The 144,179-nt window shown below is 37.1% G+C and overlaps 1 protein-coding gene, 1 long non-coding RNA gene and 2 other non-coding genes across 5 annotated transcripts; 3 read left to right on the plus strand and 1 right to left on the minus strand.

The window, feature by feature from the left end:
* Positions 1 to 10,948: 10,948 nt before the first annotated feature.
* LOC102660432 (E3 ubiquitin ligase Rnf157-like) lies at positions 10,949 to 16,192 on the minus strand. The gene is made up of 5 exons (XM_006579187.1): positions 16,046 to 16,192; positions 13,047 to 13,092; positions 12,485 to 12,571; positions 11,833 to 11,936; positions 10,949 to 11,062 (listed from the first exon to the last, which is right to left on the minus strand). The coding sequence occupies exons 1-5, from the start codon at positions 16,190 to 16,192 to the stop codon at positions 10,949 to 10,951; spliced, it is 498 nt and encodes a 165-aa protein (XP_006579250.1).
* An 18,868-nt stretch (positions 16,193 to 35,060) lies between these two features.
* Positions 35,061 to 61,843, plus strand: LOC102666399 (uncharacterized). 2 transcript variants are annotated; one of them, XR_001387977.3, is made up of 5 exons: positions 35,061 to 35,462; positions 36,126 to 36,284; positions 41,136 to 41,170; positions 41,373 to 41,448; positions 61,792 to 61,843. It is a non-coding gene; the product is annotated as an uncharacterized lncRNA (long non-coding RNA). The 2 variants fall into 2 exon arrangements; XR_005890995.1 differs by having other exon boundaries at positions 35,061 to 36,284.
* A 24,252-nt stretch (positions 61,844 to 86,095) lies between these two features.
* Positions 86,096 to 86,202, plus strand: LOC113001564 (small nucleolar RNA R71). Its single transcript, XR_003266958.1, has one exon. It is a non-coding gene; the product is annotated as a small nucleolar RNA R71 (small nucleolar RNA).
* Positions 86,203 to 137,530: 51,328 nt separating this feature from the next.
* On the plus strand, positions 137,531 to 137,638 carry LOC113001582 (small nucleolar RNA R71). The gene has a single exon (XR_003266976.1). It is a non-coding gene; the product is annotated as a small nucleolar RNA R71 (small nucleolar RNA).
* Positions 137,639 to 144,179: the final 6,541 nt, after the last annotated feature.

Below are 144,179 nucleotides of genomic sequence, written 5' to 3' on the forward strand. Positions count from 1 at the left end.
GCACGGGTTGTTGCCGAACCAGTATAAAACTCTTGTGTTTGTCTTCTTCTTTCCTACACTCTTTAATTTCCGCTGTGCACTTGAATTATCGCTTTTACTTTTGGTTAAGTTTCAATTATTGTTCTTTACTTTCTTAACTTTGTAGTAAAAGCCTAATTAAATCTAGTAACATTAAGAAGGTCAGATTTTTAATTAGTCAAGGTACATTAATAATTAATTCAACCCCCCCTTCTTAATTATTCTGAGGCCACTTGATCTAACAGCCATAAAGCCTTATGTTTGAGTGTCCACATGGATGTGTGCTGTGATTAAATTTTGCATGAATTTCTAATCATCATGATATGCGTTTCATGGAAATGATTTAGGCATTCCTTCATTTCTGAGCCATTTGCTAAATAGACATCCTGACATAAAATCATGTCCCTCCATTTGTAGGCCTTCTGAGCCATTTCCTACACAAATATCCCGACATAAATCATGTCCCGCCATCTGTAGGCCTTTTGAGCCAAACATCAACTTTTGACCCTAACCTTGACCTAGGATGGAGATTTCCAACCTTACCCTAGGAAGAGAGAACAGGAGGATCTTCCAAGAGAAGCTTCTCTTACATGGGGTTAGAGATGTTCATCAAAAGAAAAGAAAAAGAGAAAAAGAGAAAGAAAAGAATCAATCAATCAAAGATTGAAGAAAAGAAAAAGAAAATAAAAACAAAGAAAAAAGAGTTATTTGGACTAGACAATATTTGCACAATGTGTAGAATTGTCAAAAGAGAAATATAAAAGAAGAGCAATAATAACTTGGTTAAAACCTGAGGGGTGTGACAAGAGATCACCTTTTTAGTTACAAACCAAACCTTTGTGTCCGCTCTTGTTTCGTGCCAAACAAAAGAGAAAAGCAAACAGAAACGGAAAAGGCCCGAACAACCAAAGCCAAATTTCCTACCAAAAATCCAACCTCACAAAGTCCTATTGATCCATGATGATTGTGCATATTATCTTTGATTTGATAGGAATGACTTGCAAAGTCCATCTATGACATATTTGTGGTTTGGAGTTAGGATGAAACAATTGTCTGTGTGAGACTTTATACACCTCGAGCAGTTTTCCTCTATTCGGTTAGACCCAGTGTTTCTTCTAATGCTCTTTTAGAAACGAAATGCTAATGTCTTAAATCTCATTTTTGGTTATGAGAAATTCTATCTACATGCTTTCATTCCCAAGTAGTCACATTGTTTTTCTTAAAAAACATATGTTGTTCTGATCGGTTTGGGGGTGTGTTTCTTTAATAAGCGTGTTCACATTTTAAGTGAAAGATTTTCATAGACTTCAAGGTCTTTTGTCAAGACTATCATAGTCTTCTTTACTTTTCAAAGACTATCATAGTCTGTTGTCTTGCAGAGACAATCAAGGTCATCTACTCCTTTACTTTTGAAAGACCATCAGAGTCTTTTGTCTTGCGGAGACTATCAATGTCATCCGCCTTTACTCTTCAAAGACTATCATAGTATGTTATCTTGCAAAGACAATCAAGGTCATCTGCTCATTTACTTTTCAAAGACCATCAAAGTCTTTTGTCTTTCGGAGACTATCAATGTCATCCGCCTTTACTTTTCAAAGACTATCATAGTCTGTTGTCTTGCAGAGACAATCAAGGTCATCTTCTCCTTTACTTTTCAAAGACCATCAGAGTCTTTTGTCTTGCGGAGACTACCAATGTTGTTCATCTTTACTTTTCAAAGACTACCTTAGTCTGTTGTCTTGCAGAGACAATCAAGGTCATCTGCTCCTTTACTTTTCAAAGACCATCGGAGTCTTTTGTCTTGCGGAGACTATCAATGTCATCTGCCTTTACTTTTCAAAGACTATCATGGTCTGTTGTCTTGCAGAGACAATCAAGGTCATCTACTCCTTTACTTTTCAAAGAAAATCAGAGTCTTTTGTCTTGCAGAGACTACCAATGTTATCCGCCTTTTCTTTTCAAGACTATCATAATCTGTTGTCTTGCAGAGACAATCAAGGTCATCTACTCTTTCACTTTTCAAAGACCATCAGAGTCTTTTGTCTTGCAGGGTCATCTACTTCTTTACATTTTAAAGACTTCAATGTCTTTTGTCGAGACTATCATAGTCTTCCTTACATTCCAAAGACTTCAATATCTTTTGTCAAGACTATCACAGTCTTCTTTACTTTTCCAAGACTATCAAAGTCTGTTGTCTTGCAGAGACTATCAATATCTTCTGCTCTTTGCACTTTCAAAAACTATCAGAGTCTTTTGTCGAGACTTCAATGTCTACTTTGCATTTCAAAACTCCAAGGTCTTCTACTCCTTTACTTTTCAAAGAACATCAGAGTCTTTTGTCTTGCAGAGACTACCAATGTTATCCGCCTTTTCTTTTCAAGACTATCATAATCTGTTGTCTTGCAGAGACAATCAAGGTCATCTACTCTTTCACTTTTCAAAGACCATCAGAGTCTTTTGTCTTGCAGGGTCATCTACTTCTTTACATTTTAAAGACTTCAATGTCTTTTGTCGAGACTATCATAGTCTTCCTTACATTCCAAAGACTTCAATATCTTTTGTCAAGACTATCACAGTCTTCTTTACTTTTCCAAGACTATCAAAGTCTGTTGTCTTGCAGAGACTATCAATATCTTCTGCTCTTTGCACTTTCAAAAACTATCAGAGTCTTTTGTCGAGACTTCAATGTCTACTTTGCATTTCAAAACTCCAAGGTCTTTTGTTTGATGTACCTAATACCTCTTACATTCTTTCTTTTGACAGGTTTCTCTGCTTGGATTTTGCACTAGTAATTGGTCGGATGGCAAGATCGCCAGGATGAAATTAGTGTCCTTATCTTTACTTACCTTTTCATTTTCAATAAAAACATAAGTAAAGATGGGCAACTGCCAAATCCTAATTTCGTCCGGGGATGATCATTTGCTAACATTTCAATTCTTGCCAGCCGAATTGAGCTGCTTGACACCAGTTGTCGTGCAATCCGAAAGGTTTTTCAATGTTTTGGAAAAGAATACGGAAAATACCCAAAAGGGAGGGCAAAAGGGTCATTTAGAGGCTTTTTTAGACCCTTGGCTCCCCAAGGCTAGCCTCTAGCTCGCTTGGGCCCCTAGAAGACTTAGGGGTGAAGTAACCAGCTCGCCTGGGCGAGCTGAGCTCACCTGGCGAGCAAGGTTACTTTAGGTTGAAGCAACAGGTCGCCTAGGCGAGCTGCTGATCAACCTTCTCCCATTTCCTATAAATAGGCGTGAGGCAGCTAAAGAAAAGGGTTCAGACTTTCAACATTGAATGGATTTAGTGAAATTAAGGAGGAAAAGGAGAAAGAAGAAAAAAACGAGACCAAGGCGTTTCCGAATCGCATCCATGATCGATTCCTACATCATTCTTCGATCGTTTTTCGTTCATCAACCGATTAGTTTTTATTTTAAATTTTTGAATTCACTCTATGCACCCTTAGGGGTCCCCTTTGTTGCTTTCCTCATCTTCATCTTATTCTTCTACCATCATTGATCTAATTTCTTTGTGTAAAGCAAGTTTCCACTGATCCTTTGTGTCGTAATCTCATTTTATTATTGTAAAAGCGAGTTTCAACCGATCGTTTGTGCCGAATCTCATTTTATCATTATAAATTAAAGTTTCAACCGATCATTTACTTCCCAAGTCGTCTTTTAATGAGATTGAAAGTAAATAAGTAAAACCAAAGTTAAAATCAACACATGACCAATCTTTTATCCACAAAATTCGCTTGAATCCATTCAAGGTCCAACACCTTAACGGTCTCTTTTACTTTTATTGGTTAAAATGAACCTTTCAAAACTTTAAAATCAGCTCTATGCGCAACTTTCTTGTTTTAAAAGAACTATGTAGGTCTGAGTTCCTCATTGCACTTGAGGATATGTTGGAGCAAGGCCACGCTCTTGTCGACCCCAAAAGATAAAAAAACATAAAAAAGGGAAAATAAACAAATATTGAAGTCATCATTTTGCACACTTGATTAAAGGTTTTTGTCCCTTGTGACGGACGTGTGGGGTGCTAATACCTTCCCCGCATGTAAACAACTCCCGAACCCCCTCTCCTAAAATTCCCAGACCCCTTTTTGGTTTTTCTAACATTTTCCTCGAATAAACATTGGTGGCGACTCCCGTGCATTTTCCTTTCTTGGAAGCCGCTCCCTTGAGTCTCGTGTCGCCCTTCCGTCGAAGGGTAGGTTGCGACAATAATTATTTTCATAAGTCTATCCATATTTTCTTAAGATATTGTCTAGCAGAAAATCACAGTGATCTTGTACACTGACATTTGTAAATAGGAAAAAAAAAGCTAGTTCTTTGACATTTAGGAGAAGGGTGGTAAATCCTCACAGACTAATTTCATCTTACTAGTATTTATAGATAATTATTTTCATAAGTCTATCCATATTTTGTTAAGATATTATCAAGCAGAAAATCATAGTGATCTTGTGCCCGAATATAGGGAAAAAAAAGGTTCTTTGACATTTGGGAGAAGGGTGGTAAATCCTAGAAGTGGGCAAAGCACAAACTAATTTCATCTTACTAACATCAGTTGGTTGTGAGACCAAAATGTAAGATAGTCCTAGCTCAACATGCTTTAGATGTTCAAGTAACCTTATCAATTTAGGTTCTGATAAACACTTAGAAACTCAAATTGTTCCAAATTGGTAATAAACTACTTTTCATGTCCATAGGCTTCCAAATTTGAAAGCATTATGCAAATATAATTTTGTTGTGATTATGATGCATGCATACTCCTAAAGTAAAATAACATCTTACTGGCATTAACTATGCATTTGTAATTAATAAATTACTACTATAATTAGGAGGATTTGATTGTGCACAAATTTATTCCTAATTTGGAATAGTCTCATTAGAATTTATATATTTGTATCAATCTATGTGATTTTCTGAACAATGGAAAATAATTTTCTGATTTTTACCCTTTCAACTTTCTAGCTCAACTAAAAGGTCCAAAACCCAATATTCATAGAAACAAAGATAGGTAATTGGGTTTTATCTAGAGTAACGGAGAGAATACTACTAAACTTACTGTAAATAACGAGTTATACTAATTACTAATTAGTGTAATAAACTAGTTTTCATCTTTTAATTATTAACATAAGTACTACTACTATATGATAACACGAAGAGCATTGCAATAATTAGAAAAGGGAGAAAATGATAGAGTGTGTGAAAGAAAACCTATGATACTCCACGGGGATGTTGCCAGTGTCAGTTTTTCAGATTTTGATTTTCTTGATTGCTTCAATTGGAAGCACGAAATGCTTTAATTGGAGAAAATGATAGAGTCCATGAATTCCAATGAAACAAATCTGCCGAAAAGGGACCCATAACATTAGAACATGCATCACTTATTAGCATATACAAACAAATGCACCTTCTTACCTCTATTTTGACTCCAACTTCTGAAGCAATTCCTATGGTACTTCTTGCCACAACTTTTGCACAATAGCATCTTCTGAACTTTCTCACTTCCTTCCATTTCTCCACACTTGCAAATTCGACTATAGCTTCTATTGGCTTGACCTTGCTCCTCTCCAGTAACATTTCCTGGAGTATTCTACTTAAACAAGCCACACAACTAAAATCACTTAAAATACACCCAATGTAGCACTACATAGACAAAACAACAATAATAATAATCAAAACTCAATATCATGTAGATGCCAAAAACAATAACAATCCCTACAGTGACTGACTCCTCTAGCTTGTCTTTCAAGCCATGCATTCAACATCAAAATTTCATTAGTAATGAGCTAAAACCAACAATTAAGATGAATCCAAACACACATCATTGATAGAGGAAAATTTCCTTACCTGGTTCCGGTGTTACCTAATTCGACTAGAAAAATGCTATTTCGGAGAGAGGAGATAGGGAAATGGGAATGAATAAATAGAACTAATTAATGAGGCATTATGATAGATTTGAATCGAATATTGAAGAATAGCTACAAATAAGAAAAACGAGATTTCCATGAGCACTGAGCATGTTGAAAGACGAAAGAAGAAGAGTACCTTGCAATAGGTGGTTTCGTCTTCTTCATCGGTCCAACCAGCTTCAGCGTAGAGAGCCTTCAACACCTCATTGTTATTGTAGCGTTTAGTCAAATTGTAGTTCCCTTGTGCCCTAAGGCCGAAGTATATCTTCACTCCAATGCTCTCCTTCTCCTCCAGTTGTTCTCTCTCTCCCTCCATGAAGGTTTCCCCTGATTCGTTTCCACCGATGTTGCTCTGTCCAAAGTCATTCTCACTCCCGCCACTGCCACTCTCTGCACCGTGTAACACCTAATTTAAAACCCACACACGCTAGTAACAACCCTATGCCAATACGAACAATGTCAAGAGGAGGCGAAGGCGACAATAGAACCTTGGGGATGGGGAACTGAATGATGGCATCATTCCTATGTGTGTCGGCGAGGAAATCGTAGAGCCCTGAAACGTCATGAATGAAGGCATTAGGAGTGTCGGGAGCAGCGTGGAGCACGCGCGAAAACCTTGTTATCATTATTCTCCTCCTCCTGCACACTCACTACTTTGGGCCTCTCGATAATGAGTTATGGCTATTAAAGTATTTTAAAAAAAAAAACAATGTTATCTACTCATTTGACAACATTGGTTTTCGAGAAACCAATGTTGTTAGTAATTACTTAACATCATTTATCTCTATTTTTGGTTCCTTTTTTCTTCTTGATTAAAAATATTAAGGAGCCTGTTATCTTATCCTTAATTGATACAAGAAACGAGCTATTCTAGAAAAAATACTGTTGCAACAGTCTTATACCTTGTCCAAGTACTCATCAATGATGCAAGCAGGTTCTATACATATTTGCTCTGCCAACTTATCTCGTCTGTAAACTTCAAAGCACTCTAGCAGCAAATCTAGCTGATCCTTCCCCCTTTAGAACTTATCTTCTCCAATTTCATATGATGCTATCTAAGTTCATTTAAGGTAAAAAATAAATCTAATGAGTTATCCAAAAACATATATAACGCATGAAAAAAGTAGGCCTTTTGCTTGTGGGTCTTGTAACAGGATACAGATCAGGTCAATTTATGCCTAAACAAATTTTCTAAAGAAAATAAATTGTTTATCAACTAATAATTGATAGAGAATCTAACTACAATAGCAAAACACCAACTTTGCCATTAGTATAAGAGAATTAGAAAAAATAAGAGTTCAACTTCATCTTTACTAGGCTTCGATCATAGAAAAAGTGACCATTGATTTTCGAAAAGGGAATAGAAGAAGAAACTATTGATTTTCAAAATGGTAATAGAGGGTAGTGTTCTTCATGGTTGAGTGATTCGATTACAAAAAAGTACTTGTTTGAAAAGCTCGCTGGAATTGATCCTCTATGGGATTTACATTATACGCAACAAAAGCACTTGAAGTACTAAACAAAATAGGTATTAGTTTAGTAATGGTTGGAGTAGCCAACTCAGATTCAAGAAGAAGTTGCATGAAGAGAGCTTGTGGAAAAGATGTTTTTTGGAATTTTCATTGTGTGAGGAAATTTGATCGCCCACAAGTTTTCAGCTATTGTTCATTTCGTTCATCATTACATAGGACTTCACTTGTATTGTTTTTATAAAGCTATAATTTGTATATATTTTTTATAAATCAGCAGCAAATATTAAGGTATGTTCAAAACTGAACCAAATCATTTGTAAACCATCAAACTGATCTAAACAAAACCAAAAATCGCTTAAACCAAAAAGTGCAAAACCCAAAAATCTAATAAACCGCATATTTATTGTGGTTAGGTTTGATTTTTGGATCTTGTTATAAAAACCAAACCAAATCAAATAAACCGCATATTATAATTATATAACTTTTATTGTGATAATTAATAATAAGTATTAAATATTTCATTATTTTTTCTTTTCTTTATAACTAAGATGCATATTTTACTTTCATATGTTAAAAAAGAATGTACTAATATTGTTAAAAATAGTATTAAATATCAATTACTATTGTGTTACAAAAATAGTAGGTATTATCATTTTATGTTAATGCTAAATAGAAGTGAAAAATAATAATTTTTAACTAAAATATGATAAAAAAAATTAATAAAAAATTATTTTAAAATAATATAACATAATAATTATGTAAGTTTAGTTGATAGATTTTAAATTACGATAATAGAATAAAAAATAAAAAACTATCAAACCGAATAGAATCAAACAACAAAAGTTTGGTTTGGTTTGGTTTAGTTCAAATTTGATGTTATATTTAAACGCAACCAAATCGAACTACATCTTTATTTTATGTTTGGTTCCGACACACACACACACACACACACACACACACACACACACACACACACACACACACACACACACACACACACACACACACACACACACACACACATCAAAGCAGGTTTTGGATGGTGTTAGAATCTCTCATTTAAGTTACAAAACAACAAGCATGGAATATATAATGTCATTCAAAAAAATACAGCAATAGACAATATTTTCATTCACTTTTGATCTATTTAGTCATCTTAGTGGAAGATAACTGTGCAGAAGCAAGTTCTTGAGACAATAACTCATTATCATCTTGCCTTTCAGAACTAAATCTCTTTGCTGGAGGGACAGTGGTTGAATGTTCAGGATCATGGTTAGCAGTGATAGATAAAGATTGTTGTTTAAATAAACATTATCATGTTGAAAACCTCATTCAAATCGTAAACAACCCTTAATTTAAAGTTCTTATAGTGGCCAATACAGTTCTACTAGTTTTGCAAATTTCCTTATTTGCTTGTGATGTATTTTGGTAAAGACACATTTTAGTAAAAATAGTAACTTATCTCAAGTTCTATAGTTCAATGTAGTATTACCTCATTAAAATTAAATTGTTCTTTAATTAAATTTATAAGTTCTGGATCATCAACCATCCTTGATACAAAAAAATTGTTGAACTTAGTGCTATACTTTACCCTAAAGGTTGAAGTACAACAAAGAAAGATATCTCGGTGTTCTGGATATAATCATGGGTCATCTTTGCCAACTTATAAAAAATTTCCACCCAAATTGTAGTCAGTCAAGAGTACATAACGCAACTAAGTAAATGAAAGATGATAGAAGTGATTGGTAAATCTATAATAACATACCTCAATTATCAATTTCCTGAGGTCAATAACTAATAGCCAAATTAGGCAAGTACAATCAGCATCCCAAAACATAAATTTTGCATGATGTTTACCATAGAACACCTTAATCTCAAGCTTATACCTATGGATAGTGCACTCAAAAATTAGAATCAAAATTAGAGGTATTACGTCTAACAGTGGTTACCTATCAAAGACGCAAAAATAAGAAAATAAGGCTGTAAGCACCTTGGAATAGGATTGTCATTGTATGTCCTATACTGGCATGTGAAAGTTGATGTTTCCTCAATTTTTTTGTGATAGTTGTTGCATGTTGGATAGTATCGACCCTCTTTTCCCACTATAAATTTTCTTGTGGTGCCAACAATAACAAAAGTTATGTCCTATTTCAAAAATTATACACAAAGGAACATTTTAGCATGCAATCCAAGATTAATAAAATGGAAATTAATTAGATAATTGCTATAAATAATAGCACTTTTTCAAGCCTATTGAGCTCACAAATATTTTTGACAACAACCTTAAACAGGAATTGCTCTTGGACCGAATATTGTGAGTTTGATTGTGTCATTTGGCTCCATTGTGGCTTTGACTTAATTCTCCATCACTTTTTTGAAGTGAAGCAAAGCTACTCAAAATAGTAGGATGGTTAAATTAAATATCATACAAACAATTGAAATTTGAAATCATAAACAATAAGTAGTAATTAACTGATTTACCTCTTTTGAAGTTTCCAATCCCTGGCATTGCTTCATTGATCAACAATTTTGACCCATACATTGAACTTGATATGGATGTAGGATAGGTCCCTATGATCTAGGCAAATCTATAAATCTCAGAATGCAAATAGATAAATGATGATTACTATGAAAAATGAAGATTAACTTAATGCATTATTTACTAACCCGATGCTTTTGTTACCCTTATTTGTGTCAATATCATAATGATTGGATCATCATTTTGTCTTTGGTTATAGTAATCTAGAAATCTCTGACCATGCTCTTCCCAAAGAGTACATCTAATGATTTCGTCACTACATCATTAACACACACTACTACAAAAAAGGTATTCAAAGATGGTTATTTTACACTTTTCATGACGATTATAAAAAGTCTTTGAATTCACCGTCGTGGTAAGTGTTGACTTTCCACAACGGTTTTAAAACGTCTTAGAATCTCACATTCTACATCAATTTTCTTAGAAACCATCTTCAAATGTTTTTTATTTTAAAAATGTTAAAAAATTGATGATTCTGAGATAGTTCTTCAGAAAATCGACTTAGAAAGTCTACTTTTTAAGATAGTTTGCACAAAACCGTCTTAGAATGTATATTTTCTAAAATAATTTTTTGAAGAACCGTCTTCGAATGTACACTTTCTAAGACAGTTTTCTGAAGAACCAACTTAGAAAGTCTACTTTCTAAGATGGTTTTCTAAAGAACCGTCTTAGAAAATAAATAATTTTTTTTAAAAAAAGGACCAAAATTAATATGTACTTGGTTAAAATGCATGCAAAAAATTAAAGCAAAACTTGATGCATTTCTTCAAGTAAAAAGATGACATTGGAAAAGAAATCATATGCAAAGTTCCAAGGTTGCCAAAATAATATTTAAAAAGTCCCTAAAACACATCAAACAAAAACTATATACAAATTATTGGCTACAGTTTACAAAAAAGAAAAAAGAAATTGCTATATAGTACCTGACTGCAGATATGTAAAAGGGGGTAAATTTTATTAAAATGAATTTATTGGGACTATCATGCAACTTAGCATCAAAAGAAAAAAATCTCATTGATCACCATTGTTCATCTTGATCTCAATAAGTTCCTCAATAGGTTGTCGGCATTTAGGGCATTTATTGAATTGATGTTGAAGAGCATTTGCACACTCATTGCGCATACACTGAAAAAATAGAATAGATGTAATATGAGAATAATCAAATTAGAAAATGAAAATATAGTTAATTTTGATAAATTTCTTAACAAGTACCCATGGAAGAAGAAAATAAAATAATTTAAAGTGGTAAAGTGAATTAATCTTCTTGCATAAATTAAAATTAACTTGTACACCTTAACTTCTTCAAAGTATTAACTTGGCAGAATTTGATATTCTTACCTTGCAACAATAGGGTTTTACAATTGAAAAAGCTCCTATGAGTTAGAAGTTAATTCAAACTGAGCCTTTGTAAAATATTATACACAAACATTATATGACATTGCTACAACTTGTAAATATCTTACTATTGAGAAATTAATATATTTGTTGCTACTGGTCACGAAGAAACAAAACCACTAGGTATTCATTTCACCCACTGAATAAATGTGAGTGTTGATATTGTGATCTATGATTTTAAAGAATGTATGTGTGATGACATGACACACCACAAGCTCAAAACCTTGAAAACAAATTAAGAGGGGAAGGCGGGAAAGGAAGAAAAGAAAAATTAAGGTAATAAAAGAATCACAAAACACCCATTTTACCTTTTAGAAAACCTAACAATGATCTTAGCTTAGTTTTCCATGGCAATCTTGTACAAATACAAACTATGATGTATCTGTATAAACCATAACTTCTATTATCCGCATGAACCAATACTTGTGCTAATATCTTAATTTCTTCCTTTAAACTGGTTATTTATTCTATATATAAGTAGATTTGAGATGAAATCTTACCATATGTCGACAAGGTAAAACAGTAGTATCCTTTGGTTCAGTCATGCATATGACACACTCATTCCTAGGGTCATTGTCATCAAAATTAGTTGTGGATGAGTTTCCTATTCCATATAACTCTCTCAACTCATAACGAACACCGTTAATCCACAAAATCTACTTAACCACTTTTATTAGGAATGAACCAGCACCATTACTTTTCTCTAAGATACCTTGAGTTATTTGCATGTGAGGGGATGCATCTAGCAAGGAATCACCAGAAGTTTCATCTTCTAAGGTAGTTTACAAACTTGTTTTAGCACATAAAATCCAGCTTGTTATTATTAAATAATTGCATTTTCCACACATAAAATCCCTCTAAGTTTAGGGGAAAACAAGTAAACTTGTTTCATTAATTAGATGCTATATCCAAAAGGATAAATATAATCTAATTTTTAGGTATCTAACACATGTCATCTATGTCTAGCATAGGTTTGTTCAATATTTTGTTGTATCCTTGTATGAGGATCACACTTAGTTCCCATTTGTTTAACTTAGGTTTCAAAATGTGGTTGACATGTATACACCAGGGTAAAGAAAATAGTTTCAATATTAGTCAAACTTGCAAGCAAAGATAAACTGTAGGGGGAGAGATATAGGTACCTCTGGTAACCTGTTTCAGCTCCAGCTTTCAAAATCATGCCTGAGACGAGAAGTTCAGCAAGGGGATCTAGAAACTTCAATCCGAGAATAGACCCTCCTAACATGGAGATGAAAGTCTGTTGTTAGTGAACTTAAGCAAGACCCAAGACATAAATGGATCAAGTATCCAAATTCAAAGCTTGTGCTCCATAGACAATGAACACAACATTAGTAATATTTTAATTTCTTTTGTATGTTCTAATGTTAAACAAAACTGCAACATCTGTCATATGATGAATTCAACTAAAGCAAACAAGTTGTCTACAAAAGTAATTGTTTTGTAATTATATTAATAGCATTATAAACATATATACTTCAAACTTGAAGTTATATTAATCAATCTTCCTTTTTTACTTTGTACTACATACATGTTATAACTTTAATTGATGGATAAATTAGGAGAGTTTGAGTCATAAAGGGGTGTTAGAGAATCTTCATAGGATTTGAAAAAATTAAGCTAAATGCAGAGGTCAAGGAATTAATTAGGTAAAATATTACAAGTGACAAAGGTGATTACATTATATATGAATTACCTGAAGAAGCTACAAGTTTGTTAGTGTTCTTAACAGTCCGATACATCTACAGTGACCAAAAAAAGACAAATAAGATGAAAAAATATAATACAGAGAAATGAATATATATATATATATATATATATATATATATATATATATATATATATATATACAATGAAAAACAAAAATGATAGATGGAAAACCTGAATTGTCCATGAGGAAGAAGATTTTGAAGGGAGAATAAAAAAAAAGGGGAGAAAAATAATCAAATCAGATGCTTCGGGTTTGCTTGTTTAATAACCATGAGGTTAATGTTTGGTAAGGTAAGTAATTGATTTTATTATTAAGCAAGGTAAGGTGTGTGAGTCTTATATACCCGACATACAATTGGGGTTAGCATTCCTCGTATATGATTATGATTATCTCATTCAAGACCTATTTTAATAAATACTAATAGAGTAGAAATTGGAAAAAAAAACCCTCTACTTTCAAATTTTAATAATAAAAGCAGAGATTGTGAGCATTTAATAGCTTCGTAAGTGGATAAATGTTCCAAAGCAACTCTCATAAAATTGCACCCACTCAAAAATGGAGTACATCGATAAATAGTAATGTCACAGAGGAAATATAAGTTCATACTAACGAGGACTACTACAAAAAAAAAAAGAATGTTAAGATATATAAATCAAAATCAATCATGCAATTTATCCAAAAAGCTTAGGCCTTTACTATGATTAGTTCCTTAATGCGCACCTTGTCAATTAAGGGAAGAAAAGAAACTTATTTGTCAATATTTATGCAATACATATTTAAAATATAGTCAAGTTGATTGACTAATTAACTTCAACACACACACTAACACACTCTCTTTGCCCCAATATTTTATCTTCCTTACTAAAGGAAATGTTAATAGTTATACCTATAATACAATAAACAATGACAACATGATTCCTAATTCATTAATCACAGTCTATGGAACAATTGTGTACGTTGACAACAGAGTTAGCAATGTTAATGCAAAAAACATAATATTAAAAATATAAACACCTCAGGTAGTTAATGTGATGCATTACTTGTATTTCATGTCTTGACATTTGACACCAATCATAACATGATATCCTATTGTGTTATTGCTTCCAATGACGGTACATCCAGGATGATGGTCAACAACAATAGCACTACTGATGTAGCTCCATGTAGAGCTTGTAGGCCTTGGATCTTCTTCATTAATGGAGTCCTTTACTTCTTGAATTTTAATGGTAGTGGAATGGATAAGAAGAAGAGTTGAGAGGAGATGCCACTTCAAGGAGAAGATGAGTCAAGAAGAAGCTCACCACCATAGGAAGCCATGGATAAGAGCTTGGAGGTAAGAGAAGAAGAATGGAGGGAGAAGGAGAGAGGGAGCACGAAATTTGTGCCTCAAAAGAGGTCTGAACTTTGAAGTGTAATTCTCAAATGATCAAAGTTGAAAAAAATGCACACACATGACCTCTATTTATAGCCTAAGTGTCACACAAAATTGGAGGGAAATTTGAATTTCTATTCAAATTTCACTTGGATTTGAAATTGAATTTGTGGAGCCAAATTTTGGAGCCAAAAATTCACTAATTATGTTTAGTGAATTTTAGTTATGGTTCAGCCCACTAATCCAAGATTAAGTCCAAGATTCTTCACTAAGTGTGCTTAGGTGTCATGAGGCATGTAAAGCATGAAGGACATGCACAAAGTGTGACTATATGATGTGGCAATGGGGTGTAGCAAGCAAATGCTCACCCCCCCCCTCTAAAATTTAATTGGATTGGGCTTCTCCCAATTCAATTAAATTTATTTTCCAACACACACATCAAATATTCACTTAGTGCATGTGAAATTACAAAACTATCTCTAATACAAAAACTAGTCTAGGTGCCCTAAAATACAAGGGCTAAAAAATCCTACATTTCTAGGGTACCCTACCTACATTATGGAGCCCTAAATACAAGGCCCAAAAATAATCAAACATTAATCTAATATGTACAAAGATCAGTGGGTTCATACTTAGCCCATTGGCCTGAAATCTGCCCTAAGGCTCATGAGAACCCTAGGGTCTTCTGTTGCATCTCTGGCCTAATCTACTTGGAGTCTTCTATCCAATGCCCTTGTGGGGTAGGATTGCATCAACTACTATTCAAAACAAATACTATTCAGTAGAGCAGAACCTTATGAGAAAACAATGATCTTAAGTCTGAACTTAGAACTCATGTCATCAACATGCTATTGTCCCCTAATTTTGTACTTCCAAAAGCATGGCTTCTGGGATATAGTCCATAACCATTCCCCAGCTTTGCAGAGGAGCTAATAGAACAAAAGGGACCAATCGAAACACCCTAAGAATAAAATGGTTGATGAATGTAGAACATTATTAGCTCCACTTGACAATTGGACTGATATTTATGTGAAGACCGCATCTTAGCATTGCATAATATAATAAGAAATAAAGTGTAATACATATTAGAAATACACATTTAAGTATGAAGAACAGACACCAAGTCAATTTCTTTATATTCAGTCATTGACCATATTTTGATATACAATCAGGTTAGCATTCTTCTTATCTCATTCAAGTCTTATTTTAATAAATACTAATAGATTAGAAATTGGAAAAAATACCTCTACCCTCAAGTTCTGATAATAAAAGTAGAGATAATGAACATTTAATTTATAAACCTAGCTTCATAAGTGGATAATAAAAGCATAGATTGAAGTACTATGCATCCAATTAATTCTTTAACACAACAATATTGGTTTCCTCAGTGCCACCAAAGTTGTTTTTGAGATGAAACTTTCTAATAGAAGCCCAAGAACCAACTCAAGCAACAAGCCTGTTTTTAGGATCCAAGCACAAACTTATGATCTCTTTGCCAACTAAAATTGGGGGAAATCAAATTAGGTCAGAAATTGAAAAAATAGGTTAGAGAAATAGAAATTGAAATTGAGTGAGAATATGAGAGGGATGAACCGATGTAGTAGCCTCTGACAAAGTTGTTGGCAGCATCTTCCTTGTTGGAGATGAGTTGTTCGGGGTGGAAAAGTTGACGATAGGTGTCATAGACTTTGTCGATGACGGTGGATTTGAGATTGACGAAGATGGTGTGCGGGACATGCTTGTTGAATCTGGTGGCCATCGCATTTTTTAAGACATTAGTTTTATGAAACTGTCTTTGATCCCGTGTTGTAGAATAGCATTTTTGTAATAGTGATAATTTATTATTAGTTGATAGGAATATTGTTAAGAAGTTAGAGCGGGAATTTATTTACCAAATATCTTTCATGTCGAGGACAAGTCTCCTTGCTTTTTCTTCAACCAAATTTTGGAAGGTAATTCAATGTAATGCACCAATTACATTTATTCAAGGCATTCAATTGATCATTAACATAACATAAAATTAATTTTCTTGTAGTTGATGAAAACATACCTATTAGCATATCCTTCTGATAGTTTCTGCTAACAATATCACGAAAATTTGTAAACTTGTATACTTCCATGGGGACATCTAGAATAGGCTGCTCTATGATAAAGGTACAACCAATGGATTGTAGCTTGTAGGCATGATCACAAACTTTGTATTGGCCCGGATTAGCAACTACCTTGAAATTGTTCATCATATAGGTACTTCCTTGCTTCAACCTAAACTCCTAACAATAAAGTGTTCCTTTTTCACAACTATGTGTATCATATCCCCCTGTATTAACACATTACAATGTAAATTTGAATAGAAAATTAAAAACTGCTTCATTAATGAGATCAATACCTTTTGAAATCTAAGATAATCATTTTGAGACTCTTTTTATTCTGGTTCTGCACATACCATAGATGAGTTATCCCGACAACAAGCTTCAATGTTTGTTTCTTACCATTTATATCTTTAATGGCATCAAACTTCCTTTCCATTTCTTTGATTAAAAATAATAACTTAAAAAAAGTGGTAAATCTACTTATAAAAGATACAAATTAGTGACAAAGTTGATCAAAGGAACACTTTCCAAAAAATTTGAACAGTAGTAATCCAAAAGCACAGATGAACAAAATCATTTCAAATAGGCTTAAATACATTTTTGGTCCATGATAAATACATGTTTTTTGCATTTGGTTCCTGATAAATTTTTCTTTCAGATTGAGGCCCTAATATTTGAAATTTTTTGTCTCAAGTCTTTGTCGTTAATCCGTAATCGTTATCTGCATATGTGGCCATTAACTAGACACGTAGGCATGCCATGTGTCGTGCCATGTAGGAAAAAGTTTTTTTTTTAAATTAAAAAAAATGTTTGTCTTCATCTCTCCCACTCACCAACTTGGTTGTGCCACTTCCCCTGCCCCCATCGATAGCTGCTGCAGCCGTGGCACAACAGGTGATCTCATTCTCAGAGCTAGAGAGGTTGAGCTACGTCCTTTTCCTCTCAATGAGCCACCCACCACTTCCTCTTCCGATTTCGAGGAAGATCTCCCACCACCACTAGTTTCCAAAAAGCATCATCCCCTTCCCATAAACCTTCATCCCTAACACTTGTCCTCCGAATCGAAAACCGAATCTGGATCCGAGACCAAATACAAGTGATGTTCTCTCTGTCTAGACCCGCACAACCCAACCAATACCTCCATGTCATGCACAACCTCTGCCCCCAACACCCTGCGTTGCTCTCTATCCCTCACCTGAATATGCGCGTGACCCACCCTGTAACCTCAAGGCATATGCACGACCATGATAAACCAGATATGTGAACTATTGTGTTACCTCCACCCTCCATCATGTTGTTGTTGGGTTGGGTTTCAGGAAGTTATGGAGGGCACCAAAAAATGGTTTTCTTGGTAGTTTTTGAGTTTTATTCCCATTGACAAATTATTTACCCAATTTTTTCAATGCTTGCTGTAAATTAGTGAATGTTCATTGAAATTGAACATCCATTTGAGACATATGGGATTTATTGATTTTGAAGATTATTGATGGATGGTTGAGATTTAGGCAAATGAAAGTTGTGAATTAGAAGCAAATATTTTGAACGGAATATTTGCAGATTGTCGATATGGTTGATATTCGAAGTTGTTGGGGTTTGGGGCGTTTGCATACTATTGTGGTGGTGGTTGTGTCAAACTGAAAGTTTTTGTGGCCAGCGGCGATTTTGATTGCAAAAGTGGTTGTGAAGGTGAAGAGGACCGAAAGGGTGGCGATGAGTAGGAGCTGATTAGGGTTTAGGCTCAACAGAGAAAGGGGTAGCCGATTGGGAAAAGAAAGAAAGAAAAAATTTTAACATGCAAAACGTTGTTGTTTTTTACTTATTTTTTTTTAAAAAAAACTTTTTCCACATGTAATCCCAATTAGACAAAAATCACACGTGGCATGTTTGCGTGGCCGGCTAACGGCTACGTAAGCAGTTAACAATTACGAACTAACGACAAGGACCTAAGGCAAAAAATTTGAAATGAGGGATCCAATCCGAAAGAAAAATTTATTAGGGACCAAACACAGAACACATGTATTTATTAGGGACCAAAAACATATTTAAGCCTTTCAAATGCATAAAAAAAAACTAAAAGCTTACACCTTTTCAACAACCAAATCAAATTAAAAAAAATTAAAAGTCAAACTAAAAGCACGCAACATTTTTTTATAAACAATCAAAATACGCATACATTGATTACATATGCTCTTGCACATACCTAGAAATGATCATAAAGACTTAGAGAAAGGAAGCCACAATATTGGAGCATAAAAATAGAGAGAAATTTATTTACATTGCACTGATATAAACATTTCTTGATTTAATCCAGCTAAGCCACAACACTGGAGCAGACAGAGAGAAAGCTATTTACATTGCGTTGATACAAACATTTCTTGATTTAATCCAACTATGTTCATGCCCATTATTTACAACGTCCTTATTAAACAAAACTAATTTAAAGAGCAGCCAAGTGTTAGTGCAAATAGAATAAGGTAGCAGCAGGTCAATTTAATTCTTCCCTAATTAATCACCTAGCTAGCAGGAAAGAACTTTACAAATTAAAATTATGTAGCAACTGATTTATGTCCATGCCTATTATTTACAACTTCCTTACTAAAAAAATTTGATTTAAAGAGGTTGTAAAATATATTAACTTAAAAGATAAAACTATAGGAAAATCCAACTAAGTGAAGATTCTACTTTTGAACTAAAAGATTTCAAGTTTCCATCGGTATTCATGTTATAGTGAGAAAAATGCTAAAAAAATGAATATAACAACAGCAATCGGAGCAAAGAAAAAGACAGAAACTTATTTACATTGCAAATGATTTCAAATATCGAGTTTACATCTGTTTAAATAAGATTTCAAGTTTCCATTGGTATTCATGTTATAGTGAGGAAAATGCTAAAAAAAATGAATATAACAGTTGCAACTAAAGCAGAGAAAGGGACAGAGAAACTTATTCACATTGCGAATGATTTCAAATATCTAGTTTACATTAAATAAATGTTAGAAAATATGAAACTAAAAGTTTACATTTGTTCAATAACTGAATTAAATTCACATATTTAAAAAAAATATGTAAGTTAGAATAAGCTCAGCAAATCAATTTAATTCTTCCCTAATCAATCACCTAGCTAGCTGGAAAGAACTTTACAAATTAAAGTCATGTAGCAAGATTCAAGTATCTACTAATCCTCCCATATTGCTAAGAAAATGAATATAACAACTGCAGCTGAAGTAGAGAAAGAGAGAGAAAGTTATTTACATTGTGAATGGTTTCAAAATGCTCAATAATTGAATTCAATTCGCAAATTAAAAGTTTACAAATTAAAATTATTTAAGCTAGAATAAGCTCGGCAAACACCAGTGTTATAACAACCCTATGTTGCAATGACTAAGTAAGAAACTGCTCAGCAAACACCACTCTAACAACAACCAAGTGGCAACAGGTGACCGTACGAACAACCCATCATCTATTAGAAATGGAAGCCTCTATTATCTGAAGTCCCTAGCAACCCTTCTACTGAGTTTTATGCAATCTATACATCTTGAATTATTGAAAAATAGCTCTTTAGTGATTACTTGTCGCTATTAAGCTTTTTCTATCATTTATCAGCCCTTTTATGGAAGCTCCTCAGCCTTTTCATCAACATTATAATATAATAATGATATTTATAATTTATATATAAATAATTACTACTAATAAATTAATTCAATATCAAGAACCTCAAGCTTAGGTTGTTGGACCAAGCTATCAAACTTTAGTTTATGTTTATTCTAATATCTGATATCCAATTGCATAATTAAAAATCTCATCCTCTTTTCCCTTTGCTATGCCTTCCTTTTTGTGGTTGGTGTTATCAATTTTGTTTTTATTATGAATTCAACAGATTTTCTTTTATTGAAGTTAATGATTGTGAAATTGAGAATTCATATGGTGGCAAATAGTTGGATTAAGGCATGGTGAACTTATTTCCTTGTTCATTTCTGTAGAAGCAAAGACTTTGCCTTTGATGTTTTGATGATGCCATATGATCGTGATGATTTGATGCCTTATGAAAATGCGCTTCTCAAGTTTAATTCAAGACAAAAATCCAAGAATACAAGATACAACATCAAGAAGATCTCTAGTGTTTTAGGAAGGGAATTCCAAAATTGAAACTGCAAAAGGTTTGGCCAAGAAATTTAAGCAAAAATGTCTTTTTCAAGAGATTTACTCTGGTAATCGATTACCAGAGGATGGTAATTGATTATCAGCAGTTACTGAACGTTTTGATTCAAATTTTAAAGCCTGTAATCGATTACACAAGTCTTGTAATCGATTACCAGAGGAGATTTTCAGAAAATTATTTCCAAGGGTCACAACTTTTCAAATGGTTTTTACATGGCCATCAAAGGTCTATTTATATGTGACTTGGAACACAAATTTGCTTAGAGTTTTTCAGAACAAAAAGTCTTATCCTCTCAAAAAGGAAAATCATTTTATCCTCTTAAGAATTCCTTGGCCAATACACTTGCAATTCAATAAGGAATTAATTGAGTGCTCAATTGTACAATCTATCTCTTTCAAGTAAGATTTCTTTTTCTCTTCTTTCTATTTCTCAAAAGGGATTAAGAGACCGAGGGTCTCTTGTTGTAAAGAAATCTGAACACAAAGGAAGGGTTGTCCTTGTGTGGTTCAAAACTTGTAAAGGGATTTTGCAAGATAGTGGAACTCTCAAGCGGGTTGCTTGGGGACTGGACGTAGGCACAAGGGTGTGGCCGAACCAGTATAAATCCGAGTTTGCATTTTCTCTTCCCTTAAACTCCTTTATTGTTTATTGCTTATTATTTCCATTTAGTAAGATTAATTGCATTATTATCTAGGAGTTCTTGTTTAAAAGGAATCTTGGGTTGTTGGGTTAAATTAAAAGTAGAATTTTTAATTGGGGAATAGTCTGTGATATCTTAATTCAACCCCCCCTTCTTAAGATATCTGAGGCCATTTGTCTAACAATTTCTTCACTGGTTTTGAATTCAAGTATTGAAAAATATTATCTCTATAATCTCAAGCCTTCCACAACTGAGTATTAGGAAAAGAATTTTTCTTCTTTTGTTCTTTGAATTCTCTTGAACAGAGATATGATGATGTATTTATATAAACTATAGAAATTAAAATTAGTTAGCAATATATTTGAGTATCTTCCCTAATCAATCCCATACCAAGCAATGAGTAAGTTAGAACAAACTCAGCAAACAACACTAGAATTGCAGTGAGGAAAAGTAATTCTCCCAACACCGGAGAAGAGAAAGAGAGAGAAAGCTATTTAGAATAAGCTCCACAAACAATTGATTCTAACAGCTTCTACTGAAAACTCTGCCCAAAACTCCACGGTTAGTCCAATTTCCCTAGAACATTGCAACATAAACCCTGCATGCACCACGAATATATAAAGTAAGCAAACCTTGGTCCCTCAATCCCCAACAATAGAAATTAAACAAAAATTACAACGAAATAAGAAAAGAGGGAGGAAAAACGAAAGACACACTAAATGCTTTTCTTCCCCTTTTCCCTTTCCTTCTTTTTTTGAAACCAAATTTTGGTTCCTCAATTCCTAACAACAATGCAAACCTAAGCTTTTTGGTCCTCTCTTCTCCTTGTCACATTCTCTTCTCCTTTTCCCTTTCCTTCTTTTTGACCGTTTCTTCTCCTCTTCCCTTTTCTTCTTTTTTCTGCCTAAACCACAAAGGAAGAAATAGTTTTCCTTTGGTGATGTTGTGATGAAAGGTAGTAGAAAATAGGGCATAGAGTCTTGTGCCACTCCCATCCTGTCACCGGGTCATAGAGTTGTGCCTCAGAATAGGGTGCAGAGGCTACATGTTCTTTTCGTGAGAGAAAGACACTATCAGCATAAAATTTTGGCAAAATTTCACTTTTGGTCCCCCACTTTAGCTCCAATTTCGCATTTGGTCCCCCAGTAATTTAATTCACAAATTTGGTCCTCCAATTTTATAAAATCCTGCAATGTTGGTCCCGGATGCCTCAATTGGATGTTGACCGTAATGCAGTGACGTTGACTGCCATGTGTCAACATCTGAGAGGTTCCTTGAAAATGCTTGCATTTTTTTACCCAGCTGTGGTAAAATTTATTTATGTTGACAAAAATTCAAAAACCAATTTTTTAGAAATCCCTAACCCTAAAGCTTGGTATTTGGAAGCGCACTCCCAGAAACCACAAATGTTATCGTGAAGTTGTCGTCGTGGGTGAAGGTGCATGAAGGTGGGTGAAGGTGCTTGAAGAATCATTGTTGAACATCCTAGGAACATGGAGGGGGATTTTGTTTTCAAGTAAGTTATTTTATTTGTGGGGTTTGTTTGTGGAAGTGGTCCACATAGTTTAGGGTTTTGTTTTGTGTTTGTGCATGCCCGTCAACGAAGTGGTTTTGGTTAATTTGTGTGGTGGTCGTGTGTTTATAGTTTTGTGTGTTTGTGTGGGGTTTGCTGGTGGTTCAATTGTGTGGAAAGGTTTGTGTATTTGTGTTGAGTTGTTGGGGTCCACGAAGCTTTATTGGTTTTATTTTGCTGTTATGTTCTGTTGAAGGTGTGGTCCCGATATTGTTTTTTTTTGTTGTGGTGGACCCTTGTTGTTGTAAAATTGGAAACATGAATGGTTGTTTTCTTTTTGTCGTGGTGGTCCCCATTTTGGCTTTTATTTTTGTTATGTTCTGAAAAGCTTTGTTGGTTATGTTGTTTTTATTAATTTTTTGGCTTGTTGTCGTTCGCGTTTTTGCAAGCCAACTGAAGAATAGACAGTGAGGTTAAAGATTCACCATGGAGGAATGTTTATTTATAAGTCATCCATTGTGTATGTCAATGGAGACATCGTTGAAGAGGAATGGGGTTGGGATGTGGATACTATGTCATATATTGACTGGACGAAGGTCATTAAATCTATTGGCTACAGAGCATTCAAGTGCTTATGGTACAGGCACCCCCGAAAGGCACTTTGCAGAGGGTTGAAGCCACTGAATGGTGACTCTGATATTTTACAATTGGCTGAAGATGTTGCTGGGTTTGATGTGGTGGAAGTGTATGTGGAAAATGGGGTGATTGACGGATGTGATAAAAAGTTGAATGATGTTGAGGGAGATGAAGTTGTTGTAATTGATGGAATGGAGGTTGAACCAGTTGTGGCGGGTGAGGTTTAGGTGGAGGGTGAGGTTCAGGTGGAGGGTCAGGTTCAAGTGGAGGGTCAGGTTGATGTGGAGCCTCAGGTTCAGCTTGATGAGGAAGGTTTGGTTGAGGTTGTGGTGCAGGTGCAGGTTCAAGATGAGGCTGGTGGTGTGGGTGAGATGGAGGTTGTTGTTGAGTGTATGGATGATATTCATGTTGGGGTTGACAAAGATGATGATGATGTGGGGTCTGAAGAAAGTGATTCGGATTATGTTGGGGATGAGGAAGATGATGATGATAGCAACGACTGTAGTGAAGTTTCAGATAGTGATTTTGAAGAAAACTCTGATTGGACAACATGATTGGAGTCTAAAACATTTAGTCAAAGTACTGAGGCTACTTTTGATATTAATAAAGTGGAGTCAAGAAATTCTAATGAGTTAGATACTCCACCTAGAAGTGAAGATGAAGGTCCCCCAAAAGTTAGATATCCTTGTTTTAAGGTGCCTGAAAATGATGAAGATGTAAAGTTTGAGGTTGGGTTGCAATTCAGTGGTAAGAAACAAATTCTAGAGGCTGTGAAGACCTTTGCTGTAATTTCTAAGAAGAATCTGAAGATTAAAAAAATGACAAAAGGAGAGTGATTGTAATCTATAAACAAAAGGGTTGTCCCTTCTACTTACGGGTGAACAAGTCTATTGTTAGTCGGATAATACGACTAACTTTTGTGTAAGAAAATTGTGTAAATTGTATATAACTTCTCCCATTTATGGTCATTTTGTAGTGTTGTAATTATTTTTTATTAAATATAGGTAATAAGTACTAAGTATCCTCATTTTGTGTATTTAATGATCATTCCTTTTCAATTTCAGGCTAATTAGGCAAGTTCGGTGGAAGTGCTGATTTTGAGCTGCTCGCTAAGCCAATTCTCTGGCTTAGCAAGCCATTTGCTAAGCGCAACAGTTCATAGCTAAGCGCATAGAAGATCCTAGAAGCAGATGAGTTGTCATGATGCGCTCAGCGAGAATCAATTAGTTAAGCGCACCGCTTGAACCTCCAGGCTGAGCGAGCATGACTGGCGCTAAGCCAAAAGTCACTTACACGCGCTAAGTGAACCTATCTACCACTAAGTGCACGCCTCCCAACAGAATTGCCTATTTAAAGCTGAATCTCAAAATTGAGAGGGTTGTTGAGTTTTCGAGAGTTTCTGGCTGTGGAGAGACTGGAGAGGACCGAGTTTGAAGAGGAAGCTATGGAGAGCTAAATCCTCAGTTGGTTCTTCATGTGGGGTACTTGATGTATATACTTCTATATCTATCTGATGATGTTTTATGTGTTCTCTGTACTATCAGTATTTCATGTTAGTATGCTTTTGCCTTGATCACGTAGATGCATGCTTAGTTAGGGTCACTCAACAATAGGAAATGGTTTGATCCTTAGAACTTGATAGGATAGGGCTAGTTTATTGTATTGTCATGAGGGATTGGGGTACGATAACCTAGTTGTTGGTATGTATGTCTTAATGCGGTCCTGGTCAAGTTTAGTCCAACAAGAGGGATCTAAAGATGATGCTTGACTAGGATTAGGCTAAAAATGCATGAGACATCAGGGTTTAGCAGTCCAGGAGACCTTGATGTGCCATTATTTTCTCCTATTTCTTAACCCTTTTTGCATCATTTTAAGTACTGATTAATCTTAATTGTCAAATTAATTAGGCAGTTCTATTATTTGGGCTCATTCAGCTAATTTGATGTTTTTAATCTAATTTCAGAAATTAATGAAGCATTGGGCTTAAATCCAGAATTGGGCTTGGACTTGAAGAGGGCAGACTATTTTATTCTACAAAATTTTATCTTATCTAGACTTTATCTTATCTAGATATTATTTAGATTTGATCTCATCTAGATATTATTTCATCTAGATCTTATCTTATCTTATATTATCTAGATTTGATTTTATTTTATTTATGGGCTTGGATTTAAAACAGATTTGTAAGCTTTGGGGCTGGAAAAAATATATAACAGCACCAAGGTTCTAGTTTAGGCCCTCTCTCTTTTCTTTCTCCACTTTTTCGTTTTGCAATTCTAGTTTTTACTTTTCGTTTCAGCAATAAAATTTCGTTCTTCAATCCATAATTTCGTTCTCTATTGATTAATGGAAGGCTAAGTCCCCAACATTGTTTTCTCTTGAGGATCAAACACAGTTCTCTTTGAGGTTCTATTATTACTATTAAATTTTGTTCAGTTTTCCTCTTCACTAATTACTCTGAATTTGTTGCTATTAATTCATGCATGCTTAGTGCTTGATTAATTGTCTCTGCACTTAATTTACGTTCATGCTTAATGATCGTTTATGAGTAATTGGTGTATGTGTTGCTTAATCACATAATGAATGCCTTATGTTAAATTTCGCTTAGTAATTTAATTTAGGGTTGGATTAAGTGGTTGAACTGATAAAGGATAACTTCTCGCAATCTAGGATAAGAGACTTGCTTGTGAATCAAGGGGAAGCATCGTATTTTAATTATGATATTTTCTAATTCAATTTACTCGTTGTTTAATTTACCAAAGCAAACAACCCCCCCTCGCCCACACCATAATTGAAGCCTCTGCCATCAAATTTAAAATATGCTTACTTGGATGATAGCAAAAGTTTTCCAGTAATTATATCAGCCTCCCTTGTTGATGAGCAAGAGGAGAAGTTGTTATCAGTTCTCAAGAAGCATAAGAAGGCTATAGCCTGGACCCTAGCGGACATTCCTGGTATTAGCCCATCCACATGTATGCATCGAATAAATTTAGAGGATGGGGCTAAACCAGTAAGACAGCCACAGAGAAGACTCAACCCGGTGATTCTTGATGTAGTGAAGAAGGAGGTAACCAAGCTTTTGCAAGCTGACATCATTTATCCTATCTCCGACAGCCAATGGGTGAGTCCCGTCCAGGTAGTCCCGAAGAAAACCGGCCTTACCGTGATCAAAAATGAGAAGGAGGAGCTGATTCCTACTCGGGTGCAGAACAGTTGGAGAGTCTGCATCGACTATAGGAGGTTGAACCAGGTTACCAAAAAGGACCATTTTCCACTGCCATTCATTGACTAGATGCTTGAACGCCTGACAGGTAAATCTCACTACTGTTTCCTTGATGGTTTTTCTAGTTATATGCAAATCACTATTGCTCCTGAGGATCAGGAAAAGACCATATTCACCTGCCCCTTCGGCACTTTTGCCTATAGGAGGATGCCTTTCGGCCTGTGCAATGCCCCTGGTACCTTCCAGCGGTGCATGATCAATATATTCAGTGATTTTTTTAGAAAATTGCATAGAGGTATTTATGGATGATTTCACTGTATATGAATCCTCTTTTGATATTTGTTTGGATAGTTTAGAAAAGGTTTTGAATAGATGCATTGAAACTAACCTTGTTCTAAATTTTGAAAAATGTCATTTTATGGTTGAGCAAGGTATAGTTTTAGGCCACATTATTTCCAATAAGGGCATTGAAGTAGATCCTGCATAAATTTCTATTATTTCACAAGATTTGTAAGCTTTGGGGCTGGAAAAAATATATAACAGCACCAAGGTTCTAGTTTAGGCCCTCTCTCTTTTCTTTCTCCACTTTTTCGTTTTGCAATTCTAGTTTTTACTTTTCGTTTCAGCAATAAAATTTCGTTCTTCAATCCATAATTTCGTTCTCTATTGATTAATGGAAGGCTAAGTCCCCAACATTGTTTTCTCTTGAGGATCAAACACAGTTCTCTTTGAGGTTCTATTATTACTATTAAATTTTGTTCAGTTTTCCTCTTCACTAATTACTCTGAATTTGTTGCTATTAATTCATGCATGCTTAGTGCTTGATTAATTGTCTCTGCACTTAATTTACGTTCATGCTTAATGATCGTTTATGAGTAATTGGTGTATGTGTTGCTTAATCACATAATGAATGCCTTATGTTAAATTTCGCTTAGTAATTTAATTTAGGGTTGGATTAAGTGGTTGAACTGATAAAGGATAACTTCTCGCAATCTAGGATAAGAGACTTGCTTGTGAATCAAGGGGAAGCATCGTATTTTAATTATGATATTTTCTAATTCAATTTTACTCGTTGTTTAATTTACCAAAGCAAACAACCCCCCCTCGCCCACACCATAATTGAAGCCTCTGCCATCAAATTTAAAATATGCTTACTTGGATGATAGCAAAAGTTTTCCAGTAATTATATCAGCCTCCCTTGTTGATGAGCAAGAGGAGAAGTTGTTATCAGTTCTCAAGAAGCATAAGAAGGCTATAGCCTGGACCCTAGCGGACATTCCTGGTATTAGCCCATCCACATGTATGCATCGAATAAATTTAGAGGATGGGGCTAAACCAGTAAGACAGCCACAGAGAAGACTCAACCCGGTGATTCTTGATGTAGTGAAGAAGGAGGTAACCAAGCTTTTGCAAGCTGACATCATTTATCCTATCTCCGACAGCCAATGGGTGAGTCCCGTCCAGGTAGTCCGAAGAAAACCGGCCTTACCGTGATCAAAAATGAGAAGGAGGAGCTGATTCCTACTCGGGTGCAGAACAGTTGGAGAGTCTGCATCGACTATAGGAGGTTGAACCAGGTTACCAAAAAGGACCATTTTCCACTGCCATTCATTGACTAGATGCTTGAACGCCTGACAGGTAAATCTCACTACTGTTTCCTTGATGGTTTTTCTAGTTATATGCAAATCACTATTGCTCCTGAGGATCAGGAAAAGACCATATTCACCTGCCCCTTCGGCACTTTTGCCTATAGGAGGATGCCTTTCGGCCTGTGCAATGCCCCTGGTACCTTCCAGCGGTGCATGATCAATATATTCAGTGATTTTTTAGAAAATTGCATAGAGGTATTTATGGATGATTTCACTGTATATGAATCCTCTTTTGATATTTGTTTGGATAGTTTAGAAAAGGTTTTGAATAGATGCATTGAAACTAACCTTGTTCTAAATTTTGAAAAATGTCATTTTATGGTTGAGCAAGGTATAGTTTTAGGCCACATTATTTCCAATAAGGGCATTGAAGTAGATCCTGCATAAATTTCTATTATTTCACAATTGCCTTACCCCTCTTGTGTGCGAGAGGTGTGATATTTTCTTGGTCATGCAGGATTCTACAGGCGCTTTATAAGAGATTTTAGCAAAGTAGCCCTTCCACTATCCAACTTGTTGCAAAAGGAGGTGGAGTTTGACTTTAATGATAAATGCAAAGAGGCCTTTCATTGCCTCGAAAGAGCACTGACTACCACCCTATCATTCAAGCACCTGATTGGACAGCCCCATTTGAGCTAATGTGCAATGCATCCAATTACACATTGGGGGTTGTCCTTGCTCAAAAGATCTCCTTACTTCAACTTACTTCTTTTCCACCAAGACTTAGGGAGTTTTTCTTTTCCTATCTCCTCCTTTACTTTTATTACATTTGTCCAATTCTATTTGATGGTTTAATTGCTTTTCATCTTTTAATTATGCTACATTGAGGACAATGTGTTGTTTAAGTATGGGGGGACTGTTCTTTGGTTTTGGTTTTGCTAGTTTTGTTAGTTTTGTTAATTTTTTTAGTTGTGTTAAATTTGTTAATTTTGTTAGTTTTGTTGGGTTTCTAGTTTAATATTTTAGGCCAATTCTGTTTGCATGTACAACTTTGCATGTTTTTCTTTGAATTATATGATATGTTCAAGTAATGGGTAATTGTTTTGAAAACAAAAGTCTCTTGACATTTTGTGATTTGAAATCCTTGTTTTTCCTCTACATGTCATAATAGTTTTGAAAGCTCAATTTGAAAGTGATAAGTTTACCTTTGTGAGAATTTGAGCCATCCATCATCATAATCATTTGGTGTGTTTTGCCCCATTGATTGCTTGCAAAATAGCCTTGGCTTGATTCTTGTTGATGCTTCCTAATTCACATGTATATTTGGAAATGATTTAGGCAATTATGTTCTTATAAGCCTCTAGCGAAATAGACCTACCTTGAATTAATTCCTTTGATAGCCCTTTTGAGCCTTGTTTCCCTTTCCTTGTTTTGAAGCTCACTACAAGCCTTAAGTGAAAAACCATGATATCACCTTACCCTTAAGGAATTTTGGAGCTTTGGAATTTTTTGGGAATAAGTGTTGTGTGGGGGGGGGGGGGGGGGGTTGTTGGATAACATGTTTTGTTGGTTATGCTTCATGATGTATTTTTGGCCATACTGATGTACATTGTATATGGGTTAAATGTTGGACATGCTGCTGAATGATATGTTAGTTCTCAAATGCTACTGCTAAAAAAAAGCAATAAAGTTGAGTGAATAAGATCTTAAATGGAAAAAGAATGACGAGACTCTTGGCTCTACTCTTTGCGTTTAAATTTTATCTTTAGGTTTTCTTATTTTTTCTTAATATGCACTTATTCCCCATTGCTCCTCTATTCCTTTGGGATTTAGCTACTTATTCCATCTTTTTCCCTACCTTGTCCTTGGCCCCATTACAACCTTAAAAGACCTTTTGATCCTCATATGCATGTGTTTGTCAAGTTGTTTGTCAATTTTAGAATTTTGCCAAGTCTATGTGATGTTTGTTTTCATGGGTGCTTCGAGAGTAAACAGTAGCCTAGACACTTGAGAGATAGAGTGTATATCTTGTGAGGCTTAATCATTTTCATTCTTGAGCTCATTAACTATTTTGCCATGATTGGGTTGCTTGGATGATTTTCACGAATGTCTTGACTCTTTGGATCTCTTCATGTTAGATGTTACCCATTCCTTGATGTTCATTGAGAAATATGTAAATGTTTTTGTTTGTCACTCTTTGATATCCTTGGATTTTGTTCTTTATTTCATTTTTCCCAGGAGTGCAAAAGGCTAAGTATGGGGGGGGGGGTTTGATGTTCCATTATTTTCTCCTATTTCTTAACCCTTTTTGCACCAATTTAAGTACTGATTAATCTTAATTGTCAAATTAATTAGGCAGTTTTATTATTTGGACTCATTCAGCTAATTTGATGTTTTTAATCTAATTTCAGGAATTAATGAAGCATTAGGCTTAAATCCAGAATTGTGCTTGGACTTGAAGAGGGCAGACTATTTTATTCTATAAAATTTTATCTTATCTAGACTTTATCTTATCCAGATATTATTTAGATTTGATATCATCTAGATATTATTTTATCTAGATCTTATCTTATCTTATCTAGATTTGATTTGATTTTATTTATGGGCTTGGATTTAAAACAGATTTGTAAGCTTTGAGGCTGGAAAAAATATATAACAGCACCAAGGTTCTAGTTTAGGCCCTCTCTCTTCTCTTTCTCCACTTTTTCGTTTTGCAATTCCAGTTTTTACTTTTCGTTTCAGGAATAAAATTCCGTTCTTCAATCCATAATTTCGTTCTCTATTGATTAATGGAAGGCTAAGTCCCTAGCGTTGTTTTCTCTTAAGGATCAAGCACAGTTCTCTTTGAGGTAATCAAAGAGCTTGGTGAAAATGTAGAACATTGCCTGTGTGTCAAACATTTGTATGGTAACTAGAAGAAGAAGTATCCGGGAGCACACATGAAAGAGTTGATGTGGATGGTAGCTCGAGCAACAACTTATGATGTTGAAGCTTGGAAGGATCTAGAAAGGTTAAACCCTGCTTCTTGAACAAGGTCTGCTTTTAAGGTAAACACAAAATGTGATTTGCAAGTGAATAACATGTGTGAGGCATTCAACAATGTAATAATGGAGTACAGAGATAAGCCAATTATTACACTATTGGAGGGAATCCAATTTTACATAAGTTCTAGAATTGTCAAGTTGAGGACTATCCTCATGAGGTATGAGGGTTCAATATGTCCTAAAGTTCAGCAAATCATTGAAAAAAATAAAAAAGCATGTGAAACATGGCGGGCACATTGGTATGGTGATGTTGATTTGTCTTTGTTTGAGGTGTCAAAGGGCATGGAAAAATTTGTTGTCAATCTAAAACAACAGACATGTTCTTGTAGAAAATGGGAGTTAACTAGAATTCCATGCACTCATTCCATAGCATGCATGAGGATCAATGGTGTTGAACCAGAACTCAATGTGAATTCTTATTACAGGTGTTATTTTATGTAATTCCATGCAGTCATCTTATTTTTTTTACATGGTTTTTTTATTTGAATATGTATACTTGTTGCATTTGGTAGGAAATGTACTGTGTTGACCACGTATTCATTTATTTTCTACCCATGCAATGGACCCAACTTATGGCCTCCTCTGCAAACACCAGCGATGCTTCCACCTGTCATGAGGAGAGCTCCTGGAAGACCAAAGAAAGCAAGGAACAAGAAAAATGATGAGTCTACCATGAGGTCCAACCTGGCAAGACAGTCAAGATCAGTAGTTTGCAAAAATTGTCCCACAATTGGACACAACAGAAGGACATGTAAAGGAAAGACATTTGTAGATAGGACCATTCCAAAAGGGGGAAATAAGGTACTTTTGTGTTGCATAAGTGCTGTAAATTTCATTTATCATAGATTCTTATTACATTCACCATTCTTATCATATTTGTTTTACATATTGACAGAACTTGAAGAGACAATCACCATGTCTCACCCCTGTTGCAACAAAGAAACAAAAAAATGGTCCAAGCACAAGTCAGACCACATCTGCAGGACATCAAGGAGGTGACAGCACCAATGAAACACAATAATCACGAATCAACTAAGGGAGCATCCAAGGAGAGATTGGGCACAACAATGTTATAGCTGCTTTATTTTTCATTTTGTTTAGGCTAATTTAATTTAGGAACCTGGTTCTATCTGAATGTTTAATTCAGAGGCCTTGTAATGCACTCATTAAGTTTTTACCAGTTGTTGTAATTAAAGTCTGCACAATATCAAACAATGTTATATCAGCCTTTTTAATTGCAATGTTATATCTGCCTTGTTTTTTTGCAAATATGGTGAGTTTATGGATGCCTTGCTTTCTGTAGTAAGGTGGCAACTCTCTTAGTATACTACCAATCTCTAACAGTTTTGTTAACAACAACAATGTACCATTTGTGGTTTTGTAAGCATCACTGTACTTGGTTTTGTTAACTTTTCCCAACCAAGGATTCACAAAACACTCTACAAGCTTATGTCAAGAACCAGATTTTACATTTAACAACCATCATTGCTTATGATTAATGCCAAAAAATACTATTTAACACAACTGTAATAAAGTACCTGTTTAACACCATCACTCAAACTCAAGTCACAATACTTTATTTCATAACATTCACAACCGACAATTGTACATTTAGGAATATATCATCAACATGAAAAGTTTCACAAACTTAGTCATATTCCACTAAATTCTCAACCTGATCAGCATCACAAGCTTAAATTCTCAAAACAAAGTGTCTACCCAAACTTACTCATATTTCACTAAATACATATTTGAAGGCTAAATACAAAATTAATACCAAATTTGAACACCCATAAAATCTTCTTTCACTAACATACCAATTCAACAATTCCTCAATTACAATCTGCATATTACAAAGAACCAAAAAAATCACCATGACTTTCTTCCTAACTAATTACAAAATGTCAACATGTTATTGGAGCCGAATTACTACCATTTGCACAGACTCAACAAACAAACCACCAACAACCAATAACATTCCCCTACGACATTGCCAAATTACATTCCCTGCTACATTCTCAAATTACAGACCTCAGATACATAATAAAGACACTAACAAGCAAACACAGACCCAAGAAACAACCAAAACAATCCCTAAAAAATTTTCCTTCATCTTCATGTCACTGATCCTGCTTTGCAAATCCTTTTCCCTCAACTTCAATTCATCAACCTTCTTCATCAGTGCTACAATAATCTTCTTCTGACGAATGTTGACAATTGGATCGTGCCACTCAAAATAATTACACCCTTTCCTACCTATAACCTACATGCTGAAAATATCCAAAAAGAATCAACAAATAAGCTATAACACAACCCCTACGAAATTATTATTCCTTACCTTGTATAGACCACATCCATAGAAACGCCTCCAGGATTATCCTCAGTCCACGATGTCACCAGTGGAGCCTCTATGTTACAGAGACACAACACGCGACTTCGGGCCTTGGAGGTGTACGATGAGGAACTCCTTTCCATGGCACCGTTTATGGAGGACAACAACACCTTAAGCACCACCACTATGCAGCGACACAATCACCCCGATGACCCACCCACGCCGATGACGTACCCACGAAGAAGGAAACATTGCAGAAGCTCCACACCCATGACAACGCTGAACCACAACACAAATGAACACGATGAAGCTGAAATCAAATTTAGGGTTAGGGATTTGTAAATACATATGTTTTAGGGTTTTCATTTAGAGTTAGGGTTTTGGTCAGCGTAAAAAAAATTTTACCAAAGCTGGGTAAAAATATGCAAGCATTTTCAAGAAACCTCTCAGACGTTGACACATGGTAGTCAACGTCACTGCTTAACGGTCAATGTCCAATTGAGGCGTTCGGGACCAACATTGCAGGATTTTATAAAACTGGAGGACCAAATTTGTGAATTAAATTATCGGGGGACCAAATGTGAAATTGGAACTAAAGTGGGGGACCAAAAGTGCAATTTTGCCTAAAATTTTTAAGTGGATTTCTTAATTTAATTTTTTTTCCTCGTATTACTTTTTGTAGTTTCCAAATATAATGTAGAAATTTATATATAATTTTTGCTCCAATAAAAATAAATTTTAGAAATTTTAAAAAATTCACTTTTATATATTTTTTATTTTCATTTAATTTTGGTTTAATTATGTATTAGATAAATATTATATTTTATTGCTAAAAAATAGTTTCTTATCGTTTCTTGCAAAAGATACATTTCTTATTTTTAAAAAACTCTTCTTGGTCATAGATTCGCTCTAATGAAAAAGCAATTCCAATAATAATAAATTTTAGAAAATTTTAAAAAATTCACTTTCATATATTTTTTATTTTCATTTAATTATGGTTTAATTATGTATCAGATAAATATTATTTTTATTGCTAAAAAATAATTTCTTATCGTTTCTTGCAAACGATACATTTCTTATTTTTAAGAAACTCTTCTTGGTCGTAGATTCGCTCTAATTAAAAAGAAATTGTAAGAAAAAATTTATTCTATTAAGAAATCCTTCAAGAAACTTCATCAAAGAGATGCTCTAAGACTCATATTTCAATTTTGTTTTTAATTTTTTTTTATATCTCTTTGTTCTCCTGAGAGAGAAGCTAAGACTCTTTTTTTTATTATAATAAGATTGACAGGTATCAAGATTTTAATTGAGATTAGTTTAGTAATTTTTGTTATACATTTCTTTATTACTTAGATAGATAACTAGATAGAAAAATAGACGAGCTAGCTTTGGCTGCATAAGTGTCAACCTCTGTGCAATAATTTTCCACCCAAAACAAAATACCACTTTTTTTAATTATTTTATCGTTTTAATTAAGTCTCTTCTCTAGAAACAAAACTAAGGTTCCTCTTCCACGTAGAGAAAGAAAGGAAGATTTCTCTCTGGGAAAAAAAATTAAAAAAAATCCATTCTTCTATCTGACACCCATCAAATCAATTAGACCCTTTTCCTATTCTCAAACACAAAAAATGAGCTCATTTCCCTCTTGTCTCCGTAAACCCTTCTTTCACCAAGAAGGAAAACCTTTTCTACTTCACTTTCTCCTTCTTGCTGACTCGTCTTCTTGGTCTCTCCAACAGAAAATGCAAACCTCGACTGTTGGTGGCTCGTCTTCTCAGCCTCTCCAATGGAAAAAGCAAACTTGGTAAGAAAGTTCTTTTTTTAATATGGGATTTTAAATCTTTGACATCGGATATTCGATTCCTTTCCTTCTTCTCCTTCTCACCCAAAAAGGCAAGCATTTTGTTGTGGTACTGGTAAGCTAATGTTTTTGAATTTCACTTGGTATTTGAGATTTTTATCTTCTTCTCAACACTGATAAATTTTCTTCTTCTTATAACTGATAAAATATTGTTTGGGTGTTTTACATTTTAGGGAAATTTCCTCCTCTGTTGTGTCATAAGCAAGTTTTGTTAGCATTGTCACTTTTGATTTTTTTTTTTGTGAATATGTTTGTGTTGGGTAGTAGAGGTAGAGAGACTTGTGTTGTTAGGATCTTTGGGTGTTTCGGTGCGCCTCTTGATTTTCTTCATTACCTATTGTGAATGTATTTTTTTTCTGCATTTGAGTTTAACTAACTTTTTAAAGTCAAATGTTTCTCTTGATTTGTCATTTTGATCTTTTTCTTATTGTGTTGTGGAATTATTTCTTTGATTGTGTTGGACAGTTTGTCTAAATATGTACTCCTCATGTGCCTCCTTTCATTTCTATTTTATGGCTTACTTTCTTGCAACATGTCTTTATGCTATAGGAAAATGGTAGTTCATTTACTTGATCTGATTACTAATGTATTTTTTGTGTCTTCTAGACTCTAGAGAATCATCACTAAGAATGGCTCACAAACTTAGCTATATCAAGGACATAAATGACTCGAGAAACATGGAAAATAGTTGTCAGAATTGTTAATATTTGGAGTAGGAGGAATACATCACGACTAATACTAGACATGATTTTTATGGATAAAGATGTAAGATTTCTTATTTTGATTGTAATTGCCATTTGTATTTGGTGATCATTACATTGGCAATGTATTGTGTTTGATCGTTTCATTGTCTAGAGGGACAAAATACATGCTCAAGTAAAAAAATTGGGGATAGAAAAATGGAAACAACTTTAAAATGGTGTCTTTTATATTGCCCAAAATTTTGAAGTAAAAACTATAGACCAACAACTCATGCATACAAGTTGGTTTTTGTGAAAGGAATGAAAGTCAAGGATTAACACATCCTAATGGTTCTTAGTAATTAATCTCCTGCAATACCCTTCCCTTTCTTTCTTTGAGTGAAACAAGCCACTGAAATGGTCTTTCCTCAATCAGATTTCTATTGTAAATTTGATACTGAAATATTTTCTATTGTAATCTAGTGAATTTTTTGTGTTGTGTCTTAATAGATGCAAAAAGCTGTTGAAATAGAACTCCTGACCAAATTTCCATATGGAGGCATGTATTTAGTCTGTTACATTGCTTTTGAGGAGGTCTGAATTAAATCTAGGCTAGGCTTTAGAAGTTGGTAAATTTTATATTTTGGCTTTTAATGTTGCAAGAAATGGTTTTGTTTTTATATTCTAATGTGTCATGAATGTGGCGTCCCCAAAATAATGACTGGTTTGATGGTAATAATCTAAATAACAAAAACCATGGTAATAATTTTTTTTTCTTCTTTTTCTTTTTCATTTCTTTCTCTTTTCACCATAACAAGGTTTAGAAGGAAAATCCTCACTATAGAGTCCTGAATGGCCAGTTCACAACTCTATTCGGAGTCATTTCTTTCTTATCACTCGTGATCTCTAAACTATTTTGCTGTTTCAAAAGGAAGAGTATATCAGCCATTACTTTAGGTCGTCACGTGAAAATAAAAGAATAAAATACGGTCGATAAACTTTTTTACAAATAATTTTGCTAATGCTTTCTTTTCAAATAACAAGATTGGTCATAAATGCATTCATCATTTAAAGCTGTCCAAAATATGGGAGTTTTACAAAATACACAGTGTCATCCAGAGCAAAGGTGTCCATAGTGGTGGCTTCAGCCACATGTATACAATCATCAAATTCCTATACATCAGGTCTACCCATACAAAAACAAAAGAGTAAACCTAACAGTCAGTCCTAGATACACCCACCCTCAAAAGTATATAAAACTAATCCATGGAACTGTCCACTACGATGAAGAGCCTCCGCTGATCGCCATCTCCCCCGGGCCACTATCCTCCGTAGAATCTGCCTCAGATGCCGACATGACTTCCTCGGGAGAATCCACCTCAAGAAGTGGATCCTCATCGCCCTCTAGAAAGTCAAGAGCATCCACAGCAGGCTCAGGAGGTAGCTCCTCGGGATCCTCCTCAAGGTCTTCCTCGGACGACGTTACCTCAATCAATTGGACTGGCTCCACTAGACGATATGGTGTAGGCGTGGGTAGTATCCACTCCACCGTGCGCTGAAGCGTCCGTGCAGGTTCATCTGGATGCACCAAAGAAGTAGCCGTGAATCGAATGGTGCCCCGAAATCGGCACCTCGTGTTGCCTTTGAGGGTCTCCCAAGCTCCCTCTAGGCACTCCATCTCCACTCGATCATGGATTAGCTGTGCCGCCATCACGATCTACAAGAAGGAAAAGAAAGGGGTAGACTCTTTCACAAGAATCTAACTATGCCGCAACACAATGCGTCTCATAACCACTACGTGCAATTAAAAGGGGTATCTTAAGGCTTTTCATCTCTGGTAATCGATTACACAGACTTGGTAATCGATTACCAGAGGCTAAACTCGAATTACACAGCCTCAGAACATGAAATCTGCAAAAATGCACTGTGTAATCGATTACACATACTTGGTAATCGATTACCAGTGACCCATTCCTCTGTGTAATCGATTACACAGACTGGTAATCGATTACCAGAGGCCTCCACCATCTCTTAGTTCCCTTTTTAAGCCTGGTAATCAATTACATCCCCTGGTAATTGATTACCAGAAGCTCCCTTAACTTCCTGACCTCGTTTTCAAGCCTGGTAATCGATTACACCCCGTGGTAATCGATTACCAGAGACCATCTTAGCCTCCTGTCTTCATTTTTAAGCCTTGTAATCGATTACCCACCCTTGGTAATCGATTACCAGAGGCCATAACCCACATGTCAATCAAAGTTCACAGCTGGCCAGCCACCACAAGCCTCCTTGCTTTGTGGTCTTTGTTCCTTTTATCTGTTGACTGCCAGGAGCTCGCCTGTTTAGGTACATCACAGGTTCTCACTGACTGACTATGCCCGGGTTGGGTCGGGATTGGTCAAGCTTGGTTTTGGGCAATAGCACCCCACCTGACGTCCCCAAGGTCTCCTGACCCCCGCGACATATCTCCAAGTACCACTCTGTGGTCAACGAATAAAAGCAGGAAGTTTCACCCTTCAACACTTCCTCATCTCAAGCTTGTAGGATTATGGGGTACCCATCACATGTGGTACTAGGTGGCGGTCGGGCGATGGTGCACAACAAGTTTTCCACATCCACAAAGCGCGCATAAACCCACCATCCCCTGTTGCCCACCTCCAACTGAGCTCACGTACTCCCACGTAGCCCATATCCTCGTTTCTCTCAACACCGGGTCCCCATCAATCCTCCCAAGCTTCCCCAACATCAAAGTAATACAACATTCAAACAGCACAAGCTATCACAGCCAAGCAAAATAGGGCAAAGGCAGAAAACTCTGCCCAAAACACCAACCAAAATCACAGCTTTTCACATACAAATACCCCAGAAACATTTCCTTCGTTCCCATTCGTTAACCGTTGGATCAACTCGAAATTTTTACTGGGAGTCTCTAGTACATGAGCCTACATTTTGACCGTTGGGATCTACTAGCAAACATCCAGAACTCATTCTGCACTACTCTTTCCACAGCCAATCACACACAAGCATTTTTCTACACAAAGCCAAAATCCTGCTGCACCTATTTTGACAGCAAAATTCTGCATAAGTGCAGATTTCGAAAATCACACTTCCCCTCATCCAATCTTGCCCAAATCAATTTCTACAAGTCCCAAATCATGTATCAATCATGTCTAACCCAAAGTCAAGCTTCAAAACACAGCAACACAGAATCTAGGTGTCCAATACCCCTCAATTCAATGAGTTTTCTAGGTTTGAGAAGTGAAATTGAGAATGAGGTAAATTTGGAGCAAACTCTCACCTCACACAAGTCTATAACATCAATCTAAACTTGCTCAAACTGGATTTACACCTAAAATTCCACCGAATCAAAATTTGACTCCTCAACACCCAATTTTGCCCTAGAAATGGCTCTTGGTTCACTTTGGTCATTTGTTTTTCTCTCTAGCTCAGCTTAACCTTTCTCACATGTTCTAAATGGCATTTCAAGCTAGGGTTAACTCATTTTAACCTCCATTTACCACAGAATCCAGATTTAGCCTTTCAACTCTCAAAGCCTCACTCTTTTTCCACTCATAACACCACATTCTCACTTTCTAACCCTAGGTTAACTCTACCTTTCATCTCTAACAGTTTTCCATAAGCAATTTCAGCACATAAACATCACAAGCATCATCATAAAAACCCTAAAACTGAATGGGTAAGCTTAACTCATCCAAACATGGCAAGTTCAACAAGCTTTCAACAAGAGTCTTCACAAATAACTATCATGAAGCAGAAAACTAACAAAACTACCCATCATATCTCCCAAAACCCTATAACCACGAAAATCAAAGGAGAAAGAAGTCCACCCAAACCTGAAATTTCGAAGTCCCACTCGTAGACACGCACTTCACGACTCCGAAAATGCTCTCCTTTCGCGATTTGGAGCAGAAATGGGCACCAAAGGTCGAAGCTTTGTTTGGAGCTTCAATGGAGAATGAAGGAGAAGAGAATGGAAACGTGAGAGAGAGAGAGAGCTTCTGAATTTTTTTCTTGGCTGAGTGAGGAGAGAGAATATAGCTTTTTGGTTTTAAATAAAAGGGTTTTCTCTTTTTCTATTATTTTATTTAAGCAATGCCACATGTCTCCATTTGAGTGGAGCAAAAAGGGCCCACTTTCTCTTTTGATTGTGACCCATACTCAGCCACAAAAAGTGAGAAAAATCTGACCTTTGAAACGCTAAAATCCTGCCTCGGTTTGCTTGCCGTTTCTCTGGTTCCAATTCCTCGTGTTTCTCTGCGTCCGTCAGGGCCAGTTTTCGAAAGTAGGCAATATATATATCAAAACGCTCAGAATAAAACCCCGAGCGTGGTTTAGAGGTTGGTTTCATTAAATTTTAAGTCGCACGCAAAACGATGATTTTTAAACTAATTAATTAAGAATCAACCCATAACCTCCCAGTTATGGGCTTCTCTTTCTTAATTAGCCTAACCCGCGTATCTTGCCCCCACTATTCCTACTTCTACTAAGAACATATAGGCATATACACTGAATAATACTTATATATATAATCATTCAAAATACATCGTTTCCAAAAATTCCGGGTAGAAATCTCCAGGATGTTACAATGAAAAGCAGAGTTAATCAGTTGTTGAACTTAACCTAGTGTTGATTTAGTGATTATTACATTGTCATGATTGTTTTCGTTTAGATTCTAATGAAATTTATACTTTAGTTTGAACTGCTTTGTTGTTGGTAGGTAACATAACTTTAGTTACCTCATTTCTTTGCTTTTTGTATATTAATGTTGTTATTATGATTCCTGTAATTAATAAAGTATAATACCACAAGAATAAAATATGCCTCCTATCATGTTCATGCATAAGTAATGAAAGATAGTAGTAGTTTTTTTGTTGTCTCCTTATATTGACTATCTGTCTTTCATTTTCATATAAAGAGGAGGAGCAACCCTTCAAGAAGAGTTTGAAGGAGGTATGGAACATTCACATGTTGGTTAATCTGTGACTATTTTGAAGAATATCTGGACTGGCTGTTTACTTATCCATATAAGTTGGGTTGCATTAGACCTGATTGTTATTAAGGATGTCCATGAAGTTGACTTTATATTGTGTAGTGAAAAATTAACATTTTTTTATATTGTAGTTATTGACATTACATTTTTTTTTTATTAAAGTGTTGGTTTGACAAAGACAAAGGAAGGCAAATTTGGGACTTGTTCATGGGTTTTAATGGAGGCACTTTGGTGCCAGGTAGGTGAACTATACCTTTTTTTCCTATATGTATTATAATAGATTGTTTTTGTAGAATTGCTCAACTCTTTATTTGTTAAAGAAAGGGTTCTCTGAATTTGAGGACAGAGAGGCCTCCAATAATAGAATAGAAGAATAGGATAATTTTCCCTCCCTTTCCAAGACCTTCTTACATCCATATATAAGACAGAGGCAAATATTCTAACAACCCACTGAGTGCTAACAAATTTCCTCTAGCATAATATGTTTTTAGAACTATCTATATCAATATTCCCCATAATAACCTTTATTTGCAATATATAAAATCAGAGTTCCTATTAGACCTAACATCGACTCTTGATGGTCTATTAGCATAAACTTGGGCTTCTTCAATTGGATTATGAATTGGAAACTTCTACATAATTGGCTCGTCGGTATCAATACCTTCCCCATCAAAACCAATCTTGTCCTCAAGGTTGTGGATGGCACATAACTCATCCCAATTTCCCCCAAGAAGTGTCATCAAGGGAAAGACCACACCATTGGACCAAAGCTTTGGGGGTGAGAGCACTATTAACCTCCACGATGCGAAGGTTTAGAATAGTCAAAGGAGTGACTAAGGGATCATTGGCACGAGATTGAGGGGGAATGTGTTAAAAAGAAGTGGGAGAAGGTCCCAAATGCGGCTTCAAAAGAGAGCAATGGAAAACATTATAAATTTGGTAGGTAATGGGCAAAGCAAGCTTGTAAGCCACAATCCCCACCATCTCCATAATCTGATATGGACCATAATAACACTTGGAAAGTTTATGGTATTTGGTCCGAGAGATAGAAATTTGGCGATGTGGCTGGAGTTTAACATACACCCAAGATTCTACTGCTAGTGTCGATCAGTCTGAATCTTCATAAAAGCTTGAGCCTTAGAAAGATTCTGGAGAATTAAGGTGAAAATTTCATCCTGAGAAAGAAGGACATCATTGCAAGCAGCCACAAAAGATGTTTCAACCATATAAGTGGGTATGGATAGAGGGTGTTTACCATATATAACCTAAAATGGAGAGAACCTGGAGGAGGAATGATTTGATGTGTTATAATGATATTCAACCCAAGGCAAAAAATGAAACCATTGAGAGGGTCTATGATAGAGGAACACACGCAGGTATTGTTCTATAGTACAGTTCATAACCTTCATTTGCCCATCCGACTGAGGATAATAGGTATAGATTATGTGGAGGTGGTTCCATTGAAATTGAACAAGTCAGCCCAAAAACAATCAACAAATATATGGTCACAATTAGAAAGAATACTCGTGGGCAGTCCATGGAGTTTGCAAACCATATTTACTAACAATTATGCAAACTTATAAAGCTAGGGGGAAACGTTGTTCATTTGTTAATGGCTTCCTTGGAGCTGCCCTTCTGAACCTATCCAGGTGTATCGAAGAGGGAGGTGGAGGCGGTTTTGGAGTTGGTGCAGACTTGCAGAGTGGCATGAGAGGAGTGTCATTAGTGGATACATCTTCTGATGAGGAAGAGGTTGGATCTTCTTTATTTCCAGTGAAGGAAAATGCCTATTCTTTGTCCCCAATCTTTGGATTGGCCTTGGTAGCCCTTGTCTTGACTCGTCGGGGAATTGATGAAGGAAGAATGGATGCACGTGGTTCAGCTACAGGTTGAGCCTTCTTGGCTTTTTTGGTTTTCTTGGGAGTAGGTGAGTCAGCTACAACAACTTTCCTTTTCTAAATGGCCACTTGTACCAACCCTTCATTATCATCATTTGTCTCACTTAAGTCCTTCAACCTTTGTGTGATTGGACTTATTATGGGTGGACACTCAAGAGAGGATGCAACAGACTCGTGCCTTCTTTTGGTCTTGTGTTCCTTGGCCAAAATCACATTTTCTTCTTCATCCCTTTAGGATTGTTTTCTGGTTTTCTTCTTCTTTTTCTACCCAACATTGATCTTCTTAATTTTTCTTGCCATGCCAAAGCTATCCAGACCAAGGCCTTCAATAGGAATGGACTTGGCGAATCTCTTTTGTTTGGCTTGTTGATGGCGTGCACATCCACTTCTAGAGCCTCCTTCAAAGTTTTTTCCAAGGCCACCTTCATAGCCTTTAAGTTGGTTTTTCTAAACTTTTGTTGTTTAGCGACTACTAAACCTTTAACTATTAAGGTATGCTTGGAGTCCTCGTCCATCTTGTTGAACACATGATAGACTCCTTGATCCCATAAAAGCTTGTTAATGAGGGTTGCATAGTAGATGTCGTCCAGACCACCTAGGCCCTTGAGGTTCCTCAGAATGTTGATATATATCATGTGTGGAAGGTCAAATGGTAGGTTCTTCATCAAGTGAACATCATAAACATGTGGAGGTCAGAGAGGGTTTATCTTGGAGCCGACCTTGTGAAGTACACTCTGGTTTCCTAGATTTTCGCCTTCCCATACATTAAGTTGTAAAAGATGGTCTTCTGAACACCAACCCTTTTAAAAGTTCTTTGTAGAGAGCTCTGCTGACATGAGAGTCATAGTTCTTCTCCCCAACCTTCTTGGTAGGTACTGTCCTCATGCAAACACCTTGTTGCTTTAGCAATGGCATCGATGACAATACGACCTTTACTCCCAAAACCTTAGAGGCTATATGGTCTTCTTGTTGACAAACTCAACATGTCGCCAGAAGGTCCTTATCAGTTCAGGGTAGATGGTTTGGGGTTCATTGAAGAAATGACTTACCACAAAATAGCTAGGTTTCAATCAACTTTAGACCCAATTTTTCGAGTTCTTGGATGTCAAAAAAGTGTTGTAGAGGCCATTTGAGAGGGAAGAAGTCTAGGGTTTGGAAAACTTAGAGGGAAGTTCAAGTGTTTGCAAGGAGAGTGTAGGTCCAAGAGTTTAAAAATATGAGGTTTTTATAATGGGATTTTTGGCTTTTTCAAGCACTTACAACGTTTCGCGAAGGAAAACAATGTGTTTTATAAAATGCATGACATATAGTCCATGTATTGAACATTGTGAGTGTATGATAATGGCTAATGGATGACATGCCCTTGGATGCATTAGTGGACGACATATGGATATTAAATTAATCATTTACAGAGATCATTCCAAGTTAACTCTTTAACTTAATCAACCTTTCTTCAGTTAATGATTTTATAAAAATATCAGCAACTTGTTCATCAATGGGTACAAACTATAAATCCACTGTACCATTTTGAACATGATCTCATATAAAATGATGTTTAATTTTTATATGCTTTGATTGGGAATGCAATGCTAGATTTTTTGAAAGACTTATAGTATCTCTATTATCACAATAGATAGGAATTTTACTCTCATAGATGCTATAGTCTTCAATATCCATAGAAGTTGAGTGCAACAACTTGTTGTTGACATGTATTTTGCTTCAATAGTAGATAATGCACTTGATCCTTGCTTCTTGCATATCCATGTGACTAAGTTGCATCTTATCAAGTGAAAACTTCCACTTGTACCTTTTCTTTCAATTTTATCACCATTATAGTTTTCATTGCAATAGCTTGTGAGTCTGAAACTTTCTCTTCTTTTGAACAAGAGACCAAGGTTAGAAGTTCTAATTAAATGTCTGGATATATGTTTAACTGCAATTAAATGAACTTCCCTTGATCCTTTTTGAAATCGAGAACATAAACAAACACTAAACATTATATCATGCCTGGACGCAGTAAGGTAGAGCAGTGAGCCAATCATTGCTCTGTATTTGGTCTCGTCCACCTTCGTTGATTCCTCGTCCAGTCCAAGATGTGTAATGGATGCATAGGAGTCTTCATTTCTTTTGCATCACTCATATTGAACTTCTTTAATAGTTCTTTTACATACTTGGTCTAATGAATATAAATGCCTTGTGGTGTTTGCTTTATTTGCAATCCTAGAAAGAACTTCATGTTGGATCAAGTGGCCTCAGAATAATTAAAAAGGGGGGGTTGAATTAATTATTAATGAACCTTTACTAATTAAAAATTTATCTTTTTTAATGTTACTAGATTCAATTAGGCTTTTACTATAATGTTAAGAAAGTAAAGAACAAAAATAGAAACTTAACCAAAAGTAAAAGCGATAATGGAAGTGCACAGTGGAAATTAAAGAGTGTAGGGAAGAAGAAGACAAACACAAGAGTTTTATACTGGTTCGGCAACAACCCGTGCCTACATCCAGTCCCCAAGCGACCTACGGTCCTTGAGATTTCTTTCCAACCTTGTAAAATCCTTTACAGGCAAAGATCCACAAGGGATGTACCCTCCCTTGTTCTCTTTGAACAACCAAGTGGATGTACCCTCCACTTGAACTGATCCACAAGAGATATACCCTCCCTTGTTCTCAGTTACAACAACCCAAGTATATGTACCCTCTACTTTTACCACAAAGGATGTACCCTCTAATGTGTTAAGACAAAGTTCTCAAGCGGTTAGTCCTTTGAAACTTTGTGAAGGGGAAACAAAAGATATCTCAGGCGATTAGTCCTTTGAAATCTTTTGTTTAAGGGAAAGGAAAGAATCAAAAGAATTCTCAGACTGTGTCGTTTTGAATTCTTTGACAAGGGAAAAGGGAGACACAAAAGAATTCAGGCGGTTAGTCCTTTGTTCTTTTGGAAAAGGGAGATGAGAGACACAAAAAGAATTCAGGCGGTTAGTCCTTGTCGAATTCTTTTTGGCAAAGGGAGAAGAGAGACACAAAAGAATTCAGGCGGTTAGTCCTTTGTTCTTTTGGAAAAGGGAGAAATGAGACACAAAAAGAATTCAAGCGGTTAGTCCTTGGCGAATTCTTTTTGACAAAAAGAGAAGAGAATGAAAAAGATGAATGACACACTTTTGTTTTCTGTGAAAGAACAAGGTTTAGAAACCAGAAAACTTTGAAAGCTTTTGGCAAAGGAAGAAGGAGAAGTAGAAGTTCAAAGATATGTTCAAAAGTTAATTGGAAAACTTATGTAAGAGTTTTCGAAATGCAAGTCAAGGTCTTGCTTTTATAGACTCTTCATGTATGGTCAAGAAAACCATTGGAAGAGTTATAACCTTGAGAAAAACCTGAAAACCATTGGAAGAGTTACATCTTTTGATTTTTATTCAAAACTTGTCACTGGTAATCGATTACCAAAACCATGTAATCGATTACACAAAGCATTTTATGAAAATATATGACTCTTCACAATTGATTTTGAATTTCAACGTTCAGATACACTGGTAATCGATTACCAATATATTGTAATCGATTACACCATTTTGAAATCAATTGGAACGTTGCAAATTCAGTTGAAAACTTTTGAAATCAAACTTTGCCATTGGTAATCAATTACAGGAAACTGGTAATCAATTACTAGAGAGTAAAAACTTTGGTAACTTAGAAAATTTTGAGAAAAACTCTTTTGAAAAACAAAATTGTGCTGTTTGTTTTTTGAAAGATCTTTTCAATACTTCCCTTGTGAAGTCTTCTTCATTTCTTCTCTTGAATCTTGAATTCATCTTCTCTTGAATCTTGAAATCAAACTTCTCTTGATTATTGAAACTTGTTGACTCAATCTTGAAATCATTCTCTTGGGTTTTTTGTCATCATCAAAACTACTTGAATCAACTTGATTCATCATCATGAAGCTTGCTTCTAAACTTCAGCTCACCCATCATGCTCATTTTGAACTCAGTCCATATTAACTTAGATAAATCTTCACAAAGCATTTCATTAGTGGCACCAAAGATAATGTTGTCCACATATACTTGTACTAGTATAAATTGAGACTTATAATTCTTTTGAAAGAGAGTTGTGTCAACCTTTCCTTGTTCAAAACCATTTTCCAAAAAGAATGAACTTAGTTTTTCATACCAAGCTCTAGGAGCTTGTTTAAGTCCATATGATGCTTTGTTGAGTTTAAAAACATGTTGAAGAAGGGTTTCACTTTGAAATCCAGGAGATTGTTCAATAGAAACTTCTTCTTGGATTAATCCATTTAAAAATGTGTTTTTTAGATCCATTTAATACAACTTCATATTACTATAGGTTGCAAATGAAAGTAAGATGCGTATTGCTTCTAAACGTGCAATATGTGCAAAAGTTTCTATGTAGTTTATACCTTCCTATTGTGAGTCACCTTTAGAGACTAATATTGCCTTGTTTCTCACAACCTCACCATTTTCGTCCAATTTGTTATGAAATATCCATTTTGCTACAACTACCTTATTTCCTTTCGGTAATTCAACAAGCTTCCAAACATCATTCTGTTGAAACTGGTCAAGCTCTTGCATCACTTTCATCAGTTATCGTCTTGCATTGCCTCGTTGATGTGTTTAGGCTCCACCTTGGAGACTGGTGCAGTGTGTCATTGTGTTTTTAATGACAGTCAAGCTTGAACATGATCTGTTGGATCACCTATTGTCATACCCTAATTTCGTCCGGGGACCTTTGCTCGATGACGTGCGACCATTCTTTGGTCCTCGTGAGGTGCTTGGCACCCATCATTAGGCAATTTGTGAAATTCCAGGACATGCCGAAAAACCAAAAAAATATTGATGCACAATCCGTAAGTTTCCGTGACACACCGGAAATCAAATGGAAGCATCGTTGCATAATTAAGTGAGGTTCCGTAACATTCCGTAAGTCAAAAAGGGGATGATTATGTAATCCGCAAGGTTCCGTAACATTACGGAAAGAAAACAAGTATCGTTACGAAATTCGTAAGTTTCCGTAACTTTACGAAAAAAGAATCACCAAAAAACAGCAGAGGGGGGTGTACTTAGTAAAAATGGGGGTGCAAATAGCACCCAGGCCCACTTGGGCCCTCAGGAATATTCCTCCAGAAGGCGGTTGCTTCTGGAGGAAGCAACCTTGCTCGCCTGGGCGAGCTGAGCTCGCCTAGGCGAGCTGGGCGGCAACCACCTCCCCTATTTTGCTATAAATAGGGGAGGAAGGCAAGAAGGAAGGGGTTCAGCCCCTTAGGCACTTCTCTCTCTTTCGAATTTGCTTGGAAAAATTGTTTCCGTGAAGAAAATCTAAGCCGAGGCGCTTCCGGAACGTTTCCGTAACGTTTTCCGTGAGGAATTTCGCAAAGATTTCAACCGTTCTTCGACGTTCTTCATTCGTTCTTCATCGTTCTTCGATTTTCAACGGGTAAGTACCTCGAACCAAGCTTTTCGATTCATTCTATGTGCCCGTAGTGGTCCACATTGTGTTTCGTGCATTTTTATTCTCGTTTTGTTTACTTTTTATACCCCCTGTTGACGTGCTTAAGCCATTTTACTTAAGTCATTTCTCGCTTAACTTAAAAATAAAATAAATTTCCACCGAACGTTTGAATTGTATTATCCATTAACTTCGGTTAAAATAAATTCCGACCGTTCGGTCGTGCCGTAACCACGTTGGAAATCAAAAAGAGGTAAAAAATAATATAATAATCAAAAAGACATCTTTTAGTAAAATAAAGCGGAAAATCAAGTGGACGTTTTCTCTTTGGGATTTCTCATTCTTAATCGAATTGATTAATAACTAAAGTGAAACTAAAAGGCTAAAATCAATTCGCCTAGTCAAGCTCGTCCAAAAAAATAGGCTTTTGAAGTTTGTCATTTCATTTCCTCACTAAGTAAAATGGATCATTTTTAAGGTCCAACGCCTTAAAATGATCACCTCTTAAAGTAAAAAAGGAATCACTTGATAAAAAAGAACTACGTAGGTCTGATTTTCTCATCCCAAATTGAGGAATACGTAGGAGCAAAGGGAAACACCCTTGTCGACCACAAAAAAGGGAAAAATATAAAAAGGGTATAAAAGGATATAAGGACATAAAAAGGAACGTAAAAATCAAAGTCACGTTTGCACATTCGATTAAAGGCTGCCGTCCCTTGGGGCGGACGTGTGGGGTGCTAATACCTTCCCCGTGCGTAAATACAACTCCCGAACCTTTCACTTAAAAGTTCGTAGATCGCGTCTTTTCCGGTTTTTCCGACGTTTTCCTCAAATAAACATTGGTGGCGACTCCGCGCGTATTCCTTTCGTGGAACACGCATCCCGCGAGTCTCGCGTCGCCCTCCCGCCGAAGGGTAGGTTGCGACAGTTGGCGACTCCACTGGGGACTGTTTTTAGAGAGTTAGGCCATTTAATTTTGTGCAATGTTTTACCGTGACTTACCCCTTTGTTGGTTTCCTTTCATTATGTTCTTGTGTATATAAACTCTTTGTTGCTTTTAGTGCGTTTTAAATGTATGCATGAAGTAAATATTTATTCATTTGATGCACACAAACACCAACACTATTTGCACGCACTGTGAGTGAAAAAGGGCCCTATACCCGGGTTCATGGGAGCATAAGGAGTGGAGGTGAATCTGTAATCATGCTAGGTCTCCGACTTGCTTGATTACAGTGAACCCTCATCTAGAGCTTTTCTCTTTGAAAACCTATTGTTGCTAGTAGTCCCTACTGCTACAATATGTTCGTCAAAGGGGATGATACCTCTAGAAACCATCAAGAGAGATATAACTACCTTGGGAATTATTGCTAAAAGCCTAGTTAGTTCTCTCCCTTATAGGTCCCTTCAATAGGGGCACGAAGCAAACACGCTGCGTGCCATTTTTCACACTGCCATGCATGAGTATCATATACCCTTTTGCTTATGTTCGGTAAATATTGTCATACTGTGCACATTCCCGCATTGTGTCTTTTGCATAGGCATTGCATATGGGTTCTGTCTTGATCCCTACTGTAAACAAACCAACGGAGGGTCCGTGTCGCCTTCTTAAAAACGTGCGTTGGGGCATTTCGCTACCCCTAGATGTCGTATCTAAGAAGGTGACAAATTCCCCGGACCCCCGTATTCGTTTTGCATCTGTGTCATATGCATTTTTTCATGCATTCATCCATCCCACCCATGAGATATCGGAGTTTTGATTTGCACCAGCTTTTGTCTCACTTTAGTAAGCATGGGAACAAATCAAACCGGCAAGAGGTTCTACCAAGTCAAGGTCAAAAGCCCAGATACCACCAGCATCAAGGAATTAGGGCGGTTGATGGAACCCCTCCAAATGCAAGCTTTCCGCAAGACTTACGGAAAGATCTTAGAGTTGACCATAGCAGAGGTGTCCATAGAAGCCATTGCATCACTCACCCAATACTACGACCAGCCTTTGAGATGCTTCACATTCGGAGACTTCCAATTAGTACCAACCATTGAAGAATTTGAAGAAATTCTAGGATGTCCTCTCGGGGGAAGAAAACCATATCTTTCCTCCGGATGTCTCCCCTCTTTGAGCAGAATTGCAACTGTGGTCAAGGATTCAGCAAGAGGTTTGGACCGCATAAAACAGACTCGGAACGGCATAGCGGGCCTACCACAGAAGTACCTAGAAGACAAGGCGAGGGGTATGGCCAATCAAGGAGACTGGGTCCCGTTTATGGATGTGTTAGCTTTGCTAATTTTTGGGGTCGTCCTCTTTCCAAACGTGGATGGTTTGGTAGACCTAGCAGCAATCGACGCTTTCCTTGCCTACCACCATAGCAAGGAAAGTCCGGTGGTAGCTGTCTTGGCAGATCTATTTGACACATTTGACCGAAGGTGCGAGAATAGTAGCGCACGGATCATCTGTTGCTTACCCGCCCTCTGTGTTTGGTTGGTTTCACACTTGTTCCAACAAGACACAAGACATCCATGTCCGCTCCTGAGCCATCGCTCGTGTACTGAAAAGAGGAGAATGGATTGGGACCAGCTCTTGGCCGGGATAGGAGGTAGAACAATCAGTTGGTTCCCCCGATGGAAGGAAGGAAAAGAAGGAGTCCTTTTCTCATGTGGAAGATACCCAAACATTCCGCTGGTAGGAACGAGGGGTTGTATTAATTACAATCCCACGCTCGCTATAAGACAACTAGGGTACCCCATGAGGGGAACACCGACGGAAGAAAGCATGTCTCCTTTCCTTGTGAGGGATCTCGGCGCACAAAATTCCAAGACTATACAAAGAATCCATAAGGCATGGGAAACCCCGTTAAGGAAAGATCAAGAGCTTAGAGGCATTCGTAATGGCATCATTGGTGGGTACCACGAATGGCTGAAAGTTCGCATACGAGGTTTAGATTGGCTCGCCAAGTTAAAAGTCGTCAGCGAAGAGAATTTTGAAGCACCGAAAGAGGACGAAGAAGTCCAAGCTCTCAAAAGCGAGTTAGGAAAGGCAAAACTCGCCAAGGAGAAGTTCAAGTTGGCTGCTACACACGTTCGGAAGGAGTGTGCCGGGTTACGGGAAGAGAATGCAATTACCGCAAGAGCCCTTGAACAAGAGACCAAGAGGGCTCGCAAGGAAGAGTATGGCCGGAACAAATTTCGCGGAGCTCTATGGGGTAGCAATAATGAACTCAAGTTACGAAGGGAAGAAAGGGACCAGTCGCGAGCACATAGCATGGTTCTGAAAGAGGAGTTGATTGCTTGTTCAAGGTCCAAAAGAAGCTTGTCTCAGCGTTTATGCGAGACAGAGACCAACATGTTAGCTATCATCGCCAAGTACCAAGAAGAGTTAGGTCTAGCCACGGCCCACGAGCATAGAATCGCGGATGAGTATGCCCAAGTATACGCGGAAAAAGAGGCTAGAGGAAGGGTGATCGACTCTTTACACCAAGAGGCAACCATGTGGATGGATCGGTTTGCTCTTACCTTGAACGGGAGTCAAGAACTTCCCCGATTGTTAGCCAAGGCCAAGGCGATGGCAGACACCTACTCCGCCCCCGAAGAGATTCATGGGCTTCTCGGCTATTGTCAGCATATGATAGACTTAATGGCCCACATAATTAGAAATCGTTAGGAAACTTGTATGGTCTCTCAGACCTTGACTAGATATGACTTCCTTTTTGAAATAAAATGAGTTGGTCCCATGTTTCTACTCCAAAAAGCTTGTGCAAATCAAATCACTCCTACATCTCATCTCTAGCATGCATTTTCTTTCTTTACCCACTCCTCACGTTTGGTTTTTTAGGGAGAAACACCATAACTAAACGCGCCGCAAGGGATCCCTATCGCACCAGATCCAAATCTAGAACGATGGGTGATCAAGAGGAGACGCAGGAACAGATGAAAGCCGACATGTCGGCTCTGAAAGAACAAATGGCCTCCATGATGGAGGCCATGTTAGGTATGAAGCAGCTCATGGAGAAGAACGCGGCCACTGCCGCCGCTGTCAGTTCGGCTGCCGAAGCAGACCCGACTCTCTTGGCAACTACGCACCATCCTCCCTCAAACATAGTAGGACGGGGAAGGGACACACTGGGGCACGATGGCAGCCCTCACCTGGGATACAACCGAGCGGCTTACCCTTATGGATTGCCGCCCAACTATTCACCACCCATCTTGCAAGAAGATGCGGGCCACATTGCTTCTCCCGTCCATGAAAAAGAGCCTCCTCAGCAGCCCGACGAAGTCCATAAAGACCCTCAAGATTATGCTCGGAGGGATGTCGAGTTTTATCCCCCGATCCCCGAAGGGCCGGCACCAGGCACGTTGCCTCAACCCAACATCGCAGCATCGCCAATAGTTTTATCTATGGAAGGGCCGCCCCCGGCAACTGAAGAAAGGAGGAAGCTCGATCTCCTTGAGGAAAGATTGAGGGCATTGGAAGGATTTGGGGACTATCCGTTTGCAGACATGACGGATCTTTGCTTAGTACCCGATGTTGTTATTCCCCCGAAGTTCAAAGTGCCGGACTTCGACAAGTATAAAGGGACGACTTGTCCCAAAAACCATCTCAAAATGTACTGCCGTAAGATGGGCGCCCATTCTAAAGATGAAAAGCTGTTGATACACTTCTTTCAGGATAGCTTGGCCGGAGCTGCGGTAGTGTGGTACACTAATTTGGAAGCTTCCCGTATCCGTACTTGGAAGGATCTGATTACCGCCTTCCTAAGGCAGTATCAGTACAATTCTGATATGGCTCCTGACCGTACTCAACTGCAGAATATGTTCAAGAAAGAGGGTGAAACCTTTAAAGAATATGCGCAGCGATGGAGGGATTTGGCGGCACAAGTAGCTCCTCCCATGGTTGAGAGAGAGATGATCACCATGATGGTAGACACTCTGCCAGTGTTCTACTATGAGAAGCTAGTGGGTTACATGTCGTCCAGCTTTGCGGATCTGGTGTTTGCCGGGGAAAGAATCGAGGTTGGGTTGAAGAGAGGAAAGTTTGATTACGTTTCCTCCACAAACGTGAATGCCAAAAGAATCGGGGCGACAGGGGCAAAAAGGAAAGAAGGAGATGCCCATGCCGTCTCTTCAACACCCGCGTGGGTCAAACCCCAGCAAACACCTCATGGTACCCATCAGTACGCGCAACATCACCCAAGCTTCTCGGCTCATGCGGGGAACGCCTCTAGTTCAACACCCGTGCAGCCTAAGGCACCCACCCAGAGGGAAGCTCCCCAAGTTCCAACTCCGAACACGACTCGACCGGCCGGTAATTCCAACACGACAAGGAACTTCCCTCCAAGGCCATTGCCGGAATTCACCCCGCTCCCAATGACGTACGAAGATCTTCTACCATCCCTCATTGCCAATCATTTGGCCGTGGTAACTCCCGGAAGGGTCCTCGAACCCCCTTTCCCGAAGTGGTATGACCCTAATGCAACTTGCAAGTACCATGGGGGTGTCCCGGGGCATTCCGTCGAAAAATGCTTGGCCCTTAAATACAAGGTCCAACATTTAATGGATGCCGGATGGCTGACTTTCCAAGAGGATCGGCCCAATGTGAGGACCAACCCGCTCGCCAATCATGGAGGGGGAGCAGTTAATGCAGTTGAATCCGATAGGCCCCACAGGTCTAAACCTTTAAGAGATGTGGCAACCCCTAGGAGGTTTATCTTTGAGGCCCTACAAAAGTGAGGTGTAATTCCCCATAGTGGGTGTAAGGAGAATTCCTGTCTGCTACATTCCGGCGAGATGCATGACATGGAGACGTGTTTGGAAGTAGAGGAATTGTTACAGCGGATGATAGACCAAGGTCGACTAGAAGTCGGCATTGAAGGAAAAGAAGAGCAGCACATATGCATGCAATCTACGGAGGGGAGCGGTGTTGCGAAGCCCAAACCCTTGGTGATATACTTCACTAAAAGTGCAGCCTCGCAAAAGCCCGGGCACCCCTTAATGGCCAAACCTGTTCCTTTCCCATATCAAAATAGTCACGCGGTCCCGTGGAGATATACACCTCCGGGGAAGAAGGAAGAAGAAGTCACTGACGTCAGCTCGCTGTCAGCTAAAGTAACAAGTATCACGGGGCTGAGTGGTGTGACCCGTAGTGGTCGTATGTTCGCACCTCCGGACCTACCAGTCCAACCCGCCGACGTCAAAGGAAAAGGAAAAGTGGTGGAGGAACAAGATGGCGAAGCACCCCACGCTTCGAATAAAGATATTCCAGCAAAGGGGCCCCCAGAGAAAAAGGATGGTAGAAAGGAGGTGTCGCTAGAGGAAGCCAGCGAGTTCCTTCGCATAATTCAGCAGAGCGAATTCAAGGTTATCGAACAGCTCAACAAAACCCCGGCTAGGGTCTCGCTGCTGGAGTTACTTATGAGCTCCGAGCCTCATCGGGCTCTGCTAGTAAAAGTGCTGAACGAGGCTCACGTGGCCCAAGATATCTCGGTAGAAGGTTTCGGAGGGCTGGTCAACAATATCACTGCCAACAACTATCTTGCCTTCGCCGAAGAAGAAATCCCCGCCGAGGGGAGAGGGCATAATAAGGCTTTACACGTGTCAGTTAAGTGTATGGACCATATCGTAGCCAAGGTACTCATCGATAATGGTTCCAGTTTAAACGTGATGCCTAAGAGCACTTTGGAGAAGTTACCATTCAATGTTTCCCACTTAAAACCAAGTTCAATGGTGGTTCGGGCCTTCGACGGCACTCGCCGAGAGGTTAGGGGAGAGATCGATCTCCCAGTACAAATAGGCCCTCACACCTGTCAAGTCACCTTCCAAATAATGGATATTAACCCCCCCTACAGCTGCCTGTTAGGGCGCCCGTGGATCCACTCAGTGGGAGTCGTGCCGTCTACGCTCCACCAAAAGCTGAAATTCGTAGTGGAGGGGCACTTGGTCATCGTGTCAGGCGAGGAAGATATCTTGGTAAGCTGCCCATCCTCCATGCCTTATGTGGAAGCCGCAGAAGAATCGTTAGAAACTGCTTTCCAGTCTTTTGAGGTGGTCAGCATTTCCTCCGTGGACTCCCTCTTTGGGCAACCTTGTCTGTCCGATGCAGCGGTAATGATGGCCCGAGTTATGTTGGGGAACGGTTTTGAACCCGGGATGGGTTTAGGAAAAAACAACGGCGGCATAACTAGCCTGATAAATACTCAAGGAAATCGTGGGAAGTATGGTTTAGGCTATAAGCCCACTCAGGCAGACATGAAAAGAAGCATTGCGGGAAGGAAGAACAATGGTCAATGTTCGCGTTGGAGACAAGAAGGTGAAGGAAGCCCGCCCTGCCACATAAGTAGAAGCTTTATAAGTGCGGGTTCGGGAGACAAAGGTCAAGCGTTCGCGATATGCGAAGATGATATTCCGAGTACTTTGGATTTGGTATGACCATGCTCTCCTGATTTCCAGCTGGGAAATTGGCGAGTGGAGGAACGCCCCGGCATTTACGCAACAAGCATAATGTAAACCTTTACGGTTTTAAAAGCTCTATAGTTGGGCCTAGGCTTTAGAGTTTTTCCTTTTGTTAAGGCTTTGTGTCTTTTGTTTTTGAATTTATAATACAAGGATCTTGCTTCATCTGTTCCTGGTCTCTACCCATTCTCATTCATTTGCATGTTTACTTCTTTTTCTAAAACGGCAGATTCGATGACGAGTCCCCCGAAGGTACTAATACCTGGGACCCGTCTATCGACTTCGAGCAAGAGATGAATCAAACGGAAGATGAAGGAGATGAGGATGTGGGACTTCCTTCGGAACTAGAAAGAATGGTCGCCCATGAGGACCAAGAAATGGGGCCTCATCAAGAAGAAACAGAGCTAGTAGACTTAGGAATTGGCAGTGGAAAGAGGGAAGTAAAGATAGGTACAGGCATTACCGCACCTATCCGTGAAGAATTAATAATCCTGCTTAAAGACTACCAAGACATCTTTGCTTGGTCATACCAAGATATGCCCGGTTTGAGTTCTGACATTGTGCAGCACCGATTACCTCTAAATCCCGGGTGTTCCCCGGTAAAACAGAAATTGAGGAGGATGAAGCCCGAAACATCCTTGAAGATAAAAGAAGTGAAGAAGCAATTTGACGCTGGATTTCTGGCCGTCGCTCGGTATCCAGAATGGGTTGCCAACATCGTACCAGTTCCTAAAAAAGATGGGAAAGTACGAATGTGTGTAGATTATCGGGACCTGAATCGGGCCAGTCCCAAGGACAATTTTCCTTTACCACACATCGATATCCTCGTAGATAACACGGCCAATTTCGCTTTATTTTCCTTCATGGACGGTTTCTCTGGTTACAATCAGATAAAGATGGCGCCCGAGGATATGGAAAAGACTACTTTCGTCACCCTGTGGGGAACGTTCTGTTACAAGGTGATGTCCTTTGGACTCAAGAATGCCGGGGCAACTTATCAACGGGCCATGGTAGCTTTGTTCCATGATATGATGCATCAAGAGATCGAGGTCTACGTGGACGACATAATTGCTAAATCTAAATCTGAGGAAGAACACCTTGTCAACCTGCGGAAGTTGTTCGAAAGGCTTAAGAAATATCAATTAAGGTTGAACCCCGCTAAGTGTACCTTTGGGGTCAAATCAGGGAAATTGCTTGGTTTCGTTGTAAGCCAGAAAGGGATAGAGGTAGACCCTGAAAAAGTGAAGGCTATCCTTGAGATGCCGGAACCCCGTACAGAGAGGCAAGTCCGAGGTTTCCTGGGGCGTTTGAATTATATTGCCAGATTCATATCGCAGCTCACCACCATTTGTGAGCCGTTGTTTAAACTCTTGCGCAAAAACCAAACTGATCGGTGGAATGAGGATTGCCAAGAGGCTTTTGGAAGGATCAAAAAGTGCCTAATGAATCCTCCCGTGCTTATGCCACCAGTACCTGGAAGGCCTCTCATTTTGTACATGACAGTCTTGGACGAATCAATGGGATGTATGCTGGGGCAACATGACGAATCCGGGAAGAAAGAGCGCGCTGTTTACTACCTAAGTAAGAAGTTCACGACCTGTGAGATGAATTACTCCTTGCTCGAAAGAACGTGTTGTGCTTTAGTATGGGCGTCCCTTCGCTTAAGGCAGTACATGCTGAGCCATACTACCTGGTTGATATCCAAAATGGACCCGGTCAAGTACATCTTTGAAAAGCCAGCTCTCACAGGACGAATCGCCCAGTGGCAAGTCTTGCTATCTGAGTTTGATATAGTCTACGTCACCCAAAAGGCGATAAAAGGAAGCGCTTTGGCAGATTATTTGGCCCAACAGCCTCTTAACGACTACCAGCCCATGCATCCGGAATTCCCGGATGAGGACATCATGGCCTTGTTCGAGGAAAAGTTGGACGAAGATCGGGACAAATGGACTGTATGGTTTGACGGAGCGTCAAACATTCTAGGTCATGGCGTTGGGGCAGTGTTGATCTCTCCGGACAATCAATGTGTACCTTTCACAGCCAGGCTAGGATTCGACTGCACCAACAACATGGCCGAATATGAAGCATGTGCCCTAGCCGTCCAGGCAGCAATTGACTCCGATGTCAAATTACTCAAGGTGTACGGCGACTCAGCGTTGGTAATCCATCAGCTGAGAGGGGAATGGGAAACTAGAGATCCCAAGCTGATACCCTACAAAGCCTACATCAAGGAATTGGCTAAGACTTTCGATGAGATCTCCTTCCATCATGTTCCCCGCGAGGAAAATCAAATGGCGGATGCACTTGCTACGTTGGCATCTATGTTCCAGCTAACACCGCACGGGGACCTACCCTACATTGAATTTCAGTGTCGTGGCAAACCCGCACATTGTTGCCAAGTGGAAGAGGAACGGGACGGAAAGCCTTGGTATTACGACATCAAGCGGTATGTCGTAAGCAAAGAATACCCGCCAGAGATTGCCGACAACGATAAAAGGACATTGAGGAGGTTGGCAGCCAGTTTCTTCATGAGCGGAGGCACACTGTATAAGAGAAATCACGACATGACACTCCTGCGATGTGTGGATGCCAAGGAGGCAAATCACATGATCGAGGAAGTCCATGAGGGCTCGTTTGGAACGCACGCCAACGGGCATGCTATGGCCAGGAAGATCTTAAGAGCAGGTTATTACTGGCTTACCATGGAAAGTGATTGTTGTGTCCATGTGAGGAAGTGCCACAAATGTCAAGCATTCGCGGATAATGTCAATGCCCCACCGCATCCCCTGAATGTCATGTCCGCCCCTTGGCCTTTCTCCATGTGGGGAATAGATGTCATCGGGGCCATTGAGCCCAAGGCCTCGAATGGTCATCGCTTCATCCTCGTAGCGATAGATTATTTCACCAAGTGGGTCGAGGCAGCTTCCTACACCAATGTCACGAGGGGTGTAGTGGTCAGGTTCATTAAGAAGGAGATCATCTGCCGATATGGTTTGCCAAGAAAGATTATCACGGACAACGGCACCAACCTGAATAACAAGATGATGGGGGAAATGTGCGAGGAGTTTAAAATCCAGCATCACAATTCCACACCCTACCGGCCAAAGATGAATGGAGCCGTGGAAGCAGCCAATAAGAATATCAAAAAGATTATCCAAAAGATGACCGTGTCATACAAGGATTGGCACGAGATGCTCCCATTCGCGTTGCACGGTTACCGGACTTCAGTGCGAACGTCAACTGGGGCAACGCCGTTCTCATTGGTATATGGGATGGAGGCGGTGTTACCATTTGAGGTAGAAGTCCTGTCATTAAGGATCTTGGAAGAATCCGGATTAAAGGAATCAGAGTGGGCTCAAACACGCTACGATCAGCTCAACCTCATTGAGGGTAAGCGCTTAACGGCCATGAGTCATGGGCGCTTGTACCAGCAAAGAATGAAGAGCGCGTTCGACAAGAAAGTACGCTTACGCAGGTCCATGAGGGAGACCTTGTGCTAAAGAAAATGTCCCATGCTGTCAAGGACCACCGAGGGAAATGGGCCCCGAACTACGAAGGGCCTTTTGTTGTGAAGAGGGCTTTCTCCGGAGGAGCCCTGGTGCTTACCAACATGGATGGCGAAGAGCTACCTTCACCCGTGAACTCTGATGTCGTCAAACAATATTATGCTTAGAAGCTGGGGCAATTAAGGATGTCGCTGCATGTTCTCTATCTTTATGCGTTTTCTAGATTTCCCCCCAGGGATTTCCGGTCCGTTGTATCTCTTGTTACGATCTTTCAAAGAGATGAACATAGATTTGAGGCTTTTAGTCCTCACGTTAGTTTCACACCTTGCGTTAATTTGTGATCGCCTGAGCCCTTCCGCTCAGTTCATGGGATCCCCCAAGCGCTTAATTAGAATTGAACCTGAACCAACTTTCCCTAAATTTTCTGCGTTTGAAAACATTCATGCATACGCATGTATATTGTTGTGGTAAAACAGGGGCAGGATCACCTTGGGCTACCTTCTGGAGTGAAGACAAAACATGAACGGCAGAAACCAATCAAGGTAGGGTAATGATGCGGCCAAGATTGGCCATACCTGGTTGTTTATTACTTGCAGGTACTTAAGGATGAACGCAAGCGGGGATGGGGTCACGATCGACCGATCGTTGCCCTTCTCTGTGCGAAACAAGCAGGGAATGTCGCTGCAAGGCAGCCCCGTATCCTTTGTATTTTGCAGCTTTCTTTTACTATTTGTTTGTTTTAAAAAGGAAAAGAGTAATAATAAAATAAGTAATCAACGCCTAATTCTAACCTAAGTAAGTTCAAGTTAGGCAAAATGCTAATCCATGAGAAGGGAGGGGACATGATTAATGTTCCCCTCAAAAAAAAAAAGTGCAGGTTAGCTCGCCTGGGCGAGCCACCCCTGCACCAAATTATAAAAATGACGAAAGGGGGGGCGTTTTTACATTCAAAAACTTCTTTTCCCCCCTTTCAAAAGCCATACCCACGGGATTGACGAATTTGCAGCCCTAGGGTCATCCTTTTTCGCATTTTTTGATTCCGTTTTGCGCTTTTGTTCATCACCAACAAGTAAGTATTCCATCCCTAAGCTTTCTAGCTTTTCATTGGTGTATTTTGATCTCCTTTTGGTGCTCTAAATTGTGGGAGTGTGCTCAAATATATGGGGCAATTTTGATTTGTTTTCTTGCTTGATTAGGTTGAATTAGGGGTTGGTATGAGATGGCCCTAGGCCTATAATGCATTTTGAAACAATAGGACATGCCACATTGTCCCCGTTCTCTTGCTATTGATGCCTAAACGCGCGCCCACCAAGTGTTCGGTGAAATGCCTCAATGGCATTAGCGTGAGACAACCCATGGGGTATTTTGGTTTGTGCATATTTTCTATTTTTTTGGAATATGTATTCATTCCCGAAAAAGGCTAGAGTAATTGCCCCACATATATCCTAGTCCTAGAAACTGAAATTTTATGCAAAAAAAAAAAAAAAAGCACAAAAGGAGGTGCATATTGGGTAAAGTTACCCTTTTTTGGCCAGCAATCAGCTATGGGCCACGCTACAATATTTTCCCTATGCCTAGAGGGTTAGGAATTTTGCTCATCATAAATGTGTAGGTTTAGAATAGGTAGCAAAATACCTTTGGCAATTTACACTTTGGGTATGATAGCAAAATACTTGGATGTATGTACATATAATTTTTGGTAGTCAAAATGTCTCACAAAAAAATATACATAAATATGTTGCATGTTATGTAAAGAAGATACATTACCAAAAAATGTATACCTTTTAATTTGAATACAATTTTAGTCAGCAAAGGAAAATATATTTGAATTTGCATGCGGCTTTAGGTAGCAAAAACTTGAAAAGAGCATAAAATGTAGCACCTTATTGTGTAGATAGTCAAGATTCATCATGAAGTTTGTGTATGTATAGGTATTAGAAATACCAAGATGTGCACATGTGCAATTTTTGGTACCCCAAAATGCTTTGAGTATGCATGTATGTGAATTTAGCCAAGGAGGTGTGTGATGTAAGTAATAAATACACCTTGGAAGTACGTGTAAATAATCTAGGTAACGAAGCTGCCTTGATTGTATATGGGTGCATTTTTTTTGGTTAATAGAATGTCTTGTGCAAGAGAACGTTTGTAAGGAAATATGCGCATAAGCTTCCTCTAAATTTACATTGATGTTTGTATTTATGGGAGGAGGTTGTATGTCATTTTTGTTTTAAGAATAGTATCCCACTGGTAAAACTAACTTTCCAAATGTTTGCCTTCGTAGGAAATGGCCCCGAGGAAGCTTGCCTCAAAGAGGTCCAGGAAGGACAAGGCAGCAGAAGGAACTAGTTCTGCTCCGGAGTATGATAGTCACCGCTTTAGGAGCGCGGTACACCAGCAGCGCTTCGAAGCCATCAAGGGGTGGTCGTTTCTCCGGGAGCGACGCGTCCAGCTCAGGGACGACGAGTATACTGATTTCCAGGAGGAAATAGGGCGCCGGCGGTGGGCACCACTGGTTACTCCCATGGCCAAGTTTGATCCAGAAATAGTCCTTGAGTTTTATGCCAATGCTTGGCCAACAGAGGAGGGCGTGCGTGACATGAGATCCTGGGTTAGGGGTCAGTGGATCCCGTTCGATGCCGACGCTATCGGCCAGCTCCTGGGATATCCGTTGGTGTTAGAAGAGGGCCAGGAGTGCGAGTATGGCCAGAGGAGGAACCGGTCTGATGGGTTCGATGAGGAGGCCATCGCCCAGTTGCTATGTATACCGGGGCAGGATTTTGCCCGGACTGCTGCCGGAAGACGGGTGCGGATCATGCGCACCAACATGACCACCCTGACTCAGATATGGATGACTCTGCTGCTCAGCAACATCCTGCCCACCGATCATAATTCCGACCTCCCCATGCCGAAGTGCCAGCTGGTGTACGCCATCCTGACACGGATGAGCATCCATGTGGCTCAGTTGATCGCTGATGCCATCTATATTTTTGCAGGTATGGCGCCCACTAGGCACCCTTTGGACCCAGATAAGTCCAACAGGGCCCTGGGATTCCCCGCACTGATCACAGGACTCTGCCAGTCGTTCGGAGTCCCCGTTGCACCTACCAAGGTGATTCCGCCGCCCATCACCCGGGTTTTTATTGAGAAGTACTGTACCCAGAGACAGGGTCAGGGTGATGCTCCACAGGCCGCAGGCGCGCCCCCACCACCTCATCAGGCTGGCCAGGCTGGGGCATTTGACATGGAGCAGTATTTACGGCATTTGGTTCGCCAGCAGGCGGCCAACCACCGAGCACATGTACGGACCCATGACTGTCTGTACCAGATGAGCCTTAGCATGCAGAGCCAGGGCTCCGCTTCCTTTTCATGCCCTACTCCAGACCAGTTCAGGGCAGAGGTTGCATGGCCCGGAGATTGGCCCGAGGCCCAAGCAGGAGAGGCACCCCCAGAAGCTCCCGGCGGTGGAGAAGAAGCCCACGAGGATGAGGAGATGGCCGATTTGCTTGACTTCTTGGGAGGGAGTGGAGATACGTGACTGGGAGATCCCCAGATTCATGTTTTCTTTCATATTTCTTTTGTCATTTTTATTCTATGTTATTGTTTTGACTTGAGAGACTAACGTTTGTTTTTGTTGTTTCGATTGTCATTTGTACAGCGCATACATTTTTGTTTAGATTGTTGCGTTAGTATTTATATATCACTACTATCAATGATGTTTGAAATTCTGGAACCGTGTAGAGTTCTTCGTTTAGGAACATCGTCCAAAAGTATATATGTAAAATAAACAAAAAATCATGATAAAAATAAAAATAGAAAAGAAAAGAAAATGAAATGGAAAAGAAAAGAAAGTGAAAAGAAAAAGAGAGCAAATAAGAAAAAAAGGCAAGTAAGGAAAAAGGTAGAAAAAAGAAAAAAATAAGTTGTCAAGCTGAAAAACCAACATGCTGTTGAAAAGAGATGACTTCCAACTTTTCTTTGGAAAAATTCACTGATCATAACTAGTTTTTGAAAAAATGTGTATGCACCTGGAGGGTGAATGCTGTGAAGATTTTCCCAGACGCCCAAAATGGACTCGGATGAATGCACAAATTGATAAAAGAACATATTTTGGAAACATTGGGTTGATCTAAAAATAGAGGGAATGAATCCTGAGCCCTAGCATCACATGACCATAAAAATTTGACACTTGAGTGTCCGCATAGGTGCATGCATGACCAGTTTTGCATAAAATTTCCAAATCGTCATTTTTGCATTTGTGTCATGGAAATAATGTGGGGCATCCCTTTTTATCCTTGAACCAAACCAAACCCTGACATGTATCATGTCTAGCCATTCTACAAGCCTTGAGCCAAAATCCTGACTCACCATAATCCTTACCCTCGGAAGCAAAAAAGAAAAGAAGGAAAATTTCCAATCAAAGAGAAAGTCAAAAAGAAAAGAAAGGAAATTCCCAATCAAAGAGTGGGAGAAAGCAAAAGGAAAAGAAAGAAAATTCCCAACCAAAGAATGGGAGAAAGTAAAAAAGGAAGGAAAGAAAGTTCTTGATCAAAGAAACTAGAAGAAATGTGCAGAAAGGTCTTTTAACCAGACAATATCTGAACAATACAGAATTGTCACCAAATGAACAAAAAGAAGGAAAGGAATCCACGACCTAAAATGGTCTTCTCCCTTTGATTACCAACCGAAATCCCGTGCGCTAGCGACCTTTTTTTTCTCGCCCCGCACTAAACAAAAACAGAAAAAGAAAAAAAGCCAGAAAAATCAAAAGCCAAAAACACACAAAAGCCGAAAGAAGAAACCACCAAAAGAACCCATTCCCAAGGGAAGCCCTGTGGATCCATGATCACGCGTGTAATTTTTGATTTGATAGGAAATAATTTGCAAAGTCAAGTCATGACATATCTATGGTTCGGAATTAGGATGAAACACTTACCTGTGCGAGATTGATACACTTTGAGTGGATTTCTTCTATTTTTGTCGAACCCAGTGTTTCCTCTAAATGATCATTTAGAAACGAAATGCTAACATCCAAAATCTCATTTATGGTTATGGGAGATTTCATCAGCAGACTCTCCTTCCCCGGTAGACGCATTGTTTTTCACTCAAAAAAAAAAAAAAAAAAGAGAGCATATGCTGCTCTAAATCAGTTGGAATATTTGTCTCTTTGCTAAAGCATGTTTGCATTTTAGCGAAGAAAACACTGAGACTCTTTCAAGTCTCACAAGTTATCCAGAACTACGTAGGTCTGAGTTCCTCATTGGAGGATACGTAGGAGCAAGAGCCTCGCTTTTGTCGACCATACCGCCTTTTGTTGCCATGACTCAAGAGCTGGTAGCCCGCGGAGATACCTTACGGTTATCCGCACCCTTTTGTCATCCAGAGGCGGCGGGCCCGATGACAAGCAGAGACCAAGTTTGGTCATTCTGCACCCTTGTATCATCCAGAGGCGGCGGGCCCGATGATACGCGGAGATACCTTACGGTTATTCGCACCCTTTTGTCATCCAGAGGCGGCGGGCCCGATGACAAGCAGAGACCAAGTTTGGTCATTCTGCACCCTTGTATCATCCAGAGGCGGCGGGCCCGATGATACGCGGAGATACCTTACGGTTATTCGCACCCTTTTGTCATCCAGAGGCGGCGGGCCCGATGACAAGCAGAGACCAAGTTTGGTCATTCTGCACCCTTGTATCATCCAGAGGCGGCGGGCCCGATGATACGCGGAGATACCTTACGGTTATTCGCACCCTTTTGTCATCCAGAGGCGGCGGGCCCGATGACAAGCAGAGACCAAGTTTGGTCATTCTGCACCCTTGTATCATCCAGAGGCGGCGGGCCCGATGATACGCGGAGATACCTTACGGTTATTCGCACCCTTTTGTCATCCAGAGGCGGCGGGCCCGATGACAAGCAGAGACCAAGTTTGGTCATTCTGCACCCTTGTATCATCCAGAGGCGGCGGGCCCGATGATACGCGGAGATACCTTACGGTTATTCGCACCCATTTGTCATCCAGAGGCGGCGGGCCCGATGACAAGCAGAGACCAAGTTTGGTCATTCTGCACCCTTGTATCATCCAGAGGCGGCGGGCCCGATGATACGCGGAAATACCCGAGTGGTTATCCGTATAAACATTCTTTTGCTATCTGTAAGACAGAACGCTTGATAGCATGCAGAGGCTGACATAGTCTTCTGCACCTTTTGTTCCTCCGGGAACAACAAGTCATTTACATGCGGAAATTTCATGGTCGCCCGCGACTCTCGTCAACCGAGAGGAGCGAAATTAGTGTCATACACTGATTTTCGGGGACCTTTGCTTGATGACATGCGACCATTCTTTGGTCCTTGTGAGGTGCTTGGCATCCATCATTAGGCAATTTGTGAAATTCTAGGAGCGACAAGTCATGGTCACCCGCGACTCTCGTCAACCGAGAGGAACGAAATTAGTGTCATACACTGATTTTCGGGGACCTTTGCTTGATGACAAGCGACCATTCTTTGGTCCTTGTGAGGTGCTTGGCACCCATCATTAGGCAATTTGTGAAATTTTGGGAACAACAAGTCATTTGCATGTGGAGATTTTATGGTCACCTGCGACTCTCGTCAAATCGAGAGGAACGAAATTAGTGTCTTATCTTTACTTTCCTTTTATCTCCAATAAAAGACAAGTAAAGAGGGGCAACTGTCATACCCTAATTTCGTCCGGGGACCTTTGCTCGATGACGTGCGACCATTCTTTGGTCCTCGTGAGGTGCTTGGCACCCATCATTAGGCAATTTGTGAAATTCCAGGACATGCCGAAAAACCAAAAAAATATTAATGCACAATCCGTAAGTTTCCGTGACACACCGGAAATCAAATGGAAGCATCGTTGCATAATTAAGTGAGGTTCCGTAACATTCCGTAAGTCAAAAAGGGGATGATTATGTAATCTGCAAGGTTCCGTAACATTACGGAAAGAAAACAAGTATCGTTACGAAATTCGTAAGTTTCCGTAACTTTACGAAAAAAGAATCACCAAAAAACAGCAGAGGGGGGTGTACTTAGTAAAAATGGGGGTGCAAATAGCACCCAGGCCCACTTGGGCCCTCCGGAATATTCCTCCAGAAGGCGGTTGCTTCTGGAGGAAGCAACCCTGCTCGCCTGGGCGAGCTGGGCGGCAACCACCTCCCCTATTTTGCTATAAATAGGGGAGGAAGGCAAGAAGGAAGGGGTTCAGCCCCTTAGGCACTTCTCTCTCTTTCGAATTTGCTTGGAAAAATTGTTTCCGTGAAGAAAATCTAAGCCGAGGCGCTTCCGGAACGTTTCTGTAACGTTTTCCGTGAGGAATTTCGCAAAGATTTCAACCGTTCTTCGACGTTCTTCATTCGTTCTTCATCGTTCTTCGATTTTCAACGGGTAAGTACCTCGAACCAAGCTTTTCGATTCATTCTATGTGCCCGTAGTGGTCCACATTGTGTTTCGTGCATTTTTATTCTCGTTTTGTTTACTTTTTATACCCCCTGTTGACGTGCTTAAGCCATTTTACTTAAGTCATTTCTCGCTTAACTTAAAAATAAAATAAATTTCCACCGAACGTTTGAATTGTATTATCCATTAACTTCGGTTAAAATAAATTCCGACCGTTCGATCGTGCCGTAACCACGTTGGAAATCAAAAAGAGGTAAAAAATAATATAATAATCAAAAAGACATCTTTTAGTAAAATAAAGCGGAAAATCAAGTGGACGTTTTCTCTTTGGGATTTCTCATTCTTAATCGAATTGATTAATAACTAAAGTGAAACTAAAGGCTAAAATCAATTCGCCTAGTCAAGCTCGTCCATAAAAAATAGGCTTTTGAAGTTTGTCATTTCATTTCCTCACTAAGTAAAATGGATCATTTTTAAGGTCCAACGCCTTAAAATGATCACCTCTTAAAGTAAAAAAGAATCACTTGATAAAAAAGAACTACGTAGGTCTGATTTTCTCATCCCAAATTGAGGAATACGTAGGAGCAAAGGGAAACACCCTTGTCGACCACAAAAAAGGGAAAAATATAAAAAGGGTATAAAAGGATATAAGGACATAAAAAGGAACGTAAAAATCAAAGTCACGTTTGCACATTCGATTAAAGGCTGCCGTCCCTTGGGGCGGACGTGTGGGGTGCTAATACCTTCCCCGTGCGTAAATACAACTCCCGAACCTTTCACTTAAAAGTTCGTAGATCGCGTCTTTTCCGGTTTTTCCGACGTTTTCCTCAAATAAACGTTGGTGGCGACTCCGCGCGTATTCCTTTCGTGGAACACGCATCCCGCGAGTCTCGCGTCGCCCTCCCGCCGAAGGGTAGGTTGCGACACCTATAATTTGACTCTTGGGATGGTTCCTTCTTATAATGAGTCCAATGAGTTCTTTGACTTCAACTTAAGCTTCTTGTTGAGTGGACACATGTATCTCTGATTCTTATCGAGACAAGCTGGTAACTATTATGCTATCATCTAACCTCAAATCCACAAAAGATTCATCTAGCTCTGATAATTATTTATCAGGCTTATTTTCATCAAATCTTATATGGATAGCTTCTTAAACAACTAAGGTTCTAGAGTTATACACTCTGAATGCCTTTGAAGTTTTAGAATATCCAAGAAATATTCTACATACACTTTTTGAGTCAAATTTTCCCAGACTATCCTTTGTATAAAGATTGAAACACTTGCACCCAAAAGAATGAAAATATGATATATTGGGTTTTCGTCCCTTCCATAATTCATAAGGAGTCTTTTTCATGATGGTCTTATATAAATTATGTTCTGAAGATAGCATGCAGTATTCACTGCTTCAGCCTAGAAGTGCTTAGGGGTTGAGTTATCATTTAGCATGAAGAGAGATCTTCCTTCTTTCAACTACTCAATTTTGTTGAGGAGTTCTTGGTGTTAAGAAATTATGAAGAATTCCATTTTCTTCACAAAACAGTTGGAACCTTTCATTTTCAAACTCACCCCCTTGTTACTTCTGATCGAAGTAATGCATACTCCTATTTTGTTTTGAACTCATTTACAAAAATTAAAGAAGATGTCAAAAGAATCATCCTGGTAATTTAGGAACATAATCCATGTCCATCTAGAGAAGTCATCCACTATGACAGGTCCATACCTCTTACCACTAGTGGACACAGTTCTAGTAGGACCAAACAAATCAAGATGTAAAAGTTGGAGAGGTCTAGAGGTGGAAACAATATTTTTACTGGTAAACAAGTTTTTAATTTGTTTCCCCTTTTCACACGTCTCACAAAGTACCTCATCTTTATATGACATACTTGGTAAACCTCTTACGAGGTTGTTTTTCTGCAGTTTGGAGATTAACCCCCAACTTGCTTGTCCAAGTTTTCTATGCCATAGCCAATTATTTTCTTTGATAGATAGTAAGCATGGAACCTTTTGATTTGAGAGTTCCCTCAATCTTATCTTGTAGAGGTTGCATTTTCTCTTTGTAGAGAATAGGGGGGACCCATCCTTACACTGGATGATACATTCATCGTTTTTGAAGGATACACTAGATCCACTGTCACATAATTGACTTATGCTCAGTAAATTATGATTAAGACCTTCAACAAACTAAACATTATCAATAGAGGGATATGGATGAATACCAATCTTACCCATGCTAATTATTCTTCCTTTTTTATTCCCTCCGAAAGTGATTGTTCCACCATGATAGGGAGTCAGGAATTGGAGCATAGACTTTTCTCTCGTCACTATCCAGGTACCATGACAGAGGTTTGTTTCTTACTATCAAGGATATCTGTAATAGGAAAAATTCTTTTCATAGTTAGCCAAATCTTTTTTAGTCCTTTTGTGTTAGTCATGAAGGTGTTGGATGAACCCTTCTAGTGTAAGCTCCATTAGAGCTTGTAGGCCTAGGATCTTCTTCATCAATTGATTCATTTGCTTCTTGGAAGATGAATGGCAGCGGAATGGAGAAGGAAGCGAGAGAGAGGAGATGCCACTTTAAGGAAAAGATGAGTCTAGAAGAAGCTCACCACCATAGGAGGCCATGGATAAAAGCTTAGAGGAAGAAGGAGATGAAGAGAAGAGCACAAAATTTTGTGCTCTAAGAGAGCTCTGAAATCTGAAGTTTAATTTTCAAATGATCAAAGTTCCAAAAAATGCACACATATGACCTCTATTTATAGCCTAAGTGTCACAAAATTGGAGGGAAATTTGAATTTCAATTCAAATTTCACTTGAATTTGAAATTGAATTTGTGGAGCCAAACTTTGGAGCCAAAATTTCACTAATTATTATTAGTGAATTTTAGTTATGGTTCAGCTCACTAATCCAAGATCAATTCCAAGATTCTCCACTAAGTATGTTTAGGTGTCATGAGGCATGTAAAGCATGAAGGACATGCACAAAGTGTGACTATATGATGTGGCAATGTGGTGTAGTAAGAAAATGCTCACCTCCCTCTCTTAAATTTAATTGGATTGGACTTCTACCAATTCAATTAAATTTATTTCCCAACACACATCAAATATTCACTTAGTGCATGTGAAATTACAAAACTACCCCTAATACAAAAACTAGTCTAGGTGCCCTAAAATACAAGGGCTGAAAAATCTTATATTTCTAGGGTACCCTATCTACATTTTGGAGCCCTAAATACAAAGACCAAATATAGTGAAATCCTAGTCTAATATGTACCAAGGTAATTGGACCCAACCTTGGCCCATGGGCTTAGAAATCTACACTGAGGTTCATGAAAACCCTAGGGCCTTCTTTAGCAGCTCTAGTCCAATCCTCTTGGAGCCACTTACTCATTGCTCTAGTGACTGGTCCCTTCCTAAGGAGGATTACATCACCTTCTTAGGACAATCCCTGCATCTGGATGTCACGTGTCCAGTCTTTCCACAGAAGTAGCATACAATTGTATTTTTATCATGAACATGTACATTTCCCTCATATCCATTTCTAGATTTGTCAGTAGAACTTCTACAGTTTCCTAACAACTTGATAAGATTGTTTGTTCCATTGACAAACTTGGATAATGTAGTCTTTAAGGTTTTTATTTCCTCGTGAAGTTTTACAACATCTTGAGGTTGACCTATAAATTATTGATGCTTTAGAAGCTCATCTTTTAGGAAACTTGCAATTTTCTTTAGTTCTTCACATTCCACCCAAAGATTGTGTTTACTCACTTTGAGTTCATCAAAATCTTTGTGTGCTTGTGCACACTATCTCCAAAGATCATATCTTTCTTCTTTCTTATTAATGTGTAGTTCATTAAGTTCCTTCCGATCCTTTTGAAGATCTTTCAGTCTGTTTTCCAACTCCTAAAAGTTCTTAAGAAGGGTATCTTTTTTGCTAGCATTTGTCTCTATCTCAATGCATAATTTGGACTTTTTTTTCTCAAAGAGTTTCACAAGCTTTACATGGTTAGGCGGACTCATCTAGTGAACCATCTACTTGTTCCTAAAGGGTTTTCTAAAGCTTTAAATAATCTTTGGACAGATTTTTGAAATCCTTTTGTAGGTTTTTATAATCTTTTGAGAGAATTGAGGAGTTAGATAAAAGTTCATGATAGGCTTTTCTAAGAGACTCAGGGTCATCGATATTTACCTCATCATCCTGTCTGATTCAGATCATTCAGAAGTTATGTCTATCATCAGGCATATGTTTGCTTCTTCATCGAACGAGGTGTCATCCATATCTTCCCACATGCTCATAAGCCCCTTCTTTTCTTTAGTCTTAAAGAATTTCTTCTTATTTTCACTTTTCTCTAGATTTGGATATTCCGACTTGAAGTATCTAGGCTTTTTGCACTCCTAGCCGACTATGGAGCTTTTATCTTTGTCCTTCATATCTCGAGGCATTCTTCTTAAAGAGCTTCTCCATTTAGACCCACTTTTGTTTCTCTAAATCTTGCAGATTTTGCAAGAGATGAAGGCAAGATCATCCTCATCTAAGTCTTCTTCAGATGAATCATTGACCTTAAGCACTTTGGAGAAGCTTCTCTGTACTTGTTCTCTGGACGATGGTTCTTTCTTGTTCTTATGACTGGTGAGAGCTAGAGATTTTTCTCTTCTAAGACCTTCGTCTTGCTAGAGCTCTTGTTCATGAACCTTGAGGGTACCAAAAGGTTCCTCAAAAGATAGACTTAAGATTCTTTAATGCTTTAAGCGCTGTTACCTACGGTCTCCATTTCCTAGATAGACTTCGTAGAATTTTTTCAATGTGGCCATAATTACCATAAGTTATACCTAAGGATCTTAGTTTGTTAAGAATGGATTGAAAATGTCTGAACATACATTGTATGTCTTTGTTTTCTTCCCTGGAGAAGAGTTCGTACTTACGGGTGAGGAGACTGAGTTTGTTCCTCTTTACTTGTGAGATGCCCTCGTATGTTACAGCTAAGGTGTCCCACATTTTTTTGGCACTCTTGAAGTTGTTTACCTTTGTGTAGTCTTTCTAAAAGAGCGCACAACATCATGTTCCTGACCTTGGAGTTTAGAAAAATTTTGAGTTTTTCCTGCTCCGTCCACTGGCTTATGGGGATCTCGTTCAGTTGGTCATTGTATGGTATGTAATCTTCATTTTCCACTACATCCCATAAATCTATATGAATATATTCAAAATGGGCTATCGTATGCTCCTTTCAGTATTTGTACTTTATCCCTCTAAATAGAGGTGGTTTGTTGGTGGCAAATCCTTCTTCCATATCCTTCTTAGACTCCCCCTGAATATAAGAACCCAATTATTTTTTTTAACACTAAGCCACTCTTGACTTTCACAAACAAATGTTTGATTGAATACAAGTATTCTTAACACTCAAAGACTGAATATACAATTAAGCACAAATACAAATTACTTTTCTTTGCAAAGGATAATAACAATGTAAAACTTGTTGTGTGAGTAACAGAGTTTCTCTTCAAATTTCTCGCACTCTTGTTCATTCTTTTTCTCATTTTTCGTGAGTTGCTTTATTGAGGGAGACATTCTTTGATAGACTTTAGTGAGATATCCATTGTGGGATTTGTGTCATTATCTTGATAGGACCGTTGTCTCATATAAAGGAATAGGTCGACGTGCCAAGCTCTAAATGGTGACAATTTATATGAAGTACAGACAACGCCACATGCTTTTTGTCCGCTCTGAAAGTGACCTTCAAGAGAATATTCCACACAAGCCTTATATTCTCTTCTATACTATCTTTTTCTTAAATTTAAACGTTAGATATTCAAATGTAAGAGAGACAACTAGAATGTGAATAATCCAAGATCAAGTCCAAGATTCTCCACTAAGTGTGCTTAGGTGTCATGAGGCATGTAAAGCATGAAAGAAATGCACAAAGTGTGACTATATGATGTGGCAATGGGGTGTAGCAAGCAAATGTTCACCTCCTCCTCTAAAATTTAATTGGATAGGGCTTCTCCCAATTCAATTAAATTTATTTTCCAACACACACATCAAATATTCACTTAATGCAAGTGAAATTACAAAACTACCCCTAATACAAAAACTAGTCTATGTGCCCTAAAATACAAAGGCTGGAAAATCTTACATTTCAAGGGTACCCTACCTACATTATGGAGCCCTAAATACAAGGCTAAAAAATAATGAAACTTTAATCTAATATGTACAAAGATAAGTGGGCTCATACTTAGCCCATGGGCCCAAAATCTATCCTAAGGCTCATGAGAACCCTAGGGCCTTCTCTTGCATCTCTAGCCCAATCTTCTTGGAGTCTTCTATCCAATGCCCTTGGGAGGTAGGATTGCATCATTCCCTCCCCCTTAAAAGGGATTTGACCTCAAATCCCGAGGTTCTTCAAACTCTGGGCTTCTTCCCTCCACACCTATAAAAAGAATAAAAACATATATATTAGTGGTGTTTGGTATGTTGGAGTTAGGTAAGGTCTAAAAACCCATTTCCTTGGCATCTTCCCATGAGGGAATATGGTTCCTCACCAACTCAATGAGTAATGCTACAAGTATAGAAAAATATGGGACAAACCTTTTGTAAAATTTTGTTAAGGCATGGAAGCCCCAAATTTTCCTTATACTTGGTGGAGTGGGCCAATCAGGAATGACCTTTATTCTCTTAGGGTTCATGAGAACCCCTTGATCACCATTTAAAAAATTAACGAAAGTAATGCAATAAAACATACCTTTTTTATATTTTCTTGTTGATTACTCCTACCAAAAGGTATGACAAACATAAGGTGTCCCGTATGAGCACCTAGGTTTGTATTGAAACAAAAAATAAGAAGAAACCTACCTAATGAGTCCTTATGTATGTGAGTCATGAAGATGTTGGATGCATGGGTGATTTTACAAAAGAGGGTTGCACCACTCAACATATTTATCATACCACCTATCATAGGGATTAGGTGCCTCATAATACCTATTTTGGGCACCAACAAAGCACAAGGATTTAAGCTCTTACGAACCAAACCCTCATCAAACAACTCCTTTAGTTGATGAATAATCTCAAGCCCAAGCGGTGTGACAGTGCTAACAAGTGTCTTTTTACAAAGGAGAAGATGTGGAGGTTTTCTAAGAGGGTAAGTTTCTTTAATGTTTGTCTTTATTGCAAAATGAATATCCTTCTTAGCAAACCTCTTGGAGGAGACACTTACCTCCTTACACTTCTCCTTAACCATTAAAGATTTTCCTTCTTCTTGGGGGTAGATTTCTTCACTAGATTCTTCCTCTTTTGCTTCTTCACTTTCAATAGAGGAAGGTGAAGTAGTAGCCTCATCTTGGATACTATAAATGTCTTGGCCCCTCATAATCATGGTTTTCTTGGTAGGGCATTGAGAAGTAATGTGTCCTCTTCCAAGACATTTAAAGCACTTTATAGAGCTAGTCTTCTCTTGCATACTAGCCTTAGGGGGTTGCTTTTCTATTGTCTTCCCCTTATCATCTTTGGGCTTAGAAGGTGCCGCCCCTAAGATGCCTTGACTTTGGTCTTTCTTTGGATAAGAGTGAGGGCAATAAGATTTTGAAGTAGCCTTCCTTTTAAGTTGTTGCTCAACCCTTATTTCCCAATCTAAGTAAGCCTTTACATTGTCCTTCCCATGGAAGTATGAGAAGTTAATGTTAGCCACTTAAGGCTTTCTTTCCTTTTCTCTCCTATGGGAGTGAGGTCTAAGATGTGACCTATGTCTTCCTTTAGAATAGTCACGAAGTTCCTCACTTAGGCTCTTGCAAGGGTCATGACTACTATAGGAGACATGTTTTTCTTTTCTTAATTCTTTTAGTATTTTCCTTTTTTCTTCTTCCCTTATTTGTTTCCTCTCACCTTGATTTATTCCTACCCTCTCTTTTCCTTTTTCTTTTCTTTCTAGTTTTTCTTTCCACAACTTGAGGGAACTCAACTCATCTAAGATTCTAGATAGAGGGTCCTTATGACTAACACTAGATGAATGATGACTCATGTTGGTCCCTAAGTTGTGGTTCTTTCTTGTTGAGGGTTTGCAAAAGATAAAAGCTAGGGTTCAAAAGAACTCAAGATAAGTTTGATAAGCAAGAAGAAAGTATTATGTAATAACAAGATAAACTAGGCGTGACTAATAAAGAAAATAAGCTATGAAAGTAAGCAAGAAATTAAAGTGCAAGAAATGTAAACTAGGCGAATCCTAAGAGTGTATGGATGACCTCATTTAAGGTTCCCAATAAAACACTCACTATCCTAAGGGAAAATTTCCTAAAATTATTACACACAAATGGAAGTAGGGTGACCTATTGGAGGCTCCCAACTTACTTCCAATGAAAGGCCTTTTTGTTACAAAATTTGAAAGCAAAGCAAATTGCCAATTACAAAATTACAAAAAAAAAGTCCTCAATTTTGGTGGCTATTCTCTCTTTGGTGTTTCACTCAATTTGGAGTGCTTCTTAATCCAATAGCTCTTAAGGTGGTTGGCCTCTTGCTTCTTGACTCAAATTCTTCAAGGGATGACACCAATCCTCCTTTCCAATTCCCTATAAGGCAACTCACAAACAAGGAAACAAAGAGACAAGCAATAACAAAAGACCAAAAAATGAAATGAAAGTTAAACCAATAGAGTTTTAACAAGACAAATTTTCAAGGATTATTAAACAATTAAAGCAATAAAAAGCACACAAAAGCAAGCTAGGAGTCAAAGAGAAACCTAGAATGGCTCTAGAGTAGAGTAAAAAAAAACTAAAAAAAAAATAAGACTCAAGAAACCTCTAGTTTTGGCACTTGTTTTCACACTAATTTTCAATTGAAATTTCAGAACTAAGATTGGTATCAAATAGGCACCAATTATAGAACAAATTTTGAGTCAAAACAACAAACACACTTCCCTTTCACTTTTTTTTTCCTAGACACTAATTTTTCCTGCCAACTTGTGTGATTTTTTGTATTTTTTAGTTTTATTTAAATCACTTTCTTCTTTTTTATAATTTTTCTCCAGATGTCTAGAAAATTCAGTAAAAATTTCAGCTCAAAATTCGCAGTGACCAATTCCCAGTAATTTTTACAAGTTCGTATGTTCAGGTTGCTAGCACCAACGATTTCAACCTAGAAATCAAGAGTAGTGTTTATGTTGCTTAAGGCTTGGATAATTACAATTTGTGTTTGCTTATGCTCAAATTTCTTGAATAACATAATTCAAGAGAGCTTAAGACTTATTTTGATTCACAAATCCAGCCACAACTCAGCACCACAACTCAATTTCTTCATAGGCATCATATAGGAAACTTAAAAAACAAAATAAAGTTCAACAACAAGACTACTTCTAGGAATTGATTTAGAACATGTTATGAACTAAATAACATGCATCAATTAGACTCAAAATTCAAAAGATATACTAAGAATGATAATAATACATGAACAAATGTATCTAAAATTCAATCAACAAAATCAAAATTCAACACAAACTTAGAACATAATGTGACAATTATTATGACTAAACATGACTCTAAGACAACATGGATTAAGTGATTTACATTAAGATTTTTGTGTTTTTTTTCTAATCAATATTTTGGAAGAAAAATTAGATCTAAAGGTTCATCACAAGAAGATTATGACTGAAAATGATAAAACCTAAAATCAATACAAAAACATGATTCAAGAGTAGATTTATAAAATTTGAACCATGGAAATGCAAGAACAAGTGTAGATCTAAGATTTAATCGGTTTATTTTTTTTGAATCTACTCTAAACAGCACCAAACCACAAGACAATGGAGAATATACATGGAAAATAATATGAAGAATAAGGAATTAAAGTGAATTGACCAAACAAAAACATAGAGGAAGCAAAAGAGCATCACCTAGATGAAGATGCTCTGATACCACATGATGTAGCTCCATGTAGAGCTTGTAGGCCTTGGATCTTCTTCATCAATAGATTCCTTTGCTTCTTGAGGTCTGATTGCAGCAGAATGGAAAGGAGAAAGATGAATGGAGATGCCACTTAAAGTAGAAGATGAGTCTAGAAGAAGCTCACCACCATAGGAAGCCTTGGATAAGAGCTTGAAGGTAAGAGAAGATGAATGGAGGGAGAGGGAGAGAAGAGCATGAAATTTAGTGCTTCAAAAGAGGTCTGAAATTTTAAGTTCAACTCTCAAATGATCAAAGTTGAAAAATGCACACACATGACCTCTATTTATAGCCTAAGTGTCACACAAAATTGGAAGGAAATTTGAATTTCTATTCAAATTTCACTTGAATTTGAAATTGAATTTGTGGAGCCAAATTGTGGAGCCAAAATTTCACTAATTATGATTAGTGAATTTTAGCTATGGTTCGGCTTACTAATTCTAGATCAAGTCCAAGATTCTCCACTAAGTGTGCTTAGGTATCATGAGACATGTAAAGCATGAAGGACATGCACAAAGAGTGACTATATGATGTGGCAATGGGGTGTAGCAAGCAAATGCTCACCTCCCCCTCTAAAATTTAATTGGATCGGGCTTCTCCCAATTAAATTAAATTTATTTCCCAACACTCAAATCAAATATTCACTTAATGCATGTGAAATTACAAAACTACCCCTAATACAAAAACTAGTCTAGGTGCCCTAAAATACAAGGGCTGAAAAATCCTACATTTCAAGGGTACCCTACCTACATTATGGAGCCCTAAATACAAGGCCCAAAAATAATGAAACCTTAATCTAATATGTACAAAGATAAGTGGGCTCATACTTAGTCCATGGGCCCGAAATCTACCCTAAGGCTCATGAGAACCCTAGGGCCTTCTCTTGGATCTCTAGCCCAATCTTCTTGGAGTCTTCTATCCAATGTCCTTGGGGGGTAGGATTGCATCATTGTACATGATCACTTCCCTTTTTTGTGATACAATCTTTAAGATTGGATGACCGAGTTTACCTTATGACAGTGTGTTATATTGTTATGCACAAGAGAAGACGCTCACTGAGCATACTAGCATGTTGGACGCTTGGTTAAAACAGAGCATACTTTCTATAGATGTGTATGATATTCCTTTAACATAACAATTTGTCCATTTGTTAAAAACATATTAGAATATTAATAATTTATACTTATGTTATACATCAAAATCTAGGTTGGATAAGACGCATGGTCATCCAGACCTAACAAAAAAAAGGTATTGATGGGGTTTTGTAAAAATGTTTAGGGGAGTCAAAAGCTTATATAGCCTTAGTAGAAACACATGAGGGAATTTTTGGTTCACACCAAGCTGGAAAAAAATGAAATGGATGATATTTCGACAAGGTTATTAATGGCCAACTATTCTATGTTGGATCAAGTGGCCTTGGAATAATTAAGAAGGGGAGGTTGAATTAATTATGAACGTGTCTTGACAAATTAAAAAATTTATCCTTCTTAATGTTACTAGATTCAATTAGGCTTTACAACTAAGTTATGAGAAAATAAAGAACTGAAACAATAACTTAGACAAAAGTAAAGCGAAAATAAAAAGTGCACAGCGGAAAATAAAGAGTGTAGGGAAGAAGAAGACAAACACAAGATTTATACTGGTTCGGCCACAACCCGTGCCTACATCCAGTCCCCAAGTGATCGAGGTCGTACCCGAATCAAATAAACATGAAAATGCAGTAACTAGGAAGTGATCCTAGGTCGTTTCTCAACGAGCAATGATAAATCAAATGTTCATAATACACTTGCAGTAACAGTAACGATTGGGGGGGGGGTTGTTTGTTTTGTGATTTAAAGGACAGAACAAGTAAACTGGAATACGAAACTACTAATATTAAAAATGGGTTGTTTCCTCTGATTCAGAAGCCATTCTCTTATCCTGGGTTATGGAGAATTCGTCCCTAACAGTTAACCACTTAATCCAACCCTATTTCAATTTACTAAGCGAAAATCAACTTAGGGTTGTCAATACGTGATTAGGCAACACATACACCAGTTAGCCTTTCGTCCATTAAGCATGAACGCAAGTTAGGCTCAGAGGCAATTAATCGAACACGAAGCGTGCACTGATTAATGTTCACGAATTTGGGTTAACTGGTGAAGGGGAAATTGCCAGGAAGCCACATTATAAACGAAACCTCAAAGAGAGTTGGGCTTCGTCCTCAAAAGGAAACAACACCAGAAAATCTAGCCTTCCATAGATTCAAACAGAAAACGCAATTGAAACTAAAAGCAGAAATGTAAATGAAAGTAGAAGAAGAAACAAGAACGAAATTGTTATTAGAAGCAGAAAATGGAAAATTGCATTAAGAACGAAATAGTAGCATTCAAGCAGAAAAACGTAAAACCTAAACAAAGCTCTGAATAATGAATAACATAACAGAATAACCTTGCATGCATCCCAAGGCTGCTATTTAAAAAGAGTCACTCAAAGTCACTGGGCCCTATTACAATACTCTGGCCCAAAACGAAATAAACACTGAACCACATAAAATAAAATTGCGAAATTTCCTAATTAGAAATTAACTAAGGTAAGCGCTGCTTTATTTGCCCTCTTCAAGTCCACAACCAAAATCCGGATTAAGCCCATTGTTTCATTAATTCCTGAAATTAGATTAAAAACATCAAATTAGTTAAATGAGCCCAAATAATAAAACTGCCTAATTAATTGACAATTAAGACCAATCAGTAATTAAAATGGTGCAAAAAAGGGTTTAGAAAATAGAAGAAAATGATGGCACATCAAAACCCCCCATACTTAGCCTTTTGCACTCATGGGCAAAATGAAACAAAGAACAAAATCCAAGGATATCAAAGAGAGACAAACGAAAACATTCACATATTTCTCAATGAACATCAAGGAATGAAAGGAATGGGTAACATCTAACATAAGGAGATCCGAAAAGTCAAGACATTCATGAAAATCATCCAAGCAACCCAATCATGGCAAAATAGTTAATCAGCTCAAGAACGAAAAGTGATAAAGCCTCACAAGATATACACTCTATCTCTCAAGTGTCTAGGCTACTATTTATCCTCAAAGCACCCATGAAAACAAACACCACATAAACTTGGCAAGATTCTAAAATTGACAATCAACCCATAAACACAAGCACATGAGGATCAAAAGGTCTTTTAAGGTTGTAATGGGCCCAAGGACAAGGTATGGAAAAAAATGGAATAAGTGGCTGAATCCCAAAGGAATAGAGGAGCAATGGGGAATAAGTGCATATTAAGAAAAAAATAAGAAAATAAAAAGTAGTAAAGATAAAATTTAAACATAAAGAGTAGAACCAAGAGTCTCATCATTCTTTTGTCATTTAAGATCTTATTCACTCAACTTTATTGTTTTTCTTTTTCTTTTTCGATTTTTTTTACATATGTTGCCTTTGAGAAACAACATCTCATTCAGCATGTCCAACATTTAACCAATATACAATGTACATCAAGTATGGCCCAAAATACATCATGAAGCATAGTCAACAAAACATGTTATCCAATGAAACAAAAACCCCCCACACTTATTCCCAAAACAATTCCAAAGCTCCAAAATTCCTTAAGGATATGGTGATATCATGGTTTTTCATTTAAGGCTTGTAGTGAGCTTCAAAACAAGGAAAGGGAAACAAGGCTCCAAAGGGCTATCAAAGGAATTAATTCAAGATAAGTCCATTTGGCTAGAAGCTTATGAGAACAAAATTGTCTCAATCATTTCCAAATATGCATGTGAATTAGGAAGCATCAACAAGGATCAAGCCAAGGCTATTGTGCAAGCAATCAATGGGGCAAAACACACCGAATGATTATGATGATGGATGACTCAAATTCTCACAAAGGTAAACTCATCACTTTCAAATTGAGCTTTCAAAACTATCATGACATGTAGAGGAGAATCAAGGATTTCAAGTCACAAAATGTCAAGAACTTTTATTTTCAAAACAATTACCCATTTCTTGAACATATCCTATAATTCAAAGAAAAACATGCAAAGACGTACATGCACATAGAATTGACCCAAAATATTAAACTAGAAATCCGACGAAACTAACAACATTAACAAATTAACACAACTAACAAATTAACAAAACCAACAAAACTAGCAAAACCAAAGAACACCCCCCCCCCCATACTTAAACAACACATTGTCCTCAATGTAGCACAATTAAAAGATTAAAAACAATTAAATCATCAAATAGAATCGGACAAGTGTAATAAAAGCAAAGAAGGAGATAGGAAAAGAAAAACTCCCTAAGTCATGGTGGAGGAAGAGTAGGGTGGAGTAAGGAAGTCTCTTCCATCACTGTGTCCACTAAAATAGGGTTCGTGAGGAATGGCTTAAGTCGATGTCCGTTGACCTTGAAGCTCTTGTTTGTAGAGTCGCTTTTGATCTCAACTGTACCATAAGGAAAAACATTAGTAACAACAAAAGGACCAATCCACTTAGACCTCAACTTACCACTCATGAGTCCAAGCCTAGAATTATACAATAACACTTTTTGCCCAACCATGAAGTCCTTCTTAACTATCATGCTATCATGGAACTTCTTGGTCTTTTCTTTGTAGAACTTGGCATTCTCGTAGGCTTCTAGGCGGATTTCATCTAACTCACTCAGTTGCAACTTTCTTTCCTCACCAGCTTGATCCATAGAGAAGTTGCAAGTCTTCACTGCCCAGTATGCTTTGTGCTCAATTTCCACTGGAAGATGACATGCCTTTCCAAAGACAACCCGATAAGGAGACATTCCTATGGGTGCTTTGTAGGCAGTCCGATGTGCCCAGAGAGCATCATAAGCCTGGTACTCCAATCTTTCATGCTTGGCTGCACAATCTTCTCTAAAATTCTCTTCATCTCCCTGTTAGAAATTTCTGTCTGTCCATTGGTTTGGGAGTGGTATGGTGTGGATACCCTGTGTACCACCTCGTACTTTTTAAGCAGGGCATGCATTGTTCTGTTGCAAAAATGGGTTCCTTGATCACTAACAATTGCTTTAGGTACTCCAAACCTCCAAAACAGATTAGACCTGACAAAATCTGCAACAACTTTGGCATCAGTAGTTCTAGTGGGCTTGGCTTCCACCCATTTTAAAACATAGTCAACTGCAAGGAGAATGTAAACATAACCAAAAGAGACAGGAAAAGGGCCCATGAAATCTATACCCCAGACATCAAACACCTCACAGAATAGCATAGGTTGTTGAGGCATTTGTTGTTACCATGTAAGTGTATTTCCTGCTCTCTGACACTGCTCACAAGTGCTGCAGATCTTCCACGCATCTTTAAAGATGGTGGGCCAATAAAAACCACAATCAAGCACTTTGCGAGCTGTCCTTTGAATACCCAAATGACCTCCCGGTGCGGAAGAATGACAGAACTGCAGGACTGAGTCAGTCACATGATCTGGAATGCATCGTCTAATTACCTGATCACTGCACAATTTCCACAAGTAGGGGTCATCCCAAATAAAATACTTAGCATCACTTTTAATTTTATCTTTTTGGGCTTTAGATGCTGAGGGAGGAAAAACAGAAGCAACTAAATAATTGACAATTTTAGCAAACCAGGGAGTAGAAAGAGAGTCAGAAATACTATACAGTATATACAAATGATCATCCGGGAAATCATCCCGAATGGGTGAATCCGCATCCGTTACACGTTCGATCCGACTCAAATGATCAGCAACTAAATTTTGTGCTCCGCTCCTATCACGGATCTCCAAGTCAAACTCTTGGAGCCAGAGCATCCATCAGATCAACCTAGGCTTAGAATCAGCCTTCTTCAACAAGTACTTTAGAGCTGCATGGTCAGTATAAACAATAATGCGGGTATTAAGCAAATAAGATCGAAATTTTTCAAGAGCAAAAACTATGGCTAGAAGCTCCTTCTCAATAGTAGTATAATTCACTTGGGCTGCATCTAAAGTCCTAGAAGCATAGTATATCACCCTGGGCAATTTATCAATTTTCTGAGCAAGGACAGCCCCTAATGCATAATTTGATGCATCACACATAAGCTCAAAAGGGGTTGTCCAATCGGGTGCCTGGATGATGGGGGTGGTAGTCAGCGCTCTTTTGAGGCAATCAAAAGCCTCTTTGCATCTGTCATTAAAGTCAAACTCCACCTCCTTTTGCAATAAGTTGGACAGTGGAAGGGTTACTTTGCTAAAATCCCTTATAAAGCGCCTGTAGAATCCTGCATGACCAAGAAAAGATCGCACCTCTCGCACACAAGAGGGGTAAGGCAATTGTGAAATAACAGAAATTTTTGCAGGATCTACTTCAATACCCTTATTGGAAATAATGTGGCCTAAAACTATATCTTGCTCAACCATAAAATGACATTTTTCAAAATTTAGAACAAGGTTAGTTTCAATGCATCTATTCAAAACTTTTTCCAAACTATCCAAACAACCATCAAAAGAGGATCCATACACAGTGAAATCATCCATAAACACCTCTATGCAATTTTCTAAGAAATCATTGAAAATACTAATCATGCACCGTTGGAAGGTACCAGGGGCATTGCACAGGCCGAAAGACATTCTCCTATAGGCAAAAGTGTCGAAGGGGCAGGTGAATGTGGTATTTTCCTGATCCTCAGGAGCAATAGTAATTTGCATATAACCAGAAAAACCATCAAGGAAACAGTAGTGAGATTTACCTGCCAGGCGTTCAAGCATCTGGTCAATGAATGGCAGGGGAAAATGGTCCTTTTTGGTAACCTGGTTCAGCCTCCTATAGTCAATGCAGACTCTCCAACTGTTCTGCACCCGAGTAGGAATTAACTCTTCCTTCTCATTTTTTATCACTGTGAGGCCGGTCTTCTTCGGCATTACCTGGACGGGACTCACCCATTGGCTGTCAGAGATAGTATAAATGATTCCAGCTTGCAAAAGCTTGATTATCTCCTTCTTCACTACATCAAGAATCACCGGGTTGAGTCTTCTCTGTGGTTGTCTTATTGGTTTAGCTCCATCCTCTAAATTTATTCGATGCATACATGTGGATGGGCTAATACCAGGAATGTCCGCCAGGGTCCAGCCTATGGCCTTCTTATGCTTCTTGAGAACAGACAACAACTTCTCATCTTGCTCATCAGCAAGGGAGGCAGATATAATCACTGGAAAACTTTTGCTATCATCCAAGTAAGCGTATTTTAAATGTGATGGTAGAGGCTTCAATTCTGGTGTGGTCGGCTGGATAGTGGTAGAAGGAGATGGTTTCTCAGCTTGTACCTCATAAAGAAAGTCAGAGGTATGTGTACTTCCTGAAACATGGTTAGTCCTATCTGACTCTATAAAATCAATCTCGAGAGGTAAAACACCACCACCAGACATGCAATCAATATCACCTTCAGATTCACTCTCAGCATCAAATTCAGACATATGATCAAGTACAATTTCAGACTCAATGCATGAAGAGAGAGAGGCATGCAGATTAGAGTAAAGATCAGTCATGTATTCATCAACAACATGGTCAATTATTTCAGCACGAAATACAGAAGGATCTTCATATGGGTATTTCATAGCATCCAGAATATTAAAATGAACAATTATATCACCAAACTCCATGGATAGTGTGCCTGCATAAACATCTATCTTAGTTCTAGCAGTTTTCATAAAGGGTCTGCCTAGAATGATGGGAACTGATCCTTGAGAAAATCCATCCTCCATATTCAAAATATAAAAATCAACAGGGAAAATCAGTTCACCAACTCTAACTAAGACATCTTCTATGAAACCAACAGGGTAGGCAACACTTCTATTAGCTAAATGAATTACCACATCAGTTGACTGCAAGGGACCTAAAGATAGAGAATTAAAAATAGACAGAGGCATAACACTAACAGAAGCTTCTAAATCTAGCATGGCATTGTCAAACTTACTATTCCCTATAATACAAGGTATGCTGAATGTACCTGGATCCTTACATTTTTCAGGAATTTGGGGAACAGATTTACCAATCAGTGCGGAGACATTTCTGCCCATGCTAATTTGTTCACTTCCTTTAAGCTTCTGCTTATTAGTGCACAACTCCTTCAAGAATTTATTATATCTTGGAATTTGCTTTATTGCATCCAGCAGAGGTATGTTTACCTCTACTTTTCTAAATGTTTCGAAGATCTCTTTCTCTGCCTCTTCCAATTTTTTGTTGGAAACTGCTCCTGGAGGGAATGGAAGAGGAGGGATGTGCTGCTTCTGCAAATCAGAATTACCAGTGGAAGATTCACCTGCACAGAAATTGTTAGGTAAATTTTTGTCATCACCTTTTTCTGGAGTAGAGTGAAGTTTAGCAGGTTCATTTGCAGATGAGGAAGGTGCTACGGGTTGAGGTCCTTGACACTGCTTTCCCGACCTCAATGAAATGACACTGACATTTTTGGGATTTTGGACAGATTGAGAAGGCAGCTTGTCAGAATTCTGGGACTGTTGTTGATTTAATTGTGTAGCCAATTGTCCCATCTGATTGGTTAAGCTCTGAATGGAGGCTCTGGTCTCTTGTTGAAACTGCATGTTCTGCATGGTCATTTGCCTCACAAGTTCTTCGAGGGAAGGTTGCGGAGGAGCCTCAACTGTCGGTTGTTTCTGGGGCTGTTGCTGTTGTTGGATTGGTGGAGGAATGTATGGTCTGCTTGGGCCAACAACATTTTGGAAGGAAGGAGCAGGCTGCTGTTGTTGTTGCTGCTGAGGGCTAGACCATTTGAGTTTAGGGTGATTCCTCCATCCAGGGTTGTATCTGATGCTGGAGAGGTCATAATTGTTCTGTTGTGATTGATTTTGCTGCTGAGGTTGAGGAGGTCTATTGTAAATGTTTGCAGCATAAGCTTCGGGCTGCTCAATTGCTCTAGGTTGCTGCATGGAAGGGCAAAAGTCTGTATGGTGGTCAGCAGAGGAGCACAAACCACATACTCTTGCGACAGGTACATATTTATGATTCAAGGCCAGCTGGGTTACCAAGTTAACCAATGCATCTAGTTTGCCTTCTAGCTTCTTAGTTTTGGATGATGCAGCTGAGTTTGTAGCTACCTCATGCACTCCTCTAATGACTATAGCATCATTTCTGGCGCTAAACTTCTGGGAGTTGGAAGCCATCTTCTCAATTAAATTTCTGGCTTCAGTAGGAGTCATGTCTCCAAGGGCTCCACCACTGGCAGCATCTATCATACTTCTCTCCATATTACTGAGTCCTTCATAAAAATATTGGAGAAGAAGTTGCTCCGAAATCTGATGGTGAGGGCAACTGGCACATAGTTTTTTAAATCTCTCCCAGTATTCATACAGGCTCTCTCCACTGAGTTGTCTAATACCTGAGATATCCTTCCTGATGGTTGTGGTCCTGGAAGCAGGGAGAATTGTTCTAAGAATACTCTCTTAAGGTCATCCCAGCTAGTGATGGACCTTGGAGCAAGGTAATACAGCCAGTCCTTTGCCACTCCCTCTAAAGAATGAGGAAAAGCCTTCAGAAATATGTGATCCTCTTGGACATCTGGGGGTTTCATGGTGGAGCAGACAATATGAAATTCCTTCAAATGTTTGTGCGGGTCTTCACCTGCAAGGCCATGAAACTTTGGAAGCAAATGAATCAGTCCAGTTTTAAGAACATATGGAACATCCTCATCAGGGTATTGGATGCACAAGCTTTCGTAGGTGAAATCAGGTGCAGCCATTTCCCTTAGAGTCCTCTCAAGGGGTGGAGGTTGTGCCATGTTCTTAGAATGTTCAAAATCAGAATGCTCAGAATCAGAATGCTCAAAATTATAATGCTCAAAATCAGGATGTTCAAAATCACCAATAACAGAATGCACAGATTCACCAGTAATGGAATGCTCAGGATGATCAAAAGGTATAAAATGATGCCTAACTAATCTATGAAATGTCCTATCTATCTCAGGATCAAAGGGTTGTAAGTCAGATGGATTGCCTCTAGTCATACACTACATTCAGCATGCACAACTAGTTGCCTTGTCATGTAAATAAAGGTGTAGGTTTGAACTACAGTTACCCTCAAATGATATCCAAATGACTTGAAATTTTGTGAGCAACCTTATAAAATGATGAGAAGATAGCACAAAAAATTTCAGGCAAAAATTCAAAGTGTAACTATGGAAGCTAAAAATGGTAGGTTAAGAAAAATAAATGAATAAAACTTGAAAAATAAAAAACTTTTGACAGAATCACTATTTTTGGACGATGGAGACCTCAGCTGGCCTACAGCAGGTTGGCACGACATAGGAAATTTTTTTCTACCCCAAATACATATATAATAATTGCGATTCTGATAACCGAAGCAAAAGTTATGGCCGTTTGAAGTTTTGACAAACACAAAATTTGCTACTTTTTTGGAACTTTCAAATCTGACCAAACTAAAGGCTCTAGCTATTTTTCCCACAAAATATGGATTGAAAGAAGTTACCACAAAAAAATTCAGCCAAAAATAACAACCCTAGCTACTGAAACAAAAAATCCTAAATAATTCAGCATGGGTGGTCGCTAAAATCCGTCGCTATATGATTTCTACTACTACTCTGTTTTGCCGCATGCAAAAGTGGTCGCTAAGTCCGTCGCAAAACACTATTCACAACAAAACACCAAAAACTGAAACAGGGGAAGCGCTTAATAGGAAAACTGAAACAGGGGAAGCGCTTAATAGGAAACAGAACACACACTAAACAAAATACCAGGACATTAAACAACACTAACACACATACTAACACAATACTAACAATTAAACATAAAAGACGAAAGACTTAAACACTAACATGACACTAGCTATGATGAACCTTTGGACACTGCTCCCCGGCAACGGCGTCAAATTTGATCGAGGCTGTACCCGAATCAAATAAACATGAAAATGCAATAACTAGGAAGTGATCCTAGGTCGTTTCCCAACGAGCAATGATAAACCAAATGTTCATAATACACTTGCAGTAACAGTAACGATTAGGGGGGGTTGTTTGTTTTGTGATTTAAAGGATAGAACAAGTAAATTGGAATATGAAACTACTAATATTAAAAATGGTTTGTTTCCTCTGATTCAGAAGTCATTCTCTTATCCTGGGTTATGGAGAATTCGTCCCTACCAGTTAACCACTTAATCCAACCCTATTTCAATTTACTAAGCGAAAATCAACTTAGGGTTGTCAATACGTGATTAGGCAACACATACACCAGTTAGCCCTTCGTCCATTAAGCATGAACGCAAGTTAGGCTCAGAGGCAATTAATCGAACACGAAGCGTGCACTAATTAATGTTCACGAATTTGGGTTAACTGGTGAAGGGGAAACTGCCAGGAAGCCACATTATAAACGAAACCTCAAAGAGAGTTGGGCTTCATCCTCAAAAGGAAACAATACCAGAAAATCTAGCCTTCCATAGATTCAAACAGAAAACGCAATTGAAACTAAAAGCAGAAATGTAAATGAAGCAGAAACGTAAATGAAAGTAGAAGAAGAAACAAGAACGAAATTGTTATTAGAAGCAGAAAATGGAAAATTGCATTAAGAACGAAACAGTAGCATTCAAGCAGAAAAACGTAAAACCTAAACAAAGATCTGAATAATGAAAAACATAACAGAATAACCTTGCACGCATCCCAAGGCTGATATTTAGAAAGAGTCACTCAAAGTCACTGGGCCCTATTGCAATACTCTGGCCCAAAACGAAATAAACACTGAACCACATAAAATAAAATTGCGAAATTTCCTAATTAGAAATTAACTAAGGTAAGCGCTACTTTATTTGCCCTCTTCAAGTCCACAACCAAAATCCGGATTAAGCCCATTGTTTCATTAAATCCTGAAATTAGATTAAAAACATCAAATTAGCTAAATGAGCCCAAATAATAAAACTGCCTAATTAATTGACAATTAAGACCAATCAGTAATTAAATTGGTGCAAAAAAGGTTTAGAAAATAGAAGAAAATGATGGCACATCACCAAGCAACCACCGGTTCTTGAGATTTCCAATAACCTTGTAAAATCCTTTACAAACAAAGATCCACAAGGGATGTACCCTCCCTTGTTCTCTTTGAACAACCAAGTGGATGTACGCTCCACTTGAACTGATCCACAAGAGGTGTACCCTCTCTTGTTTTCAGTATAACAACCCAAGTAGATATACGCTCTACTTGTACCACAAAGGATGTATGCTCCAATGTGTTAAGACAAAGAATTTTTAGGTGGTTAGTCCCTTGAATATTTGTAAGGGGAAACAAAAGATATCTCAGGCGGTTAGTCCTTTGAAATCCTTTGTTTAAAGCGAAAAGGAAGAATCAAAAGAATTATCAGGCTGTTAGTCCTTTGAATCTTTTGTCAAGAGGGGGAAGGTAGAATCAAAAGAATTCTCATGCGATTAGTCCTTTGAATCTTTTGTCAAGAGGAAGAAGGGATGAAAAGATAGCACACTTTTGTTTTTTGCAGAATTTCCACATGCAAAAAAATAAAGTTTTGAAACAAAGTTTAGAAAGCTTTTTGGCAAAGAAAAAGCAATGGGCAATGGTTAGAGAAAGATTTTTAAAAAGAATTGTTTGGAAGAATATCATATATGTCTATTGAATGTGTGCCAAAGTCATGTTTTTATGGACTCTTCATGTCAGGTCAAAGAAACCATTGGAAAAGTTGTGACTTTAGAGAAAACCATGTTAAGAGTTATAACTCTTAACTTTTTCTTCAAAACTGTTCACTGGTAATCGATTACCACAAAGGTGTAATCGATTACACAATGCATTTTATGAAAAGTTGTGACTCTTCACAATTGGATTTGAATTCCAACGTTCAGATTCACTTGTAATCGATTACTAATATAGTGTAATCGATTACAACAACAACAACAACAACAACAATGCCTTATCCCACTAGGTGGAGTGTAATCGATTACACTATTTGAAAAACATTTTGGAACGTTACAAATCATTTGAAAACCAAACTAGTCACTGGTAATCGATTACTAGAGAGTAATCACTCTGGTAACTTAGAAAATTTGAGAAAATTCTTTTGTAAAACAAAACTGTGCTATTTGGTTTTTGAAAAAATCTTTTAATACTTATCCTATATGAAGTCTTGACTTGTTGCTTCTTGATTTCTTCTCTTGAATCTTGAATCTTGAATCTTGGATGTGATTCTTGATGCTTGATCTTGAAGTCTTCAATCAATCACTTGGGCTTTTGGCATCATCAAAATTGCTTGGTTCATCATCATGAAACTTGCTTCTACAATCTCCCCCTTTTTGATGATGACAAACCTGAAATCAAGAAACGCATACAAGCTCTATCTTCTAATCGATCACTCAGATAATTCTCCCCCTTTGCTTTTGAGTTTAAGCTTTACTTGAAATTAAGTTATTTAATTATATGATTTTTTGATTTAATCCCAACTTCTCTCCCCCTTTGGCATCAACAAAAAGCCAAAGTGCATATAGAGACATAAAATCATACATTCACTCATAATCATTCAAGCAAGGAAGACAATAATGCATACATAAACTAAGCAAGGATGATAATAATTCATTCATAAACTATAATATAATGCCAGATACTTTAGAGAGTCATCCAAGATAACCAAATTAAAACAACTAAATTAGAAAGTAGCATACTAATAAGTGTTTCAAAACATAGCCAAACACGGCAAGAAATCAAAATACTAATAATAATAGTAATGTCTAAATTGATGGTGGTGGTGGAGGTAAATCAAAGCAGTCGCGAATAATGGTGACATCTTCTTCAACCTTTGCAATCCTTGAGTTCATCTCCTCGAATCATGTGTCCACTTGACGTTCCAAGGAGTCAAACCTCTCACCAACATAGGTTTGAAGTCCATCAAACCTGTCCAAAATACTCTAAAGGAGATAAGAGTCCCCTTCAACCAGTAAGTGTCCTTCATCATCATTTGGTTGAGCACCCTTTTTTACCTAAGAGGCATCACGCTCTTTGTAGTAACCAAAGGAGGCAACCACAGCAGCACTGATTAAGAAAGATCTCTTGATTTGAACATAAGGTTCAGAATCAAGAGGGATTTTAAAATGTTGAAGGAACAAAGTAACTAAGTGAGGATAGGGCAAAGGAGCATTTAATCGCAATTCCTTATGCATGCGATACCGGACAAGATGTGCCCAATCAATTTTTTGGCCGGTATGAAAGGCTCACATGACTATTAGATCTTCTTCAGAAACCTGTGCAAGGTTTGAAGATCTGGGGAGTAAGATACGGACAATTAGATAATGGAGGATGTGGCTTTCAAGAGCCAATGAACCGGAAAGCAGCCTTACGGTCATATCCGCTTGGTTGGTGCAAACCAACCGGCGGGCATCATGCATAGAAAAATCAAACTTCCAATCATCATCTAGTGCACCTTCAAATGGTACACCGTCACTAGACAATTGGGTCAAATCATAGAAGAGGAATTGGTCAATGACCATCTTTATCCCATAGACCTCAGAATTCAAGGTACTTTCCTGAATTTCAAGGTTTGAATAAAAGACTTTTACCAATTCAGAATACACAGGCAGTTTTAAAGACATAAAGGGAATGAGATTTGAGTTATGAAATGCTTGAATGCATTCGAAACTCTCATCAGAAAAGAAATCTATATCTATGAACTTACGATCAATGATAGAACGAGTGGAGAAGAGGTTTGTGTATCGTGTATGTTGTTCTTCCGATAAGAACAATGAGGAGGAGGAAATGAAGAAAAGAATTGGAGTATCCTGAGCCTCGGAGTGTCGTTGGCTTCTACTCGAAGAACCTTTGCACTTCTTTGATGGTTTCGCCATTTAAGAGACTTGTTCAAAATTTCAATCGGTTGAAATGAAAGAGAATGAAAAAAGATGAATTTTGAGCTTTGTGGGACGTGATTTGGATAAGCAATGAGTAAGTTATGGCAGAAAGAAAATTTGGGAATAAAGGTTTCGCGAGAGAGACAAAGTTGCAGTTTCGTGAATTCAGAAATTTGAATTTATAAGCACCAGGGACGCGTTGTAATCAATTACATCTTTTTGGTAATCGATTACACTTAGCCTTCCTTGCTGTAATCGATTACACATTGTGGTAATCGATTACCAGAGAGCATTTTAGTAGAATTAAGTGTTGAATGAATTCTTAGGGTGAAAGATTTGAAAGGGGGTCAAAATACTTTATATCTAAAAACTCTTATATGAAAATAAATATATATAACATAATAAATTTTTGAAAAACTTTATGAATGACTTTTTAAGTAAGTAATTCATATATCATAAAAAGAAAAAAATCATGTAAGAATCATAGACATCATCAAATATTTCTTTAAAAAAACTTCATGCTTTGAAAAAAATAACTAAATCAAACATATAAGCAAATATTCACAATAGCAAACAATCAAGACAAACAAATAAAATTTGGTTAGTCATCATATATCAAGTTAATTTGAAAGAAAATTTTCAACCCACATAATTTAAAAGAGAATGGTTTTGATGTTACCTTTTTCATGATTTAAGTGCTTAGATCTTCAAAGATGGAAGTCAGACTTTTGCTTTTCTCTTAATCTTCTTGAGAGATGTTCTCATCGCTCTCATAGTCCTTGGATAGAAGGTTGATCTACTTCTCCGAACCATCGGATGAGTCATTGTCATCCCAAGCAATATATGCCTTCTTGGATCTTCTTTCTTCATGGCTTTTCTTCTCATTCTTTTCTGGCCATGATTCATTTGTGGGGCAGTGTGCCTTTATGTGATCGGGTCGATTACACTTATAGCATTTAAGTGTTGGGGAACCTTCTTGAGATCTCTTCCCATTTTCGAAGTTATGGCGTCTCTCCATTCTTTTATTTTTAATGAATTTATGAAACTTCTTTACAAAGAGTGAGAAGTCCTCTTCATCATCATATTCTTCTTTTTCTTCTTCTTCTTGCATTGAGGATGAGGCTTTAAGTACTATGCTTCTTTTCCTTTTGTCGGTCTCTTCATTTTGGTTGAGACGTTGAAGTTCCATTTCATGTTCCTGCAGTTTGCCAAAAAGAGTGGCAAGAGACATATAAGAAAGATCTTTACTTTCAGAAATGGCAGTTACCTTGGGCTACCATTCCCTACTTAAGCATCTCAAAACTTTATTAATTAAATCTTCATTAGGAAAGGTTTTTCCTAAGGAGGCAAGGTGATTAACTATGTGTGTGAATCTTTTCTGCATACTTTGGATGTTCTCATTAGTGTTCATCCTAAATAATTCATATTCATGTGTAAAGGTATTGACTCTAGATCTTTTCACATCAGTGGTTCCTTCATGTGTAAGTTGGAGAGTATCTCATATCTCCTTTGCATTTCAGCAGTTTGACACTCTAAAATATTCATCTATTTCTAGGATAGAAGTAATAATGTTTTTGGCTTTAAGATTATATTGGATTCTTCTTCTATCCTCTTCAATCTATTTATCTCTAGGTTTTTCTGTTGTTGTGCTTGTGCTTGCATCTACTATGGTGGGTACATAAGGTCCTATTTCAATTGCTTCCCAAATGTTTAAATCTATGGCTTCAATAAAGATTTGCATTCGGGTTTTCCAATAGTGGTAACCCTCACCATTAAAGATAGGTGGCCTATGGATGGAGCTTCCCTCAGGAAACAAAGAATTTGAGGAGGCCATGAATCTTGAAGTTGTGAAACTTTTCTCAAGACACCTACTCTAATACCACTTGTTGGATCAAGTGGCCTCGGAATAATTAAGAAGGGGGGTTTGAATTAATTATGAATGTGTCTTGACTAATTAAAAAATTTATCCTTCTTAATGTTACTAGACTCAATTAGGCTTTACAACTAAGTTATGAGAAAGTAAAGAATAGAAACAATAAATTAGACAAAAGTAAAGCGAAAATAAAAAGTGCACAACGGAAAATAAAGAGTGTAGGGAAGAAGAAGACCAACACAAGATTTATATTGGTTCGGTCACAACCCGTGCCTACATCCAGTTCCCAAGCAACCACCGGTTCTTGAGATTTCCAACAACCTTGTAAAATCCTTTACAAGCAAAGATCCATAAGGGATGTACCCTCATTTTTTCTCTTTGAACACCCAAGTGGATGTACGCTCCACTTGAACTGATCCACAAGAGATGTAGCCTCTCTTGTTCTCAATATAACAACCCAAGTAGATGTACGCTCAACTTGTACCACAAAGGATGTACGCTCCAATGTGTTAAGACAAATAATTTTTAGGCGGTTAGTCCCTTGAATCTTTGTAAGGAGAAACAAAAGATATCTCAAGCGGTTAGTCCATTGAAATCTTTTGTTTAAAGGGAAAGGGAAGAATCAAAAGAATTCTCAGGCGGTTAGTCCTTTGAATCTTTTGTCAAGAGAGGGAAGGTAGAATCAAAAGAATTCTCATGCGATTAGTCCTTTGAATCTTTTGTCAAGAGGAAGAAGGGATGAAAAGATAGCACACTTTTGTTTTTTGCAGAATTTCCACATGCAAAAAAATAAAGTTTTGAAACAAAGTTTAGAAAGCTTTTTGGCAAAGAAAAAGCAATGGGCAATGGTTAGAGAAAGATTTTTAAAAAGAATTGTTTGGAAGAATATCATATATGTCTATTGAATGTGTGCCAAAGTCATGTTTTTATGGACTCTTCATGTCAGGTCAAAGAAACCATTGGAAAAGTTGTGACTTTAGAGAAAACCATGTTAAGAGTTATAACTCTTAACTTTTTCTTCAAAACTGTTCACTGGTAATCGATTACCACAAAGGTGTAATCGATTACACAATGCATTTTATGAAAAGTTGTGACTCTTCACAATTGGATTTGAATTCCAACGTTCAGATTCACTTGTAATCGATTACTAATATAGTGTAATCGATTACACTATTTGAAAAACATTTTGGAACGTTACAAATCATTTGAAAACATTTTGAAAACCAAACTAGTCACTGGTAATCGATTACTGATAACTGGTAATCGATTACCAGAGAGTAATCACTCTGGTAACTTAGAAAATTTGAGAAATTTTTTTTGTAAAACAAAATGTGCTATTTGTTTTTTGAAAAAATCTTTTAATACTTATCCTATATGAAGTCTTGACGTGTTGCTTCTTGATTTCTTCTCTTGAATCTTGAATCTTGGATTGGATTCTTAATGCTTGATCTTGAAGTCTTCAATCAATCTTGAATCAATCACTTGGGCTTTTGGCATCATCAAAATTGCTTGGTTCATCATCATGAAACTTGCTTCTACATTCTAAATGATTGTATAAACGATGCAAAATGTTGTGAAGATTGTAAAAAACATGGCCCAATTCAACAAGTACCTGCAAGTGAGTTACATTTTGTAATGAAACCTTGGCCTTTTAGAGGATGGCTTTAGGTTAGATATGTCAAATACATCTACCCTCATCTAAGGTCCATAAGTGTATTTTGGTCACTGTAGAATTACTAAAAAGGTAGAAGTCGTTCCTCTCAAAGAGGTTGACCAAAAGGACATCATTAATTTCATTGAACAAAATATAATATTTTAATTCGGTATCCCGAAAACTATTACTACAGATCAAGGAACTGTATTCACTAGACGGAAAGTAGTTCAATATGCTAATTCTAGAAATATAAAATTGTTAACTTCTACTCCTTACTATGCACATGCTAATGGTCAAGAAGAAGCGATTAACAAAGTCCTTATTAGTTTGATTAAGAAACATATTAGTTAGAAGCCTAGAAGTTGGCATAAGACTTTGAATCAAATCCTTCCTTTGGGCTCATTGAAATTCACCAAAAAGGGCAACAGAGGTTACTCCTTTCAAGTTTGTTTATGCACATGAGGTTGTTTAGCTTATCGAAATTAAATTGAATTACATTAAATTACAAAGACATAATGAAATTCCTATCCAAGATTATTTGAACATGATGCATGATGAATTGAAATTATTAGATGAAGAAAGAATTATTGCTTTAGAAAATATTATTTGTCAAAAAGGAAAAGTTGTGAGGCATTACAGTAAAAAAGTTAAGATAAAATCTTTTCGAGTGGGGGATTTAGTTTGGAAAGTGATTTACCTATGGATAAAAAGTCTAAGGTATATGGAAAATGGTCACCAAATTGGGATGGTCCATATGTTGTCGAAAAGGTTTTCTCAGGAAATTATTATGCAATTAAATACTGACAATTACATTGGTCTAATAAATGGAAAATATTTGAAAACTTATAAACCTGTAGCAACTGAAATAAAAATTTCGATAACTAAGAAGTAAAAGTGCAAGTGCTCATAAGGAAAATTACACAATCAAATTATCCCAATAAGACTAAAACAATGGAATCCTTATTAGGATTTTAAAATAGAAGATGACTTCACAGATTTGGCATAAGGGAATCTTCTCATTTCATTGAAAGTCTCGACCCAAGTGGATAAGGCATTTATGGATTCCTTTGAGCAGGCTCTAGTTGTCTTCTCATCTCGAGTGGACCTTTTAATTCTTGCACGATTTGGTGAGCAAAAGAATAAAGAAAATCCTTATTCTTTTCATTTGTTTCATAGTTTACTCGAAGTTCAGAGAGTTTTTCGTGAATTCCTTTTAGTTCACCTTGGATTGGTTTGAGCTTTGCCAAAAGATCTGCCTCTTTCTTGATCAACTCTTGTTCATATTTTTTGACATTATCTATAGGTCCTTAGATCAACATAATGTTCTCCTTAGCATTTTGGAACTCTTCTCAAGCTTGGGTAAGTTTGGGCATGTCTTGTTCTGTTGAAGACTTGATATCTGCAATGTTAGCAACATATGGTTGCAAAGTTGATGAGCTTTGAAAGCACTGTGATAAATGTCATATTTTAGTTATTTTTGGGATTAGAATGTTAGCACTTATCTTTCGTTTGTAATAGTTTTCTTATAAACTTCCTTTAATTCTAGTAGTTTAATATATTGTACATTCATTAATGTTTTTATTTTAAAATGGAAAATTCATCCATGCATTCCTTATGTTTTGATGGTTATTTTTTTGGATTCAGAAACCAAGCCAAGATGAAAGGAAAAAGTGTCATTTTTGCAATATTTCAAAGTGTCACTCGCCCAGTCTAGCAACCAACTCGCCTAGGCTAGTGGAAGTTCTTCAACCTTAGGCAACCAACTCGTTTAGGCGAGTACAGCTCACCTGGGCGAGTTGGTCTAACACATCTTCGATCATTTTGTATAAAAAGTCATGCACAGCAAGGAGAAAAACCATGGCGTGCAGAGAAACTAGAGAAGAAACATGAAGAGGTGAGAGAAAGAAGAAAGAAAGTGGCAATGAGTTGTAGAGAAGTGACCGTGGATCGCATCCTTCATCATTTCTTTTGTTAATCTTGTGCTCTACACAATAATCAGCTAGTTTCTCCAAAGAATTGGATGTAACCTTCGTACCCTTATGTATCTCTTTTGATATTTTATATATATACGTCCCTTTCAGTTTCTTCAATAGGAGAAACTTTTTCTCATCTAGAATAGAAGCCTCAAGACAATCTGAGTATGAATCTACAAGAAAGTCTTTCTCAATAAGAACCCAATCCATTTTCTTGCAGATTCATACTCAGTTAGAACCCAATTTCCAGCCTTGCAGAGACATGCCTTTGTTAAGTGGTGGAACTAATTTGACACAACAAAAGCAGAGCCAGACAAGGTTAAAATCTGGTTCAAAGCTCATCTAGAGTTCCTTAAAGCAGCAGATCTGGAGACATGCCTTTATCAAATTTTATAAAAAAAAAAAGAGTAAAAATTTTATCAAATTTTTCCAGATCCAAGAAATTTGGTAACAAATACCCTTGTGGAAATTTTTCTATGAAACCAAATGAAGGCAAAGATACTGGAGGTTATATTTTAGGATGTCTTGTCTTTTGTGCTCTTTCTCTCGTGTTTCCTTTTGTACAAGCTCTTTGTCCTCATCCTCAACATCCGATCCAAAACGCCTCAACCTGCTCACTGAGCAAGACAACCAGACCCACGAGGTCACCCCCAAACACAATTTCTTTGATGAAGAAGTTCGCTTCAAAGAGATTAACCAAAACATGGATGAGTGGATCATTCGAGAAATCCCTCAAGACACATTATATGTTCCTAAGACAATAAAAAACAAACACAGTTTTGATTATGTTATTAAGACTGTAGAAAATAACATTCCTCTAGGACAGGACATAGGGGAAGAATTTCATCTATTATCCAAAAATTCAATTTCTAACCATAGTAGAAAATACAAATACCTACACATAGGATGTGTCTAGGTAGCAATCAAACCTTTAATAGACATGGGTATAGATGTCGTAGTCTTAATGTGCCTTAGAGATATTAGGCACAACAAATTCGAAGATTCTTTGATGGGAACAGTAAAAACTAGTCTAGGGCAAGGACCAGTCTAATTTAACTATTACCCAAACAAAACGGTGAGTCTGATGGATAGATAGAAACATCCTTGACTCTCTATTCCTCAACATCCACATTCATGGCTTAAATATGAAAGATGGCTCAATTCCAACAACCTTGATTTATAGGATTCAGTATAAGGCATGAACACGTGTGCATCTTGTGTCCTTCTCAAACCACAAAAAGGAAAAATGACTTTGTTTATCACTGATATGACAAAGGCTAATGTTTCTCTTCCTAGAACAATTAAATGGGATGAGGTAACTCTTCCTAAAAAATGGGTCATGGATAAGGCTACACCTTCAATCCCTAGACCTGCCCCTTCCATAGAACAGATCAAACAGGATCATTCTGGTAAGGTAGAAATAACCTTCAATAGGTGATAATTGGTATTCAATAGCACAAAATGCATCAAAAAGTAGATAAAATTTAGCATTGTGCCTCTATTTTTATGGTTTCTTTTTGTGAGAATTGTTAAATAGCTTACTTAATATGAGTTATACACAATGGAAGTTTCATCATGATAATTGATAGTATTTTCATGGAAATTTTTAAGAGTTTAAGCAAGGAAGTTTAGGAAGTTCATTTTGAAGGGACCTGCTCAACACGCAAAGCTCACTAAGAGGGGAATCTGCTCAGTGCAAAGAAAGCTCGCCCAGAGCAAAGAAAAACCCTAGAAGAGCACAAAGCCAGAGACCACCTACTCAGCAGGCAGCCAGCTCACCCAATGCAGCTTTTGTCGCTTCTCATGCTTAGCGTATTCAGCTCGCCCAGCGCCCAGTCACTAACTCGCACTCAGTGAGACCAGGCTCACTGAGTGCGCATTCATAAAATGAGAAGCCCAAAAGTTTTTAAAGCTGGAAGAAAGGGGGAATATGAGATAGTTCATGCATGTTGGTGAAACAGAGAGTGAGCTTAGGCAGAAAGGAATACAAAGCAAGCTGATTTCCTCTCATTTTAGGCTTCTGCACTTCATATTTCCTTGTATTTTCCATTTGTAGTTGAGCTCTCCATGCTAATGGAGGGCTAAATACTCCATTGTTGGGGAGTTTTCCACTGAGCACTCTTGATGTAAAAACTCTAACTATCTATTTAATATTATTGCTAGTGTCTTTGCTTCTATCTGTGATTATTTTCATGTATGTGGTTTGATCATCCATTTATATGCTTTGTTAGGATTTAAGTGTTGGAAAATGTGGTTGATCCTTAGAACAGGGTAGAGCAGATAAAAATTCTTCGTTTCTAAGAATAGTGTGAAGTAATTTAGTGTGGTTTGCATCTCAGTCATAATGCTGCTCGCTTAGTTTGACTTCTTTGAGGAATCGAGAATGAGACTAGGAGGGTTAGGCTCTTTCATGTGAGGAATTGTGATTAGAGTAAACTTGTGGGTGCAAGTGACATTAGAATAATATTGAATAGAGAAAAACTTTTCCAATTACGTCAAGAGAGGTTTCAGTAGGGCGCTCCCCAACATAATTACCTTGGTATTTGTTTTCATTCGCTAAGCTCGGTATTTAATTCTATTATTCAGTTTTAACTTGGAAAAATGTTATAGTTTATTGTGCGACATGAATTATTCACTGACTTTCATTTACATCCAACTATAAATTGTTTACAAACTGAATATGTCATTTGAGTACAAGAAATTCCTTGTGGACATGATACTTGGTCTTACCGTTTTAATTTACTACTTGGACAAATTGGTGCACTTTCCAATTAGAGTGAACAAGTTTTTGGTGCCATTGCCGGGGAATTTCTTTTTACTTGGTATGCATATCACAGTTTGGAAGCGATCATTCTTTATTCATTGAATTGTTTTTGCATATTTGTTTCTTCCTGATATAATTTAATTTCTTGTCTTGGTTAACTGCTCTATAGTAGCTTGCTTCTTGTATGCGAGGTAAAACTCAAGCAGAGGACTTAGCTCCATTGGATTTGGAGATTAAGGCCACTCTTAATAGAAACAACACAGCAAGGAAAAGAGGGGAGCTACAGAATAGGACAACTGACCTCAGTGACGGGAGGATTCTATCATATGAATCTTCTTCTTCATTCCCTATCAATCTGAGAGAAGCGGAAATTGGTACCTTTGAAGAAAGCATAATGGCAGAAGATAGACCACCCAGGGTGACTCTTAAGGACTATTCTTGTTCTACCATGCCACAATTTTTCACTAGCATTGCTTGTTCAGAAGTTCAAGCAACAACCATTTCCTACCCGTACTCCTTGATTCAGCTCATCCAAGGAAATCTTTTTCATGGTTTACTGAATGAAGACCCTTATGCTCATTTAGCCACATACATTGAAATACGTAATACTGTGAAGATAGCAGGAGTTCCATAGGATGCTATAAGACTCAATCTGTTTCCATTTTCATTAGCTGGTAAAGCTAAGAGGTGGCTACATTCATTCAAAAGGAACAGCTTGAAAACTTGGGAAGAGGTGGTTGAAAATTTTTTGAAGAAGTATTTTCCCAAGTCAAAGACAGCTAAAGGGAAGGCAGAGATTTCCTCATTCCATCAGTTTCCAGATGAATCTCTGAGTGAAGCCTTGGAGAGCTCGTGGCCTACTTTGGAAGACTCCAACACATGGGTTCACTAAACCCATTCAGCTTAATATCTTCATTAATGGCTTGCGCCCCCAATCTAAATAGTTGCTTGATGCTTCAATTGGGGGAAAGATTAAACTGAAGACTCCTAAAGAGGCCATGGAATTGATTGAGAACATGGCAGCCAGTGACCATGCCATACTTCGTGACAGGACTCATATTCCCACAAAGAGAAGCTCGCTGGAGCTCACATCACAAGATGCTTTATTGGCATAGAATAATTTGTTGGCTAAACAGCTTGAAACTCTGATGGAAACATTGAATAAACTTCCAACACAATTGCATGCAATTCAACCTACTCATTTAGCAGTCATGCAAGTTGGAGGTTGCAGTATATATGGAGGAACTCATGAGTCTGGTGCATGCATGACTCAGGATTATTCATCTAAGGAGGTTAATTATATGGCTAATTCGAATAGACAAGGTTTCCATTCAGGTGGCTATGCAGGATATTAGCAGGGGGGTAATTTCCCTCACAATTAAGGTCAAGGTTGGAGGTCACATCCTGGGAATCATTTCAATAAAGACCAAGGGGGTCCGTCTAATCAACCTCCTAACCAGGGTCCTAACTTGTATGAATGGACCACCAAATTAGAAGACACATTGACTCAATTTATGCCAGTTTCTATGTCTAATCATAAAAGCACAGAGTCGGCGATTAAAAATCTAGAGATGCAAGTAGGGCAGTTGGCCAAGCAGCTAGATGAAAAGTCCTCTAGAAATTTCGGTGCAAACACTGAGAAAAATCCAAAGGAGGAGTGTAAAGTTGTGATCACTAGGAGTCAAGGGAGAATGCTAGTGGAAAGAGGGAGTAAGAAAGGTGAGGGAGAGTTAGAAGATGATGAAAAACAAGAGGAAAAAGAGGAGCAAATGAAAGAAGAAGAAATAAGTAAGAAGAAAGAGGTAGAAGGTGAAGAAAAGAACAAAAAGAGAGACACAAAAGGAGTTGAGAGGCAAGAGAGTGAGGGAGAAACTGGAGAGAAGAGAACTAAAAGTTAGTTGTCTAGGGAGAGAAAAAGAGAATCAGTCCCCACTCCAACCAAGGAAGCCCTATATCCCTTGGTACCTTCAAGGAAGGACAAGGAGCGATACTTTGCTCACTTCAAGAATCAAGAATCAAGTCTCAAGATTCAAAGTTCCAAGAGTCAAGATCAAGATTCAAGACACAAGATTCAAGAATCAAGAGAAGACTTAATCAAGATAAGTATGAAAAGGTTTTTTCAAAAACTGAGTAGCACATGTATTTTTCTCAAAACATGTTTACCAAAGAGTTTTTACTCTCTGGTAATCGATTACCAAATTGTTGTAATCGATTACCAATAGCAAAATGGATTTGAAAAAGTTTTCAAATGAATTTACAACGTTCCAATTGATTTCAAAAAAGTTGTAATCGATTACAATGTTTTGGTAATCAATTACCAGTGCCTTTGAACGTTGAAATTCAAATTCAAATGTGAAGAGTCACATCCTTTTCACATAAAAGCTTTGTGTAATCGATTACACTGATTTGGTAATCGATTACCAGTGATTGTTTCTGAATAAATCAAAAGATGTAACTATTCAAATGGTTTTTGACTTTTTCAAATTGGTTTTAAGTTTTTCTAAAAGTCATAACTCTTCTAAATGGTCCTCTTGACCAGACATGAAGAGTCAATAAAAGCAAGGCTTTGTTTTGCATTTTAACATTAATCCAATCAATCTTATACAATCCTTTACAAGCCTTGAATCTCTTTGAACTTCTTCTTCTTCTTTGTGCCAAAAGCTTTCCAAAGTTTTCTGGTTTTCTAAACCTTGAAAACTTGTGCTATTCATTCTTTTCATCTCTTCTCCCTTTGCCAAAAAGAATTCGCCAAGGACTAACCACCTGAATGCTTTTTGTATCTCTCTTCTCCCTTTTTCCAAAAGAACGAAGGATTAACCGCCTGAATTCTTTTGTGTCTCCCTTCTCCCTTGTCAAAGAATTCAAAACGACACAGTCTGAGAATTCTTTTGATTCTTCCCTTTCCCTTATACAAAAGTTTTCAAAGGACTAACCGCCTGAGAATTCTTTTGTATCCCCATTCACAAAGTATCAAAGGTTTAATCGCCTGAGATCTTTGTCTTAACACATTGGAGGGTACATCCTTTGTGGTACAAGTAGAGGGTACATCTACTTGGGTTGTTGACTGAGAACAAGAGAGGGTACATCTCTTGTGGATCAGTTCTAGTGGAGGGTACATCCACTAGGTTCAAAGAGAACAAGGGAGGGTACATCCCTTGTGGATCTTGCTTGTAAAAGGATTTTTACAAGGTTGAAAGAAATCTCAAGGACCGCAGGTCGCTTGGGGACTGGATGTAAGCACGGGTTGTTGCCGAACCAGTATAAAAACTCTTATGTGTTTGTCTCCTTCTTCCCTACTCTTTTACTTTCCGCTGTGCATTTTAATTTCCGCTTTTACTTTTGGTTAAGTTTCTCTTCTACTTCTTATTCTCTTAACAACATAAGTAAAAGCCTTAGAAGAGTAAATTTTTAATTAGTAAAGGTTTAGGAATAATTAATTCAACCCCCCCTTCTTAATTATTCTGAGGCCACTCGATCCAACATATGCCTCTTTCAATTCCAAAACGCATTTGGCAAATTGGAACAAATTGATGATTGGATATGTTTTAACAGAGACTGGATTTTCTCTTTCATTTGAGCCCTCTTTCATATCTAAGCCATGAAAGTGGATGTTGAGGAATAGAGAGTCAAGCATGTTTCTATCCACCAGACTCACCGTTTTGTTTGGGTAACATTTGAAATAGACATGGGTATATATATATATATATATATATATATATATATATATATATATGAACCTTTTCTACTCATTACTAGTGATTTCATTATGTTCATAATGCTTGATTCTATTTGATCACTAGTTTCATGAAATTGGATTATAAGTTTGACTGGAAAGTACTCTTAGAATTTGAACTGAATGAATTTACTCTTTATGCTACGTTGCTAGGAATAGAGCATAACGTTTTGATTGCAAATAGCACGGGATTATGATTGTAATGTTGGGATATTTATTAAATATGTGAGGAATCGATATTCGATAAATATTCTTAGGATTTTCGAATGCGAGGGATCGATTCGGGTGATTTAATGTATTTATCAGTGATGTTAGAAAATGATTCATATGTATTAATATTATTTGGATACAGAGAGTACAAACGATGAAATTCAATCTTATGTTTCTTTCGAATTAATTAAATCCGTTTTAATTGTTTTCGTAATTTTGCGTATTTCCGACGCTCTAAATCTTTTATTTATGTTATTCCCTTATTTTCGTTATTTCCATTAAACCCATGATATTTCGATTGAATTTGTTGTAAACAACTATTGAACTATTTACTTATATCCGAAGGAATTGAGTAACTTAAGTCCCTGTGGAGACAATCTCTTTTATGAAATCTATAACCTACAACGACATTGGTACGCTTGCCAATAGTCTAACACATTGTTGAAAATATTAAGGAATGATTCAATTTCTTCACAAAGCTCATCAACAACCAAATCATTAAATTTAAAAATTTTGTTTACTTTCTATCGAAGTTCTTCTTTATAATCAGGGTTGGATAGAGAATCTTCAAGGTTCTTGTCGAATAAGAGCTTTCTGAAACAATTGACAACTTCATCAAGATGAGAAAAAGGCCTATTATGACTTGTGTTAGAAGCTTTCGAGGGTATCAAATTTGAAGACCAAACTTCAATGAAGGCAAAAAGATCAACATCAGTTGGGTCCAGATTTTCCTAAAGAGGATCTAGAACCAAACTTGGGGGCACAACAGTCTGATGCAAAGTGATCAAAGTGGATTCCTAGTGATATTTTTTCCTGATTATTCGCTGAAGATGCTTCAATGCCTAATGAGAATATAAATACTTAATATATGGATAATATAGAAATCATTATAAGATTTTGAAGTTTGGGGGATGCCTTATACCTTTATTCAATTCGAGGGCACAATGGACTAGATTTTCAAAAGATTGAATGGTTTCATTAATTGGAGGTTCTGGAATAATTATTGCAAGTGCATCTGTTATGAACACAGAAGCAGTTGTTACAGGGCAAGATACAAGGCGAGCTACAGAACCAAACAAAGAAGATGAACCAGGGGCAAAAAGGAGAAGCCATAGGCCGTGATACTTGGAATATTACGTGTCAAAATAAGATGAGGTCGTAGCCAGGTCAGCATCGTCAAGAAGCAATCTACCAAGATCCCTGGTCGTTAGAAGTTGTCCCCTGCTAGCAATACCAACATTTTCGCAAATTTTCCTCCAAGGCACAAAATGCCAAATTCTGTTAGAATTGTATCTTCTAGAATCTTAAATAGAAAAGCATATAAATAAAGGATTGATGTAATTCTAATGGACAAGCTAAATAATACAAATTCTCCTTCTTCCTTACCTTATTCTGGAGGCTCTAGAACCTCGAATTCTAGAATCATAGCTTTGGTCTCAACAACTTGGTGCTTTCGGAGCCCCGCTACCATGGCCGATTCAACCCATTCCAAAACCACCCTAGATCGTATAGAAGAAGTTGTTGCCAAGCTTGCTTCTAGTCACCTTCATTTCTCCGAGAAACTTGATGATCTCATTAACCGTGTTGTCGCCTTGGAAAACACTCCCCATCACTCTTCGTCTCTGTCTTCGTCATCAGCCAACCCTGCACCACAACCACAAACACTTAACCCCCACAGACTCAAACTCGATGTACCCAGATTCGATGGCTCGGATCCTTCTGGTTGGGTATTCAAGATTTCTCAATTTTTTGAATACCATGCAATTCCTGACTCGGAGCGACTCACCATCGCATCCTTTTACATGGATAGACCTGCCCTCGCATGGTTCTAATGGATGGCCAGAAACCATCAACTCCCCAAATGGATTGGGTTTTTACAAGCGATAGAGGCTCGCTTTGCTCAATCCCCTTATGAGGATCCCACAGGGCAATTATTCAAGTTAACCCAGAGAGGTTCAGTGAGGGAATACTTGGCTCAGTTTGAGGCGCTGGCCAATCGTATCACTGGCTTATCACCATCTTCTCTTCTGAGCTACTTTATTCCAGGTCTTGAACCCGACATTCGGCGCGAAGTTCAAGCCCTTCAACCTATGATGTTGGTGCATGCCACCGGCTTGGCTCGCTTGCAAGAGGAGAAGCTTCAGGAGCACTGCAAGGGTCCCTGGAGCCGTTCCACCTTTAACCCTTCACCATCGTCCTCGACCCCCCTCTCAGTAGCCTTACCAACCCCACCCCTACCCTTGCTTCCTTCTCCTGCGAAACCTCTACCCTTACCCATCAAGCGCTTGAGCCCTGACGAACTCGCCAGTCGTTGAGAGTGCAGCCTGTGCTTTTACTGTGATGAAAAGTTCACCAGAGGCCATCGTTGCGCCTTGAGGTTCTTCCTTTTCATCACAGACAAAGACACAGGGGATGACAACTCGAACCCTAATATAGTCAGCTTGCCTTTAACACCTGACCCGACCCAGCCCGAAATAACAAATAACCCATCCCCTACCCAAACACAACCCAAATCATTTCAGGCCCAAATTAGCCTCCATGCTTTATCCGGCCAAACAGCCTCGGAGACGATGCACAAGACCGGCCAGAATTCTCATCAACCGATGGTCATTCTGGTTGACGACGGGAGCACACATAATTTCGTGCAAGCACGCCTCGTCAAGTCTCTTGGGTTGACTCCTCAACCAACTCCAACATTGTGGGTGCTTGTCAGCAATGGCAATGAAGTGGAGTGTTATCAAATTTGCCTAGTCGTAGTTGTGCAGGTTTAGGGTCGAACCTTCACCATTGATCTGCATGTCCTACCACTATGTGGGGCTGACATTGTTTTAGGGGTGCAATGGTTAAAATCTCTCGATCCCGTCCTCACTAATTACAATGACCTCACCATGAAATTCATCCATGGGGGTAAACTCATTGAATTGAAAGGGAATTCTGACATGACTTCACTCGTGATTAGTCCCCCTCAACTAAGGCGCCTGCTCCAAACCGACAGTGCAAGTGAACTCTTTCACATTCAAGTTTGTTCACAAGCTCCACCACCATCAACACCTCACCCCACAATCCTCACCATCATTGACCAATTCTCAGCCCTGTTTCAACCTCCAACAACCCTCCCCCCATCCCGCACTACAAACCATTCCATTCATTTGCTCCCCAACACCGTCCCTGTCAATATCCGCCTGTATAGATATCCCCACTTCCAGAAACAGCAAATCAAGTCTCAGGTTTTCGTTATGCTGCAAAATGGGATCATCCACCCCAGTACGAGCCCCTTCTCTTTCTCGGTGTTGTCAAGAAGAGGGATGGCTCATAGCGCTTCTGCGTGGATTATCGCATGCTCAATGCGCTCACCATTAAGGACTGATTTCCAATTCCCACCATTGATGAATTGTTGGATGAACTGGGTGGTTGATCGAGGCCGTACCCGAATCAAATAAACATTAAAATGTAGTAACTAGGAAGTGATCCTAGGTCGTTTCCCAACGAGCAATGATAAACCAAATGTTCATAACAGATAGTAGGAAATAGTAACAAATTGGGGGGGGGGGGGGGAGTTGTTTGTTTTTGTAAATTAAACAGCGAGTAAAATTGAATTAGAAAATATCATAATTAAAATATGTTGCTTCCCCTTGATTCACAAGCAAGTCTCTTATCCTAGGTTGTGAGAATTTATCCTTTATCAGTTCAACCACTTAATCCAACCCTAAATTAAATTACTAAGCGAAATTTAACATAAGGCATTCATTATGTGATTAATCAACACATACACCAATTACTCATAAACGATCATTAAGCATGAACATGAGTTAAGCACAGAGACAATCAATCAAGCACTTAGCATACATGAATTAATAGCAACAAAATCAGAGTAATTAGTGAAGAGGAAAAACTGAACAGAATTTAACAGTAATAATAGAATCTCAAAGAGAATTGTGCTTGATCCTCAAGAGAAAACAACGTTGGGGACTTAGCCTTCCATTAATCAATAGAGAATGAAATTTTATTGAAGAACGAAATTTTATTGCTAAAACTAAAAGTCAAAACTGGAATTGCAAAAACGAAAATAAAGGAGAAAGAGAAGAGAGAGCTAAACTAGAACCTTGGTGCTGTTATATAGTTTTTCAGTCCCAAAGCTTACAAATCTGTTTTAAATCCAAGCCCATAAATAAAATAAAATAAAATCTAGATAAGATAAGTTCTAGATGAAATAATATCTAGATGAGATCAAATCTAAATAATATCTAGATAAGATAAGATAAGATAAGATCTAATTTTGTAGAATAAAATAGTCTGCCCTCTTCAAGTCCAAGCCCAATTCTGGATTCAAGCCCAATGTTTCATTAATTCCTGAAATTAGATTAAAAACATCAAATTAGCTGAATGGGCCCAAATAATAAAACTGCCTAATTAATTTGACAATTAAGACTAATCAGTACTTAAAATGGTGCAAAAAGGGTTAAGAAATAGGAGAAAATAATGGCACATCAGTGACGCAAGTTGGTTTTCGAAGTTGGATCTTCTGCAAGGGTACCATCAGATTTTAATGGCGCTAGAGGAAGTGAGCAAAACTTCCTTTAGGACCCATCACAGCCACTACGAGTTTCTGGTGATGCCATTTGGCCTGTGTAACGCTCCTTCCACCTTTTAGGCCACTATGAACAAATCTTTGGACCCTACTTGCATAAATTTGTTATCATCTTCTTTGACGATATTCTAATATACAGCCAGAGTTTCTCTGATCATCTCGAGAATCTGCGGATGGCCTTGCAAACTCTCACCGACAACAGCTTTGTCCTGAAACTATCCAAATGTTCCTTTGCGACCCAACAAGTGGAATACCTGGGTCACTTGGTTTCTGCAAAAGGCGTTGAACCAGTTCCTGCGAAAGTTGCCGTCGTGCAACAATGGCCGACCCCTCAGTCGACTCGAGCGTTGAGGGGATTCCTAGGTTTATCAGGTTTTTTATCGACGCTTCATTAAAGGGTACGCAACCATAGCAGCACCTTTCACGCCATTATTGGCTAAGGATCAATTTCATAGGACTTCCGAAGCTGGCCAAGCTTTTTCAAAATTAAAAGAAGCCTTGTGTCAAGCTCCTGTTCTGGGCTTACCAGACTTTAATTCTCTGTGCAAACCCATAAACAACAAGTTTATCTTGCAAGATTAATGGGTTTCGATTACACTATTCAGTATTGTGCCGGAAAAGCGAATTTGGAGGCAGATGCCCTTTCTCGGTTTCCAGAACCATCCTCAGGCCATTTTTTATGCTAACAATACCCAATTGTATTTTTTTGCAAGAATTGAAAGCAGAGCTTACCTCTAATCAAGAATTCCCAACCTGATGTCAAGAGATTAAGGATGAACCCCATAATCATCCTGATTGGGTGTTAAGGGATGACTTGATTTTGCACCAAGGGCGCATTTGGCTTCCACCACAGCTCCAGTTGATACCGACAATTTTGGCGGAATTTCACTCCACCCCCACCGACGGTCACATGGGAGTCATGAAGACTCTGGCCCAAGTTCGTGAGAATTTCGTGTGGTCTTTGAAATTCTGATACCGATGACAGATGTCGTACCGGATGTCACGACATCACGCTTCAGAACATGCAGATTATATTTGACAGTATGAACAGATTAAACAAGTAAATAACACAAGAGAATTGTTAAACCAGTTCGGTGCAACGTCACCTACATCTGGGGGCTACCAAGCCAGGGAGGAAATCCACTAAAATAGTGTTAGTTCGAAGATCTAACAGCCATTGTTTACAACCTTCTCACCTAACCACTACCCATGCAACCTCTACCTAAGAGCCACTCTTAGATATGAGAACCCCTCTCACTCCCTCTCAATCACTCTCCCGTGTTTACAAATAAATCAAAGACACACCAGAGATTGCTCTCTGAACAATAGAGATCAACTCTACACACTCAGGTCCAACACTTGATGTTAGGGTAACATCAAGGTGGCTCACAAAACACTCAAGTCCCAAAACTCACAAAATAACTCTTCAATCTCGGACTTGGTAGAAAACTCGTGCAGCCTTCATGTTTATATAGCAGTGTGCGTATCTGGGCTGCAACAACTTGCGCTGGATTCTCCTGAAAATCTGCACTTAAAGATCTAAAAGATAAAGTTTGATCTTTTAGTTTTTATCTTTAATCTTTAATCCCTGAACGAACTATTCAAGTTTGTAATTCGAACTTTAATTATCTTTTAATTCGTTCCTAAAGATAGATCGCCAAATCTGTTGCTAACTGCACATTAATCTGTTAAAGATATAACAGATTTATGTGTCCAGTATTTTCGGGCAGGATGTCCTGGACATCGTATCCGACATCGTGGATCCTGCAGCTTCAATTCTTCATTTGACATTTTATCTTGCCTTGTGCATTGTGCAGCCCAATCTGATTCCTTGACATAACGTTGGACATCATGTGCAGCAACTCCAGCTTTCCTTCATTGTCTAAGTGCTTATGTTTTAACAAAATTTTAGCCAATCTTTTAAAACTCAGTAAAGCTAAGCACTAACAGTCTTCAATGAAGCAAGATGTCCACCACTTTTTCATTAGTTGTGCCATTTCTCAGCAAACTAAGACGGACCACCGCCGACCGCCAGGCCTCTTGTGTTCTCTTCCAATTCCGGCGCAGCCATGGGAGGACCTCTCCCTGGACTTCATTGTGGGCCTTCCCTCATATCGCGGCAACTCAGTTATTTTAGTCATGGTAGACCGTTTCTCGAAGGGACTTCACCTGGGTACACTTCCACAACATCACACTGCCGCCAGCGTTGCAAGACTATTCATGGAAATCTCCGGCAAGCTCCACAGAATGCCAAAGAGCCTAGTCTCAGACAGGGAATCGTTGTTTATGAGTCATTTTTAGCAGGAATTATTCAAACTAAGCGACACCAAGCTCCGTATGAGCTCGTCGTATCACCCACAGTCCGATGGGCAAACAGAGGCCATGAACCACGTCATCGAGCAATATTTATGAGCCTTCATGCATCAGAAACCATCCACATGGGGTCATACAATACCTCAACCCAGGGGCAAAAAGGAGAAGCCATAGGCCATGATACTTGGAAGATTACATGGAAAAATGAGATGAGCTCGTAGCCAGGTCAACATCGTCTAGAAGCAATCCACCAAGATCCCTGGCCGTTAGAAGTTGTCCCCTGCTAGCAATACCAACATTTTCACAAATTTTCCTCCAAGGCACAAAATGTCAAATTCTGTTAGAATTGTATCTTCTAGAATCTTGAATAGAAAAGCTTATAAATAGAGGATTGATGTAATTCTAATGGACAAGCTGAATAATACAAATTTTCCTTCATCCTTACCTTATTCTGGAGGCTCTAGAACCTCGAATTCTAGAATCATAGCTTTGGTCACAACACCATCCATATTTAGTATTTCCTTTTCTCCTAGATGAGTAGCTTCAATTTGCATTTCTTTTTCGATAATAGGACTTGAAGGATTATTTGTGTTAGAATTGATCTCCATGAAGTTTTCTTAGAAAATAGGCTCTTGATGAGATTGGTGTTTCGATGTAGATGATTCGATTTGACTCTGAACTTCATCCTTTTCTTCATCATTTTTCTCAGCTACTTTCCTCACTTCTGGTGTCGAGATGGGGAGATCTCAAAATCCAGAGCTAATAATCATAAGTGTTAGAAGCAAAAAAGAATGTTAGATCAAATAATGCTTATTAAAAGTAAATTTTGATATTTACCATTTTTGTCTTTATTCAAAGACCTAGCACTAGAACTAACAACAGGGGCATCATAAGCTCCTTCGTCCTATCAAAAGATAATAAGTAAAATCAGCATTAAAAGTGATTAAGAAAAAGAGTTTTAGGTTTCAATAGCAATTACCTTGTCATGTTTAGGATCAAAGGGGCCATGAGAAGAAGAAAGATCCACACATTGGCATCCTGCGAGCAAGATAGCCAAGACATCTCTCAGTAGGGCATTCAAAAGGTGTGTCTCAATCATGTCTTCAGACTTAGAACGCATAGAATAAATCTTAAAGTTTCTTGATAATAGTATATTTATATTTTTACAAAAATAAAGATTTGGTTTAATTACCATATGTATAGAAATTTAATTGAAGTAATTTCAAGTTAAATAAAAGGAAACTTTAAGAGAAACCTACTTTTTTCTTTGATTTCAATGATGGAGTTAATTTGAGAGAAGAACTGAACGGAAGTTCATCATCATAATCACTTTTTTATTTTTTAACGCCTTTCTTGAAAATTCTCTGGATCAAAGGACTACAAAATATTTTTATGAAATAAAATAAGTTAAAAAATGAAAATACAAACATCAAAATCGTAAAAATTCATAGGTACTAACTTCAGAATGTCCTTTGCATTTTGGTGGTTTTGGTGGAAGTTTAATTTTATCATTGTTTCTATCATTAACATTCTTCTTAGTTCCTTATCAAAACGATGAAAGATTACAAGTTAAGAATTTCTTTGCAAAATCAAATTCCATAAAAGAATGAGGGTCCAAAATACCTTGTTGCCAGTGCTAATAGAAGAAGGGGTTTTCCTTTTTCGAGATGAGACCTTTTTGGAAGTACCTTTCCCATCATTGTCTTCCCAATTATTTGTGTCCCTTTGATGTGGAATTTTAATTGGAACCTTTGAAAATGAAAGAAACACATTTAACATTTCTAGTTAGGATATATAGAGATAGATTTTGTTTCGATAAAAGAAAATTACCATCTAGTGCTATGTTTCACAATCCATCCATTCTTTTGGAATTATTTTTCTAAGATATTTTTTATAGTCACCATGGTAAATTTTGGAAAAAGTAGCTCTTTTAGCAAGGGGAGTATCTTCAAGTCTGTAATAAGAAAAAAAAGGAAGTTCTCAAACCAAAAGAGGATTTCAAAGGTCTTTACTTAAGCCAAAGTAGACTTTTGGGAAAAGAGGAAGGCTTTTAGGACAGAGTCTAGAAAATTTGGTATTTTCTTTATGATTTATTACTCTACCATTTTTTTCTATTTTTTCTCTAATGGCGAAATTTTCTTCTCGAAAAGTGGCTATAAGAGGCGAGTTGGATGATAGCATATACAATATACATTTTTGAATTTTTTTAATTTTGAGGGCGAGCTTGTGCTTACCGTTGCTCATTTTGCTAGTATCTTGCATAGAATCACGAAACTTTGTTAGTTTGTCTAAGCAAGAAACAACACAAATGGGTCTCTGAGAATAATATTTTTTTTCCACCAGTTGTGGAAACCTTTGGTGCTAAGGAAGCAATTTTCAAAAGCGGATGGCTGAAATTGAAGCTTCACTTTAGGAGTCCCTTTTTTATGAATGCAGGGATAAGACCTTCATCCCCTTAAAGCTGGTAAGGGAAGGTTTTCTATTGATGCAATGACACTGGAGGCAGCTAATAGAGTCCAAATTGTCGTGCAGACAATTATCTTTGAGAGTAATTCCAGCAAAAATTATGTTCTGAGGGAGGAATGCACTCCAAATTTCGATTAACTCTGATTGTTGACCAAGGGTCTCACATAGAAATATTTGCTTAGTAGTCGAGTGTTCAAAAAAGGGGCTAAGTTACAATCAAAAAGCTCAACTTGAAGAAAAGCCTTGATATATATTTGCTATAACACTCATAAGTGCAAAATTCCTTACTTTGAGCTCCTTCGATCTTAAGTTCAATGTCATCTAGAATATTCCTTTTGAGGGTTATGTTGTTGGCCAAAATTGCATTTACCCATAATTGAATAATCCACAAAGGACTAACCATATGCTTCATCTTTCTAGGGTCATCCATAATCTTGACTTCATCATAAAGGCAATATGTTCTACATTAGAGACTTCTTTAGTTTCTTTGACATTTTTCTTGATGAATCCACCATAAGACTTGGCACTTCAATCAATATTGATCTTGTTTCTTTCGATTTGGTCCTCGAATATTGACAATCTCACTCAAATCCTCAAACATCACTCTCGTCACTCACACAAAAATGGCTATTAGTTCAAAGGTCAAAGGATATGTATGCATCCCACTTTAATAAAATTATTTTCATCTCACTCGTACATAATTTATTGATTCTTTTTTATATATTTCAAAAATTATATTATGCAACTTTTAATGTTATAAATAAAGTTGAATAATTTTATAATTTGAAATTTATAAATGTAATATATATTATAGAAACTTTTAATCCAACATTTGATTTTAGAATAAAATTGGTCAATAAAAAATTCTGAAACTATATAAGAGTTTATTCCAATATAAATTAATCCCTCCTTTATAAATTCACCATAAAGTGGAATCTACATCTAAACTAGATTTTAAACCCATGCGATGAACGAGTTTATTAAATTATACATTTTTTATATTTGTATTTACGATTTAGTTCAATTTTTGGATCTTTTTATAAAAATCAAATCAAATCGTATATTATAATTACATTCATTTTATTTATTGGATGTTTAACATTATATTATTTTACATTTTTAGTTGTTATAGTATGTGATTTATAGTGTACTTCTTTCTATAAAAAGTTTGTAATGTATGATTTTTGTTATCGTAATTAATAATAAGTATTAAATAATTTGAAATTTTCTTTGCTTTACAATTAGAATACATATTTTATTTTCATATGTTAAAAAATGATGTACCAATATTGTTAAAAGATAATTTTAAATATCAAGTGAGGCATAAATTACTATTATGTTACAAAAAAAAATTGGCAATATCATTTTATAATAATGCTAAATAGAAGTGAAATAATGATTTTCAAATGAAATTTGTTAAACAAAATTGGAAAAAATAATAAAATTTATTTTTAAAATAATATAACATAATAACTACGTAAGTTTAGTTAATAAATTTTAATTATGATAATAAATTAAAAAAACTATCAAAAGGAATCACAAAAGATTGGTTGAGATGACTTTTTGTCTAAAATTTGAACCAATTTGTATAACAAACACCCTTATATTGGTTCAATTAAATTATAATTTTATATTTGTATTTATTATTATTTTAAAAATATATGTAAATAAATAAAATTATTAATTTCTAAAATATTTGATAGCATATTAAATATAATTACATTAAAATTGAGGAAAAAGATAAATTACATTTTTATTTCAGCAAATATTATCTTAAAAATATTATGACTATAAGAATTTATCATGATTTGTTCTTTAAGTAATAATAGTAAGTAATAATAATGATGTAATATCTGTATAAAATGTATAAATTATTAATAAAATAGTATATATATATATATATATATATATATATATATATATATATATATATATATAATAATTTATTTTTCAATTTATATCTTTAGTTATTACATATTATCAAATATTTTGAATTTAACTATGTATTGATAAAATTATTACTTCTAATTATTATTTTTCATTAAATATATTTTAAAGTAACTTTGACCAATGATAAATATTAGTTGAAGTGAAGTGTATGATATAATATAAGTACATTATTATTAGTTATAGTTTTTCAGAAAGAAAAAATACTGTTATAAAAAAGAATGTCATTCGCTAACCTAATCTAATCGAATGATGGAGGAGTTAGTGGTACCAGAAATTTTGCAAACAGACATAGTCAAACTGTGGGAATAACTAAGGTTTTAACATGTGAATAAAAAGACTACTATTATGAAGATTCTAACAATTTGTGAGTTATATTTTAAAAAGATTAGATGGTAAGGCAACCCACCATGAACTCGTCAAACTCAACAGTTTCCGCAAAAAATAGTGGGAGGAAGGCAAGTTACGTTTTCAAATATTATAGACTCAAGAATGAAACTATTTTCTGTTCAAACTCTGCCAAAAGAAATTTTGCCAACAAATAATTAAAGGTTTGCAACCTATTTGAGAGAGAGAGAGAGAGAGGGAAAATGTAAAATTAAGGAAAATTTTGTAAAAACAAGATAAGGTTGGGGGGCATTAGTTGAATTTCTAACCCGTTTAGGATAGTTTTTTGTTTTTAGTTTTGAAATTTTTTAAAATTAAAATCAATTTTAGTTTTGAGTTTTAATTTTCAATTTATTTTTTGTTTTTAATTTTTAAAAAGATGTTATAAATTAAAAATAAATAAAATGAGTCAATCATTTTATCTTATCTTGTTCTATTATGAAATAAAGTCGATAGCAAAGGTAACAAGGTGGGAGAAGTGGCAGTGATAGTGGTGGTGATAGTAGTGGTGCCGATGTAATGGTGATGGTGACGATGACAACGGTGATGAGGGTGGAATAGTGGCGGCGATGATGGTAGCAATAGTGGTGGAATGGTGATGGTGACAGTAGTAGTAGGAGAATAATGATAGTAACAATAGTAGCGATGGAATGGTGATCACAATGTTTTAAAACCCAAACCAATTCGATCGGTCAAACCGATTTGATCGCAGCCCAAAGGTCTGGGCGAGTCAAGTTGCTTACCTAATCGACCATGCATTGAACCGATACGACCTGGTTGGGTTTGTGGTTAAACTAATGGCCCACTGCCCCAGGTTAGGTCATGTTCAAAGGAGGAAACGCGCTAGGTCATGTGAGTCAATTAAGGTTGAGTGTAATTTTTTCTAATAAAGATTGAGTCATGCAAGTCAATTAGTGACCCACTGATCCAACCAATGACCCAATGACCCAATGCCTTGATCAGGTCAATCACCAATTTAAATTTTAAAATTATGATTGGTGGTGAGGTAGAATAATGGCAACGATAATAACAACAACGATGGAGGTAATGAAATGGTGGTAGTAGTAACGGTGGAATGGTGGTGTTGGGGGATGTGGTGGACACGGCAACGATGTTGGTGTGGTGATGGTGACAGGAGCGGGGGTGATGGTGCTAGTGGTGGTGGTTAGAATGTGTTTTTTAAAACTAAATCAAATTTTAAAAAAAATGATTTTGATAATAAATATAAAATTATTTTGAAATTGAGTTAAAAATCAATTCAATTCTATTTTTGTCTATCAGATTTTGTTTTAAAAATTAGATTTGCAAATAAAAATCAGAAACTTCCAACCACCCCAAATGACATCTAAAGTGCTTGAATTAGACATCTCCAAGATCCCAAGTAGCTATTAAAATGGTTTGGAGGCTACATCCCTAATGAAATTCTTCCCATTACCTGCAGGTCAAAAGAAATAGATTTATATTTTCTCATTTTTAAATAAAATAAAAGAATATTAATAAAGAGTGTTTTAAATATATAAATTGAGAAATTAATTAATAAATAATTTGTTGAGATTAAATATTTTTTTAAGATTAAATATGTTTTTGGTCCTTAAAAAATTTACCAAATTTCATTTTAGTTAAGTTTTTTTTTCATTGATTTAAGTCTCGAATTTTTTAAAATAGGTAATTTGATCTTTCACCCTAATTCTGTTAACATTTTTACTGACATGGTGCCAATGACTTCCATGTGATATCAAGGACAAAAGCATAGTTTTTAAAAATGTAGGGACAAAGATAAATTTTGATCAAATATGTAGTGATCAAAATCATGATTTTAAAAAGGTAAAGACTAAAGTCATTATGAACCAAAAATATATTTTACAATAATAATAATAATGATTTTTTATGAAGTAATAATAATGATTTCTTGAGATAATTATCAAATTACTTTAATATTTTACAAATATTTAGAACCAAATACACATTTTTAATATGTTTTTCGTGAGGAGTTCCTTTCATTTTCGTAGAAAATAAAGCAAAACACTTGTAAGTGATTTTAACATCTGAAATGCTAAAAATGACATCACATGTTCTATTGAAGGAAGCGAGATTTTTTCACACGATGTGACATGCGAATAATTAGTTCTTATGCAAGATCCAACACTAAGAAATGTTTAAAGATACTGGAAAGGAATCCACACTAGATGAAACACTGAGTCGTGAGATTTTTATTGGGTATTCATTGTCTGAGACACTATAATGGCTTCTAATTTTAAGTCTTCCCAGATACTTCTAGTATGACATGAGACATTTGGCCAGTGTTGGAAGTTGATGACTAAGTAGTTGTGCATTGTAACTAATTCTTGTAAGCTTTTGAGCCCAGTCTAGCTACTATATATAAAAGCCATTTTACAAAGCTTCAGAAAGCATTGAGAGACAACTTCTCACTCCGCAACTTATTTTCTCTCTGAGATTTCTCTATTTTCACCGTTGAGAAAGTAAACTGTTGAAGAGGATCTTCAAGAAAATGGAATCAACATCATCCATCATCATCTCTGATTCTTTCATATGCTATTTCACCATGTTTAGCTAAACCCGTTGTGTATATGTGCTAGAACTGAGTTGATTGCCTTGTATTAGCATTATCGTAAGAATAGGACCTCTTGATGCATGACTTAATTATTGTATATTTCCCCTTGCTTGTTGACTCCTTTCCTTTCACACTCTTTTTTTTATAATTATTAAATATGTAATAATTATTATAATAGTTAAATAATTTAAATAACAGTAGTAATAATAATATTTATAATAAATATGTATAATGTGTTTTTAAGGGTTTTTGTGCATCCTCTAGCATGAACAATTACTTATATAAAATAAAAGTTACAATACTCAGATTGTAGTTAGAATAATCACTTCCAAAAAAGTCAATTTTTTTAGTTAAATTATGATTTAAAACTTTCAAAACGAAAATTCAAACAATTCTCTCATCATCAACAGAATAAATTCAAACGTTTCTTCATTAAATGGTAACATAGAAGAAGGAGAAAATCAAACATATATAAAATTAGGAAATACATAGGAGAACCGGAAGTGACTCACTCACTGTGCAGGGTGCGCACGTATTATAGATTTGAGAATGGCTTGTGGTCCAATCAAAGCACGATGAGTTGGGTGGGGCCGAAGTGGAAGGGATGCCTTCACTCCAACCGGTTTGAGATAGTGACACCCACTAAAATGAGAGGGGTGCTAGTGCTTCCAAGAAGAACCATCTAAAACAAAATCTTTTCCAATCTTCAGGATTATGAAAGCTGCAAAATTTTGAAGAAAAAAAAACTTCATATGTACAAGGATTCCTCTCAAATGTAACCTGATTTGCTTCCACTTGGGAACTTAACTTGGTCTGTGTCCAAAGCTTCCATATGCCTAGAATCATCACAGATATGGATAGATAAGCAAACAAAGCTATCCTTGAAAATTCTTAGAGAGAGAGAGAGACCTAAGGGGAGCCCCTCAGCCCCCACCGTCCCATGTGCATGTGAACATGTTCCCAGCCAAATTACCTGTTCACTCAACCCATCATAATCAACGGGCAACACTGTCACTCGGTTTTGTCTGAGTGCATGCCTCAGTTTTGGCGCTACTAGTATTAGTATCTGTATTTTTTTTTTTTTAAAAAAAAGTTTTAGTTAATTGGATTCTAGAATTTATCAGACAGATCCCACGAAATCTGCCTAAAATGCATATAGATTTACGTGCATGTTATTTCCCAACAAAACCTTCACATCTTTAATTATACTTAAATCATATCCTTATCAATTGGATTGAACAATATTTGCTTTTGTCTGTATTTCCTACTGAAGATCACTTGATCCCATTGCCCAAAAACTTCTTTATATGAAGAGAGTAGATTTCCAATTGTTTTAGATTATTATATTGTTAGTTTGAAGTATCAATTAATTTTATTGATAACTGATATTTGATTGAAAACTTAGTCGATCGACCATCTTTAACGAGATTTTTTTTCATACATAATTAATAGATTTGCAATTTAACTTTATTTTAAGAGCCGCTCATTGATCACTGCTAGCTTATGGCTAATTAATCAAGCATTGTGATTGCGATTTGTGAAGGTGTGTTCCTCGCGGCACAATGTCAAAATTGTACAACCCACACCACAGTTTCATATGTTTCAGCCCCACCAATATACGATTCTAACATTTGCGTCCAGAAGGAGCGAAAGGACAAGCAATAGTCAATAGACTGCTCTGCATATATATATATATATATATATATATATATATATTAGAGCTAGCTAGTCTTGGTAGTTATGTAGGGCCTGCAACATCACTGGACCAAAGCTTGGATCACACGTTGACATATAGCAGAAGAATTAAATAATTACATAGCATTGTTAGCTAGAGATTAAACAATCCCATGTAGCATTGGTAGTACAATTTTAGGTGCTAGGGCCCATGAATCAATTTTTGTACAAATTGGTAGGATTAATTACGTTGTGTAATGTGTTTAATTGGACGGTTGAATTGTGCCCTACTACTATATGTTGCCGCGAAACTCGCTCACTGTGTCGAAACACGTAATCATAACACGAATATAGCATTCTTAATCGACTCGAATTGGCCGAACACAGGTACAACTCGATGATGCTTGTCTTCGATGCCAAGCTGATTTGTCGACTTTTTGAATTAATCAGTGTTCGTTGGGAGAAATCAACTTCCACTTGTCCACTTTGGTTTGGAGTGGGTGGTCCTGACATGCTGTTTGAAATAAGCTAGGAACAGGTGGAAGATTCATTGCTGATATGATTCCAAGTTAAAGCTTCATGTTTTTTAATTTATACCCAAATATTATATAAAATTATTCACTTTTTTTTCTGTTATGTTATTCGATACATTACTTTATCTTTCATGTTATCCTTTTTTTCAAAAAAAAAAAAAGTTGTCCATGATATCCTTACTCGTATACATGTTCCCAAACTTCAAAATGAAATTCCAAACAGTTAAGAAATGATACATAACATTTTAATAGATTTTAGTTTTCAATCACAACATAAAATAGGTTTAATTATTCATTTAGTTCTTATAATTTTTAAATTTATCTCTTTTAATCCTTATAGTTTATAAGTAGATTTTTTAGTTCCTAAAGTATATATTTTAATTACCAAAAGGTCTTTATCGTTAAAATTCTTTAACTAACAGAGTTAAAAAAAATTAACTACAAGGACCTTTTGAGAATTAAAATTTAAACTTCAGGGACTAAGAAATTCATTTATTAAACTGATGCAATCCTACCCCCAAGAGCATTGGATAGAAGACTCCAAGAAAATTGGGCCAAAGATGTAGGACAAGGCCCTAGGGTTCTCATGAGCCTTATGATAGATTTTAGACCCATGGGCTAGGTATAAGTCTACTTATCTGTGTACATATTAAATTAGGGTTTCGATATTTTTGAGCCTTGTATTTAGAGCCTTGTACATATTAAATTTACCCTAGTAATGTTGAATTTTTCAGCTCTTGTATTTTAGGGCACCTAGACTAGTTTTTGTATTAGGGGTAGTTTTATAATTTCACATGCATTAAATGCACTATTTGATGTTTGTGTTGGGAGAACAATTTAATTAAATTGAGAGAAGTCCAATCCAATTAAATTTTGGATCAGCCTAAGGAGGAGGTGATCATTTGCTTGCTACACCCCATTGTCACATCATATAGTCACACTTTGTGCATGTCCTTTATGTTTTACATGCCTCATGACACCTAAGCACACTTAGTGGAGAATCTTGGACTTGGTCTTGGATTAGTAGGCTGAACCATAGCTGAAATTCACTAATCATAATTAGTGAAATTTTTGGCTCCATAAATTCAAATTCAAATTCAAGTGAAATTTGAATAGAAATTCAAATTTCCCTTCAATTTTGTGTGACACTTAGACTATAAATAGAGGCCTTGTGTGTGTATTTTTTCAACTTTGATCATTTGAGAAATTATACTTCAAAGTTCAGACCTCATTTGAAGCATAAATTTTGTGACCCTTCTCTCCCTCTCCTCCCACTCATCTTCTCCTACCTTCAAGCTCTTATCCATGACTTCCTATGATGGTGAACTTATTCTTGACTCATCTTCTCCTTGAAGAGACGTCTCCAATCACCTTTCCTCCTTCTTCATTTCGCTGTCATTGATCTTCAAGGAGCAAAGGACTCCATTGATGAAGAAGATCCAAGGCCTACAAGCTCTACATGGAGCTACATCATTAACTTCAGCATACAAATTCACTTATTAACTATAAGGGCTAAAAGAGATAAGTATGGAAACTATAGGGACTAAATGGGTAATTAAACCCAAAATATAATATAACAATAACCCAATTCCATGACTCTTTAAAACTCATAACTTCAATATTAAATAAGTGAGCTCCATAATTAATATATTTAGGGTACTCTGTAAGATAAATAATTTATCAAGCAGTTTATATGAAATTTAGAACACCGATAAATTTATTTATTTGTTGAAGACATGATCAAAAGAATCGTTCGTGTATATGTAACGGTCACCTGAAATTCAAAAGAGAAATCTTCCTCTGTCTAATCACACACATTCAAAATCTGGAGTTCTCAATAGGAAAAACCCTAGATAGCAACTAATAACGCAACAATAAAGGAGACTTAATTAATCTCTCTATTTATTAACCATAGGCACCTCCCATCATGAGCCTAGTGGTTCGGCTGCACTATTTCTCACACCGATCAAAATTAGGTGGCTGAAGCCCATTACCACTAATCACATTATTTAGTGAGCTTAAGTATCATCAAATGGATCATAATATTAACCTATTTTTTACAAAAAAAAATATTAATTAAATTGTAGCCCACAATAATTAATAAGAAAATTCTAACATTCTCTCACTTGGGTAAAATTAATTGCATATTCTTAATTTAAAAATATTTTCAAAAATGACTCTCAGGCTAATAACATATTGTGACCACAAAACTAATGATCCCAAGATACAACACCTAATTAAGACTTCATCCAACAAAAGTCAAGTAACACCGGATCATGACAATAATTACATCCCTTATTGATGCAACACCTTCCATAGTCACAAATATCACTGACTCTGTTGACTAGTCATCAATGTAGAGTGTAGCAAGAAAATGTCATGTCAATGTGATTAAAAAGTCATACCATCATTTTCTTCGTCAGTCCTCAATTTCTCTCAAGTGCCTAAAAGCCAGAGAAATTATATGGTTTATCTTAAAACCATCGTGCCTATGCTCCAATCCTAGAGTCGATCACCAGCATAATAATCCAAAAGACGCTAAGCTTGATATCATTAGGTCTCAGCTCCAATTCTGGTATCGTTCATCGACGTAGTGATCCCAAAGACACCAAGCTTTTAATTAATTTCACATTTGATATACACATACAAAAGTTTCACAATGAAATTCATCTAATCATTTATTCATCAAATCAAATGCAAAATGTCATCAATACATTATTCCCTAGAATTTAAAATAAGGATTCAACAACATAAAAGGAAATAAAGAAACATAAATCCAAAGCTCTCACTAACCAAGCATATCAAAAGAACTCACAATGCCCATGTTTTGAACATGTCAAATGAAAACAATAGGCCTAAGTCCCTTGGTTAAGGGATTAGCTAGCATGGAATATTGTTAGACTTTTGGCAAGCGTATCAATTGTCGTCACAAGTTACAGATATATAAAAAGAGATCATCTCCAGAGGGACTTGAGTTACTCAATCCCTTCGAATAAAAGTTATCAATTTAATAATTATGTATAAATTTAATCAACATATCATGGGTTTGTCTAACTAATGAAGATAACTTAAAGTAACGGAATAGCGAAAATAATGAAACTTACGAAAATAATGGAAATAAAGGAATTTAGTGCGTCGAAAATACATAAAATTACGAAAACAATAATAATGAATTTAATTAATTCAAGAAAAACGTAGGATTGAATTTCATCGTTCATGCCCTCAATATCCTAATAAGATTAACATATATGAATCATTTTCTAACGTTACTAATGCGCACATTTAATTACCCCGAATTGATCCCTCGCACTCGAGAATCCTAAGAATATTTACCAAATATCAATCCCTTGCATATGAAGTAAATATTTTAGCATTACAATCATAATCTCATGCTATTTGCAATCAAAACGTTATGCTCTATTTCTAGCAACGTAAGGTAAAGAGTAAAATCATTCAGTTCAAATTCTAAGAGTACTTTCCAGTCAAACTTAAAATCCAATTTCCTGAAACTAGTGATCAAATAGAATCAAGCATTACAAACATAATGAAATCGCCAATAATGAGTAGAAAAGATTCATACATATATAATATCAAAAGAGATACATAAGGATACAAAGATTACATCCAATCCTTTGGAAAAACTAACCAATTATTACGTAGAGCACAAGATCAACATGAGAAATGACGAAGGATGTGATCCACGGTCACAACTCTACATCACCCGGGCTCCACTTTCCACTTTCTTCTTCACTTCTTGTATTACTCACGCTTCCTCTCTGCCTCTAGTGTCCCTTTCTTCTTCCTTGACATGACTATTTATAAAAAAGATCCAAGAGATGCAAACAAATTTGCCCACACAAGCTAAACTCGCCAGGCGAATTTGTTGCTTAACTCTGAAGGCACAGACTCGCCCAAGCAAGTTGTAGCTCGCCCAGGCGAGTTGATTACTTATGCCTGAAGAAACCTGATTAGCCCAAGCGAGGTGGTTGCTAGCCTAGGCGAATGGATACCTAAAATCTTGGAAAAATGATCATTTTGTCATTCCTTTTAACTTGGTTTCTGGATTCAACAATCAACCATCAAAACCTACAGAATCATGGATGAATCTTTCATATTTAAACAAAAACATTAGTAAATGTATAATATATATGTATAAACAACTAGATTTAAAGGAAGTTTATAAGAAAACTATTACAATCGAAAGATAAGTGCTAACATTTTAATCCCAAAAATAACTAATTTATTATCAAATATGTGTCCACATGCTCTACTACTATGGAACCATCTTTCATAAGATCTCTAATAGTTAGGTACTTCAACTCCAAGTGCTTAGACCCACTAGAGGTCATATTATTCTTCGTATAAAACATTGCAACTTTGTTATCACAGAAAATCCTCAATGGCCTAGCAATGGAGTCCATTAGGCGAATTCTTGTCACAAGATTCCTTAACCAAATAGCATGAGTAGCAACAGCATAACAAGCAATGAACTCTTCTTACATGGTAGAAGAGGCAACTAGAGTCTATTTCTTACTTTTCTAGGATATCACACCTCCATCCATGATGAAGATGAATCTAGAAGTTGATTTCCTATCATCGGGGCACCCACCAAGATCTGAATCTATGTATCCCAAAACCTTTAGGTTGCCAACTCTCCTATACCTAAGCATATACTCCTTGGTCTTATTCAAGTACCTCATCACCTTTTTAGTATCTACCTAGTGATCATTTCCATGGTTTGACTAGTATCTACCAAGAACACCAACTATATAGGCAATGTTTGGCCTAGTACATACTTGAGCATACGTAAGGCAGCCCAAAGCACTCCCAAAAGGTCTATCTTTCATCTCTGCTTGCTCAACATCATTCTTTGGACATTGACCTTTGCTTAATCTTGACAACTAGAACATCTCCAAGTTTACAATTTTGCATATTGAATCTCTCTAAGACTCTATTAATGTAAGCCTTTTGAGACAACTCGAGTGTGTGGCGTGATCTATCTCTATGAATCTCAATCCCCAACACAAAAGAAGTTTCACCAAGATTTTTAATGTCAAAGGATCTCATCAACATCTACTTTGTCTCACGCAACATGCCAAGGTCAATAGAAGTTAACAAAATATCATCCACATATAGCACAAAGAAGACAAACTTTCTCCCAATGACCTTGAGGTATATGGCACTAATAAACCTTATTCTCCTCAAATCCCATGGAAGTAACAACATTGAATTTTAGATACCACTATCGAGAAGCTTGTTTCAAGCCATAAATCGATCTCTTCAATTTACATACCAAGTTCTCACTACCACCAGTATGGAAACCCTCAAGTTGTTGCATGTATATTGTCTCACTCAAATCACAATTCAAAAAATTTGTCTTCATAACCATTAGGTGTAACTCCAAATCAAAGTGACCTACGAGTTCCATAATGATTCTGAAAGAATCCTTTGTAACACAGGTGAAAAAGTCTCTTTAAAGTCGATACCCTCTTTTTGTATAAAACCCTTTACCACCAATTTAGCCTTGAATCTCTCAATGTTACCATCTGAGTCTTTATTTGTCTTGAAGACCCATTTACAACCAATTTCCTTATAGTTTTCAAGAAACTCAACAAGCTCCCAAACACCATTAACTGACATAGATTACATCTCTTCATTCATTGCATGCTTCCATATTTCTGACTTGGGGGTAGAAACAGCTTCCTAATATCTCTTTAGATCAACCATATCTCCAATATCATATTCATCTTCACTGAGATAGACTTGAAAATCATCACTAATAGTTGGTTTCTTCTCTCTAGTTGACCTCCTCAAAGGAACCTATTGAACCTGCTCAACTGGTTGTTTTCATCCACACTAGGAGGATCAATCACATCATTGGCTTGAGGGCCAACTATATCTTTAGTCGCAACTATAGTCTCAACTGGAATAGCATTATAAATACCAACATCTGGAATAGGTAGTGGCAAAGAGACAATCTCAGGTGACTCAGTATCAACATCACTAGATGGAACAATGAGGCTGCCACATTAAGCTCCAAAAACTTGGCATTCATGGATTCTACAATTTTGCTCCGACTACCAGGACAGAAGAACCTGTATCCTTTAGCGTGATCTGGATATCCAATAAAAAAGAAACAACTTGTCTTGGGGTCTGTTTTTTTCTGCAAGGGATTATAGATTTTCACCTTAGTTGGGTAACCCCAAACTCGAAGATGGTTTAGGTTGGGTTTTCTTCCTGTCCAAAGTTCAAAAGGAGTTTTGGGAACGGATTTACTAGGAACTATATTTAGAATGTAAAGGATTGTTTTCAAGGCTTCTCCCCACAGAAATTCTAGCAAGTTACATCTACTCACCATGCTTCTCATCATATCTTTAAGTGTCTTGTTACACCTTTCAGCTACACCATTATGTTCAGGGGTCTCAGGCATGGTGTATTGCGAAACTATTCCACAATCTTGCAAGTATAAAGCGAATGGTCCCATATGTTGCCCAGTGGCACCATATTTACCATAATACTCTCCACCACGGTTAGACCTCACAACCTTGATAATTTTTCCCAATTGCTTTTCCACTTCAGTTTTAAAAATTTTAAACTTTTCAAGTGCTTCAAATTTTTCTTTAATCAAATAAAGACAGGCATATCGGGGAAAAAATCATCAATGAATGTGATGAAAAACTTGTTACCACAAATTGTAGGAGTTAAGGGGCCACTGATATTTGTATAAATAATCCCTAAGAGATCTAAACTTCTAGTTGCACCTTTCTTTTTGGTTTTAGTGAACATTCCTCTTATACAATCCACACAAGTGCCTAAGCCATCAAAATTCAAGGAAGGTAAAATATTTGTTTTTGTCAATCTCTCAACTCTTTCCATAGAAATATGACATAAGCGTTTGTGCCACAACACAAGATTTTTCTTCAATTTTAGACCTTTTAGCGACAAAACTTTCAACAACCAAGGATGAACAAACATTATCAAAATCTAAAGACAATTTATATAAACCATCCACTAAAGATCCATAACCAACTATTTGGGAGTTCAACGTCAGATTTATTTTCCTATCACCAAAAGTAAAAGTGAAACCAAGTTTGTCTAAACAAGAAACTAAAATTAAATTTCTCCTAAAAGAAGGTACATAAAAGGTATCCTTCAAAGCTAATTTAAATCCAGAAGTTAAAACTAGGCTGACATCTCCCACTTTCTCCATAAACACTTCAAGATCATTTCCTACCCTTAGTTTGCTTTCCCTCAAACTGGGCTCCCTCATATTTCTAAACCTCTGTAAAGACACAACAATATGGGTTGTGGAACCACTATCAAGCCACCAAGAATCTATAGGAACATTAACTAGATTAGACTCAAGACACACAAAAGCTAAGTTATTACCTTTTGATTCCTGCTTTTTCTCTAGCCAGGCCTTGAACATCCTACAGTCAGCTTTCTTATGTCCTTTCTTCTTACACCAAAAGCATCAAATATCCTTCTTAAAGGTAGTTGACTTAGGACCTCCTACATTTTGTTGCTGACCTTTCCTGGTTTCCCATAATCTTGATATTTATTAGAAGCATTAGATGTACTCTTGGTGTTTTTCCAATGTCCCTTACCAGAAGTGGGTTTGCTATGGACAGATAACAGGGCTATGTCACTCTTTTCTTTCTTAAGTTTCTCTTCCTCAGCGACACATTTGGTAATAAGGTCATTCATAGTCCATTTTTGGCCAATAGTGTTATAGGCAATTTTAATTTGTGTGAAATCAGCAAATAGGCAATTTAAGGCATGTTCAACAATGAATTTCTTATTAAAGTCAATTTTGTGGGATTTAAGCTTGGTCCGGATGTTAACCATCTTCATAATGAATTCCCTTACACCCCCAACATTATCATATCTCATGTCCATTAACTGCTTCATTAGACTTCCAGATTCAACATTATCATATACTTGATACCTCTCTCCTAGAGCATCAAGAAACTCCTTGGTTATCACTTACTCTGGCAAACCACTCAAAAAAATAATCAAAGACTATCCTCTTGATGGCAATTAGACTCAACCTATCAGACTCTCCCACTTTGCCAAAAGTTCCTTTTGCTTAGGCGTGTTCCCCGTATTAATCACAAGCTTACTCTCACATAAAGCTAAATCAAGATCAGAAATTCCTAAGGAAAATTCCAAATCATCCTTCCCTTTGGGGTAGTTCAATCCATTCAAAATCTCAATGGAAGCATAACAATTATTCACAGAAAAGTTCATTGCTAAGTCAAAACAAGAATTCATCAGGATAAATTTAGGACAAGATATAGCTAAAAATTAAACAAGCTATCAAAATGAGGCTAGTACTATAGCACATTCCTCTTTGGGTAGAATGTACAAACTAAGGTTACAACCAAAGTCACTACCTCAAATGGGTTAATCCATGTGCATACACAAAATTAAGAAAATAGTCCCCTTTAGGTAGACATATCCTTAACTTAGTATGTTCCCGAATAACTTTCAACTCAAACACACAACCACCCCCTTTAGGCAAGCAATCACATGCAAAGATTAAAAGCATTCCTCAAATTACAAATTTTTTTATGAATCAAAACAAGTGGTCCCACTTTGGCAGTAACGACTTATAGTAAACCATGAAAATTCTTGAATTGGAAACAATTATTTTTCTTGTCCAAAAACATGATCCAGTCAACAGGTAAATGCATAAAAAAGCATTTTTACAAGTCAAATAAATTAAAAGAGCATTCCCCATATATTTTGAACTTAAACAATAACAATCAAATAAAATTCAAACATTTAAGTTTCTTAAATATTCTAACAATATTTAGAGCAGCGGAAATTAATAAATTTTAAATCAAATATAAAGATATAAATTAAATATATGCTATCAGTAATTTCCAAATCGCAATCACCAAAATTCTATCACCTACAAAAAGATTGCAACAGATTTGGTAATATCAATAACTAATAGGCTAATTTAATTGGAAACATAATATCATATTAAATATTTTAATGATATTTTCCAATTATGTATGATAATTTGCTTTAAAAAGTAGAATATGATATAATAATTTAATAAGACAATCAAATAAAAAAAATCTTTACAATTACTTGTAATTTATTATTGATGATAAATAAAAATATCATGTTAAAAAAAAGAATAATAATTCAAAACCAAAATCAAATATCAAATATGATTTTCGTAACAATCCAACATAAATGCATATCCAAAATCTATGATTGCAAAAACAGAACGAAAATCCAGCGTGATTTTGATTTTGCATTTTTTGAAAGAGTAAATTTATGTTGTTGAATGGATTCATGAAAAGAAACATCAAAGGTGTGAATTATTTGGAAACATGTATCAGTAGAAAGGGGTGTGAATTATTTTGATTTCAATATTATTAGAAGCGTCAAGGATCAAAATTTTAGAAGCATATCATCATAGGCATGGCGTGAATGAGACATCCAGCATAAAATACAATCATGATCATACAAAGGCATCGTGATAAAAAAAAATTCACGCACACACAAAATGCAATCGATCATAAAATAATAGTTGCATTACAATTACAGTTGTTTGAAAAACATACAATGCACCGTGATCGAGGCCGTTCCCGAATCAAATAAACATGAAAATGCAGTAACTAGGAAGTGATCCTAGGTCGTTTCCCAACGAGCAATGATAAACCAAATGTTCATAATATACTTGCAGTAACAGTAACGATTGGGGGGGTTTGTTTGTTTTGTGATTTAAAGAACAAAACAAGTAAACTGGAATATGAAACTAATAATATTAAAAATGGGTTGTTTCCTCTGATTCAGAAGTCATTCTCTTGTCCTGGGTTATAGAGAATTCGTCCCTAACAGTTAACCACTTAATCCAACCCTATTTCAATTTACTAAGCGAAAATCAACTTAGGGTTGTCAATACGTGATTAGGCAACACATACACCAGTTAGCCCTTCGTCCATTAAGCATGAACGCAAGTTAGGCTCAGAGGCAATTAATCGAACACGAAGCGTGCACAGATTAATGTTAACGAATTTGGGTTAACTGGTGAAGGGAAAACTGCCAGGAAGCCACATTATAAACGAAACCTCAAAGAGAGTTGAGCTTCGTCCTCAAAAGGAAACAACACCAGAATATTTAGCCTTCCATAGATTCAAACAGAAAACGTAAATGAAACTAAAAGCAGAAACGTAAACGAAGCAGAAATGTAAATGAAGTAGAAACGTAAATGAAGGCAGAAGAAGAAACAAGAACGAAATTGTAATTAGAAGCAGAAAATGGAAAATTGCATTACATGAACAGTAGCATTAGAACAGAAAAACGTAAAAACCATAAACCCTATGCTCTGAATAATAGTCTAACAGAATAGCCTTGCACGAATCTCAAGGCTGCTATTTAAAAAGAGTCACTCAAAGTCACTGGGCCCTTTACAATATTCTGGCCCAAAACGGAATAAACACTGAACCACATAAAATAAAATTGTAATCTCCTAATTAGAAATTAACTAAGGTAAGCGCTGCTTTATTTGCCCTCTTCAAGTCCACAACCAAAATCCAGATTAAGCCCAATGTTTCATTAATTCCTAAAATTAGATTAAAAACATCAAATTAGCTAAATGAGCCCAAATAATAAAACTGCCTAATTAATTTGACAATTAAGATTAATCAGTAATTATAATGGTGCAAAAAGGGTTTAAGAAATAGAAGAAAATGATGGCACATCAAAACCCCCCATACTTAGCCTTTTGCACTCCTGGGCAAAATAAAACAAAGAACAAAATCCAAGGATATCAAAGAGAGACAAACAAAAACATTCACATATTTCTCAATGAACATCAAGGAATGAAAGTAATAGGTAACATCTAACATAAGGAGATCCAAAAAGTTAAGACATTCATGAAAATCATCCAAGCAACCAAATCATGGCAAAATAGTTAATCAGCTCAAGAATGAAAAGTGATAAAGCCTCACAAGATATACACTCTATCTCTCAAGTGTCTAGGCTACTATTTACCCTCCAAGCACCCATGAAAACAAACACCACATAAACTTGGCAAGATTCTAAAATTGACAATCAACCCATAAACACAAGCACATGAGGATCGAAAGGTCTTTTTAAGGTTGTAATGGGGCCAAGGACAAGGTAGGAAAAATATGGAATAAGTGGCTAAATCCCAAAGGAATAGAGGAGTAATGGGGAATAAGTGCATATTAAGAAAAAAAATAAGAAGACCTAAAGATAAAATTTAAACATAAAGAGTAGAACCAAGAGTCTCATCATTATTTTTCCATTTAAGATCTTATTCACTCAACTTTATTTCTTTTCTTTTTCTTTTTCGAATTTTCTTTTCTTTTCTTTTTTGAAACAAGAAACATTTGAGAAACAGCATTTCATTCAGCATGTCCAACATTTAACCAATATACAATGTACATCAAGTATGGCCCAAAAATACATCATGAAGCATAGCCAACAAACATATTATCCAATGAAACAAAAACCCCCACACTTATTCCCAAAACAATTCCAAAGCTACAAAATTCCTTAAGGATATGGTGATATCATGGTTTTTCATTTAAGGCTTGTAGTGAGCTTCAAAACAAGGAAAGGGAAACAACGCTCAAAAGGGCTATCAAAGGAATTAATTCAAGGTAAGTCCATTTGGCTAGAAGCTTATAAGAACAAAATTGCCTCAATCATTTCCAAATATGCATGTGAATTAGGAAGCATCAACAAGAATCAAGCCAAGGCTATTGTGCAAGCAATCAATGGGGCAAAACACACCAAATGATTATGATGATGGATGGCTCAAATTCTCACAAAGGTAAACTCATCACTTTCAAATTGAGCTTTCAAAACTATCATGACATGTAGAAGAAAATCAAGGATTTCAAGTCACAAAATGTCAAGAACTTTTATTTTCAAAACAATTACCCATTTCTTGAACATATCCTATAATTCAAAGAAAAACATGCAAAGTCGTACATGCACACAGAATTGACCCAAAATATTAAACTAGAAATCCGACGAAACTAACAACATTAACAAATTAACACAACTAACAAATTAACAAAATCGACAAAACTAGCAAAACCAAAGAACACTACCCCCCATACTTAAACAACACATTGTACTCAATGTAGCACAATTAAAAGATTAAAAACAATTAAACCATCAAATAGAATCGGACAAGTGTAATAAAAGCAAAGAAGGAGATAGGAAAAGAAGAACTCCCTAAGTCATGGTGGAGGAAGAGTAGGGTGGAGTAAGGAAGTCTCTTCCACCACTACGTCCACTAAAAAAGGGTTTGTGAGGAATGACTTAAGTCGATGTTCGTTGACCTTGAAGCTCTTGTTTGTGAAGTCACTTTTGATCTCAACTGTACCATAAGGAAAAACATTAGTAACAACAAAAGGACCAATCCACTTAGACCTCAACTTACCACTCATGAGTCCAAGCCTAGAATTATACAATAACACTTTTTGCCTAACCATGAAGTCCTTCTTAACTATCATGCTATCATGGAACTTCTTGGTCTTTTCTTTGTAGAACTTGGCATTCTCGTAGGCTTCTAGGCGGATTTCATCTAACTCACTCAGTTGCAACTTTCTTTCCTCACCAGCTTGATCCATAGAGAAGTTGCAAATCTTCACTGCCCAGTATGCTTTGTGCTCAATTTCCACTGGAAGATGACATGTCTTTCCAAAGACAACTCGATAAGAAGACATTCCTATGGGTGCTTTGTAGGCAGTCTAATGAGCCCAAAGAGCATCATCAAGCCTGGTACTCCAATCTTTCCTGCTTGGCTGCACAATCTTCTCTAAAATTCTCTTGATCTCCCTGTTAGAAATTTCTGTCTGTCCATTGGTCTGGGGGTGGTATGGTGTGGATACCCTGTGTACAACCCCGTACTTTTTAAGCAGGGCATGCATTGTTCTGTTGCAAAAATGGGTTCCTTGATCACTAACAATTGCTTTAGGTACTCCAAACCTGCAAAACAGATTAGACCTGACAAAATCTGCAACAACTTTAGCATCATTAGTTCTAGTGGGTTTGGCTTCCACCCATTTTAAAACATAGTCAACTGTAAGGAGAATGTAAACATAACCAAAAGAGACAGGAAAAGGGCCCATGAAATCTATACCCGAGACATCAAACACCTCACAGAATAGCATAGGTTGCTGAGGCATTTGTTGTCGCCAAGTAAGTGTATTTCCTGCTCTCTGACATTGCTCACAAGTGCTGCAGATCTTCCACACATCTTTAAAGATGGTGGGCCAATAAAAACCACAATCAAGCACTTTGCGAGCTGTCCTTTGAACACCCAGATGACCTCTCGGTGCGGAAGAATGACAGAACTGCAGGACTGAGTCAGTCTCATGATCTGGAATGCACCGTCTAATGACCTGATCACTGCTTAATTTCCACAAGTAGGGGTCATCCCAAATAAAATGCTTAGCATCACTTTTAATTTTATCTTTTTGGGCCTTAGATGCTAAGGGAGGAAAAACAGAAACAACTAAATAATTGACAATGTTGGCAAACCAAGGAGTAGAAAGAGAGTCAGAAATACTATACAGTATATACAAATGATCATCCGGGAAATCATCCCGAATGGGTGAATCCGCATCTGATATACGTTCGATCCGACTCAAATGATCGGCAACTAGATTTTGTGCTCCGCTCCTATCACGGATCTCCAAGTCAAACTCTTGGAGCCAGAGCATCCATCGGATCAACCAAGGCTTAGAATCAGCCTTCTTCAACAAGTACTTTAGAGCTACATGGTCGGTATAAATAATAATGCGGGTACCAAGCAAATAATATCGAAATGTTTCAAGAGCAAAAACTATGGCTAGAAGCTCTTTCTCAGTAGTAGTATAATTCGCTTGGGCAGCATCTAAAGTCCTAGAAGCATAGTATATCACCCTGGACAATTTATCAATTTTCTGAGCAAGGACAGCCCCCAATGCATAATTTGATGCATCACACATAAGCTCAAAAGGGGTTGTCCAGTCGGGTGCCTGGATGATGGGGGTGGTAGTCAGTGCTCTTTTGAGGCAGTCAAAAGCCTCTCTGCATTTATCATTAAAGTCAAACTCCACCTCCTTTTGCAACAAGTTGGACAGTGGAAGGGCTACTTTGCTAAAATCTCTTATAAAGCGTCTGTAGAATCCTGCATGACCAAGAAAAGATCGCACCTCTCGCACACAAGAGGGGTAAGGCAATTGTAATATAACAGAAATTTTTGCAAGATCTACTTCAATGCCTCTTTTTGGAAATAATGTGGCCTAAAACTATACCTTACTCAACCATAAAATGACATTTTTCAAAATTTAGAACAAGGTTAGTTTCAATGCATCTATTCAAAACTTTTTCCAAACTATCCAAACAACCATCAAAAGAGGATCCATATACAGTGAAATCATCCATAAACACCTCAATGCAATTTTCTAAGAAATCACTGAAAATACTAATCATGCACCGCTAGATTGTACCAAGGGCATTGCACAGGCCGAAAGGCATCCTCCTATAGGCAAAAGTGTCGAAGGGGCAGGTGAATATGGTCTTTTCCTGATCCTCAGGAGCAATAGTAATTTGCATATAACCAGAAAAACCAACAAGGAAACAGTAGTGAGATTTACCTGCCAGGCGTTCAAGCATCTGGTCAATGAATGGCAGGGGAAAATGGTCCTTTTTGGTAACCTGGTTTAGCCTCCTATAGTCAATGCAGACTCTCCAATTGTTCTACACCTGAGTAGGAATCAGCTCCTCCTTCTCATTTTTTATCACCCTGAGGCCGGTCTTCTTCGGGACTACCTGGACGAGACTCACCCATTGGCTTTCGAAGATAGGATAAATGATTCCAACTTGCAAAAGCTTGGTTATCTCCTTCTTCACTACATCAAGAATCACCGGGTTGAGTCTTCTCTGTGGCTGTCTTACTGGTTTAGCTTCATCCTCTAAATTTATTCGATGCATACATGTGGATGGGCTAATACCAGGAATGTCCGCCAAGGTCCAGCCTATAGCCTTCTTATGCTTCTTGAGAACATACAACAACTTCTCCTCTTGCTCATCAGCAAGGGAGGCAGATATAATCACTGGAAAACTTTTGCTATCATCCAAGTAAGCGTATTTTAAATTTGATGGAAGAGGCTTCAATTCTGGTGTGGCCGGCTGGATAGTGGTAGAAGAAGATGGTTTCTCACCCTGTACCTCATAAAGAAAGTCAGAGGTATGTGTACTTCCTGAAACATGGTTAGTCCTATCTGACTCTATAAAATCAATCTCAAGAGGTAAAACACAACCACCAGACATGCAGTCAATATCAATTTCAGATTCACTTTCAGCATCAAATTCAGACATATGATCAAGTACAATTTCAGACTCAATGCATGAAGAGGGAGAGGCATGCAGATTAGAATAAAGATCAGTCATGTATTCATCAACAACATGGTCAATTATTTCAGCATGAAATACTGAAAGATCTTCATATGGGTATTTCATAGCATCCAGAATATTAAAATGAACAGTTATATCACCAAACTCCATGGATAGTGTGCCTGCATATACATCTATCTTAGTTCTAGCAGTTTTCATAAAGGGTCTGCCTAGAATGATGGGAACTGATCCTTGAGAAAATCCATCTTCCATATTCAAAATATAAAAATCAACAGGGAAAATAAGTTCACCAACTCTAACTAAGACATCTTCTATGAAACCAACAGGATAGGCAACACTTTTATTAGCTAAATGAATTACCACATCAGTTGACTGCAAGGGACCTAGAGATAGAGAATTAAAAATAGACAGAGGCATAACACTAACAAAATCTCCTAAATCTAGCATGGCATTATCAAACTTACTATTCCCTATAATACAAGGTATGCTGAATGTACCTGGATCTTTACATTTTTCAGGAATTTGGGGAACAGATTTACCAATCAATGAAGAGACATTTCTGCCCATGTTAATTCGTTCACTTCCTTTAAGCTTCCGCTTATTAGTGCACAACTCCTTCAAGAATTTAGCATATCTTGGAATTTGCTTTATTGCATCCAGTAGAGGTATGTTTACCTCTACTTTTCTAAATGTTTCCAAGATCTCTTTCTCTGCCTCTTCCATTTTTTTGTTGGGAACTGCTCTTGGAGGGAATGGAAGAGGGATGTGCTGCTTCTGCAAATCAGAATTACCAGTGGAAGAAGATTCACCTGCACAGAAATTGTTAGGTAAATTTTTTTCATCACCTTTTTCTGGAGTAGAGTGAAGTTGGGCAGGTTCATTTGCAGATGAGAAAGGTGCTACGGGTTGAGGTCCTTGACACTGCTTTCCCGACCTCAATGAAATGGCACTGACATTTTTGCGATTTTGGACAGATTAAGAAGGCAGCTTGTCAGAATTTTGGGACTGTTGTTGATTTAATTGTGTAGCCAATTGTCCCATCTGATTAGTTAAGCTCTGAATGGAGGCTCTGGTCTCTTGTTGAAACTGCATGTTTTGCATAGTCATTTGCCTCACAAGTTCTTCGAGGGAAGGTTGCGGAGGGGCCTCAACTGTTGGTTGTTTTTGGGGTTGTTGTTGTTGTTGGATTGGTGGAGGAATGTATGGTCTGCTTGGGCCAGCAGCATTTTGGAAGGAAGGAGCAGGCTACTGTTGTTGCTGTTGAGGGCTAGACCATCTGAGATTAGGGTGATTCCTCCATCTAGGGTTGTATCTGTTGCTGGAGAGGTCATAATTTTTCTACTGTGGTTGATTTTGCTGCTGAGGTTGAGGAGGTCCATTGTAAATGTTTGTAGCATAAGCTTCGGGCTGCTCAATTGCTCCAGGTTGCTGCATGGAAGGGCAAAGGTCTGTATGGTGGTCAATAAAGGAGCACAAACCACAGACTCTTGTGACAGGTACAGATTTATGATTCAAGGCCAGCTGGGTTACCAAGTTAACCAATGCATCTAGTTTTCCTTCAAGCTTCTTAGTTTCGGATTATGCAACTGAGTTTGTAGCTACCTCATGCACTCCTCTAATGACTATAACATCATTTCTGGCGCTAAACTGCTGGGAGTTGGAAACCATCTTCTCAATTAAATTTCTGGCTTCAGCAGGAGTCATGTCTCCAAGGGCTCCACCACTGGAAGCATCTATCATACTTCTCTCCATATTATTGAGTCCTTCATAAAAATATTGGAGAAGCTACTCCGAAATCTAATGGTGAGGGCAACTGGCACATAGTTTTTTTAAATCTCTCCCAGTATTCATACAGGCTCTCTCCACTGAGTTGTCTAATACCTGAGATATCCTTCCTGATGGCTGTGGTCCTAGAAGCAGGGAAAATTTTTTCTAAGAATAGTCTCTTAAGGTCATCCCAGCTCGTGATGGACCTTGGAGCAAGGTAGTACAACCAGTCCTTTGCCACTCCCTCTAAAGAATGAGGAAAAGCCTTCAGAAATATGTGATCCTCTTGGATATCTGGGGGTTTCATGGTGGAGCAGACAATATGAAATTTCTTCAAATGTTTGTGTGGGTCTTCACCTGCAAGGCCATGAAACTTTGGAAGCAAATGAATCAGTCCAATTTTAAGAACATATGGGACATCCTCATCAGGGTATTGGATGCACAAGCTTTCGTAGGTGAAATCAGGTGCAACCATTTCCCTTAGAGTACTCTCACAGGGTGGAGGTTGTGCCATGTTCTCAGAATGTTCAAAATCAGAATGCTCAAAATTATAATGCTCAAAATCAGGATGTTCAAAATCACCAATAACAGAATGCACAGATTCACCAGTAATGGAATGCTCAGGATGATCAAAAGGTATAAAATGATGCCTAACTAATCTATGAAATGTCCTATCTATCTCAGGATCAAAGGGTTGTAAGTCATATGGATTGCCTCTAGTCATACACTACATTCAGCATGCACAACTAGTTGCCTTGTCATGTAAATAAAGGTGTAGGTTTGAACTACAGCTACCCTCAAATGATATCCAAATAACTTTAAATTTTGTTATCAACCTTATAAAATGATGATAAGATAGCACAAAAAATTTCAGACAAAAATTCAAAGTCTAACTATGGAAGCTAAAAATGGTAGGTTGAGAAAAATAAGTGAATAAAACTTGAAAAAATAAAAAACTTTTGACAGAATCACTTTTTTTTGGACGATGGAGACCTCAGCCAGCCTATGGCCAACTACCACGGCATAGGAAATTTTTTTCTACCCCAAATACATATATAATAATTGTGATTCTGGTAACCGGAGCAAAAGTTATGGCCGTTTGAAGTTTTGACAAACACAAAATTTGCTAGTTTTTTGGAACTTTCAAATCTGACCAAACTAAAGGCTCTAGTTATTTTTCCCACAAAATATAGATTAAAAGAAGTTACCACAAAAAAAATTCAGCCAAAAATAACAAACCTAGCTACTAAAACAAAAAATCTCAAATAATTCAGCATGGGTGGTCGCTAAAATTCGTCGCTACATGATTTCTATTACTACTCTGTTTTGCCGCAAGTAAAAGTGGTCGCTAAGTCCGTCATAAAACACTATTCATAGCAAAACACCCAAAACTGAAACAGGGGAAGCACTTAACAGAAAAACTAAAATAGAACACACACTAAACAAAATACCAGGACACTAAACAACACTAACACACATACTAACATAACACTAACAATTAAACATAAAACACAAAATAATTAAACACTAACACGACACTAGCTATTATGAACCTTTGGACACTGCTCCCCGGCAACAGCGCCAAATTTGATTGAGGTCGTACCCGAATCAAATAAACATGAAAATGCAGTAACTAAGAAGTGATCCTAGGTCGTTTCCCAACGAGCAATGATAAAAATGTTCATAATATACTTGCAGTAACAATAACGATTGGGGGGGTTGTTTGTTTTGTGATTTAATGAACAAAACAAGTAAACTGGAATACGAAACTAATAATATTAAAAACGGTTTGTTTCCTCTGATTCAGAAGCCATTCTCTTGTCCTGGGTTATGGAGAATTCGTCCCAAACAGTTAACCACTTAATCCAACCCTATTTCAATTTACTAAGCGAAAATCAACTTAGGGTTGTCAATACGTGATTAGGCAACACATACACCAGTTAGCCCTTCGTCCATTAAGCATGAACGCAAGTTAGGCTCAGAGGCAATCAATCGAACACAAAGCGTGCACAGATTAATGTTAACAAATTTGGGTTAACTGGTGAAGGGAAAACTACCAGGAAGCCACATTATAAACGAAACCTCAAAGAGAGTTGAGCTTCGTCCTCAAAAGGAAACAACACCAGAATATTTAGTCTTCCATAGATTCAAACAGAAAACGTAAATGAAACTAAAAGCATAAATGTAAACGAAGCAGAAACGTAAATGAAGCATAAATGTAAATGAAGGCAGAAGAAGAAACAAGAACGAAATTGTAATTAGAAGCAGAAAATGGAAAATTGCATTACGTGAACAGTAGCATTAGAATAGAAAAACGTAAAAACCATAAACCCTATGCTCTAAATAATAGTCTAACAGAATAGCCTTGCATGAATCCCAAGGCTGCTATTTAAAAAGAGTCACTCAAAGTCACTGGGCCTTATTACAATATTCTGGCCCAAAACGGAATAAACACTGAACCACATTAAATAAAATTGCAATCTCCTAATTAGAAATTAACTAAGGTAAGCGCTGCTTTATTTGCCCTCTTCAAGTCCACAACCAAAATCTAGATTAAGCCCAATGTTTCATTAATTCCTGAAACTAGATTAAAAACATCAAATTAGCTAAATGAACCCAAATAATAAAACTGCCTAATTAATTTGACAATTTAGATTAATCAGTAATTATAATGGTGCAAAAAGGGTTTAAGAAATAGAAGAAAATGATGGCACATCACACCGAACATGATTAGAAATAAGAATAAACACTCAATCAATAATCAGACTCTAAATCATATAAATTGCCTCTGATACCAAATGTAAGATAAATAATTTATCAAGTAGTTTATATGAAATTCAGAACACCGATAAATTTACTTACTTGTTGAATACGTGATCAAAAGAATCATCCATGTATACGTGTCGGTCACTTGAAATCCAAAAGATAATAAGTCTTCCTCTGTCTGATCACACACGCTCAAACTCTAGAGTTCTCAATGGGACAAACCCTAGATAGCAACTAATGACAACGTCAAAGGAGACTTAGTCTTTCTATTTATTAACCATAGGTGTCTCTCATCATGGGCCTAGTGGCTCAGCCCACACTATTTCTCGCACTCATCAGAATTAGGTGTCCAAAGTTCATTACCATTAATCACATTATTTAGTGGGCTTAAATATTAACCCATTTTTGGAAAAACAAAATATTACAATTAATTGTAGCCCACAGTAATTAATAGGAAAATTCTAACATATTCATGATAATTAACTTGCAAACTTGAATTCACCAAAACCGCACGATTCCACCATTGTGTTGGATTTTGTGAGTATTTGGATCAAATTTAACCTAATATAATCCATTCAAACCCAATTATGTGGGGGTTGGATAATGGATTTTAATTATTGAAACCCACTTAACAACCTTTATTCTTATACATCATCATCAAATTTACTTAACAACCTAATTGCTCAAGAAAAATACTTTAACAAAATTACTTTTAATACATCTAAATTTCTAAGTTAATTAGTTAATTACTAACTTTGAATCTCCTCTTATCAAAACATGTTTTGCACCTAATTTTATTAAGGTTTTTAAACCAACTATCAATGCTTCATATTATGTTTCATTATTTGAACATACAAGTCTAATTTCAATAAAAATCTCAAAGGTATATTATTTGAAGATATTATAACAATACATATTCCAAAACCATCTATATGCTTAGAACCATCGAAATATAACACCCAAGGTTTTATTCCTACAAATCATTCTAAAATTTCTACATGAGTAAGATCAACTAAGAAATCTGCTATAGTCTAACCTTTAATAGCTTTTAATGGCACAAAATTTAAAGAAAATTTAGTTAGTGCAAGATCCAATTTACCTATTCTATTATGCAATATAAACTTAGATAACATAAATTTTATGACATTATTTTGAGATAGAACTTGAACATTGAAATGTCTTATATAATACTTAAGTTTAGTACAAGAGAAATACAAGCAAAAACAACTTTTCAATAGGAGGACTATATCAAGTTTCAATATCATTCAAAATTCAACTAAGATAATAAATTATAAATTTTATGTCATTTTCATCTTCTTGCATCAACATGCTTGCAATGGTCAAATTTGATGTTGAAATATACAACTTAAGATCTCTTCCTTCCACAAAAGGCACTAAAACTAATGAGTTTGCAAGAAATTTCTTGATGTCATTGAAAGCATCTTGGTATTCTTGTTCCTATCAAAAATCAACTTTATTCTTTAGTTCCCATCATAAATTTCTCGATTTCCTTTTGATGGATAACAAAACCAGGAATTTACCTGCAAATACACCAAAAACACATTTTAAAGGATTCATTTTTTAATCCATGTTTTCTCATTCTTTCAAATGATAATTTCAAATGCTTTAGGTGGTCATTTCTTAACTCAGACTTTACAACCACATCATCAATATATACTTGCATAAATTTGTCGATTTAATCATGAAAAAATAAATTAATGGTTCTTTGATAAGTTGCACCAACATTTTTTAGACCAAATGACATAATTGTCCATTCATAAGTTCTTAATGCCCTTGGACATTGAAAAATGGTTTTCAAAATGTCTTATTCAACAATGTAAATTTGATTATAACTTGAATACCCATCTAATAGGCTTTAAAAAAATTGCATGCTACTAAATCTACCAACATATCAGCAATTGGCATAGGGTATTCATCTTTAGGAGTTGTTGAATTTAAATCCCTAAAATCTATACATAACATATTTTTCCATTCATTTTTACTAGTGGAACTATATTAGAGATCCATTCAACATACCTCATTGTTTGAATGAATTTAGCATTCAACAACCTTTCAATTTCTTCCTTGATAGCTTCCACGACATTAGGAGCCAATCTTCTTGGTGCTTGTTTAACAAGTTTCCTCCCTTCTTGAATGGGTAATCTATGCTCCACCATATCTCTGTTGAGTCCATCCATTTCATCATAATCCCATGCAAAGCAGTCCTTAAACTCCTGCAATAAAGAAATAATTTTTTCTTGAAGGCTTTGATCTAACAATTTACTAATATAAGAGGCCTTCGATCTTCTTCAGTCCCCAGATTGATTTCTTCTAAGGGATCTTGTGATTCCATTTTCTTTAAGTTAGGAGACATAGATTTTCAAAACCTAATGATAATGGTGAATTATCATATATGCAATCTAATCTTAATCTTTCACCATTATGCTCAAAATCATCTCCTACTATCTTGTCATTGTTCCTGATTTTGAGCCTCGTGGTACTTTTTTCATCATTCAATTTTTCTTTGATGACCTTAGTAATCATTCTTTCTTCCTTTACGGTCATAGTAGTTGTTTTGATTTTATTTACGGCCACAGTAGCCGCTTTGACTTTCTTTCCATTCAAATCCTTTTCTATGGCTCTCTTAGTCATTTTATTGAAACAATCAGTCATATAGGCCAAAATTCGAGCCATAAAGCTCGAATACGTTGTTGAAGGATTCATATCTCTTTGATGGTGGTTGTTTTCTTGATGGCCTTATTAATCAACAGAAATCATCTTTTAGTCTTCTTGTTCACATAGTATGAGTCCTCAATATCGAAAGGTGCAGTAATTGACAGTATCTTATCACTTTCATCAGCAAACGAAGCACAAACCCCATAAGAAGTTTGATCTGCTTCTGCAACTTCTAACTTGCCATTTTCATTCCATAAAAAGATTTTCTGATGCACAGTCGAAGGAATAACACCCATCTTGTGGATCGACTATCTTCGAAACAGCATGTTAAAGCTTACTTGAGAGGATACCACAACAAACACAATAGGCCTCCTTTGACTTCCAACAAATACATGTAAACAGATGATTCCATCTGAACTATATGTCTTTCCACAAAAGTCAAACACAACTATATTATAAGGAATAAGATCATCAATAGTCTTACCAAACCTTCATAGATTTTGGTAGAATGTTGATAGTTGCTCCTCCATCCACCTGAATTTTGTTGATAATCTGATCCTCCACCATAGTAGTTAGATTAAGGGGCTTCATATGAGATTTCTTTTCATCTGAAGGTGGACCAAACACAGTAGCATGATGATAAAGAGTGAAACAAAACACTTGAGTCACCCAAACAGCCTTTGGACTCAAAGAAGGATCCTCAAAACACTATTCCCTTGCATAATCTCTTATCACATAGTGAAATTGATATTCCTCGGTGAATTCAACAAGTAAGATTAAGACAATTTCACAAATTGTTTCGATGGAGTCTTCAAATCTTGATTCAGAAAAATAAGTAACCACTTCGTTTTCTTCACCCATTTTAATTGGGGTGTTCTTTTCAAAACTAGGGGGAGAGCCTTCAGTGATCCTATAAAAATATATGGTTTCATACCATTGTTTTTCTATTGCTCCAAGATTTCACTCTTTCTCAATCTTTGATGTCTTCTCCACTAGGTTTTCGACATGTTCCTATTCACCCATGGTGGACTCTGATAGTGATATAACATCCTCTTGGGAACCTTTAGTAGTTCCATCTCTTTGAGGCACATAATTGTTCAGCTTAAATGGTTATCATCAATAACTGTTGATGTCCCTGTCAAATCCATCTATTCGAAGGGACTCCACCATGTGAGACATATGTAGACCTTCTTTGAGAAATATTGTATGGTTTTTGCACTTGACTCACAGTCATA

The sequence above is a fragment of the Glycine max genome, chromosome 4 (genome assembly GCF_000004515.6).
Source record: "Glycine max cultivar Williams 82 chromosome 4, Glycine_max_v4.0, whole genome shotgun sequence".
Classification (NCBI taxonomy): domain Eukaryota; kingdom Viridiplantae; phylum Streptophyta; class Magnoliopsida; order Fabales; family Fabaceae; genus Glycine; species Glycine max.

Bases quoted from the DNA above. Each gene is read 5' to 3' on its own strand.
- LOC102660432 (XM_006579187.1), bottom strand. From the start codon at position 16,192: ATGGCCACCAGATTCAACAAGCATGTCCCGCACACCATCTTCGTCAAT. The intron at 12,572-13,046 runs GTAATTCATATA...TCTCCATGTTAG, and splicing joins CAAACTTGTAGCTTCTTCAG to GAGGGTCTATTCTCGGATTG. The intron at 11,063-11,832 runs GTAAGATTTCAT...CTATTTTTTCAG, and splicing joins TTTTACCTTGTCGACATATG to TGTATGCGCAATGAGTGTGC.